Source organism: Nomascus leucogenys, chromosome 14 (genome assembly GCF_006542625.1).
Source record: "Nomascus leucogenys isolate Asia chromosome 14, Asia_NLE_v1, whole genome shotgun sequence".
Lineage (NCBI taxonomy): Eukaryota > Metazoa > Chordata > Mammalia > Primates > Hylobatidae > Nomascus > Nomascus leucogenys.
In genome coordinates, this window is record NC_044394.1 from 46,414,966 (window position 1) to 46,556,897 (window position 141,932).

At 46.7% G+C, this 141,932-nt stretch overlaps 5 protein-coding genes across 6 annotated transcripts; 2 read left to right on the top strand and 3 right to left on the bottom strand.

The window, feature by feature from the left end:
• Window positions 1-11,614: 11,614 nt before the first annotated feature.
• On the bottom strand, window positions 11,615-35,165 carry STARD7 (StAR related lipid transfer domain containing 7). Its single transcript, XM_012502646.2, has 8 exons — window positions 34,720-35,165; window positions 22,315-22,523; window positions 21,932-21,981; window positions 20,212-20,322; window positions 20,048-20,130; window positions 19,339-19,438; window positions 13,955-14,039; window positions 11,615-13,658 (listed from the first exon to the last, which is right to left on the bottom strand). The coding sequence occupies exons 1-8, from the start codon at window positions 35,007-35,009 to the stop codon at window positions 13,474-13,476; spliced, it is 1,113 nt and encodes a 370-aa protein (XP_012358100.1). The 5' UTR covers window positions 35,010-35,165; the 3' UTR covers window positions 11,615-13,473.
• On the top strand, window positions 35,145-70,666 carry LOC115838270. The gene is made up of 2 exons (XM_030827181.1): window positions 35,145-35,648; window positions 70,628-70,666. The coding sequence occupies exons 1-2, from the start codon at window positions 35,179-35,181 to the stop codon at window positions 70,650-70,652; spliced, it is 495 nt and encodes a 164-aa protein (XP_030683041.1). The 5' UTR covers window positions 35,145-35,178; the 3' UTR covers window positions 70,653-70,666.
• Window positions 70,667-83,655: 12,989 nt separating this feature from the next.
• Window positions 83,656-99,072, bottom strand: TMEM127 (transmembrane protein 127). Of its 2 annotated transcripts, none has more exons than XM_003281039.4 (4): window positions 98,913-99,072; window positions 98,182-98,533; window positions 87,881-88,045; window positions 83,656-87,172 (listed from the first exon to the last, which is right to left on the bottom strand). In XM_003281039.4, exons 2-4 carry the CDS (start codon window positions 98,423-98,425, stop codon window positions 86,865-86,867), a joined length of 717 nt encoding a protein of 238 aa, XP_003281087.1. In that variant the 5' UTR covers window positions 98,426-98,533; window positions 98,913-99,072; the 3' UTR covers window positions 83,656-86,864. The 2 variants fall into 2 exon arrangements, with proteins under 2 accessions (XP_003281087.1, XP_004090448.1); XM_004090400.3 differs by having other exon boundaries at window positions 98,182-98,556.
• Window positions 99,073-99,102: 30 nt separating this feature from the next.
• CIAO1 (cytosolic iron-sulfur assembly component 1) lies at window positions 99,103-104,983 on the top strand. Its single transcript, XM_030828256.1, has 7 exons — window positions 99,103-99,533; window positions 100,348-100,496; window positions 100,652-100,763; window positions 100,863-100,951; window positions 101,481-101,682; window positions 102,301-102,388; window positions 104,452-104,983. The coding sequence occupies exons 1-7, from the start codon at window positions 99,395-99,397 to the stop codon at window positions 104,690-104,692; spliced, it is 1,020 nt and encodes a 339-aa protein (XP_030684116.1). The 5' UTR covers window positions 99,103-99,394; the 3' UTR covers window positions 104,693-104,983.
• A 3,372-nt stretch (window positions 104,984-108,355) lies between these two features.
• SNRNP200 (small nuclear ribonucleoprotein U5 subunit 200) lies at window positions 108,356-138,110 on the bottom strand. The gene is made up of 45 exons (XM_030828257.1): window positions 137,935-138,110; window positions 137,248-137,411; window positions 135,687-135,858; window positions 134,044-134,236; window positions 133,521-133,576; window positions 131,841-131,939; window positions 131,328-131,480; window positions 131,116-131,215; window positions 130,800-130,936; window positions 130,152-130,235; window positions 129,878-130,051; window positions 129,410-129,547; window positions 128,590-128,745; window positions 127,531-127,701; window positions 127,201-127,394; window positions 126,857-126,980; window positions 125,639-125,788; window positions 125,280-125,390; window positions 124,558-124,689; window positions 124,202-124,390; window positions 123,673-123,870; window positions 123,103-123,255; window positions 122,913-122,993; window positions 122,539-122,622; window positions 121,436-121,542; window positions 121,012-121,130; window positions 120,580-120,734; window positions 120,262-120,451; window positions 119,923-120,096; window positions 118,493-118,653; window positions 117,667-117,894; window positions 117,122-117,313; window positions 116,847-117,025; window positions 116,513-116,664; window positions 115,124-115,232; window positions 112,748-112,856; window positions 112,116-112,305; window positions 111,854-112,018; window positions 111,544-111,665; window positions 111,115-111,258; window positions 110,847-111,023; window positions 110,389-110,549; window positions 110,212-110,293; window positions 108,882-108,974; window positions 108,356-108,780 (listed from the first exon to the last, which is right to left on the bottom strand). The coding sequence occupies exons 1-45, from the start codon at window positions 137,977-137,979 to the stop codon at window positions 108,637-108,639; spliced, it is 6,411 nt and encodes a 2,136-aa protein (XP_030684117.1). The 5' UTR covers window positions 137,980-138,110; the 3' UTR covers window positions 108,356-108,636.
• Between the last annotated feature and the right edge of the window lie 3,822 nt (window positions 138,111-141,932).

The window sequence follows — 141,932 nt, forward strand, 5'->3', positions numbered from 1 at the left end:
TCATAGTTCTCAGATTTTATTCATAAAATCATAGTTCTCAGATTTTATTGCTATTTTCACTTTGAGAAAAATATTTAGATTTCTGTCCTATCATGGTGGGTTCAGATACTGGTGACTTTGAAATTAAATACCTTTAGAAACATTATTTCAACATGTCCCCACCCCCATCCCTTCATTACACAGTGTGGTACTGGGAGTGGTGTACATTCTGAAGTGTTCTAGAGAAAAATAATTCCAGATACTTACAGAAACAGAACTCAAACAATTGGTGAAAGAGATGAAGTTCAAGCAACTGGCTATTGTACTGGATAGCACTAGAGGGTAAGAAGTGTAAACCACATAAAATTTAACACAGAAAGCAAGCCTAGGCCAGGCATAGTGGCTCACACCTGTAATTCCAGTGCATTGGGAGGCCAAATTGGGAAGACTGTTTGAGGCCAGTTTTGAAACCAGCCTGGGCAACATGGTGAAAGCCCACCTATACAATAAATACAAAAATTATCCAGGTGTGGTGGCTCGTGCTGTAGTCCCAGCAGAGGTGGGAGGATCGCCTGAGCCCAGGGAGTTCAAGACTGCAGTAAGCCGTGACCGCGCCACTGCAATCCAGCGTGGGTGACAGAGTGGGACTCTGAAAAAACAAAAGTCAAGCAAGCAAGCAAGCCTAGGCCAGGCACAGTGGCTTACACCTGTAATTCCAATACTTTGGGAGATCTAGGTGGGAGGATCACTTGAAGTCAGAAGTTTGAGACCAGCCTGGGCAACACAGTGAGACCCCATCTCTCCAAAAAGTTAGGTGGGAATGGTGGTGGTGCACGCCTGTGGGTGGTCTGAGCTACTCAGGAGGCTGATGTGGGAGTTCACTTGAGCCCAGGAGTTCAAAGCTGCAGTGAGATCTGATGGCACCACAGCACTCCAGCCTGGGCACCAGTGAGACTATCTCAAAAAATAAATTTTTTTAAAAAGCAAGCTCATGGGGCATATGTTCGCAAGATCTCCTGAGGGCTGTGTCACCAGCCAAAAAATAAAAATAAATAAATAAATAATAAAAAATAAAGCAAGATATGATCCAAGCTTCCAAACAAGTCAACTACCCCCAGGGGAAAGAATCTGGCAGTACTTATAAACATTAAGTTTTAGGGGGGTGGAGCCAAGATGGCCGAATAGGAACAGCTCCGGTCTCCAGCTCCCAGCCCCAGCAACACAGAAGACGGGTGATTTCTGCATTTCTGCTTGAGGTACCGGTTTCATCTCACTAGGGAGTGCCTAACAGTGGGTGCAGGACAGTCGGTGAAGCGCACTGTGCGCGAGCCGAAGCAGGGCGAGGCATTGCCTCACTCGGGAAGCGCAAGGGGTCAGGGAGTTCCCTTTCCTAGTCAAAGAAAGGGGAAGCAGACGGCACCTGGAATATCGGGTCAGTCCCATCCTAATACTGCGCTTTTCCAACGGGCCTGGAAAACGGCACACTAGGAGATTGTGTCCCGCATCTGGCTCGGAGGGTCCTATGCCCACGGAGTCTCGCTGATTGCTAGCATAGCAGTCTGAGATCAAGCTACAAGGAGGCAGCGAGGCTGGGGGAGGGGCGCCCGCCATTGCCCAGGCTTCCTTAGGTAAACAAAGCAGCCAGGAAGCTCGAACTGGGTGGAGCCCACCACAGCTCAAGGAGGCCTGCCTGCCTCTCTAGGCTCCACCTCTGGGGGCAGGGCACAGACAAACAAAAACTCTGCAAGAACTTCCACAGACTTAAATGTCCCTGTCTGACTGACAGCTTTGAAGAGAGTAGTGGTTCTCCCAGCACGCAGCTGGAGATCTGAGAACGGTCAGACTGCCTCCTAAAGTGGGTCCCTCACCCCTGAGCAGCCTAACTGGGAGGCACCCCCCCAGTAGGGACAGACTGACACCTCATTCAACCTGGTACTTCTCTGAGACAAAACTTTCAGAGGAACTATCAGACAGCTGAATTTGTGGTCTCACGAAAATCCGCTGTTCTGCAGCCACCACTGCTGACACCCAGCCAAACAGGGTCTGGAGTGCACCTCTAGTAAACTCCAACAGACCTGCAGCTGAGGGTCCTGTCTGGCAGAAGGAAAACTAACAAACAGAAAGGACATCCACACCAAAAACCCATCTGTACATCACCATCATCAAAGACAAAAAGTAGATAAAACCACAAAGATGGGGAAAAAACAGACCAAAAAAACTGGAAACTCTAAAAAACAGAGCACCTCTCCTCCTCCAAGGGAACGCAGTTCCTCACCAGCAACGGAACAAAGCTGGATGGAGGATGACTTTGATGAGTTGAGAGAAGAAGGCTTCAGACGATCAAACTACTCTGAGCTACGAGAGGAAATTCAAAACAACAGCAAAGAAGTTAAAAACTTTGAAAAAAAATTAGAAGAATGGATAACTAGAATAACCAATGGAGAGAAGGGCTTCAAGGAGCTGATGGAGCTGAAAGCCAAGTTTCGAGAACTACGCGAAGATTGCAGAAGCCTCAGTAGCAGATGCGATCAACTGGAAGAAAGGGTATCGCTGATGGAAGATGAAATGAATGAAATGAAGAGAGAAGGGAAGTTTAGAGAAAAAAGAATAAAAAGAAATGAACAAAGCCTCCAAGAAATTTGGGACTATGTGAAAAGACCAAACCTACGTCTGATTGGTGTACCTGAAAATGATGGGGAGAATGGAACCAAGTTGGAAAACACTCTGCAAGATATTATCCAGGAGAACTTCCCCAATCTAGCAAGGCAGGCCAGCATTCAGATTCAGGAAATACAGAGAACGCCACAAAGATACTCCTCGAGAAGGGCAACTCCAAGACACATTATTGTCAGATTCACCAAAGTTGAAATGAAAGAAAAAATGTTAAGGGCAGCCAGAGAGAAAGGTCGGGTTACCCACAAAGGGAAGCCCATCAGACTAACAGCTGATCTCTCAGCAGAAACTCTACAAGCCAGAAGAGAGTGGGGGCCGATATTCAACATTCTTAAAGAAAAGAATTTTCAACCCAGAATCTCCTATCCCGCCAAACTAAGCTTCATAAGTGAAGGAGAAATAAAACACCTTACAGACAAGCAAACGCTGAGTGATTTTGTCACCACCAGGCCTGCCCTAAAAGAGCTCCTGAAGGAAGCACTAAACATGGAAAGGAACAACCGGTACCAGCCACTGCAAAAACATGCCAAATTGTAAAGACCATCGAGACTAGGAAGAAACTATAGCAACTAACGAGCAAAATAACCAACTAACATCATAATGACAGGATCAGATTCACACATAACAATATTAACGTTAAATGTAAATGGGCTAAATGCTCCAATCAAAAGACACAGACTGGCAAACTGGATAAGGAGTCAGGACCCATCAGTGTGCTGTATTCAGGAAACCCATTTCACGTGCAGAGACACACATAGACTCAACATAAAGGGATGGAGGAAGATCTATCAAGCAACTGGAAAACAAAAAAAGGCAGGGGTTGCAATCCTAGTCTCTGATAAAATAGACTTTAAACCAACAAAGATCAAAAGAGACAAAGAAGGCCATTACATAATGGTAAAGGGATCAATTCAACAAGAAGAGCTAACTATCCTAAATATATATGCACCCAACACAGGAGCACCCAGATTCATAAAGCAAGTCCTGATTGACCTACAAAGGGACTTAAACTACCACACAATAATAATGGGAGATTTTAACACCCCACTGTCAGCATTAGACAGATCAACGAGACAGAAAGTTAACAAGGATATCCAGGAATTGAACTCAGCTCTACATAAAGTGGACCTAATAGACATCTACAGAACTCTCCACCCCAAGTCAACAGAATATACATTTTTTTCAGCACCACACCACACCTATTCCAAAATTGACCACATAGTTGGAAGTAAAGCTCTCCTCAGCAAATGTAAAAGAACAGAAATTATAACAAACTGTCTCTCAGACCACAGTGCAATCAAACTAGAACTCAGGATTAAGAAACTCACTCAAAACCGCTCTACTACATGGAAACTGAACAACCTGCTCCTGAATGACTATTGGGTACATAATGAAATGAAGGCAGAAATAAAGATGTTCTTTGAAACCAATGAGAACAAAGACACAACATACCAGAATCTCTGGGACACATTCAAAGCAGTGTGTAGAGGGAAATTTATAGCACTAAATGCCCACAAGAGAAAGCAGGAAAGATCCAAAATTGACTCCCTAACATCACAATTAAAAGAACTAGAAAAGCAAGAGCAAACACATTCAAAAGCTAGCAGAAGGCTAGAAATAACTAAAATCAGAGCAGAACTGAAGGAAATAGAGACACAAAAAACCCTTCAAAAAATTAATGAATCCAGGAGCTGGTTTTTTGAAAAGATCAACAAAATTGATGGACCGCTAGCAAGACTAATAAAGAAGAAAAGAGAGAAGAATCAAATAGATGCAATAAAAAACGAAAAAGGGGATATCACCACCGATCCCACAGAAATACAATCTACCATCAGAGAATACTACAAACACCTCTATGCAAATAAACTAGAAAATCTAGAAGAAATGGATAAATTCCTCGACAAATACACCCTCCCAAGACTAAACCAGGAAGAAGTTGAATCTCTGAATAGACCAATAACAGGTTCTGAAATTGTGGCAATAATCAATAGCTTACCAACCAAAAAGAGTCCAGGACCTGATGAATTCACAGCTGAATTCTACCAGAGGTACAAGGAGGAACTGGTACCATTCCTTCTGAAACTATTCCAATTGATAGAAAAAGAGGGAATCCTCCCTAACACATTTTATGAAGCCAGCATCGTCCTGATACCAAAACCTGGCAGAGACATAACCAAAAAAGAGAATTTCAGACCAATATCCTTGATGAACATTGATGCAAAAATCCTCAATAAAATACTGGCAAACCGAATCCAGCAGCACATCAAAAAGCTTATCCACCATGATCAAGGGGGCTTCATCCCTGGGATGCAAGGCTGGTTCAACATACGCAAATCAATAAATGTAATCCAGCATATAAACAGAACCAAAGACAAAAACCACATGATTATCTCAATAGATGCAGAAAAGGCCTTTGACAAAATTCAACAACCCTTCATGCTAAAAACTCTCAATAAATTAGGTATTGATGGGACGTATCTCAAAATAATAAGAGCTATCTACGACAAACCCACAGCCAATATCATACTGAATGGGCAAAAACTGGAAGCATTCCCTCTGAAAACTGGCACAAGACAGGGATGCCCTCTCTCACCGCTCCTATTCAACATAGTGCTGGAAGTTCTGGCCAGAGCAATCAGGCAGGAGAAGGAAATAAAAGGTATTCAATTAGGAAAAGAGGAAGTCAAATTGTCCCTGTTTGCAGATGACATGATTGTATATCTAGAAAACCCCATTGTCTCAGCCCAAAATCTCCTTAAGCTGATTAGCAACTTCAGCGAAGTCTCAGGATACAAAATTAATGTACAAAAATCACAAGCATTCTTGTACACCAATAACAGACAAACAGAGAGCCAAATCATGAGTGAACTCCCATTCACAATTGCTTCAAAGAGAATAAAATACCTAGGAATCCAACTTACAAGGGATGTGAAGGACCTCTTCAAGGAGAACTACAAACCACTGCTCAATGAAATAAAAGAGGATACAAACAAATGGAAGAACATTCCATGCTCATGGGTTGGAAGAATCAATATTGTGAAAATGGCCATACTGCCCAAGGTAATTTATAGATTCAATGCCATCCCCATCAAGCTACCAATGACTTTCTTCACAGAATTGGAAAAAACTACTTTAAAGTTCATATGGAACCAAAAAAGAGCCCGCATCGCCAAGTCAATCCTAAGCCAAAAGAACAAAGCTGGAGGCATCACGCTACCTGACTTTAAACTATACTACAAGGCTACAGTAACCAAAACAGCATGGTACTGGTACCACAACAGAGACATAGATCAATGGAACAGAACAGAGCCCTCAGAAATGATGCCGCATAGCTACAACTATCTGATCTTTGACAAACCTGACAAAAACAAGAAATGGGGAAAGGATTCCCTATTTAATAAATGGTGCTGGGAAAACTGGCTAGCCATATGTAGAAAGCTGCAACTGGATCCCTTCCTTACACCTTATACAAAAATTAATTCAAGATGGATTAAAGACTTATATGTTAGACCTAAAACCATTAAAATCCTACAAGAAAACCTAGGCAATACCATTCAGGACATAGGCGTGGGCAAGGACTTCATGTCTAAAACACCAAAAGCAATGGCAACAAAAGCCAAAATCGACAAATGGGATCTCATTAAACTAAAGAGCTTCTGCACAGCAAAAGAAACTATCATCAGAATTAACAGGCAACCTACAGAATGGGAGAAAATTTTTGCATCCTACTCATCTGACAAAGGGCTAATATCCAGAATCTACAATGAACTCAAACAAATTTACAAGAAAAAAACAAACAACCCCATCAAAAAGTGGGCAGAGGACATGAACAGACACTTCTCAAAAGAAGACATTTATGCAGCCAGAAAACACATGAAGAAATGCTCATCATCACTGGCCATCAGAGAAATGCAAATCAAAACCACAGTGAGATACCATCTCACACCAGTTAGAATGGCCATCATTAAAAAATCAGGAAACAACAGGTGCTGGAGAGGATGTGGAGAAATAGGAACACTTTTACACTGTTGGTGGGAATGTAAACTAGTTCAACCATTGTGGAAGTCAGTGTGGCGATTCCTCAGGGATCTCGAACTAGAAATACCATTTGACCCAGCCATCCCATTACTGGGTATATACCCAAAGGACTATAAATCATGCTGCTATAAAGACACATGCACACGTATGTTTATTGCGGCACTATTCACAATAGCAAAGAGTTGGAACCAACCCAAATGTCCAACAACGATAGACTGGATTAAGAAAATGTGGCACATATACACCATGGAATACTATGCAGCCATAAAAAATGATGAGTTCGTGTCCTTTGTAGGGACATGGATGAAACTGGAAAACATCATTCTCAGTAAACTATCGCAAGGACAAAAAACCAAACACCGCATGTTCTCTCTCATAGGTGGGAATTGAACAATGAGAACTCATGGACACAGGAAGGGGAACATCACACTCCGGGGACTGTTGTGGGGTGGAGGGAGGGGGGAGGGACAGCATTAGGAGATACACCTAATGCTAAATGACGAGTTAATGGGTGCAGGAAATCAACATGGCACATGGATACATATGTAACAAACCTGCACATTGTGCACATGTACCCTAAAACCCTAAAGTATAATAAAAAAAAATAAATAAATAAATAAAAAATAAATAAAAAAAAAATAAACATTAAGTTTTAGGGAGAAAATTTTAAAAAATTTAAAAACATAAGCTTTAAGCCATGCTGCCAGCTGTCTTTGGAGATGTTAGAGCTAGGTCTGCATCCTGGCTGTCACTTCCTGTGTGACCCTGAGCAAGAAAATTACTTAACCTCTAATGCCATCTCCTCATTTTATAGATGAGGCACTAGCTACATACTCACAGGGCTACAGAATTAGATGAAGGCATGAAGCATGGTGCCTGGCACAGTAGATGCTCAGTAATGGTGGCTATTATTGGTTAATCCCAAACTCAGCATAAGCCAACAGTATGACAAGACTTACATCAGTAGTATGCGGATCTAGGAAGACTGTTGCCTCTCTAGCCTATTTGTCTCCCTTTGATCACATTCAACATTTAACACTTGTTCATGTATACTTGCACACGTGCACATAACACTTGCTCACCCCTAGAGGTTTCAATGGTCTGGGATGGGGCCAGGCTTTGGGAGTTTGCAAAGCTTCCCAAGTGCAGCCAAGCTTGAAGACCACTGTTCTACATTCTATTACATGAAGCACAGGTGAAGTTACAAAAGGCAGACTACTGGTCTAGATGAAAAGTGGCCAAAGAAGGCCGGGCGAAGTGGCTCACGCCTGTAATCCCAGCAGTTTGGGAGGCCGAGACGGGTGGATCACTCGAGGTCAGGTGTTTGAGACCAGCCTGGCTAATGTGGTGAAACCCCATCTCTACTAAAAACAAAAATTAGTTGGGTGTGGTGGTGCACGCCTGTAATCCCAGCTATTCGGGAGGCTGAGGCAGAAGAATTGCTTGAACCCAGGAGGCGGAGGTTGCAGTGAGCTGAGATCACGTCAATGCACTCCAGCCTGGGTGAGAGAGCAACAATCTGCCTCACAAAAAAAAAAAAAAAAGTGGCCAAAGAGACAAATGCAACACATGATAATTAATCTTGGGTTGGGGAGGCTATAAAGGTCATTTTGGAAATTTTAATATGAACTGCATTATTAGATATTGTGGCATTGTTATTTATCTTGTGTGCTCATGGTATTGTGGCTACACAGAACACCTGTATTATAAAAAGCATGCTCAACTGTTTAGGGGTGAAATACCACGACGTTTGCATCCTACTTTCAAATGATCATGACACTGTATATAGAAAGAGAAAGCACACACAGCAGATGTTAAACACCAGCAAAGGGAAGGGTATACAACATAGTTTCTTACTCTTTATATATATATATATATATATACATTTTTAAAAATAAAAACCTCATACCAACACTCAACCCACGGTCACCACACTGTGAATTATGTGATGGCTAAGCCCACGCTAGCTATTAAAGCATCACTACTTTCCTATTATTTGGTTCTCCTGTTCATAGAACACTCAGTGCTGCTGTCTCACAACATGTCTACACAAAACCACACAACAAAAACTGCAAGGCCTATAGAGAAATGGGTTTAGGTGTGCAATACTTAAATCTTTGTGACACATAAAAAGGTAGCAGTTTCAAATATGTCAATGGTTAAGAAATAAAGCAGTCTACCTTGACCTGCAATTTGCAGGCAGAAACCCACTGGACAGCCCACCCAGCTCCCACGCGTACTACCCTGCGTGAAGAGGAAGAGAACAAAAGATAAGACAAAGTGAGAGAAAACATAGAGAAAAAGAAGAAAGATTAGGCTGGGGGTGGTGGCTCACGCCTGTAATCCCAGCACTTTGGGGGGCCAAGACAGGCAGATCATGAGGTCAGGAGATCAAGACCATCCTGGCTAACACAGTGAAACCTCATCTCTACTAAAAATACAAAAAATTAGCCAAGCATGGTGGCGAGCACCTGTAGTCTCACCTACTTGGGAGGCTGAGGCAGGAGAATGGCGTTAACCCGGGAGGTGGAGCTTGCAGTGAGCTGAGATCGCAACACTGTACTCCAGCCTGGGCGACAGAGCGAGACACTCCATCAAAAAAAAAAAAAAAAAAAAAAGAGCTATAAAATTTGCTGGGCGCGGTGGCTCACACCTGTAATCCCAGCACTTTGGGAGGCCAAGGCGGGTGGATCACCTGAGGTTGGGAGTTCAAGACCAGCCTGACCAACATGGAGAAACACCGTCTCTACTAAAAATACAAAATTAGCCGGGGTGGTGGCACATGCCTGTAATCCCAGCTACTCGGGAGGCTGAGGCAGGAGAATCGCTTGAACCTGGGAGGCGGAGGTTGTGGTGAGCCGAGATTGCACCATTGCACTTCAGCCTGGGCAACAGCAAAACTGTCTCAAAAAAAAAAAAAGCTATAAAATTTTAGCCGGGCGCAGTGGCTCATGCCTGTAATCCCAGCACTTTGGGAGGCTCAGGCGGGCAGATCACGAGGTCAGGAGTTTGAGACTGGCCAACATAGTGAAACCCCATCTCTACTAAAAATACAAAAAATTGGCAGGGCATGGTGGCGGGCACCTGTAATCCAAACTACTTGGGAGGCTGAGGTAGGAGAATAGCTTGAACCCAGGAGGCGGAGGTTGCAGTGAGCTGAGATCGAGCCACTGTATTCCAGCCCAGGCAACAGTGCAAGACTCCATCTCGGAAAAAAAAAAAAAAGCTTTAAAATTTTATCACCAGTGTAGTTTTGTGTATCTAACACCACAGTAGACTGTGGTGGTAGACCAACATCACAAGGGATCCCGGGTGCTGCTCTGTTTTTTTGTGTGTTTTGTTTTTTGAGTTTCGCTCCTTGCCCAGGCTGGAGTGCAATGGTGTGATCTTGGCTCACTGAAACCTCTGCCTCCCGGGATCAAGCAAATCTCCCGCCTCAGCCTCCCGAGTAGCTGGGATTACAGGTACCCACCACCGTGTCCAGCTAATTTTTTTGCATTTTTAGTAGAGACGGGGTTTCACCATATTGCCCTGGTTGGTCTCAACCTCCCGACCTCGGGTGATCCACCTGCCTCGGCTTCCCAAAGTGTCAGGATTACAGGTGTGAGCCACCCTGCCTGGTCTATGTAATTTTTTTTTTTCTTTAAGACAGAGTCTTGCTCTGTCACCTGGGCTGGAGTGCAGTGTCGTGATCTTGGCTCACCACAACCTCTGCCTCCCGGGTTCAAGTGATTCTCCTGCCTCAGCCTCCTGAGTAGCTGGGATTACAGGCATGCACCACCGCACCCGGCTAATTTTGTATTTTTAGAAGAGACGGGGTTTCTCCATGTTAGTCAGGCTGGTCTTGAACTCCTGACCTCAGGTGATCCACCCGCCTCGGCCCCCCCAAAGTTACAGGTATGAGCCACTGCGCCTGGCCCCCATTTCTAAATCAATCTTACATTTCTAAAATTTTGTCACTTAAAAATGTTATAGGCTGGGTGCAGTGGCTCACGCCTGTAATCCCAACACTTTGGGAGGCCAAGGTGGGTGGATCGCTTAAGGCCAGGAGTTCGAGACCAGACCAGCTAACATGGTGAAAGCCCATCTCTACTAAAAATACAAAAATTAGCCAGGTTTGGTGGCACACACCTGTAGTCCCAGATACTAGGGAGGCTGAGACAGGAGAATTGCTCGAACCCAGGAGGTAGAGGTTGCAGTGAGCCGAGGTCTCGTCACTGGACTCCAGCCTGGGTGAGAGTGAGACTCCGTCTCAAAAAAAAAAAAATTAGAGAGGTAAAATACAAATGAGGTTGAAAGAGAATAAAGAGCGGAGTGTGAGGCAGAGCCAGGATGGCCGATGGAAGGGCTGCAGCTTGCAAGCATGAGATGAGGTGCGCAGTTCTCTGGAATCAGATGGTACACCACACAGGGACGTGTGCCTTGTGTGTTCCTATGCAGCTCAGTTCAACTGGGTGTGCTTTTGTGTTCACCTAGTGCTTCCCACAGGCAAAATTACACATAAATTCATGTTATGCTCAGAGCATGCTAGCAGGACTGCCCCTCCACCAAGGGCGCTGACTTGACCCTCTCCTCAACCTCAACCCTAGACCTCAGGCCTGCTTCTGTCCCTCCTGATTTCTACTGTCTGCTAAGCTCTAGCACTGCTCCCTCCAAAGTGATCCTTCTTTAAAGGGAAAGGATGTGGGTCAGTATATCAAGCTAGGAAAGTGGATATAGGTGATTTATTTTCAGTTGCCAAGCAGGTCACCTGGAAAGGGCTCGTAGTCGAGGCAACCTGTGTCAGCCACTATCTACCAAGAATGAACAAGCCCTGCCACTTCCACCTCCCAACTCTCAGAGTAAAATTCTTTTCGACTTTGTGATCAGAAAGAAATGATAAGTCCAATATGCAAGATTTTTCCACCACCATTTGTCCAAACACTTTTTTTTGTACCAATCTTTATTTATTCACACATTTGATAAAAATGTCACAGTTAGGAGTGAGATCATTACAATGACATGAGTAACTGTACAGACAGACCCCAAGTGCAGAATCAAATTGCCCTAAGTCAGAACATGGAGCAACTGCAACTCCTTCGCACTTGTGCATGTGTGTGCGCTCGCAGACACACACACACACATTCTCTCTCTCTCTTATGCACACATCCATCCACATCCCAACAATTGCAGGTGCTAAGTTTGGACATAACCCAGGGACTCTTTCCTGACTTCTGTCAGGTCCTGGGAAGAAGAGAGAAATAATAAATGAAAAGCAGCTGGGACTGCTCGATGCATCTCTCTTCTCTTCCAACAATGACACAGAGAAGGCAAGACATACACTGGGGCAGCTACTTCCTTGGCACAAAAATGAACAGGCAACAAGAAGGTCAAGGAAGTGTTTAAGTTAGTCTCAGGTTTAAACCACTTTTCAACACCACAAAACAGTAGCAAGCAGGGAAAAAAAAAGAAAAAAAAAAAAACTCTGGCCCTCAAGACTCCAGAAAAAAGGGAAGGAGGAGGATTTAAAACTTGATCCCTATTATTCTAACAAACTGCAGCATGACCATAAGCAAAACCAGCTCGGTCAAACTGACAGCATCGGACTGTGACCTTATCTGAACAGTGTAGTTCACTTCTATTTTGGCTCTGAAGAGAGGAAGAAAAACTTTTTAGAGGAACATAATGGTAACATAAACCAAATCTCCACTGTATTAGTATTTGAGGCAAGATTACATCTATGCATTCACACAGCTTGTCTGTAGATCTGAGAGCTCCGAGAGTGGCCCAGCCCCCATTCCTCTGCCTTTAGCCTTCTGAAAAGAACAAGTCAAACCTGAAATATGAAAAATAATACCTGAATCAAAATGGTGTTTTCTATACAATGGGACTAGGGTAGAATCCTACTCAATTCCTCAACTCCTGTTTGACACAAAAGTTAAAAAGTTTTTAAACTAAATTTAAATGTGATGTTTTGAGCATCAAAAAGCTACTATCTAAAAGGATGTCTCCCAGTGTTCTTGGTAAATGGGGAAGGTTAGGAAGGGGGCAACGATCCAATGAATATAGAAGAACTGGCCGATTCACAGGAAACTTGCTTTGGATAAGGTGAATCAATGGGTGATATTGTGCAGGCAGGGAGGGAAATTTCTTCGTACAAATTCATGTCCCTGGCCAGGCATGGCACAGGAGTTCAAGACCAGCCTGGGAAACAGAGTGAAACTCCATCTCTACTTAAAAAAATAATAATAATAATAATAACTTCATGTCCCTAGAGATAAAAGCAAGGTGCGGACAAGGCACTTAACACAGCCAAGTATTGTTCACATCCATTCACATCATGATTGTTACCAAGAGCACTCCCAGTAGCCCCTCATTTGAGAGACTCAACCGGCCAACTATACTTTCCAGGTGGACCTGGAGAACTGAAGGAAATCCAAAGCGCTGCACAATCGATGGTGGGATTTGGAATGTCAGCAGAGGAAACTACTCAGAGAAGCAAATGGAGGTCATCCCCTTCTGGCCTGAGGTGAGAGGTTTGTTCTAGATTAGCTCAGTGAGATATCGAATTTCAAAATAGTTGGCCTGAGAATATGACAACACTCCCACAAATGTAGCCTTCTTCTGTTTTGATAAGAGCAATAAGGGCTCTGAATGAAATGGGACATCAGTTATTGAATTATCTTGCACTGGAAGTTACAGCAGATGCCTTCTAATACATGTGGCATGTCCCCCTTCTGTAGCAGAGTGATAAAGGACTGAGACAGGGCTAGAAGCACCTGTCCCTTCTTATCCCAAAGCCTGTCAAGCATACTCAATCCGAGCAGGGCCACAGCTGCCCTCGTTCTTTCGCTCAGAGGACTGGCTGGTGGCCTTGGCTTCGCTAGTCATTTCCAGAGGCTTAGCTGAGATGTAGTCCTTTACTTTAATCTCCATATTCTTGGCTTTCAGAGTGGCCATGTGCAGCTTCTCCAGGAAATCTGGCATGCCTGTCAGGAGACGAGAATCAGGTTAAGCTGACATACAAACCAACAGTAGGCTCAAAATTAGAAGACCCTATTTCTTTGATGGTAGTTCTCCCTTATAAAGATCACAACCTGACTGATAGCCTGTGAATAACAGCTGCCTCCCAGAATGTGTTCCCAAAGCATGGGTTGTGAAAACTCTGTCTCAGAAAAAAAAAAAAAGAAGAACCAGAAGAGACATTTTATTTCCCTATTAGGAAATAGAGAAAAACAAAATGCTCAACCCAGGTTCCAGGCCCTGTATACTTGCCCTTACTTACCACTGGAAACCATCCAACTAACACAGTAGCGAGGAAACACCGTTTGGGGATTGTCACTGTATGTCAGTAAGTAGTCAAAGCCATTCTGGAAAAGAAAAACAGCAAAAATGAAGATCCCTGAATCACCCAGCACAACCTCCACATCCAGTACCATAGAGTAACTATGATCTGATTCTGGAGCAGGGAGTGTCATTTCTTTTTTCACCCTGTGCAGAAAAGAGTTAACACTGAAGGCCTGAGAGACTACTATCCATAGAAAGGTCTCCTTGCAATGTTGACCCTTGGCCAACTTGGCTCCCAGTCAACAGTTAGCTGATATGGGTGGCTCCCTGTGCATAGTCTATGCAAACAACGTGGTTTATGCTGAACACAGGCTTTGCTTTGCGGGGTTTGGAATTCTGGTATGTGCTAAGCAGACGGTACTAAGTGACCAGCTCCCAATAAAAATGTGGGGTGTTAGGCCAGGCATGGTGGCTCATGCCTACAATCCCAGCTAGCACTTTGGGAGGCCGAGGCAGGCAGATCACCTGAGGTCAAGAGTTCAAGACAAGCCTGGCCAACATGGTGAAACCCCGTCTCTACCAAAAATACAAAAATTAGCCGGCCATGGTGGCACACACCTGTAGTCCCAGCTACTCGGGAGGCTGAGGCACAAGAATTGCTTGAACCCGGGAGGCAGAGGTTGCAGTGAGCCAAGATTGAGCCACTGCATTCCAGCCTGGGCAACAGAGCAAGACTCCGTCTCAAAAAAAAAAATTGGGTGTTGGCTGAGTGTGGTGGCTCATGCCTTATAATCCCAGCACTTTGGGAGCCCAAGGCAGGCAGATTACTTGAGGACCAGAGTGCAAGACCAGCCTGGCCAACATGGTGAAATCCCATCTCTACTAAAAGTTAAAAACTTAGCTGGGCGTGGTGGTACACGCCTGTAATCCCAGTTACTTGGGAGTCTGAGGCAGGAGAATCATTTGAACCGGGAGGCGGAGGTTGCAGTGAGCACAGATTGAGCCACTGTACTCCAGCCTGGGTGACACAGCAAGACCTTTTTTTTTTTTTTTTTTTGAGGCGGAGTTTCGTTCTTGTTGCCCAGGCTGGAGTGCAATGGCGCAATCTCAGCTCACCACAACCTCCGCCTCCTGAGTTCAAGCGATGGTCCTGCCTCAGCCTCCCGAGTAGCTCAGATTACAGGCATGCGCCACCATGCCCAGCTAATTTTGTATTTTTAGTAGAAATGGGGCTTCTCCATCTTGGTCAGGATGGTCTCGAACTCCCGACCTCAAGTGATCCACCCACCTTGGCCTCCCAAAGTGCTGGGATTACAAGCGTGAGCCACTGCGCCCAGACAAGACTCGTCTTTAAAAAACACTTTGGGCCAGGTATGGTGGCTCACATCTGTAATCCCAGCACTTTGGGAGGCTGAGGCAGGTGGATCACCTGAGGTCAGGAGTTCCGAGACCACCCTGGCCAACGTGGCAAAACCCTGTCTCTACTAAAAATACAAAGAAAAAACTAGCTGGGTGTGGTGGCACACACCTGTAATCCCAGCTACTCGGGAGGCTGAGGCAGGAGAACTGCTTGAACCCAGGAGGCGGAGGTTGCAGTGAGCCAAGATCACACCACTGCACTCCAGCCTGGGCAACAAGAGTGAAACTCATCTCAGGAAAACAAAACAAAACAAAAACAAAAAAAACACTTTGGGTGTTTTTTTTTCTTTTGAGACAAGGTCTCACTCTGTTGCACAGTCTGGAGTGCAGTGATGCAATCTCGGCTCAGCACAGCCTCCATCTCCTGGGCTCAAGCAATCATCCCACCTCAACCTCCTGTGTAGCAGGGACTACAGGCATGCACTACCACCACAGCTAATTTTTTATTTTTTTGTAGAGACTGGGTCTTCCCTGTGTTGCCCAGGCTGATCTCAAACTCCTTGGCTAAAGAGATCCTCCTGCCTCAGCCTCCCAAAGTGCTGGGATTACAGGCATGAGCCACCACGCTCAGCCAGAGTGTTAAATTTCTAATGGCCTTCCTAAACAGAAACATTGCACACATATTGCTGCATTTCATTGCTGGGGAAGGAAGCTTCACATGGACTCCTCCAGACTCCTGTGCCTTTTTCTCTTATGATCCAGCTGCGTATCTTTACTCTGACACTGTCATAAATCTTAGCTGAGGGCTGGGCACGGTGGCTCATGCCTGTAATCCCAGCACTCAGAACGGCCGAGGCGGGTGGATCACTTGAGGTCAGGAGTTCGAGACCAGCCTGGCCAACATGGTGAAGCCCTGTCTCTAATAAAAATACAAAAATGAGCTGGGCGTGGTGGTGCACATCTGTAATCCCAGCTACTTGGGAGGCTGAAGCAGGAGAACTGCTTGAACCTGGCAGGCAGAGGTTGCAAGTGAGCCGAGATCGTACCACTGCACTCCAGCCTGCGCAACAGAACGAGACTCCGTCTCCAAAAAAAAAAAAAAAAAAAAAAAAAAATCAGTATTTTGTACAAGGTATGCACATCCTGAAGACAAAAAGACCACAAAATTTTATTCTTCGTATTATTGGTGATCTTACTGTATTGTTATTCTGAGGCTGTGTATTTCAACAAATTAGTAGTTAGTTGTGTTAGGGTTCCTGGGAATTGAGTTCTACAGTACAGGGAATGAAAAGATAGAAGATAGAAATAAAAACTCCATAGTCTTGAATTTGAATTAAAAGTATTAGTATATACTTAGGATTTATTTTATCTTAAAAATAAACATACCAATAAAATGTATTACTTGGTTCTATCTTCTGAAAAGGCCTACAAACAATAAACGACCCAATAGCTATGAATATTCTTAGCAGCCAAATTGTGGTATTTAAATGCCATTTTCCACTGAAAGGAACCAGGACTCCCTAAAGAAATGTTAATTTCCAGGTGTAAAACTAAAAATATACAAGATGAACCTACAACATCTTGTAACACCAGAAAGCAAGATAGCTTCTGGGGTCATGTCAAAGGGGCTTGAGCCAACACGGCACCCAATGACCAAAACTGGGATCAATTTAAGCATCAATAAAGATAATATATTTAAAAACTAAGTACATTTAAGTCTGTCTTTTTTTTTTTTTTTTTTTTTTGAGACTAGTCTCTCTGTCGCCCACACTGGGTGGCTCACTGTAACCTCTGCCTCCCAGGTTCAAGCCATTCTCTCCCGCCTCAGCCTCCCAAGTGGCTGGGATTACAGACACGTGCCACAACGCCTGGATAATTTCTGTACTTTATAGAGACAGGGTTTCACCATGTTGGCCAGGCTGGTCTCAAAATCCTGACCTCAAGTAATCTACATGCCTCGGCCTCCCAAAGTGCTGGGATTACAGGCACGAGCCACTGCGCCTGGCTTTTTTATTTTTTCTTTGAGAAGGGTCTCAAATTGTTGCCCAGGCTGGCATGCAGTGGCACAAACACGGCTTAATGCAGCCTTGACCTCCTGGACTCAAGCGATTCTCTCAACCTCAGCTTCCCAAGCAGCTGGGACTACAGGCACATGTCACCATGCCTGGCTAATTTTTATTTTTTGTAGAGACCGGGTCTCTCCATGTTGCCCGGCCCAGAGCTGTTTTACAAATTCCTTATTTGGGCTGGGCATGGTGGCTCACGCCTCTAATCCCAGCATTTTGGGAGGCTGAGGTGGAAGGATTGCTTGAGTCCAGGAGTTCAAGACCAGCCTGCGCAGCATGGTGAGACCCCATCTCTACAAAAAATACAAAAAATTAGCTGGACATGGTGGCACACGCCTACAATCCCAGCTACTCAGGAGGCTGAGGCAGGAGGATCACCTGAGCCCAAGAAGTCGAGGCTGCAGTTAAGTTCTGATTGCACCACTGCACACTAGCCTGGGTAACAGTGGGAGACCCTGTTTCCAAAAAAAACCCAAAATCCTTATTTGAGATAAATACTGAAATATATAATAGAAGAACTGTGTTCTCCTACAGTAAAGCTAGAATTTGCTTCAAAATAATCAGGGGAGTGAAAAAGGAAATGGGAAAGGGTATAGATAAAACAATTTTGGCCGGGCGCGGTGGCTCACGCTTGTAATCCCAGCACTTTGGGAGGCCGAGGCAGGCGGATCACGAGGTCAGGAGATCGAGACCACAGTGAAACCCCGTCTCTACTAAAAATACAAAAAAATTAGCCGGGCGTAGTGGAGGGCGCCTGTAGTCCCAGCTACTCGGAGAGGCTGAGGCAGGAGAATGGCATGAACCCGTGAGGCGGAGCTTGCAGTGAGCCGAGATCGCGCCACTGCACTCCAGTCTGGGCAACAGAGCGAGATTCCGTCTCAAAATAAAAACAAAACAATTTTGGCCATGAGTTGATAACTGGAGCTGGGGACGGATACATACGGTTCATTATACTCTTCTACTTCTGTATCTTTTGTATGTATTTCAAATTTTCCATGATAAAAATCCCCTACCTTGGCTCAAAGATCTAATTCCCATTTGGCAAATCCAAACTCAGCTACATCGTTTTCGAGTACCCTGTGTACACAGTCAATGCAATTTATCACTTCTCCCTAACCTCTACTTTCCTTTCTAAGCATGTGAGTCTCTCAGTGCATACCTGGCTCATTCCTATCTTTGTCTTTGCTTGAATCAAGTCTTCTAACCCCAGTGCCCTTCCTGCTTTCCTCTCTCTATCCAGTGTACTTTTTTTTTGTTTTTTTTTACAAGGACCAACTCAAGTCCTTGAGGTGGTATAAATAAAACAACGTGATGAGAATAAGAAAACCACACTAAAGAACACTGTCCATATAGCCCTAAATCAAACACAAGCAATAGGGAGAAACAAAGCCATTATAAGGTGAAGTGAAACTAAAACCAGCAGCCACTACCATCAATATCTATACTCTCAATGGAGATTTAGCTTAAAAACATCAAAAATAAACACAAAACACCTCATTAGGCTGAAATAAATATTCTTTTCAAAGAAAGGTCACAGAATTTTAAAGAAGGCAGACAGCATGAGTCCAACCTTCCCATTTCTCTGGCAAGGAAGCAGAAATCCAGAAACGTTTCCATCCAGTGCTCTGCCCACTGTGGTAAAATGCTGACAGAAGGTACTCACTCTAGTTCCTGAAGAATGCTACTGATACAGGCTAATGCATCAGTGGCTATGATTCTTTTAACTGCCTCTCAGATAAGAGGGAACCAATGGATTGCCACTACTTTGTCCTTGGGGATCTTCCAGGTACATCACCTACATCAGGAGTTCCCAAAAAATGGTTCCCCCACCAGTAGCATCAGACTCCCCTGAGAACTGTTCCTGGGCCACACCCCCTCCTCCCTAGTTCAGGTAAGGCATCCCTTGAGAAAATTCCACAGCCATGACATATTATCTCTTGGATGAGGTAAAACTCACCTCATCAAATGACTTGTGGGGACGGATAACCATTTGGGATTCATATGATCTGACCCTGACGAATTCTGGAGACTCTGGCACACTCGGATGCTCCACAGCACTGGTAAGGAGGAAAGGAGAAGCAAACTCTTAGTAATGTCTATATATAAAACAACAGGAGAGCTAAGTTAAGGGGAAGGCCTAAAAAGCTGGCTCTGATATTTTTAAATACACAAAACAAAGGAGTCACTAAGATGAATAAATACAAACTAAGTTCTAAAAATGAAGTGAAGGCCAGACGTGGTGGCTCATGCCTGTAATCCCAACACTGGGAAGCCAAGACAGGAAGATCACTTGAGGCCAGGAGTCCAGGACCAGCCTGGACCACACTGTGAAACCCTGCATCTACAATAAACAAATGAATTAATTAAAAATGAAGTGAGTTCCTTTGGTAATTTACGGCTCACTAGGCTGTGGGTCAAAAACAACAGCACTTCTTTTAATTACCAACATTAAAGAACCCAAAAAAACAGTTTAACTAAAAGCTTGTATCTCTCCATTCTTCCTAGACAGTCAGAGTCCCTCATCTTCTAGCTGGATGGAAGGGGCACTGGCTGCAGGGAAGCCTGTGGGAGACTCATAGGGCACTAAGAACATACAAACTCAGGTACGTAGGAATGAAGGCCACAGCTAAAGGAACTCGACAACAGCCACAGGCAGCCATACATACCGCGACACCAACACCATCATGTTGTTTTCCTGATCCACACTATACCGGCGAACATAGACATAATCCCGTGAGTACATTGGATACTAAAGAAATGGAGGGGCAGGATTAGTGTTCTGCATCACACAAACCTGGACAGAAATAAAATCAGAAGTAAAAATACTCACAGGAAAATGGGTTACCCAGTGAAGAACCTCGGAACCACTAACCACGTCCCTCTCAATCACCTCCAGCTTGATCACCAGGGCATCCCATTTTTTTCTATACTCTGTGTCCAGCTGCAGAGAGAAAAGACCATGAATACCCAAGAAGACCCAAAACAAAAATGCAGAAAGCTTTCCAGATGCTTTGTTCTCTGATCCAAGAACCTTATTACAAGGAGAGTGTAATCTGACCGTTGCCAGAGTGTGAGAGACATGACTGTGTTTACTACAGAGATTCTTTCAAAATCACCTTATACAGGCTAATGTCATTTCACTGAATGTGAATCTTCAGAAGACAAACCAAGGAAAAGTGTAACAAAATATTTTAATAGACACATCTGGGGAAAAATAATATATAGTGATATGAATGTGTAAGGGTAAGACAATTCTAAAAAGATTTAAACAACAAAAAGTCCAAAAGTGTTAAGTAGACACCTCACACAAAAAAATTCAAGTAGCATATTTTTTAAAATTTCTGGCATCACTAGTAACTGAAGATTTTCAAGTTAAGACAGATATACCATATACATAAAACCAACAAAAATTCACTACAAATTAACAAGATCCAGTACCTCAGGGAAAGTGCACTTGCATGTTAGAGTGAGTGTTATAACCAACGAAGTAGTTATGGGAAGTCGGCAAAACAAATGAAAAATCCAGAAAGAAAAAATTTTTCTTCTAGAACTCTGGGCGATCCCACCTCCCTGTTTCATTTTTTAGAACATCTTCCCCTACAAGGAGGAAAGCAGTCTTTGAACAGATACTCTTCATCTTTATGAAATAAACGTTGGGCCAACACAGTGACTCACACCTGTAATCCAGGCACTTTGGGAGGCCAAGGCAGGGGGATCACTTGAGCCCAGGGAGTTCAAGACCAGCCTAGGAGACATGGGGAGACCCTGTCTCTAAGAAAAAAAAAAATTTAATTAGCCAAGTGTGGTGGCGCACACCTGTGGTGGCCTGTAGGCCTGGAGGCTAAGGTGGGAGGATCACTTGAGTCCAGGAAACGAAGGCTGCAGCAAGACATGATTACACCACTGCACTCCAGCCTGGGTGACACAGCAGGACCCTGTCTCAGGGAGAGGAAAGAAAAAAAAAAAAGCCTCCACTATGGAAATGTTCTCGATTTGAGGTTAAAGAGATGTGACAACTAAATATAATCCTATCTGTACTGAAGTGGAAAATGCTATAAAGGACATTGAGTCAACTGATAAAACTGATAAATACAAACAGAAGACTACATGAAAGTGTTGCATTAGTGTTAAATTTACTAGTTTCAATAATGGTATCATGATTAGTTAAGAAATATGGCATATGGCTAGTTTTAGGAAATACACACTGGAAGAATTTAGGAACAAAGGGCTATGATGTATGTAACTTACTCTCAAGTTGTTTGGGGAAAAAAAACAATAAAGCCTCATAAAATACATTAAAAGTATTCATACCCATTCCTCTATCTGGTATTACCAACAGTCCTGTGGGAGGGTAAAACTGATCTCATCCCCATGGGACAAATAAAGAAATTCTAAGTCAAATGTTTACCTAAATGCTATACAATGTGGATGACAGGTAGATAGATGGATGTACTTAAGCCAATGTCACCTGAGTCAGATAAATGATTCATGTAGACAGTAGCAAATGATATGCTAGGAGGCTCCAAATCTGGAGAGAAAAATTAACTCACCTGAACATTGAAGAACTGCCGAGGTGTCACATCTGTGTAGGTTCCAAAAACTAGAATGAAAAGAAAGAATAAGGGATGCTGGCCATACTCCAGTCACTCGCCTTGTTTCTTTAACCTAGCAGTGTCTCAGTTCTAAAGTACTAAGAGATCTTAAAGGCAGGTTCAGAAACTAGAAGTCTTAGTGGGGCAACAAAGAAAGACAAAGAGGATGTAAGCAAAGACAACACTGAGACATTTGTCATCTGGGAGAAGAAAAACAATAAACAAAAAACTACAGCAAATTTTCAGAGAAACAACCAGAACAGTTTAGAGAAGTATGAAGAACAGAAATCCCATGCACCTGGGCAACTATGGAACCCAAAAGATAGCCACACTGGGCTCACCTCGGTACTGGTAAAGGTGGGTGCCTGTAATTGGGCGCCGCCACAGCTTAAAGTGTTTCTTATCCATCACCATTTCCCAAGGTTGCTCTTTGCCCTCTGAATCTTCATTCCCTTCTGTTTGGGCTTTTGGTTCTGGAGGGTGGTGCTGGACTCCAGAGCTCTGAAACATATTTGACATTTCTTCCAACCGCTTCATCTCATTAATAGATCTGTAAAGGGGAAAAAGAGCCGTGGTGAGGTGGTTAGTCAGCCCTGTGAAATGAAGTGTCCACACAAAGGTCTGCGCAAGAAGGTTATACAGTAAACCACAGTATGTAGTATATAAACAGGACACAGTATAGTGAATAAAAACTGAGTTCCTGAGTTTGAATCTTAGTCCAATGCTCACTAACTAGAATATTATTTAACCAGTTCCTATTTCTAAATCTATAAAATGGAAATAATAATAGTACCCACCTCGAGGTTGGCTATAAAGATTACAAAGTGTCAAGTGCTGCAGGGCGTGGTGGCTCACGACTGTAATCTCAACACTTTGGGAGGCAGAGGAGGGTGGATCACGAGGTCAGGAGCTCAAAACTAGCCTGACCAACATGGTGAAACCCCATCTCTACTAAAAATACAAAAATTAGCTGGGCATGGTGGCGCGCACCTGTAATCCCAGCTACTCAGGAGGCTGAGGCAGGAGAATGGCTTGAACCTGGGAGGCAGAGGTTGCAGTGAGCCGAGATCATGCCACTGCACTCTAGCCTGGGCGACAGAGTGAGACTCTGTCTCAAAAAAAAAAAAAAAAGAAAAAAAAGAAAAAAACTGTCAAGTGCTTAATATCTATGGCCAGGCACTGAGGCTCACTCCTGTAGTCCCAGCACTTTGGGAGGCCAAGGCAGGAGGACTCCTTGAGGCCAGGTTCAAGACTAACCCGGGAAACACAGTGAGACCCTATCTCTAAGAAAAAATTTAAAACATTAGCCAGGCATAGTGGCACATGCCTGTACTCCAAGCTATAGGCTGAGATGGGAAGATCACTTGAGCCCAGGAATTGGAGGCTGTAGTGAGCTACAATTCTGCCACTGTACTCCAGCCTGGACAATACAGTAAGACTCTGTCTCTTTTTGTTTGTTTGTTTTTTTGAAACAGAGTCTCACTCTGTCACCCAGGCTGGAAGAGAGTGCCATAATCTGGGCTCACTGCAACTTCCGCCTCCCGGGTTCAAGTGTTTCTCCTGCCTCAGCCTCCCCAGTAGCTGGGACTACAGGCACGCGCTATCACGCCTGGCTGATTTTTTGTATTTTTAGTAGAGACAGGGTTTCACCGTGTTACCCAGGACGGTCTCATCTCCTGACCTCATGATCTGCCCACCTCGGCCTCCCAAAGTGATGGGACTACAGGCGTGAACCACCGCGCCCAGCTACACTGTCTCTTAAAAAATAAAATAGGCTAGGCGCAGTGGCTCACGCCTGTAATCCCAACACTTTGGGAGGCTGGGGCAGGCGATCACCTGGGGTCGGGAGTTTGAGACTAGCCTAACCAACGTGGAGAAACCCTGTCTCTACTAAAAACACAAAATTAGCTGGGCATGGTGGCACATACCTGTAATCCCAGCTACTCGGGAGACTGAGGCAGGAGACTCGCTTGAACACGGGAGGCGGAGGTTGCAGTGAGCCAAGATCGTGTCATTGCACTCTAGCCTGGGCAACAACAGCGAAATTCCGTCTCAAAATAAAATAAAATAAAATAAAATAAAGCCAAGCACAATGGCTCACACCTGTAATCCCAGACTTTGGGAGGCCGAGGTGGGCGGATCACCTGAGGTCAGGAGTTTGAGACCAGCCTGGGAAACATGGTGAAACTCCATCTCTACTAAAAACACAAAAATTAGCTGGGCATGGTGGTGGGTGCCTGTAATCCCAGCTACTCAGGAGGCTGAAGCAGAAGAATCACTTGAACCCAGGAAGCTGAGGGTGCAGTGAGCCAAGATCACACCATTGCACTCCAGCCTGGGCGACAGAGTGAGACTCCATCTCTAAAATAAATAAAAAATAAAGTGTTTGTTATCTGGCACGTAAATAGCCCTCAAATGTTAATTATGAAGGCTTACGGTTTTAAAATGTCAATTGATATCTTTTGTCCGTTTTTTATTGGGTTGTCTTATTGTAAGTATATATATTTTTCCCCTTTGTTTTTAAATTGATATTCACATACCATAAGATTCATTCTTTTACAGTGTACAATTCTGTACTTGTTAGTATATTCACAAGGTTGTGCAACCATCACCCCTATCTAATTCCAGAACATTTTTCACCCCCAAAAGAAACCTCTATCTATCATTAGTCACTTCTCATTCCTGCCACCCCCCAGTCCTAGGCAGCCACTAATCTACTTTCTGTCTCTATGGAGTTGCCAATTCTGGACATTTCAAGTAAATGGAATCATATGATATGTAGCTTTTGTGTCTAGCTTCTTTCACTTAGCATACTTTCAAGTTCAACCATGCTGTACTTTATTCCTTTTTATAGCTGAATAATATTCCACTGTATGGATAGATCCCATTTTGTTTATCCATTCATCAAATAAAATTTGTTTCCACTTTCTGGCTACTGTAATACTGCTGGCCGGACGTAGTGACTCGTGCCTATAATCCTAGCACTTCGGGAGGCCAAGGTGGGTGGATCACTCTGAGGTCAAGAGTTCGAGACCCAGCCTGGGCAACATGGCAAAACCCCGTCTCTACTAAAAATACAAAAATTAGCCAGGTGTGATGGCAAGAGCCTGGAATCCCAGCTACTTGGGAGGCTGAGGCAGGAGAATCGCTTGAACCCAGGAGGCAGAGGTTGCAGTGAGCCAAGATTGCACCACTTCACTCCAGCCTGGGCGAAAAGACAAAACTGTCTCAAAAAAAGAAAAAAAAAGAATACTGCTATGGACATTTGTGTACAAATCTTCATATAGACATGTTTTCAATTCTCTTGGGTAGATTCCTAGGAGCAGATTTGCTGGGTCATGGTAATTATGCTTAACTTTTTAAGCAACTGCCAAAATGTTTTCCAAACAATTGCACTATATTATATTCACATCAGCAATGTCTGAGGATTCCAACTGCTCCACATCCTTGGTTCCAATTGCCCCACTTGTTATTGCCCATCTTTTTTATTCCAGCCAACTTAGTGAGTGTGAAATGGTATCTCATTGCGTCTTGACTGGTATTTCCCTAAACTTTTCATGTGCTTATACTATTCTTGATAGTATCCTTTGATGCATAAAAGTTTTTAATTTTGATGTTTAATTTTTCTTTGCTTGTTTTTGGTGTTATAGCTAAGAAACCATTGCCTAATCCAAGGTCATAAGAACTTATGCTTATATTTTCTTCTAAGAGTTTTATAATTTTAGCTTACACTAGGTCTTTATCCCATTTTGAGTTAATGTTTGTGTATGATAATGAGGTAGGAGTCTAAACTCATTCTTTTGCATATGCTTCTCCAGGTGACCCAGTGTCATTTGTCGAAAAGACTATCCCTTCTCCAGTGAACTATCCTGGCATCCTTGTTGAAAACTGACCAAAAATGTAAAAGTTTATTTCTAGACTCTCAATTTTATTCTAACAATCTAGATGTCTATCCTTATGCCAGTACCACAGTGTCATTACTGTAGCTTTGTAATAATTTTTGAAATTGGGAACAGTGAGTCCTCCAAACTTTGTTCTCTTTTTTCAAGACTGTTTTGGCTATTCTGAGTTCCTTTCATTTCCATAAGACTATCAGAAGTGGCTTGCCAATTTCTGCAAAACTGCCTAGGATTTTGATAAAGACTACACTGAATTTGTAGATCACTTTAAGTGGTATTGCCATCTTAGCAATATTGTGTTCTAATCTAATCCATGAACACGGGATGTCTTTCCATTTATTTATGCCTTTTAAAATTTCTTCCAATGATGTTTTGTTGTTTTTAGTGTTACAGTTTTAGTTGTACGCTTGTTAAATTTATTCCTATGTATTTATTCCTTTTGATGCTACTGTAAATGAAACTGTTAATTTTATTTTCAGATTGTTCATTGTTAGTGTACATAAACATGACTTCCGTGTATTGATCTTGTATCCTGCAAACTTGATGAACTCATTTATCAGCTCTAATAGCTTTCTGTAGATTCCTTACTATTTTCTATATATAAGATCATGTCAGATGCAAATAGAAATAGTTTTATTTCTTCCTTTCCAATGTAAATTACTTTCATTTCCTTATGTTGCCTAATTTCATTGGTTATGACCTCCAGTACAATGTTGAACAGAAGTGGTGAGAGCAGAATCCTCATCTTGTTCCTGATCTTAGGAGAAAAGCACTAAGTCTTTTGCCATTAACTACACTGTTAGCTATGTTTTTTGTAGATGCCTTTTATCAGCTGCAAGAAATCTCCTTCTATTCCCAGTCTGCTGAGTGTTTTCTTTTTTAATCACAAAAGGAGGTTGGAATTTGTCAAATACTTTTTGTGTTTATTCAGATGATCATGTAGTTTTTGTCCTTTTTTCTATTAATATGGTGTAATAAATTGATTTTTGTATGAAGAACCAACCTTGCGTTCCTTAGATAAATCCTACTTTTCATGGCATATAATCCATTTCATATATTGCTGAGTTCAGTTTGTTAGTATTTTGTTCAGGACTGCGAAAGTTGTGTGGTTTTTTTTTTGTTTGTTCTGAGCCCAGGCTAGAGTGCAGTGGCATAATCACAGCTCACTACAGCCTTAACTCCCCGAGCTCAGGTGATTCTCCCACTTCAGCTTCCCAAGTAGCTGGGACTACAGACAAGCACCACCACATGCAGCTAATTTGTTTTCTGTATTTTTAGTAGAGATGGGGTTGCACCATGTTGCCTAGGCTGGTGTTGAACTCCTGGGCTCAAGTGATCCACTAGCCTGGGCCTCCCAAAGTGCTGGGATTACAGGCGGGACTCACCGGCTGCAAAAAGTTTTAAAACATGAAAAACACCACCACATATTGTACTATGTATCACTATTGTATCATTCAGGGGTATATACATATGTATAAAAACATAAGGAATTATATACAACAAATTGGGATAATGGTGACATCTTGGAGAAAAATTAAGAATACAACTGGAAAAACATACAGAGGAAGCCTAAGTATACTTGTACTATCTTATTTCTTAAAATAGCTGTACTTGCAACACTCGTGTTACTATTTAAACCTTTTTTATATATCTGAAACATTTTATAATAATAATTTTTTAAAACTTGGCTTGTATTTTTCCCATAACCTCTTTTTTATTGAGACAAAGTCTCACTATGTCACCAAAACTGGCCTCAAATTCCTGGGCTTAAGAGATCCTTTCACTTCAGCCTCCCAAGTAGCTGGCACAATAGGCGTGTGCTACCATACCCAGCTTCTCCGTGCCCCCCCACCTCACCCCACCCCCTGCAACCTTTAACGAAAGGTTACAGATAAGAAACAAAAATTGCTGGCTGGCTGTCTTATACACTCTATTGCAATTCAAGACTGAAGAAGACCCAAATTACTACTACCCTGTCTGAAATGCCTTTTCACCCTTCCAGCTTCAAAAAATCACAAGGGTAACTGCTAGGCAGAGTTAACCATATACACCGATTTTTATTCCTTTACACAGGCATATTACACTATAATTAATCTATCTTTATATTTGCTTTCCTTACTAAACTATAAATTCCTTAATAGCCCAGATTCAGTCTTTTTCATATTTGTAGTTCCAGCTCCTAGCATGTCCTGGTAAACATTACATACATTACATGAATAAATTTAGTAAATCAAAAAATAATAAAATGAAAATAGGCCTCAGTAATCCAAATTTTTATTAAAAGATTGCATTAAGGCCTGGGGCAGTGGTTCACGCCTATAATCCTCAGCATTTTGGGAGGCTAAGGTGAGCAGATCACTTGAGCCCAGGACTTCAAGACCAGCCTGGGCAACATGCAAAACTCCACCTCTACCAAAAAAAAAAAAAAAAAAAAAATTACAACAAGTAGCTGGGTGTAGTGGCATGCAACCGTAGTCCCAGCTACTGAGGAGGCTGAGGTGGGAGAATCACCTGAGCCCAGGAGGTTGGGGCTGTAGTGAGCCAAAATCACGCCACTGCACTCCAGCCTGGCAACAGAGTAAGGCTCTTAAAAAAAAAAAAAAAAAAAAAAATTGGCCAGGTGCAATGGCTCACGCCTGTAATCCCAGCACTACAAAAAAAATTAGCCAGGCATGGTGGCCTGCACCTGTAATCCTAGCTACTCAGCAGGCTGAGGCACGAGAATCTGTTGAACCTGGGAGGTGGAGGTTGCAGTGAGTTGAGATTGTGCCACTGCACTCCAGCCTGGGTGAGAGTGAAATTGTCTCAAAAATATATATATATTGCATTAATATATTGCTGCAAAAGCCAAAAATTCACAGTGGCAATCCAAGATTAAAAGTTTAGAGCAATTCAAAATAATGGCAAGTCTAAAGATTTGTGTTCTAGTCCTGGCTCTACAGACAACCAGCTGTGTGATCTTATTTTATTTTACCTTTAAAGTCATTTTACCTTTAAAGTGAGGATGTTATTTCTTGAAGTCCTATTAGTTCAAAAATTGAATTTGCTGAATTTTAAGCTTTGGACTTAAACGAAAATATTTATATAGGGGAACATTTGTCATTCTGACTGCCTGAAATCCCTTTCTATTTGGAGAGAACCCAAATAGGTGAATGCAGCCCCCCTCCCGCCCACTAGCAGTTGAAGCACAGCTCCTAATTTAAGTGAGGTTAGAGACTTCTAGAAGGGGCTTTGAATCTTGAAGATAACACAAAGGCACAGGATCTTGAGGGAGCTGAGAGTCCAGGGGTACAACCAATCTGGGGGAAAGAATGCCAGCAACACTGCCCTAAGTAGATTATTCCTGTTGCAGGTCTTGGTCAACCTGTACTCTGGCCTTGTCAATATTGAGTGACCTAACACCCTTTTGATTAATTCTTTTTTGGCTTAAATTAACCAAGACCAGTTTCTTTGTTACAACCAAGATCCCTGACCAGCTGCAAAACCATAGAGCAACAGAGAAGGAACCTTAGGGTAGGCATTTGGATATTGCAGAAGAGAAAGCAAAAGCAAAACCATAGCTAGATTTGCTGAGAACAATCAGGCACCATAGGGCATCGATTACAGCATTTTTGAGGACTATAAAGCATCCTTCAACAATAACTAAGCACAACTCTTGAGTGTCATTCTTTTAAAAAAAATTTTTTCATTGCCCAAGCTGGCCTCGAATTCCTGGGCTCAAGTGATCCTCCAGCCTCCCAAGTACAGGCACGTGCCACAACACCTGGCCCAAATATCATTCTTGCCACATAATAAAGGGGATCATATTTCCACTGGTGGAATGCTAAAACATCAGAGGCTCATTAAAGAATTACATGTTAATAAAGTTTTAAGAAAATTATTAACTATAGGCAACATTTTTTCATGACCTTCTAAGAATCAAGGTGGTTCAGAGCATCTGACCCACTGCGTAATCAAGCTCTCCTATATAATTAAAGGTTACTAGGTGGCTTTGACTAAAATTATGAAAAGGGACGGAAATGTCTTGTGGAGACACAGTATGAATGCTAGAGCAAGGCTGCTTCACGAAAATGTAAATGATCAAGTTATTTTGTCCCAAGGTTTAGGAATCCCTGAAGGGTCTGAACTTCTAAATGTTAACATGGTAAGACCCAATTAACATACAGGAGCACAAAGTCACTCACTATCATGTATGTGGAGAAAAGGAAAACCTCTCCTGATACATCTCTTTAGCCTGCTGTGCCAAATCTTGTTTGGATGGGATGGGTGGCTAAACCTTCACATCTTAAGAGGCTTAAGAGAGAACAGAAGGACAAAAGAGATTATTCCCAAAATAGTAAAATCAGCAGATTAGAAAAAGGATCAGGAAAAGAGAGACCATGGCTTCCTTTCTCCAAAACGAAAATCATTTCAATATCTGAAAAAGGCTGGACTGAAAGCTATAGAAACTGAAGGCAAACAAACCATGAAAACAAAGTAAGTGAAACAACATTTGGTTCATCTAGGGGTCCTGCCCTCAGCATGGAGCTTGGTGTAAGGCTCCAAAATTACTTAAATGAAACCATCCCTACAATTAGGAATTTCAGTCAGACAACAGCCTCACTTCACATAATCCTCCTCCTCTTCAAATTCCAAGTTATTATCAAAGGCAGGGTCTACTGATACCGGACACACCTAGAAATAAAAGACATAGCAGTCAGGCGCAGTGGCTTATGCCTGTAATCCCAGCACTTTGGGAGGCCAAGGCAGGCAGATCACTTGAGATCAGGAGTTGGAAACCAGCCTGACCAACATGGTGAAACCTTCTCTTCTAAAAATAAACACACAAAATTAGCTGGGCATGGTGGGGCACGCCTGTAGTACCAGCTACTTGAGAGGCTGAGGCAGCAGAACTGCTTGAAACCAGGAGGTGGATGCTTCAGTGAGCTGAGATCATGCCGCTGCATTCCAGCCTAGGCAACAGAGCAAGACTCCACACCCGCCCCCCCTGCCCCCGGGCAAAAAAATGACATAGGGCTAGGCGCCTGGCTCTCGGCACTTTGGAAGGCCAAGGTGTGAGGATTGCTTGAGGTCAGGAGTTCGAGACCAGCCTGGCCAACATGGTGAAACCCCGTCTCCACTAAAAATACAAAAAGTAAACAGGCGTGGTGGCACCCCCGCTGTAGACCCAGCTACTGGCAAGGCTGAGGCACGAGAATAGGTGGAACCAGGGAGGCGGAGGCTGCGGTGAGGCGAGATCACACCACTGCACTCCAGCCCGGGCAACAGAGTGAGATTATGTCTTAAGAAAAAAAAGAAAGAGTCTGGGCACTGTGTCTCACGCCTGTAATCCCAACTTTTTGGGAGGCCGAGGCAGGTGGATCACGAGGTCAAGAGCTGGAGGCCAGCCTGTCCAACATGGTGAAACCCCATCTCTACTAAAGATACAAAAAATTAGCCGGGTGTGGTGGCAAGCACCTGTAATCCAGCTACTCAGGAGGCTGAGGCAGGAGAATCGCTTGAACCTGGGAGGCAGAGGTTGCAGTGAGCCGAGATCATGCCAATGCACTCCAGCCTGGGTGACATGGCAAGACTCTGTCCCGGAAGGGGGCAGGAGGGGAGGAGAGGTGAGGACAGGACAGGACATCAATTAGCTCACTGCAGTTCTGGGGCAACTAGTTAATGGTAAAATAATGAAGACAACCTCAAAAAATTGAGGTCTAATTTTATGTAGCTCTGAAGATCTAACAAGGGGTTTAAGGGTTTACCAGTAAGATACCCTGAAGTGACAATGGCCCAAAAAAAAAAAAAAAAGTTCCTTTAAGGCAAAAGGACTTTATGCGGATCATTTATCTAGTCAATAACACACTGAAGTTTAACATATCCCGAATGCCCTGAAAGACAGAGAAGAGAAAATGGCCAATTTTCTTTATGCAACTTTAATGGCACTTATTTACTCAAATTTCTGGAGCAATGAACTGTAACTTTTAAAAAACTATGAGGAGGTTAATGGAACATTTTCCCCTAGCCTTTCATTTCTTAACATCCTTCCTCTCTTTGTTCCTGTAACTTTTCTTTTTTAACTGTTCCAAAGCAATGAAAAACATGACTACTGTATTTTTCCATTAGATTCACCCTGGAATCACAGAATGCCAGCTAGCACCAAAAACAGCAATCCCAAGATTTTTTTGTTGTTTAATTTAAGACAACTGGGTACTAGAGCAAGTATGAAAAGATCTGATTTCTACATCTGGCCACAGCAGCCAGTCAAAATCACTTCTCAAATTTTCTTGCTGTTGCTTGATTAATAAGACGCTATTTGGTAAGATGTTCTTAAGCACAAAAGACAAGAAGATAAGTTATGCTTTGTCATTTTGAAAAGGACTCAAATAACATAAGAAAAACATGCCACTTTAAGGCACACATTCAAAAAGACACCCTGCACATTCCACCTGCTTAACCAAAACAGCAATGTTAGAATTAGTTTGTGCCAGGACAAGTTGGTACAGAATCAGCACAGATGAGCCAAAGGCTGTGATTTAGGGGCCATGTGACAATCATGCTCTTTTTCCATTAACAATGAAAGAAATGCACTTGAGACACACTCCAACTGTGCTCCATTATGGAAGCTACCCAAAAATCCTCTCACTAGAACAATATCCAAGATGTTCTAATCTAGCTATGACAACCTCAGCAGTGCCTACTTTCAAGCAAATAGAATACTTAAACACAAAGCAAGTAAGTTAATCTGTACCCAGAATATTTTAATAAAATATAAACATGACAAGCTATCAAAACAAAGACCTAAGGAACCACTGTGCAACCAAGATGTAGTTGTTGAATAGCATATTTGCCTTCCTATGACATTAAAAAATATTTTAAAAAGAAAAAAATCCTCAAGATGAACAACATGATCAAATTTTAATTATATGAAAAACCAAATTCAAGAATGAACCAAACAATGAAATGTTAAATGAGGGCCTTTACTGTAACAACCCTAAGGAGGGTCAAAGTGCAGCTTGAAAGTGTTCTGGAGTTCATCTGAACTCCTGAAATTCCAAAGCTGGTTAACTCAGAGCAGTCCCTCTTGAGGAGCTGGATTGGAACCAAGAGTATTTCAATTGCCTCCCGGTTTCAGGGACAGTCTGACCAGAGGCTCAGTCATGAACTGGTCTGATCTCTCTGCCATGGTAAATACTGACTAACTCAAATGCTTACTATGTTCATTTCCTATCTTTTTTCCCCACTAACTCCCCACTAACTCTGTTTAGCACTGCTAAACAGAGGCTCCAGGATCTATTAATGTCATCCATAAAAATGCATAAAATAAGCCAAAGAGTGTCATCTACTATGTAAGCCCCAACACTATTCAACTCCCACCTCCAAACTCTCCTTTCCTCTCTTTTGTACCCAGTAGCCCTTTTTCTGGTCTTTCTCCTCTTTCCCCAACAATTCCAACTGGAGATTTTCCTCTCAAACTTAACTGTGGAACAAGGATATTTCATCATCAAAACTGAAAATTCAAAGTTAATGATAATTTTTCAACTTAAAAGTGGAACACGGGTATTTCATCATCAAAAATGAAAATTAAAAGTTAATGATAATTTTTCAACTTAAAAGTTTTCTTCCTATTCTTTTATTTCCCACGCCCAAGAGACTTTGATTATAACCAATGGCCAAGTAGCAAAAGAATACTAATAGGAACTAGGCAAAATACCTATCACGCTTTGATAGCTTAAATTTTTTTGTGAATAAGGTTGTTTGTGGTTATGATTTTAAGTTGCATTTATAAAAGTTATCTTTCCTGCTAGGAAAAGTATTCCCAGTTCTTAAGATAGACTTACATTTACCCACAATTCATAGTGTGGCACAAATAGCTGCCTGGCATCTGGGTGTTACACCTCCCACACAGGCCATGGTATAAACTTTATTGGGGTATTTCCATTTTTAACCTAACAAAAAATGTGGAATAACAGGTTGTTTCCCTGTGGAGGAAATATCAAGAATAAACAAGCTGGTGTGGAATCTGCGGAGGGAGGGGATTGTCTCCGGTTCCCGAAATCACGGCAAAGTACTTTCTGTGCAGGGAGGGCACAGTTTAAGAATATCTGTTGCAAAGAAAATACAAACACAAGGTAAACCAAAAACCAAAGCAAAATTTTCCCATGACATTACCTGGAAACTACAGTCTCAGAACTACAGATTAACAAACGTAATCAGTGGTACTGGGTTTTTCAGTTTTGATGACCACAGCATGACTTCAGAGTCTAATGGGACACTATTCTCAAAGTTCTAGTTAACGTCGCAAAATCTGACCTAATTCTTACAGGTTCAAATGTCTGGGCTGCTGGTTTGTGTAACCTGGACAAAATCCCTTCCAGGCTCTCAATTCCGCCACGAGTCACGATGACAGAGGGCTCTCCCGGCTTTTGTCACAGGCCTGAGTCCCATCTGGATTGAAGTCATTTTGCAAATAGCAGCCCACCACCCTCAGGCCAAATTTAAAATTTGTTTTGAATTTGCACCTTTCTGGTTGTGTTAAAGATTACAGATTACGTGAACAAGGGCCTCCATGCCTTCGATATCTAATTGATTTCTACAGTGTTGTTTCTTTACTGTCTTGCTCGCCCCACTCAGTCTCCCTCCTACACACCAGCCTACACACTTTCAGTTCTATTTTATAACCCGACAAATGCAAATTGACACATAGAGGCAAATAACAACGCGGTTTGCTGAAGCAGGTTCAATCGACTGCATCGCCAATTAAAAGACCACCGGGTAAACAAGGGCCACTGACCACACGGCAGGCCCCAGGGTTCACAAGTCCCCCCACCCCGCGGCCCAGAAAGAGCTCGCCGCAGCGCCCACCTCTGCAACTCCTCCTCCTGGATCCTCTCCTCGTCCCAAACGAAGACGCCGGCGAACGCCGCCATCAAGGCAGAGGCATGGCCAGGACGGCCGTGCAGCCGGCGCCAGAGGCGGCCGAGGAGGACGCGGCGTGAGCTCTCAGAGTAGAGGCGGCCGTAAAGCTGCGCGATCTGCTGCGCTCGCCGCACGCGCAGGCCCGTGACGAAGCGGCACTGATTGGCCAGAAGCGCCAGCAGGCCCCCGCCCCGCGTCCCCGCCAGCCAGGCGGCCAGCAGCCTCCGCGGGAACATGCCGCCTCCCGCAGGGCCCGCCGCGAGCCTCCGGGGCCCAAGGAACCAGTCCGGGGTGGCGCAGGCGGTGGTCCGCAGCGTCCCCCTAACTGGCCGGCCACGAACCCGTCTCACGGTCCTGCGGCCAGAAGCCGCCGCTCATCTCTCTCTGCAGCCGGGAGAGTCGGTCATGGCAGCAGACGCAGGGATGGCTCCGCGACCGCTACACCAGGCACTCCTGGGCCCGGGCAGCAGACCAGTCAGCCCTCTGCCTCCTGGGCGACCTCCGGCGGGCGGCCGGGGCCGGGATGCAGGGCACGCGGACAGAAACGAGACAGACAGCTCAGGCCGGGCAGCAGACAGGCTCCCGCGCCTTCCGCTACTGCCGCACGCGCCGCCCGCGCGCACCCTACCCTTTCTCCGCCACCTAGGCCCTGATTGGGCGCGACCTGGGCTCCTGGGTGCTCATTGGCGCCACCAAGTGCTCGTCACCGCCCCCTCCCGCCCCTTCATGCTAGCGGGGAGGCCGCCTGCTAGCAAGCTAGGTGGCCTGGCGGCGAGAGCCGTCAAGGGCGCCTTGGAGAGTGACCCCCGGACCCCGCTGTCGCCGCCGCCATCTTCCGGCCGTCCCAGCCCCGCCCCGCGGAGAAACCCGGCCAGGTTCCTGTTAGAATCCTGCCAGGTGTTAACTTGTTTGAGTCGGGCACGCTCGCCCCCTTCTTTATTAGAGTGCAGGGTGGGGGCGGGGGTCCGCAAGTCTCTGCAGGGGCTGGGGGCTCCTAGTGATAACCGCCATTGCAGAATTACAACTGAGATAGTGAAAGAGATCTGACCTAACCAACTCCATCTTGCTTCTATCCTTGTTCATTCCTGAGCTTAGGCGAACTAATTTTGGGAGGAACTTAGTTTATAGTTTAAAACAAAGAGGATAACAGCCCTTTCCCAAAACAAATCTCCTTCTTATCTGGAAACTAGACTGCCTTTGTAGGACTAATAAGTTAGCCATAAGATTAGAAATTATGGTTTAGGAGTCATGCAGCTGGAGGCTACAAGATTATGATCCTCCCTAGACTGCTCTTAAGAACAGTGCTTGAGATACTTTGCTGACCCCACACTTGATGGATCCTGGCACCACCCAGGTGGATAAACTGGCTCATCTGACCTTGTGGCCCCCCATCCAGGAACCAACTCAGTGCAAGAGGACAGCTTCAATTCCCTATTATTTCATCTCGACCCAACCAGTCAACACTCTGGACTCGCTGGTCTTCCCCCCCCCACCAAATTATCCTTAAAAACTCTGATGCCGGCATGCTAAGGGAGACTGATTTGAGTAATGTTGAAACAAACTCCAGTCTCATAGTGGGCTCTGCGTGAATTACTCTTTATTGCAGTTCCCCTGTCTTAATAAATCAGCTGTGTCTAGGCAGTGAGCAAGGTGAACCCATTGTACGGTTACAAATGTGAGGGTTCGTCTGGGATACCCCTTGTGGTTACCTGTCCTTGGTTCGGTAGCCCCCTCTCTGGTGACAGATCCAGAGGCCAGCCTAAGTGGCCACATAGTTCTCTTGGACTAGGGGCTGACTCTGGCACCATCTCTGCCAGTGGGGCACTGCTAGCCCAATGTGCATGGACTTAATTACAATGGATAAATAGTCCTGGGGAGACATCCCATAACTGTAGCCCTGTCACAGGGTGTCTGTAGCTCCATGGTGGGGCACTGTAGCCAGGTCATGGAGTGTCTGTAGCTATAGTCCCATCATGGGGTGTCAGGTTGGTGAGTATCCTAGGTGCTGCCAGTGCCTCCTTCCTTCTCCAGACTGGTTCTGTAGCCACATGGTGGGGTGTCTGTAGCTCCACCATGGGGTGTCTGTCTCAGTTTGGCTCCTGGGGCATCTCAGTTGGCTCTCCCTAAGTAGGAAGAGTCTTGGTTTGGGAGACTTCTCAATCAGGAATATTTCAGGGAGATTTGTCAGATGGAGAATAGGAGGATAGTTTGGAAGGGGTACTCTTGGAGTTCTTGGTTAGGGACCTTAATTTGGAAGGCCTTCCGTCTGTCTTGTCTTTGTGTGTGTGTTTCTATATATGGAGGGGATCTCTGAAGGAATTGCTGACAGAAGTCCAGCAGGCCTAACTTGGAGAACACTCCTTATTTATCTAGTCACATTCAGTGAGCCCTGAAAGAAGTTTAACAGGCCTGATTCGGGGTGACTGCTCAGAGACCACCCATTGAATTCACGATTCAATGACCCACCGTGCCTGGCCTTAAAATGATTTTTTCTTAGAAAAAAGAGCTCTAGGCCAGACGCGGTGGCTCACATCTGTAATCCCAGCACTTTGGGAGGCCGAGGCGGGCAGATCACAAGGTCAGGAGATCCAGACCATCCTGGCTAACACGGTGAAACCTCGTCTCTACTAATAATACCAAAAATTAGCTGAGCGTGGTGGTGGGCACCTGTAGTCCCAGCTACTCGGGAGGCTGAGGCAGGAGAATGACATGAACCCGGGAGGTGGAGCTTGCAGCAGTGAGCTGAGATGGCACCACTGCACTCCAGCCTGGGCGACAGAGCGAGACTGTCTCAAAAAAAAAAAAAAAGAGAAAAAGAAAAAGTTGACCTATAGAGCCAATAAGCCAAAAAATTGACTTAGAGAGCCCCTTGGGAAATCTGGCCTCATACTTTGTCAACATAGTCCCTGTACGAGGTTCTTGACCTGTGGCAAGTAAAGAATGTCACTTTCTAACAGGCTCAGGAGACCTAAGTTATCTTGACACCTCAAGAGGAGAGGAATTTACCCAACTCCTAGGTATTCGAGGGTACAAACCCATGGCTGGGCTTGGCTTTGAAAAGGTCTTATCTGAGATTTCTCATGGAACAGAGTTCCATCAAAGCCAATTTTAAAAGCCTATGTGAAGGCCAGGTGCAGTGGCTCACACCTGTTATTCCAGCACTTTGGGAGGCCAAGGCAGGCAGATCACAATGTCAGGAGTTTGAGACTAGCCTGGCCAACATGGCGAAACCCCATCTCTACTAAAAATACAAAAAGTTAGCTGGGCGTGGTGGCAGATACCTGTAATCCCAGATACTTGGAAGACCGAGGCAGGAGAATCGCCTGAGCCTGGGAGGCTGAGGTTGCAGTGAGCCAAGATAGCACCACCGCCCTCTAGCCTGGGCCACAGAGCAAGACTTCATCTCAAAAAAAAAAAAAAAAAGAAAGCCTATGTGAAAAATAATTATTCTTGCTTTGCTTTATGCAAATCATCAGGCCAAGTACAATAAGACTATGGTTTATTTTGTAAACAAATCAGTTGTATCATGATTTGTTTTTGATAAAAATGGGAACTGAGAGAAAAATTATGCTTCAGAAGAAAAACTGTAGTACACCTTTTGTTAACTGTTCTTGAGTTTTTTCTGCAGTTTGAACTAAATCCTAAATTCTTTATGGGCTACAAGTTCCCAGACTAATGCTTTTAAATCTTCACTTTTAAAACTGGGAACTGCACTCCTTACCCTAGTACTCATTATTTCCCTTATAGTAGTACACTGTTCCCTTAAACACAGTACTAAAACTATAGGTGACAACACTAAGGCCTTTGCCATGCAAGCCTTGGAACCCCAGTCAGGCCTGCAGGAGTACACTCAGACAGTTGCAAAGTGGTTCCACTCCTCTGACCTTGGAGTCAACACGTACCCCCAACTACATACACCCCTGGTTAGCAGGAAGAAGTTAAGGTCTTTGCCCTTTTTCCATCTTCATTAACAACACCTTAAGATAAAGGTGTTATAAACCCAAAGGGAGGGATTTAAACCACAAGTGCAAAATTATAACTGAGACAGAGAGATCTGACCTAACTAACTCCATCTTGCTTCTAACCTCTAAGTTGTCCTTGTTCATTCCTGGGCATAGGCTGAACTAACTTTGGGAGGAACATAATTTATAGTTTAAAACAAAGAGAGTAACAGCCATTTCTCAAAACAAAGGTCCTTCTTGCCTGGAGACTAGACTGCCTTTGTAGGACTAACAAATTAGCCACAAGGTTAGAAGTTAAGGTTTAGGAGTCATGCAGCTGGCGGCTACAAGATTCTGACCCTCCCTAAACTACTAAGATCAGTGCTTGAGATATTTTGCTGACCTTGCACTTGATGGATCAGCTGGCACCACCCAGATGGATAAAATGGCTCATTTGATCTTGTGGCCCCCAACCAGGAACCAACTCAGTGCAAGATGACAGCTTCAGTTCCCTATGATTTCATCTTGGACCCAACCAGTCAGCACTCTGGATTCACTGACCTTCCCCCACCCACCAAAGTCTCCTTTAAAACTCTGGGTTGGGGCCTGGCGCAGTGGCTCCTGCCTGTAATCCCAGCACTTTGGGAAGCTGAGGTGGGCAGATCACCTGAGGTCAGGAGTTTGAGACCAGCCTAAACAACATGGCGAAACCTCGTCTCTACAAAAAATACAAACATTAGTCCGGCATGGTGGTGGGAGCCTGTAATCCCAACTATTCGGGAGGCTGAGGCAGGAGAATCGCTTGAACCCAGGAGGCAGAGGTTGCAGTGAGCCGCAATAGCGCAATTGCACTCAAGCCTGGGTAACAGAGCAAGAGTCCGTCTCAAAAAAAAAAAAAAAACCTGGGCCAGGTGCAGTGCAGTGGCTCACACCTATAATCCCAGCACTTTGGGAGGCCGTGGCAGGCAGATCACTTGAGGTCAGGAATTTGAGACCAGCCTGGCCAATATGGCAAAATCCTGTCTCTACTAAAAATACAAAAATTACCTGGGTGTGGTAGTGCACCCCTGTAATCCCAGCTATTAGGGAGGCTGAGTGAAGCAGGAGAATTGCTTGAACCTGGGAGGCAGAGGTTGCAGTGAGCTGAGATCACGCAACTGCACTCCAGCCTGGTCAACTGAGTGAGACTCCATCTCAAAAAAAAAAAAAAAATTGATCCCCTAATGCTCAGGGATACTGATTTGAGTAATGATGAAACTGTGGTCTCCCGCACAGTGGGGTCTGTGTGAGTTACTCTTTCTGTATTGCAATTCTCTTGTCTTGATAAATCAGCTCTGTCTATGCAGCAGGCAAGGTGAACCCATTGGGTGGTTACACCAGGGTGGGGCAGGGGGCAGTGAAGACACCACTGGTGAAGGGGGACTCCTCAGGACTTCGATGCCTGCCATCAAAACCTTCCTCGGCCTCCCCTCCTGGCTCTCCCAGAAGCACCCCAAATATTCCTCTCTGCTAACTCCTCAGTCCAAGAATGGACCCGTGTCACAACCTGAGCACCCAGGACAGTCCAGAGGGAGTCACGTGGGCAGGTGGCCTGTCACAGTCTGCAAATATGTCAGCCTTTTGGTAAAAGGGCAACAGAAAAGAGTTTGTTGGGGCAGATGCCCTAGGTCAAATAGTAGCTGTCCCTCTCTTTTTGACCCAAAGGTGACAGTGTTGGAAGGTAAACAGATTTACTCACCCGTGAGCAACCTGGCTAAATGATCTCAAAGTGTATTAAATTACTATTCTGTATCCAACCTCATTAAAACAAAGCTGCTAAGTTGTTTCCTTACCTTTTTAAATCTTATATTTAAGTGCCTTATTGACAGAAGAAAAAATATTATAAACTGTCTTGGTGTGAAATGGACTGCTGGTTCCAAGGCATTTAGGAATTTTACTAAAGAGTTATGCGATTTTAGACGTTCTTAATAAAAGTAACTGTTTCTCCAAAGAGAGATTATGCTTTCCTGGGAACCAAATTTTAGGTCTTTCGTATCCAGCCTGTCCGATTTTAGTTTGGATTAATGAGGTTTTATTTCATCTGGAAAGCAGTGAAGAAGAAATGTGTATGTAACAGAAAGTAGTATTTGACACCGTGTTTAGCCAAGGTTTTTTTGTTTGTTTGTTTTGTTTTTTTGTTTTTTTTTGAGGCAGAGTCTCACTCTGTTGCCCAGGCTGGATCTCGGCTCCCTGCAACCTCTGCCTCCCGGGTTCAAGCAATTCCCATGGCTCAGCCTCCCAAGTAGCTGGGATTACAGGCCCATGCCACCATGCCCAGCAAATTTTTTGCATTTTAGTAGAGACAGAGTTTCACCATGTTGCCCAGGCTGGTCTCGAACTCCTGACCTCAGGTGATCTGCCTGCCTCGGCCTCCCAAAGTGCTGGGTTTGCAGACATAAGCCACTACACCCTCTCTCTCAAAACATTTTTTATATATGCTTTTATTTTTCCGTGATTACAAACACAGCTGAATATCAAATGCACAAAGTAAGAATTATATGGGGAAAAAAATCAGATACGTTCATATATATATCACCTTTTCAAGGCTATTTCCATCCAGAATAACCTTGGTTTGCCAGGGCCAATAGAAAGAAGTCACAAAATCGCCTCTAGTCAAATTTGTGTGTTTGCTTTCCTCTATAATTCCAATACCTCCACCATCAACAACTCGAGATACCTGCCAAGGTGTTATACAATCAGTGCCAGTGTCTTCATTCATTCCACAACGAAGGCTGTCACCTCACACTTGGAAGATTGCACAGCGGCCAGGCAGAGGCGCTTCTCACTTCCCAAACGGGGAGGACGGGCAGAGGCACTTCTCACGTCCCAGATGGAGCCGGCAGGGCAGAGGCACTCCTCACGTCCCAGACGATGGGCAGCTGGGCAGAGACACTCCTCACTTCCCAGACGGGCGGCTGGGCAGAGGCGCTCCTCACTTCCCAGACGAGGTGGTCGGGCAGAAGCACTCCTCACTTCCCAGACGATGGGCGGTTGGGCAGAGACGCTCCTCACTTCCCAGACAGGGCGGCCGGGCAGAGACGCTCCTCACTTCCCAGACGGGGTGGCCCGGCAGAGGCCCTCCTCACTTCCCAGACGATGGGCGGCCGGGCAGAGATGCTTTTCACTTCCTAGACGGGGCAGCCAGGCAGAGGCGCTCCTCACATCCGAGACGATGGGCGGCCAGGCAGAGACGCTCCTCACTTCCTAGACAGGGTGGCGGCCGGGCAGAGGTTGTAATCCTAGCATTTTGGGAGGCCAAGGTAGGCGGCTGGGAGGCGGAGGTTGCAGCGAGCTGAGATCACGCCACTGCACTCCAGCCTGGGCAACATTGAGCGTTGAGTGAGCGAGACTCCATCTGTAATCCCAGCACTTCGGGAGGCCGAGGCGGGCAGATCACTCGAGGTCAGGAGTTGGAGACCAGCCTGGCCAACACGGCGAAACCCCGTGTCCACCAAAAACAGAAAAACCAGCCAGGCATAGTGGCGTGTGCCTGCAATCCCAGGTATTCGGCAGGGCGAGGCAGGAGAATCACAGGAGCACGAGGCAGGGAGGTTGCAGTGAGCCGAGACTATGCCACCGCACTCCAGCCTGGGCAACAGAGGGAGACCGTCGAAAGAGAGAAAGAAGGAAGGAAGGAGAGAAAGAAAGAAGGAAATGAGAGAAAGAGAGAAAGAAAGGTGATGCAAGGAAGGAAAGAAGGAAGGAAAGCTCTAAAAACATTTTTAAAAGGAGCCAATGAGGCCTGCGCAAGCCCCAACCCATTGGTGGTTTGGGGTTGCTATCTGCCTCATAAAGCAGAGTGGAGGGTTTGTCTTTTGGGAAGACAAAGTGTCTTCTTCTCTAAAAAAGCCTCCTACATAGTTGGCCTTGGCATCTGCCAGGAATAGAAGGGCAGGGCTTGAGGCTTCCTGAGTCTGGGTTTTCAGTTGAGGTTGAGGGTGAATACAGTGATTGTAACCAGAAAACCCAGAGTGGGGTGGAGTTACCTCCGGAACTCATCACTGTTAACTCAGCCTGGACTTTGTGACAGTTAGAGAAGTGGATTTCTTAATAATTTTTTTAAAGGAGCACTTTGGCCGGGCGCGGTGGCTCACGCCTGTAATCCCAGCACTTTGGGAGGCCAAGGCAGGCGGATCACCTGAGGTCAGGAGTTCGAGACCAGCCTGGACAACATGGTGAAACCCCATCTCTACTAAAAATACAAAAATTAGCCAGGTGCAGTGGTGCATGCCTGTAATCCCAGCTACTTGGGACGCTGAGGCAGGAGAATTGCTTGAACCTGGGAGGCGGACGTTGCAGTGAGCCGAGATCATGCCATTGCACTCTAGCCTGGGCTACAGAGGGAGACTCTGTCTCAAAAAAAAAAAAGGAGTAATTTGTGGGTTTGATTTTATATGTATACATAAGTTTTCTACCAATGTCCTATAAACCAAATGAATCCTCAGAAACTCCAGCTGAGCCTCTCTAATGCAGCCATTTTCTCCATCTCTACTGCCTGTTTCCCATCAGTACATAAACATAATCGAGTTCATCTTCAGAAAAGGCTTTGGGGATAAAAGTCTTTAAAAAGAGGCTTTAACTCTTCCCCTTTCTAGATACCACTTCTCTTTCCACAGCTAAGGTTTTTTTTTGTTTTTTGTTTTTTGTTTTTTTGAGACGAAGTCTTGCTCTGTTGCCCAGGCTGGAGTGCAGTGGCTTGATGTTGGCTCACTGCAACCTCTGGCACCCGGGTTTAAGCGATTCTCTTGCCTCAGCCTCCAAAGTAGCTGGGATTACAGGCACGTGCCACCATGCCCAGCTAGTTTTTGTATATTTAGTAGAGATGGCGTTTCAGCATCTTGGCCAGGCTGGTCTTGAACTCCTGACCTTGTGATCCACCCGCCTCAGCCTCCCAAAGTACTAGGATTACAGTCTTGAGCCACCGCGCCCGGCCTAGATTTTTTTAAAAACAATGGCATATACAGGTGGCCCTTTGTATTTGTGGGTTCTGCATCCAGGGATTCAACTAATTGTCGATGGAAAATATTTGGGAAAAAAATTGCATCTATACTAAACATGTACCCACTTTTTTGTCATTATTCCCTAAACCAGCGGTCCCCAAACTTTTTGTCACCAGGGACTGGTTTCATGGGAGACAGTTTTTCCACGGACGGAGTAGGATGGTTTTGGGATGAAACTGTTCACTTCAGATCATCAGGCATTAGTAAGATCCTCATAGCAACCTAGATCCCTAGCATGCACAGTTTACAATAGGGTTCGCTCTCCGATGAGAATCCAGTGTCACCGCTGAACTGACAGGAGGCAGAGTTGAGGTGGTAATGCGCTGTGAGCATCCCTCCCCTAAACAATACAGTATAACGACTGTAGAGCATTTACATTGTATTAGTTATAAGGAATCTAGAGATGATTTAAATTATATGGGAGGATGTACATAGGTTATGTGCAAATACTATGCCATTTTATATCAGGGACTTGAGCATCCACAGGAGGTCCTGGAACAAATCCCCCGCAGATACCAAGGGACGACTGTATGTTTCCTGCCTCTATTTCTGTACCTCCCTATCATTTCTTCCTGTTTAGAAATTAAAAAATCAATTTTTTGACAGAATTCTGTCACTTTTTTTAAGGTTCTAATAGTACCGTCTCAGATGACCTCCCTTCAAATCAACCAGTTTTTTTTTTTTTTTTTTTTTTTTTTGAGACAGGGTCTCACTCTGTCACCCAGGCTGGAGTGCAGTGACTCGATCTCTGCTCACTGCAACTTCCGCCTCCCAGCTCAAGCAATTCTCCTGCTTCAGCCTCTCAAGTAGCTGGGACTACAGGTGCATGCCACGAAGCCTGGGTAATTTTTTTATTTTTTTGTAGAGACAAGGTTTTGCCATGTTGACAAGGCTGGTCTCGAACTCCTGGGCTCAGGAAATCCACCTGCCTCAGCCTCCCAAAGTGTTGGGATTACAGGCATGAGCCACAGTGCTCCACCTGTTATCAACAAACTTTGTTTACTTGTGTATCCCCAGAACAATGTTGAAAAATTATATCCCCACTTTGCATTTTTTAAGGTGATCCAAGATTATGAGTTTAAATGATTGCACATTACACCATTTCTGGATTGTTGTAAATATTATTTTAAAATAAAGTTGTTACATCATTTTCAAATGTATCCAATGGAATCTGTATCATAGCAGTTTAGTACCTATCATTATTCTTTTTAACTTTCTTTTTTTTTTTTTTTTTTTTTTTTTTGCAGTTGGAGGATTTAATAGAGTGAAACAGAGCTCCCATAAAATGGGAGGGGACCCAAAGGGGGTTGCCGCTGCCTGCTCAATTGCCTGGGTTTATATCCCGATCATTGTCCCTCCCTCTGTGCTCTCAGGCAATATATGATTTGACTATTTCTTTACCTCCTGCTTTAGCCTCATTTGTATTTTAGTGAGCCCTCTTTACTAGCTGATTGGTCGGGTGTGAGCTGAGTTACAAGCCCCATGTTTAAAGGTGGGTGCAGTCACCTTTCCCAGCTAGGCTTAGGAATTCTTAGTCGGCCTAGGAAATCCAGTTAGTCCTATCTCTCAGTCCCCCCTCTCAACAGGAAAACCCAAGTGCTGTTGGGGAGGTTGGCCGACGGCCGCTCTGCTTCCTGCTGAATTGGGGCGTAGTAGGGGTCGTGCTGTTGAGATTTCCTCAGGAGGGGTGCCTTCAATGTCATTAACATTGGAGCATGGGCTAGCAGGCCGATCCAGGGGTCCACAGTAGACCTTAGTCATGGACTGCATCTGGGGCTCCATTTGAAGAATGATTTGTAGTTTTACAGCTTCGATTCTGGAAGAGACAAACTTAACAAGGAGGTTAAAGATAAGGGATTGAAATGTGTAGCCTGAAGTGCAGGGGCATATGGGTGTGGACAGTGAAAGTGGGGTTTCCGCAACTTTAGAAAAACTCCTATATGATGGGGCATCAATATTTCCAGGAAGCTGCATTCTTCATAGAAGCTCTTGGTAAGGGGAGCTACTGGTAGTACAGCGGCATACAGGGGATGCAGTAAGACTGAAAAATTTGGTGAAGGGTTTTAAGTAATTTCCATTGGTTAGCCGCAGGCAAAAGTATTTTTCCTTCTTCGGTGGCTAGCCATCCTGAGGGGAGGAAACAATGTCCTCATGAGGTTCCCCATTCTATTTCTTCTGCTGAGTACTGGGGCTTGGTTTCCCGGAGGGGATTACCCCATACTAGGGGTCCTTCTTATAAGCATTTCTAATGGAGGGTCCTGCCTTGTGGATCTTTGGCTTTAATATCCACTTGGCAGTTGCCTTCTATTTCCCTTTCCTTTCTGATGACCCTGGCAGTGTAAGACTGCCACCTCTTTAGGTTTCTGTACAGCCAAGAATAATCTCCTAATGGCTTCCTGATGTTTGACAGGTGTTCCCTCGGAAATTAGGAATTCCCTTTCTCTCCATATTGCTGTGTGGGCATGGAGGACTAGGTAAGCATACTTAGAGTCTGTATATATACTTACCCTTTTCTCCTAATTCTGGTGCCCAAGTGAGGGCTATTAGTTCTTTCAGCTGAGCACTAGTTCCTGGAGTGAGGGGATTACTTTCAAGTATTCCATTATCACTGACCACTGCATACCCCGCTTTTCAAAGTCCTTTTTCTACAAAGGAATCTTCATTAGTATACAACTTGAGGTCGGGATCAATCAAGGGAACCTCTAGAAGGTCCCCTCGAGTGGCATAGGTTTGAGCAATCACCTGTTGACAGTTGTGTTCTATCTTTATTGTTTGGAAGAAATGTGGCTGAGTTAAGAGTTTCACAAGTGTGCAGTTGCAACACTGGCCCTTCAAGTAATAGAGCCTGATATTTAAGCAAACGGTTGTCTGACAGCCACAGGTCTCTTTTAGCAGTAAGTATGCCGTTCACATCATGAGATGGCCACACAGTAAGATCTCTTCCATGTATTATTTAAACTGCTTCAGATACTAAGACTGCTACTGCCACCACTACCCATAAACAGTGAGGCCAACCCTTTGCCACTACATCAGTTTCCTTACTCAGTATGTCACAGGTTGCAAGCTGGTCTCTTGGACCTGTGTAAGGACTCCTAGAGCTATTCCTGTTTTGTTTTTTTTTTTTTTTTTGAGACGGAGTCTTGCTCTGTCACCCAAGCTGGAGTGCAGTGGCACCATCTCGGCTCACTGCAAGCTCCGCCTCCTGGGTTCATGCCATTCTCCTGCCTCAGCCTCCCAAGTAGCTGGGACTACAGGTGCCCGCCACTGTGCCTGGCAAATTTTTTGGATTTTTAGTAGAGACGGGGTTTCACTGTGGTCTGGATCTCCTGACCTCGTGATCCTCCCGCCTCAGCCTCCCAAAGTGCTGGGATTACAGGCGTAAGCCACCACACCCGGCCACTATTCCTGTTTTTTTTTCTGTGACATATAAAGAAAAGTCTTACCTTGTTGGCAAGCTTAACACTGGGGCTTGGGTTAGGGCCTTCTTTAGGGCCTGGAAAGCTGCTTCTGCTTCAGGTGTCCATCTTACTAAATGGGTATTGGCTTTCTGAGTTTCCTTAATTAGTGTATATAATGATCTGGCTGTTTTGCCTTACCTGGGAATCCATATTTGGCAGAAGCCTGTTATGCCAAGGAACCCTCTTAGTTGCTTTAGGGTTTTGGGATGAGGATAAGCCAGTATAGGCTGGTTACGTTCCTTATTGAGGGCCCTGGTGCCTTTGGGTAACTTTAGCCCTAAGTATTTAACCTGCTGTGAGCAGAGCTGAGCCTTTGGTTTGGAAACCTTGTAGCCACAGGTGGCGAGGAAATTTAAGAGCGCTTGGGTGGCTTGATGGCACAAGGTTTCTGAACGGGCGGCTAAAAGTAAATCATCCATGTACCGAAGGACGAGAGTGTCCAGGTATCAGAACTGGCTGAAGTCTTGGGCTAATTCCTGGCCAAATAGATGGGGGCTATCCCTGAACGCTTGGAGTAAAACAGTCCTATGTTCAGGTGTATAATGGCCCCTGCTTTTGCTAGAATGTCTCTCCCTAACAAGGGAGTGGGGTGTTCAGGCATAATTAGAAAAGCATGTGAAAAGAATAAATTTCCCCAGTCACAACTTAGTGGCTGGGAGAAGTATCTAGTGACTAGTTGTCCTAGGACCCCTCAGATAGTGACAGATCTGGAGGACAGTTGTCCGGGACAGGAGAGTAAGACTGAGAAGGCCGCACCAGTGTCCAGGAGACAGTTAACCTCCTGGCCCTCAGTGGTCAAGCATACCCAGGGCTCTGTGAGGGTGATAGCATGGGCTGGCACTTGCCCTGGGCACCCTCAGTCCTGCTGCTTGGATCATCTGGTTAGTGGCTTCTGACTCAGAGGACCTTCATCCCCTGGGGCAGTGGGCCTTCCAGTGATTCCCTTGACATAAGGGGCATGGATGAGGGGGTGGCTTATTTCTATTTGGACAGTCTTTTTTAAAGTGTCCTTGAAGACCGCACTGGAAGCAAGCCCTATTAGGCATGCGATTTGCCCAGCTTTTCCATGTTCCAGAGCCTCCAAAGTCTGCTTGCCTGAGGGCCATGACTAAAGCAGTGGCCTTTTTCTTATCCCATTTATCCCGTTCCACATGCTCCTCCTGATCTCTATTATAAAAAACCAAGGTTGCCAAGTTCAATAGGGTTTCTAAGTTTTGCTCTGGGCCTAAGGTGGACTTCTGAAGTTTTTTTCTAATGTCTGCAGCTGAATGAGTGATAAACTTATCATTTAAGATTAGTTGGCCTTCAACAGAGTCAGGTGACAGAGAGGTATGCTTCCTCAATGCCTCCCTTAGTCTCTCCAGAAAGGCAATAGGATTTTCTTCCTTTCCTTGTGTTATGATGGACATCATTGAATAATTTATAGGCTTCTTCCTAGTTTTCCTTAGTCCTTCTAGCATGCAAGTTAGTAAAGGTCTGTGGCACCAATCTCCATGTTCTGACTCTGCGTTCCAATGAGGGTCTACACTGGGAACTGCCTGCTGGCCTGTGGGGAATTGTTCTTTTTCCTCTGTTGTCATCCTATCATTGACCTGACCGAGATACCAGAGATCGCCAAACTCTTAGGCTGCAGTTATGGTGGCACTTCTCTCATTTGGGGTTAGTGTCTGATCTAGCAGTAACATTATATCTCTTCATGTCAGATTAAAGGATTGTCCTAACCCTTGTAAAACATCAATATAGCCATCAGGGTTATTTGAGAATTTACCTGGGTCTATTTTAATTTGCTTTAAGTCTGACAGGGAATAAAGGTACATACACTCTGACTGGGCCGAATTCTCCAGAATTCATCTTAGGGGCATTTTTGCCTTGGGGTGAATGTTTCCCATCTGAAAAAAGAACATAGGGATGCCAGCACCCCTAGTCATTTTCTAATGAGCGTTAGTCCTAGAGTGTCCTCTATGGTCCTAATGCTTATCCTTTCCAGAGTGTGTAACCACCCATGGAACTCTGCTTATCGAATTACTTATGCTCACCAGTGTAGCAGTCCTGCACCTGTTTTCCCACCTTTCTTGACTGCAAAGAAAGGGGTCTGGGCTGCTGGATTCTAGTGGTCCTTTACCAGTGTGCCCAACATTACCTTTGCGCTCAGGGTGAGTTCTAGAGCTGGACTGGGTTCCTGAGTATTTCATAACAACCCAGCTGCCCTATCAACATGCATTCCCTTAAACAACAGTTCTTATGCAAATTCGTTTCAGAGAGGGTGTAGGTAACCTTTTGAGTAAGGATTGAGATAGAGTTTTTTGATTCTGTAAGTACTTTAAGGCTTGGCTGACTGCAAACAGCTTGCACATTTGAGCAGACCAATTATTAGGCAATTTTCCTAACTCTGCTTCCACAAGAGTTTCCCTATCAATTACTGAATACCCATTGTGGTTTGTTTCTCAATCATCTGGGAGGAGCCATCTATAGTCCTGTCCTGAAGGGAGTTCCTCCTAGGTCTGGTCGGACCTTTGTATGGTAATTGAGATTTAAATCCCCTATTAGGAAATCTGCTGGGTTAAGGGAATTTTTACTCGTTAATGTTAAATCACCTTTTTCTAACACAATAGCCCCATACTTTAAGATTTTTGAGTTAGTAAGCTACCTTTTTGCTTTTTTGACTTAGAATAATTCTGAACTGGTGAGGTGTGCTCACAGTGAGGTTTCCTCTAAAAGTTACTTTTCTACTTTCTTCTGTTAGCAAAGCAGTTGCTGCTACAGAGTGAATGCATTTGGGCCATCCATGGGTTCCTGGGTTAAGGATTTTTGGTAGGAAGGCTACTGGTTGTCAGTGGTCTCAGTGTTTTCAGGCTATCCCCTTGTTTACACTGACAACAAGGTAGTATTGGAGTGTTATAGGGTCACAGAGAAGACCTTCAATTATCAATTACAGGCTTTAAATTTATCCTGGCTTTTAAAGGAATAGGGCACACTGTTTTTTCTTTACTACTTCTGTCTCTTTTTTTCCCTCTCTCCCTCTCTTCTCTCTTTTCTCTCCCTGTCTCTCTCTATATATCTCTACTCTCCTTGACTTACTCAATTTGCTTTCATTCTGATCTATTATGTTGTCATAGACCCAGTTCCAGTTGTTAAAGTACTGGGTCATCAGTTCTAAGGCCCTGGCCAAGGAGCCAAGGCTTGGAGATTGCATTGCAGAGGGGTAAGCTGGGTAGAAATGGGGGGAGGAGAGCATCTTACACAATGGGAGAGCAATCCTCCTAGCCATTTACAAACTTGGGGCCTTGGCAAGGGTGGTAGGGAATGGGTCCCACATAACTGCCCATGTTGAGAGCTGTATGCCTAAATTGGGCGGGACACCAGGATCAAAACTCCCTGGGTTCATAGCCTCGATGCCTAAGGACACAGCGTAGAGCTTCCTTAGATCCCTTTAGAGATACAACTTGCTCTAACACTTGGGAGAGGAAATGAAAGTCTGAACCATTAGTACCTAGGAGGCAGGGACCAGAGGAAGTAGATTCAGAGGTAAGGAGAATTTTGGGGCTACACTTTCAAGAAAGTCGTGGTCGGGACCCAGGAGGTATGGGTCAGAAGGAAAGGTAGGGGTACACTTGTACGCATGGGGGACTGTTGAGTAGAGACTTCTGGCTGCGCCATGAACTCAACCGGCTAACGCCGGGAGTTTGAGATGACAGCTTTCTGCCTCTAGTAGGCCCTCGGCTTCCCCAGGAAAATTGAAAGCAGAATCTGGTTCCAGGCAGACCAATGCTCCCAACCCAGAAGAATTGGAGGTTGTTAGAAAGCCCTTTCCCAGACAGCCTCACACCTGAGTCTTAAGTCTGGTGCCACACTAATCGTTTTTAACCGGCCGACAGGTGCCTGGTATTTTCCTCCAATTCTAAGGAAGCATAGGACAGAATAGCAAGTGAAAGTGGTCCAATATTACTCACTGCTTCGGAGGTCCCTTTGTGGTCACCAAAATGTTACCAGGGGGGTCCTTGTTCTTAGAGCTCCCAAGATGGCGGTGGGCCGCTTCCAAGGTGGTGGCAAGCCTCATTTTCTCTGACCTGGGGTTCTTGGCCTCACAGATCCCAAGGAATGGAACCTTGAGCCATGCGGTGAGTGTTACAGCTCTATTAGAAGCTGTGAGTCATGGAAGAGAACCGTGGAACCCAGTGACTAGTGTTCAGCTCAATTAGGACAAACCCAGGCACTTAGCCATGCAGGAACAATAGTGAGCCTTTAGCCTGATCAGGAGAGGCAATGGGCGCCTCACTGGATCAGGAGCACAGTGGACACCCTGCTGGATCCGGAGGGCTGGAAGTCAGCAGCGGGTCTGCGATGGTGGCAAACAGCAGTGGGTGGACAGTGAGCGAAAGGTCAGCTCGAGCCGTAACAAACACAGACCAGAAGAGTGTAGGGTTGCAAGATTTAATAGAGTGAAAACAAAGCTCCCATAAAATGGGAGGGGAACCAAAGGGGGTTGCCCTTTCTTAACGTTTTTTAAGAGACAGGGTCTCGCTATGTTGCCTAGGCTGGTCTTGAGCTCCTGGGCTCAAGCACTCCTCCTGCCTTGGCCTCCCAAAGTGCTGGGATTACAAACATGAGCCACCACACCCAACCCGAGTCATTATTCTTTTTTTAAGAGTTGCTAATTTTACTTTTCACCTTCATCTGCTTACCCCACAGAATTTTATCCTAATGAAGTATATGTACACCATAAATTCTTTTGTTCTTTTTGTTGAGACAGAGTTTTGCTCTTGTTGCCCAGGCTGGAGTGCCATGGTGTGATCTTGGCTCACCACAACCTCCACCTCCTGGGTTCAAGTAATTCTCCTGCCCCAGCCTCCCGAAGCTGGGATTACAAACATGCATGACCACGCCTGGCTAATTTTTTGTATTTTTAGTAGAGACAGGGTTTCTGCATGTTGGTCAGTCTGGTTTTGAACTCCCGACCTCAAGTGTTCCACCCGCCTCAGCCTCCCAAAGTGCTGGGATTACAGGTGTGAGCCACCATGCCCAGCTGGCATGATCTTGGCTCACTGCAGCCTCCACCTCCCAGGTTCAAGTGATTCTCCTGCCTCAACCTCCTGAATAGCTGGGACTACAGGTGTGCACCATCATGCCTGGCTGATTTTTGTAATTATAGTAGAAATGGGGTCTCACCATGTTGCCCAGGTTGGTCTCGAACTTCTGACCTTAGGTGATCTGCCCGTCTTGGCCTTAAAGTGCTAGAATTACAGGTGTGAGCCACTGTGCCCATCCATAAATCTTTATTAATCCCCCATCATATGCTCCTGTCTCTCACACACAAAATAGAAATTAAATTTTTTTAAAAATTTCTTTTTTTTTTTTTTTTTTTTTTTTTTTTTTTTTTTTTTTTTGAGATGGAGTCTTGCTCTGTCCCCCAGGCTGGAGTGCAGTGGCGCAATCTCGGCTCACTGCAAGCTCCGCCTCCCGGGTTCACGCCATTCTCCTGCCTCAGCCTCCCGAGTAGCTGGGACTACAGGAGTCCGCCACCACACCCGGCTAATTTTTTTTTTTTTGTATTTTTAGTAGAGACGGGGTTTCACCGTGTTAGCCAGGATGGTCTCGATCTTCTGACCTTGTGATCCACCCGCCTCGGCCTCCCAAAGTGCTGGGATTACAAGCTTGAGCCACCGCACCCGGCCTAAAAATTTCTTATAAGTCTCTAAGGGTTCATTATTTTTCTGGACTGAATTTTTATTTCTATTATTAGCATACAAGATTTTCTTCTTTTTTTATTATTATATTTTAAGTTTCAGGGTACTTATGCACAACATGCAGGTTTGTTACATATGTATACATGTGCCATGTTGGTGTGCTGCACCCATTAACTCGTCATTTAGCATTAGGTATATCTCCTAATGCTATCCCTCCCCCTTTCCCCCACCCACAACAGTCCCCGGTGTGTGATGTTCCCCTTCCTGTGTCCATGAGTTCTCATTGTTCAATTCCCACCTGTGAGTGAGAACATGTGGTGTTTGGTTTTTTGTCCTTACGATAGTTTGCTGAGAATGATGGTTTCCAGCTTCATCCATGTCCCTACAAAGGACATGAACTCATCATTTTTATGGCTGCATAGTATTCCATGGTGTATATGTGCCACATTTTCTTAATCAGTCTATCATTGTTGGACATTTGGGTTGATTCCAAGTCTTTGCTATTGTGAATAGTGCCACAATAAACATACGTGTGCATGTGTCTTTATAGCAGCATGATTTATAGTCCTTTGGGTATATACCCAGTAATGGGATGGCTGGGTCAAATGGTATTTCTAGTTCTAGATCCTTGAGGAATCACCACACCGACTTCCACAATGGTTGAACTAGTTTACAGTCCCACCAACAGCCTAAAAGTGTTCCTATTTCTCCACATCCTCTCCAGCACCTGTTGTTTCCTGACTTTTTAATGATCACCATTCTAACTGGTGTGAGATGGTATCTCATTGTGGTTTTGATTTGCATTTCTCTGATGGCCAGTGATGATGAGCATTTTTTCATGTGTTTTTTGGCTGCATAAATGTCTTGTTTTGAGAAGTATCTGTTCATGTCCTTTGCCCACTTTTTGATGGGGTTGTTTGTTTTTTTCTTGTAAATTTGTTGGAGTTCATTGTAGATTCTGGATATTAGCCCTTTGTCAGATGAGTAGGTTGTAAAAGTTTTCTCCCATTCTGTAGGTTGCCTGTTCACTCTGATGGTAGTTTCTTTTGCTGTGCAGAAGCTCTTTAGTGTAATTAGATCCCATTTGTCATTTTTGGCTTTTGTTGCCATTGCTTTTGGTGTTTTAGACATGAAGTCCTTGCCCATGCCTATGTCCTGAATGGTATTGCCTAGGTTTTCTTCTAGGGTTTTTATGGTTTTAGGTCTAACATGTAAGTCTTTAATCCATCTCGAGTTAATTTTTGTATAAGGTATAAGGAAGGGATCCAGTTTCAGCTTTCTACATATGGCTAGCCAGTTTTCCCAGCACCATTTATTAAATAGGGAATCCTTTCCCCATTTCTTGTTTTTGTCAGGTTTGTCAAAGATCAGATAGTTGTAGATATGTGGCATTATTTCTGAGGGCTCTGTTCTGTTCCATTGATCTAGGTCTCTGTTGTGGTACCAGTACCATGCTGTTTTGGTTACTGTAGCCTTGTAGTATAGTTTGCAGTCAGGTAGCGTGATGCCTCCAGCTTTGTTCTTTTGGCTTAGGATTGACTTGGCGATGTGGGCTCTTTTTTGATTCCATATGAACTTTAAAGTAGTTTTTTCCAATTCTGTGAAGAAAGTCATTGGTAGCTTGATGGGGATGGCACTGAATCTATAAATTACCTTGGGCAGTATGGCCATTTTCACGATATTGATTCTTCCAACCCATGAGCATGGAATGTTCCTCCATTTGTTTGTATCCTCTTTTATTTAATTGAGCAGTGGTTTGTAGTTCTCCTTGAAGAGGTCCTTCACATCCCTTGTAAGTTGGATTCCTAGGTATTTTATTCTCTTTGAAGCAATTGTGAATGGGAGTTCACTCATGATTTGGCTCTCTGTTTGTCTGTGATTGGTGTACAAGAATGCTTGTGATTTTTGTACATTGATTTTGTATCCTGAGACTTTGCTGAAGTTGCTAATCAGCTTAAGGAGATTTTGAGCTGAGACAATGGGGTTTTCTAGATATACAATCATGTCATCTGCAAACAGGGACAATTTGATTTCCTCTTTTCCTAATTGAATACCCTTTATTTCCTTCTCCTGCCTGATTGCCCTGGCCAGAACTTCCAGCACTATGTTGAATAGGAGAGGTGAGAGAGGGCATCCCTGTTTGTGCCAGTTTTCAAAGGGAATGCTTCCAGTTTTTGCCCATTCAGTATGATATTGGCTGTAGGTTTGCCATAGATAGCTCTTATTATTTTGAGATACGTCCCATCAATACCTAGTTTATTGAGAGTTTTTAGCATGAAGGGTTGTTGAATTTTGTCAAAGGCCTTTTCTGCATCTATTGAGATAATCATGTGGTTTTTGTCTTTGGTTCTGTTTATATGCTGGATTACATTTATTGATTTACGTATGTTGAACCAGCCTTGCATCCCAGGGATGAAGCCCACTTGATTATGGTGGATAAGCTTTTTGATGTGCTGCTGGATTCGGTTTGCCAGTGTTTTGTTGAGGATTTTTGCATCAATGTTCATCAAGGATATTGGTCTGAAATTCTCTTTTTTGGTTATGTCTCTGCCAGGCTTTGGTATCAGGACGATGCTGGCCTCATAAAATGTGTTAGGAAGGATTCCCTCTTTCTCTATCGATTGGAATAGTTTCAGAAGGAATGGTACCAGTTCCTCCTTGTACCTCTGGTAGAATTCGGCTGTGAATCCATCAGGTTCTGGACTCTTTTTGGTTGGTAAGCTATTGATTATTGCCACAATTTCAGAGCCTGTTATTGGTCTATTCAGAGATTCAACTTCTTCCTGGTTTAGTCTTGGGAGGGTGTATTTGTCGAGGAATTTATCCATTTCTTCTAGATTTTCTAGTTTATTTGTGTAGAGGTGTTTGTAGTATTCTCTGATGGTAGATTGTATTTCTGTGGGATCTGTGGTGATATCCCCTTTTTCATTTTTTATTGCATCTATTTGATTCTTCTCGCTTTTCTTCTTTATTAGTCTTGCTAGCGGTCTATCAATTTTTTTGATCTTTTCAAAAAACTAGCTCCTGGATTCATTAATTTTTTGAAGAGTTTTTTTGTGTCTCTATTTCCTTCAGTTCTGCTCTGATTTTAGTTATTTCTAGCCTTCTGCTAGCTTTTGAATGTGTTTGCTCTTGCTTTTCTAGTTCTTTTAATTGTGATGTTAGGGTGTCAATTTTGGGTCTTTCCTCCTTTCGCTTGTGGGCATTTAGTGCTATAAATTTCCCTCTACACACTGCTTTGAATGTGTCCCAGAGATTCTAGTATGTTGTGTCTTTGTTCTCATTGGTTTCAAAGAACATCTTTATTTCTGCCTTCATTTCGTTATATACCCAGTAGTCATTCAGAAGCAGGTTGTTCAGTTTCCGTGTAGTTGAGCAGTTTTGAGTGAGTTTCTTTCCTTTTTTTTTTTTTTTTTTTTTGAGACGGAGTCTCGCTGTGTCGCCCAGGCAGGAATGCAGTGGCGCGATCTCGGCTCACTGCAAGCTCCGCCTCCAGGGTTCACGCCATTCTCCTGCCTCAGACTCCCAAGTAGCTGGGACTACAGGCTCCTGCCACCACGCCTGGCGAATTTTTTTTTTTTTGTATTTTTAGTAGAGACAGGAGTTTCACCGTGTTAGCCAGGATGGTCTTGATCTCCTGACCTCGTGATCCGCCCGCCTCGGCCTCCCACAGTGCTGGGATTACAGGCATGAGCCACCGCGCCCGGCCTTGAGTGAGTTTCTTAATCCTGAGTTCTAGTTTGATTGCACTGTCGTTTGAGAGACAGGTTGTTATAATTTCTGTTCTTTTACATTTGCTGAGGAGAGCTTTACTTCCAACTATGTGGTCAGTTTTGGAATAGGTGTGGTGTGGTGCTGAAAAAAATGTATATTCTGTTGATTTGGGGTGTAGAGTTCGGTAGATGTCTATTAGGTCCTCTTTGTGCAGAGCTGAGTTCAATTCCTGGATATCCTTGTTAACTTTCTGTCTCGTTGGTCTGTCTAATGTTGACAGTGGGGTGTTAAAATCTCCCATTATTATTGTGTGGGAGTTAAACAAGCCAGACGTGGTGGCTTATGCCTGTAATTACAGCAGTTTGGGAGGCTGAGGTAGGCGGATCACGAGGTCAGGAGTTCAAGACCAGCCTGACCAACATGGTGAAACTCCATCTCTACTAAAAAATACAAAAATTACCCGGGCATGGTGGCACGTGCCTGTAATCCCAGCTACTCAGGAGGCTGAGGCAGGACAATTGCTTGAACCCAGGAGGCGGAGGTTGCAGTGAGCCGAGATCGTGCCACTGCACTCCAGCCTGGGTCACAGAGCGAGACTTCATCTCAAAAAAAAAAAAAAAAAAAGACTAAAACGACATGTATATGTATCTCAAATGTCATTAAAAATCATAAAATTGTGTCCAGGTGTGGTGGCTCATGCCTGTAATCCCAGCACTTTGGGAGGCCAAGGCAGGCAGATCACAAAGTCAGGGGGGATTGAGACCATCCTGGCTAACACGGTGAAACCCTGTGTCTACTAAAAATACCAAAAATTAGCAGGGCTTGGTGGCGGTTGCCTGTAATCCTAGCTACTCGGGAGGCTGAGGCAGGAGAATCACTTGAACCTGGGAGGCGGAGGTTGCAGTGAGCCGAGATCATACCACTGCACTCCAGCCTGGGGAACAGGGTGAGAGTCTGTCTCAAAAAAAAAATTATAAAAATATGTTGGACACTTCTCATAATGAGATAGGCAGAACTGATCATTCTTTTCAATTAGTATTATTAGTTGAATATTATTAGGCTAGAAAATACAGTGTTGGTCATCAGATCTCCTATTTTTCATTTTTATTGAGATAACACTAAGAAAAGTTACATAAGTAAGTACTTTGTAATGAAGGATGGTTCTTTAAATTTTGTGTGTGGATGCCGTATTGTTCTATTGTCAACTTGGTCAAACTAGGTATTTCCCAGAGTTCTCCTCCACATATAGAGTTGGCCAAACAGAAACTTGTTTGGAAAGCAGAAATGAAACAGGGCCATTATACTTTTGGAAACTCTGCAGTCAGATGGAGTGATAAATAAAGGCAGAGGTAACTGGCTCATTCCAGCTTGTACTGACTCTTCTCTGCTTTAGTTCCAGGACTTCTTCCTGTATTACGAGTCTAATGACCAGCAAGGGCCCCAGACCCACAGAGGGAACAGCTTCTCAAACTTCTCTATGACTTTCCAACTCCTTGTCCTCAACTCAGGGAGTCAGTTGGCCTTCACTTGGGCTCTCTCTTCCTATGCTGCAAAAGGAAAACTCTCCAGGCAGTCAAGGGGGTAATCATAGATTCACTACCACAATTACGCTGTGGAACATTACATTACCATCATTGTGAAAAGTTCCCTGTGCCCCTTCGCAGCCAGTCCCTTTCCCCAATCCCTGGCCTTTGACAGCCATAATCTGCTTTCTATCACTATAGTTTTGCCTTTTCTAGAATTTCATATGAATGAAATCATATAGTATGTTGTACCTGGCTTCTTTCCATTAGTGTAATGGTTTTGAGATTCATCTATTTTGTTGTATCAGTAGTTTTTTGCTTATTATCCCATTGTATGAATATATTGACATTTGTTTATCCATTTGATGGACATTTGGATTATTTCCAGGTTGGGTTGCTATGAATATTTGCATGCAACTCTTTCAGGTAAATACCTAGGAAAGGAATTGCTAGGTTGTATGGTGTTTCACTTTTTTTTTTTTTTTTTTTGAGACGGAGTCTTGCTCTGTCTGTCACCCAGACTGGAGTGCAGTGGCGCTGTTTTACCTTTTAAGAAATTGCTAACCTGCTTCCAAAGTAGTTTTACCATTTTGTATTCCCACCAGCAGTGTATGAGAGTTCTGATTATTCTGCATCCTTGCCAGTACTCCATATTGTCAGTTTTTAAATTTATTTATTTATTTAGAGATGGAGTTTCACTTTTGTTGCTGAGGCTGGAGTGCAATGGTGCAATCTCGGCTCACGGCAACCTCCGCCTCCTGAGTTCAAGTGATTCTCCTGCCTCAGCCTCCCAAGTAGCTTGGATTACAGGTGCCTGCCAGCACACCCAGCTAATTTTTTGTATTTTTAGTAGAGATGAGGCTTCACCATGTTGGCCAGGCTGGTCTCGAACTCCTGACCTCAGGTAATCCACCCACCTCAGCCTCCCAAAGTACTGGGATTACAGGTATGAGCCACCACACCCAGCCTTATAGTAGTATTTCATTGTGATTTTTCTTTTGGTTGGTTTTGTTTTGTTTTGTTTTGTTTTGTTTTGTTTTGTTTGAGATGGAGTCTTGCTCTGTCACCCAGGCTGGAGTGCAATGGTACGATCTCAGCTCACTGCAACTTCCACCTCCCGGGTTCAAGCAATTCTCCTACCTCAGCTTCCCAAGTAGCTGGGATTGCAGGCATGTGCCACCACACCCAGCTAATTTTTATATTTTTGGTAGAGACAGGGTTTCGCCATGTTGGCCAGACTGGTCTTGAACTCCTAACCTCAGGTTTCCTAACCACCTGTTTCAGCCTCCCAAAGTGCTGGGATTACAGGCGTGAGCCACTGTGCCCGGCCTCATTGTGGTTTTAATTTGTACTTCTTTGTTGAGTAGTCTTGCTAAGCACTTTTTCATGTGCTTATTGACCATTCATATCTCTTTTATGACTTGTTTTTTGAAATATTTTGCCCATTTTTAAATTTAAAACATTATTTTTTATTATTTAAATTGTTTATATATTCTGGATACAAGCCCTTTATTCAGATGTTTTGAAAATATTTTCTCCAGTTCTGGGCTTGCCTTTTCATTGTCTTACTTGTGTCTGAAGAATACAAATATTTCATTTTGATGATGTTCAGTGCATCAAAAAAAAATTTTAATGGTTTTTGTCCTATCTAAGAAATCTTTGCTTATCCAAACATCACAGAGGTCTATGTTTTCCTTTAGAAATTTTATGGTTTTCATTTTTACACTTATATCAATGATACATATTGAGCTAATTTTTGTATATGATATCAGGTAAGGATGGGAGTTCATTTCTTCCCCATATAGATATCAAGTTGCTGTGACATAATTTGTTGAAAAGATTGTCTTTTTCTCCCCATTCTAAAGGCCTTTGCACTTTGTTGAAACCCAGTTCACCATATATGTGTGGGCCTACTTCTAGACTGTTTCATTGATCTATATGTCCTTATGCCAGTTTCACCCTATCTTGATTAGTGTAGCTAATAAAGTAATTAGTGTAGCTATAAAGTAAGTACTGAAATCAATTAAATATAAGTCCTCCAACCTAGTTCTTTGTTTTGCAATATTTTTTGCCTGTTCTGAGTCCCTTGTGTTCCCATATACATTTTAGAGTCACCTTGTCAATTTCTACCCCAAAAAAATGCCTGATGGGATTTTGATTGGGACTGCATTGAATCTTTAGATTAATTTGGGGAGAATTGATGTCTTAGCAAAATGGAGTCTTCCCAATTCATGAACATAGCATATCTCTTATTTATTTATTCCTCCATTTAACTTTCTCAGCCATTTTTTTAGCTTTAGTGTACAGGTCTTGCATGATTTTGTTTAATTTATCCTTGAGTGTTTTTCTGATTTTTGGTCCCGTTGCAAGTGGTATTTAAAATTTTTCAATTTCCAATTCTTCAATGCTAGTATATAGAAATATAGAAGTTTTTTTTTTTTTTTTTTTTTTTGAGACGGAGTTTTGCCCAGGCTGGAGAGCAATGGTGCGCGATTTCAGCTCACCACAACCTCTGCCTCTTGGGTTCAAGTGATTTTCCTGTCTCAGACTCCCAAGTAGCTGGGATTACAGGCATGTGCCACCACACCCAGCTAGTTTCGTATTTTTTAGTAGAGACAGGGTTTCTCCTTGTTGGTCAGGCTGGTCTCGAACTCCTGACCTCAGGTGATCTGCCTGCCTTGGCCTCCCAAAGTGCTGGGATTATAGGTGTGAGCCACTGCGCCCAGCCAAAATATAATAGTTTTTATGTTGACTTTGTATTCCACAATCTTTCTTTCTTTGTTTCTTTCTTTTATTTATGTATTTATTTATTTATTTTGAGACAGGGTCTCACTCTGTCACCCAGACTGGAGTGCAATGGCATGATCTCAGCTCACGCAAACTCTGCCTCCCAGGCTCAAGCCATTCTCCTGCCTCAGCCTCCTGAGTAGCTGGGATTACAGGCGTGTGCCACCATGCCTGGCTAATTTTTGTATTTTTAGTAGAAACAGAGTTTCACCATATTGGCCAGGCTGGTCTCGAGCTCCTGACCTCAAATGATCCACCTGCCACAGTCTCTCAGTGTGCTGGGATTACAGGCATGAGCCATTGCGCCCGGCTGTCCCACAATCTTCCTATTAGTTCTAATAGCTTATTTTGATAAATTCCTTAGAGTTTTTTATATACACAATTATGTTTTCTGCAAATAAAGACAATTTTGCTTCTTCCTTTCCAGTCTGTATGTATGAGTCCATTTTCTGTTGCTTATAACAGAATACCTAAAGTTGGGTGATTTATAAAGAAAAAGAAGGTGATGGTGACACTAAAAGTTTAGACTTCGCCACTATGCAGTATATTCATGTGACTCAACTGCACTTGTATCCCTTACATTTATACACATTTTTAAAGGGAAAAAAAGAAAAAAGATTTGTTTCTTATAGTTATGGAGGCTCAAAAATCCAAGGTTGAGAGGGGATATCTGGTGAGAGCCTTCTTGCTGATGGGGACTCTACCGAGTCCTGAGGTGGCCACAGGGTGTCCCATGGCGAGGGGGCTGAACATACTAACGTGCTATGCTCAGGTCTCTCTTCCTCTTATAAAGCCACTAGTTTCACTCTGATGATAACCCATTAATTAAGTAACCCTTTAATATATTGATCTATGAATTAATCTATTCATGGGGGTAGAACCCTCTTGATCCAATCACCCTCAAAGGCCCCACCTCTCAACACTGCCACATTGGGGATCAAGTTTCAACATGAGTTTTGGAGAGGACATTCAAGCCATAGCACTGTACTTGTTTCTTTTTCTTGCTTTATTTCACTGACTAGAACCTTCAATACAATCAATGTTGGATAGAAGTAAGGAGAGTAGACACCCTTCACTTGCTCCCAGTTTTAATGACAAAGCATTCAAACTTTTACCCTTTTCCAATCATGTTCCTCTAATGTAGAGCTACAACTCTGACCATCTCTCCTTCTAGGTAAAATGAGCAACCAGATGCACCACTCAAAGTTTTGCCCACTCGGAAGATTTCCTTTGACCAATGTTCTCAGGACCACCTTGAGTGGGGTTATAGCAATATGTGATGCAGAAACATCTGTAACAAGGAACCAGACTTGAATTTTTTTTTTTTTCTGAGGCAGGGTCTCACTGTTGCCCAGGGTGAAGTGCAGTGGCACGATCACCACTCACTTCAGCCTCAACCTCCCAGGCCCCAATGGTCCTCCTGCTTCAGCCTCCCAAGTAGCTGGGATCACAGGTGCATGCCACCGCACCTGGCTATTATTATTATTATTATTATTATTATTTTGTATAGATGGGATCTTACCATGTTGCTCAGGCTGTTCTCGAACTACTGGGCTCAAGCAGTCCTCCCGGCTGGGCCTCCCAAAGTGCTGAGATTATAGATGTAAGCCACCGTGCCCAGCCAGATTTGAATTTTTTTTTTTTTTTAATTTTTACCTCCTTGGTCAACTGGTGATAGGGGATTCCCCATGAGGCCATAGATGTGGGTTGAGAGAGAATAGGCAATGTAGCGGAAGTAGTTACTCAGAGAACTTGCTTCTGCATTTAGGACCTGCTCAGACCCAATCTCATTTATACCATTTCCATTTCATAATGACTCCATCATTAAGTAGATGGAGTGCAACCTTCTGGCTTGATGAGTCATATAATACCAAATTTAATTTATCATTAATAAATAATGATATTTAGGCTTAGCTCAGGACACTGATAATTTGGTGGCCCACAGCCAAGGGCTTTAGTGTCCACTAGGGCCAAGTGACATGCTCGAAGCTGTATCTCAAAAGAACAGTTACCTGCAGAAGATAGTATTGTGTTTCTTCTGATTTCATCTTGAGGCCTCTTTCTGGAGAGTGGCTGTAAATTCTAGCCCTGTCCTGACCCCAGGGCCCCAAGAGAGGTGGCCATGGATGTTTGCAGTGCGCCATTGACAGGATACTTCATTATCTGGCAGATGGCCTAATTCCTAAGTGTCAGACCCATGACCAGGTGTCTGTCTCACAGGAAACTTGTTGATACTGGCAGACACCTGTGTGGCTCTTGTCTGACTTGTGTCCAGTTTATTCCTACCAAGATAGCCATTCTGTAGGAGAACGCTCTATGGAATGAGAGTTGGGTTCAGGTGTGATGGTCAGGTGAGTTGCAGAGGAGGCAACACAGCAAAACACATGAAGTAACAGAAGCAGTGTATTCCTTACAGATCTCTTACAGAGAAGAGGGCAGCATGCCTCTCAGGGCCAGTGGGGAGAGGAGAGCCAGCCTGGACATGGGTGCTTAGCTGGGGAGTGGGGAGAGGAGAGCCGGCCAGGACACACGTGCTTAGCTGGGGAGCAGGGAATGAGAGAGAAAGCAAGGGGCCTGAGGGCTAATGTCTGTATTGGGCCCAGGCCATTACCCAAGCAGATTTCCTGAGAGGAGTTTTTGTTTTTTTGGTTGGTTTTTTTTGGGGGTTTGGGGGGGTGGTTTTTTGGTTTTTGTTATTTTTTTTTGAGACAGAGTCTCACCCTGTTGCCTAGGCTGGAAGGCAGTGGTGCCATCTTGGCTCACTGCAACCTCCGCCTTGAGGGTTCAAGTAATTCTCATGCCTCAGCCTCCCAAGTAGCTGGGATTGCAGGTGCCCGCCACCACACCTGGATAATTTTTGTATTTTTAGTAGAGACAGGGTTTTGCCATGTTCCCCAGGCTGGTCTCAAACTCCTGACCTCAGATGATCCTCCTGCCTTGGCCTCCCAAAATGCTGGGATTACAGGCATAAACTGCCATGCCCAGTGGGTTTTTGGTTTTTTGAAACAGAGTCTCATTCTGTTGCCCAGGCTGGAGTGCACTGGCGCTATCACAGCTCACTGCACCCTCTACCTCTCAGGCTCAAGCAATCCTCCCACCTCAGCCTCCTAAATATCTGGATCACAGGAGTGCGCCACCATGCCTAGCTAATTTTTAAATTATTTTTGGTAGAGACGAGGTCTCACTATGTTGCCCAGGCTGTCTCGAACTCCTTGTCTCAAGCAGTCCTCCCACCTTGGCCACTCACAGTATTGGGATTACAGGCATGAGCCACTGCGTCTGATAGGAGTTCTAATTGGTAAGTTTAGAGCAAGCAGGCACAAGTACCATGGGGTCATGCTGTGACTCAGAGGTGGTCACTGCAGCATGTCTGGGCAGTCCATCTGGGGCGAGGGAGTTGGTGGAGCAAGTCACGTAGGTAGTATCTAGGTGTCCACAGGGAAATGGTCATCAGGAGGTGGTTGTATAAGGCAGATATCTAGATTGATCACACGGAGGAACTAGGAGGAGGTGGAGAACTGGAAAATGTGTCAAGGGTGACTGAGTCCTGCTTTTTATACGAGAAAGACTAACCTATATTTAAAACGGATGCCGAGGCAACATATAATTACAAAAATTTCACCACGTGCAATGGCTCATGCCTGTAATCCCCACACTTTGGGAGGCCAAAGCTGGAGGATCACTTAAGTCCAGAAGTGTGAAACTAGTCTGGGTGACATAGCAAGACATTGTCTCTACAAAAACAAATTTTTTTTAAGTTAGCCAGGCATGGAGGCACACGCCTGTAGTCCCAGCTATGTGGGAGGCTGAGGTGGGAGAAAGGCTTGAGCCCAGGAGATCGAGGGTGCAGAGAGCCATGCTTGCACCACTGCAGTCCAGCCTGGTGAGATAGAGTGAGACCCTATCTCATAAAAAGAAAAGAAAATATCCTGAGTCACAAATGCCCTGAATACACCTAACCTACAGGATATCATAGTTTAGCCTAGCCTACCTTAAACATGCCCAGAACACTTACATTGGCCTACAGTTGGGCAAAGTGATCTGTCCAGACAGCCCACCATAGAGTATTGGTCATCCAGCCTAGTGATTCTGTGGCTGGCAGAGCTGCACTCAGCTGTCCAGCATCACGAGAGAGTGTCGCACCACATATCACTCACCTAGGGAAAGATCAAAATCCATCATTCGAAATACAGCTTCTACTGAATGCACATCGCTTTCACATCATTGGTGAAGTAAAAAAATTTAAGTTGAACATAAATCAGGGATTGTCATGACAATGTCATCTTTTGTCCTGGGCCCCACTCAAAACTGATAGCCTTTTAGGTTACTTAGAAAATGGGTCAGAGAAGAACATTCAAATGAGGTATACATTGCCTCCAAAATCCAAACCCACTGGGCATTGTGCCTCTTTCTTAGTGGTAGTAGGGCCCAGCTTAACATGCCCCAGACCGTTAGGCCCCCCAGAAGTTTCACTGAATGTTTGTGGGATTTATTTCCCACCCTCTGGCACACATATGTCTCGTCAGGGTGGCTAGAATAGTTACTACTTCTAATCAGCATATTATCAACACATTAGATGAATGTGTTGTCCTGTGGAGTAGAGAAGAGGACAAGGTTTCCACAAACTAGATGATGACAGATGACTGCAAATTGATACAGTTCTGAGTTTGGATAACGAATAGGTGTAGCTAGCCCTGTCAGCTCAAAGCAAACTGCTTTTGATGGTCTTTACTAAAAATTACTGAGGAAAAAAGCATTCATCAGATCAATAGCTGCATACTTTGCTCCAAGGCATGCATTGATTTGCTTCATGAATGAAGGCACACTTAGAATAGCAGCTGCAATTGGAGTCACAGCCTAATTGAGTTTATAATAATCCACGCCATTCTCTTGGATCCATCTTGGATCTGCACAGGCTAGAGAGCTAAGCTGAATGGAAATCATCAGCTCTGTGTCTTTCAAATCATTTATTAGTGGTGGCACTAATTTCTGCAGTCTCTCCAGGAATGCAGTGCTGCTTTTGGCTCACTGCTTTTATATGTAGAAGCTAATATTTATATGGTTTGTCTTTTTTTTTTTTTTTTTTTTTTTTTTTGAGTGGAGTTTCGCTCTTTTTGCCCAGGCTGGAGTGCAATGGCACTATCTCGGCTCACTGCAACCTCCGCCTCCCGGGTTCAAGCGATTCTCCTGCCTCAGCCTCCCAAGTAGCTAGGATTTCAGGCATGTACCACCATGCCCAGCTAATTTTGTATTTTTTAGTAGAGATAGGGTTTCTCCCTGTTGGTCAGGCTGGTCTCGAACTCCCAACCTCAGGTGATCCACCTGCCTCGGCCTTCCAAAGTGCTGGGATTACAGGCGTGAGCCACCTCGCCCCGTGTCCATTTTTTTTCAATTCAGCATAATTTGTATTGTCTCTGAAACTTATCTTCCTCATCTGTGAAATACAGATAATGATGCCAGCCTTAACTTGTGTTCAGAGGTTGTTGTAAGACTCAAATGAGATTGTGTAAGTTAAAATACATTACAAACTATAGAACCCTCTATGGGGTATAAGGAATAAATGCTAGAATTATTATTACCTCCTTCCATCCCCTCTTATATAGAAAATTTAGATTATAGTCTCCTTGTTACTATTTCAATCTATGTTTTTTGTTGTTGTTTTTGTTGCAAGTACTTGGAATCCACTCAGAGTAGTTTAAGCATAAATATGGAATCGAATTTGAAAGATCCAGGAGTGTCTCAAGAAGCTCAGAATTCACAGGCAGGAAAGGCACTTGTGCATCATGAGGTGGTAGAAAAAGGAACTGAAAAGGCATTGGGAGCTGTGGCCATGAGAGTGCGCTGCTCACATCTCTGAATGCAGGGAGCGTAACATGGCCCCCTGCTGCTGGGCAATGAAATTCTGTCACTGCATTTGCACTGAGACCACCCTTCCTGTGAGCTGCTCCCACCCGGTGACTGAGTGCAGGCCTGCCATACTAAGGCAGGCCCATTTCTGGGATATGGGAGACTCCTCTGACAGATGGCTTTGGCAGAAGCACACCTCATCAGCTCTTCCAGAGCTTTATTAGAACTACACTACATTCTAAGCTGGGCATGGTTATGCACATGTAGTCCCAGCTACTCAAGAGGCTGAGGTAGGAGAGTTGCTTGAGCTCAGGAGTTTGAGGCCAGCCTGGACAACAAAGGGAGACTGTCTCTGAAAAAGAAAGAGCTACACTGCATTCTAACACCTCCTCAACCCAGCCCTCCTCCCTTCCCGTCTCCTCGCAGGGGCTACAGCTGCATTGCAGCGCTCCCAGGCTCTTCCAGCTCCTTCCTATTCCCTTCACAAGTGTTTTCCCAGCACATCTCTTGCACATTTAGTCCTATCTGGGCATCTTCTCAGAGGACTCAAACCTTAGGACAGGAACCTAAGTAATTCCTCTTTTGCAACTCCAAGTCTATGTGGACTCTTATTTTCTTTCTACTTTTCTACTTCCTTTCTGCTTCACTCTTTCACCCAACCCCTACCTAATCTTCTCAGCTTTTCCATTTATATAAAGAAAAATGTCTGACCCAGTTTCTAAATTTACAAATCTTTCCAGTTTGAGCACTAATTGACACTGATGTCTTTGAATCCTCACTTCAAGCTCCCAAAAGAATCAAGTGCCTTCACTTGGATTAGGAGCTCATCCCTGGTCCGGTTGTGGTAATTATGGCCAAGGAGACAGGTCTCATGATACAGACAGTATTACTGAGATTCACATCTCAGCTGATGACCTGCTTTGTTTAATGAGAAAATGGAAGCAACTCAGGCTAGGTGCAGTGGCTCATGCCTGTAATCCCAGCACTTTGGGAAGCCAATTCACTTTGGGAATTCCAGGATCACTTGAGCCCAGGAATTTGAGACCAGTTTAGGCAACATGACAAAACCCTGTCTCTACCAAAAATAATTTAAAAATTAGCCAGGCAGGGTGGAGCACTCCTATGATCCCAGCTATTTGGAAGGCTGAAGTGGGAGGATCACTTGAGCCCAGGAGATTGAGGCAGTAGGAGTTAGTGAGCCATGATCTCGCCACTGCACTGGGCAACAGATTGAGACCCTGTCTCGGAAAAAAAAAAATGAAGAAACGATTAGACCAGAACTGCCTCATTTTCCCACCACCAAATCTACCAGCCTATACCTGGACACACACTGCCTTTGTTCCTTTTAAGATGAAAGCCCACCAAATGAGTGTGCTCCTTGGGGTGATCTGTTATTCCACAGTAGACAACTAATACAACCAGCCAACATAAGAAAGAAAAGGCAGACTGGGTACAGTGGCTCACACCTGTAATCCCAGCACTTTGGGAGGCCAAGGCAGATGGATCACTTGAGGCCAGGAGTTCAAGACCGGCCTGGCCAACATGGTGAAACCCCATCTCTACTAAAAATACAAAAAAATTAGCCAGGCATGGTGGCACACACCTATGGTTCTAGCTACTTGGGAGGCTGAGGCATGAGAGTCATTGAACCCGGGAGGCAAAGGTTGCAGTAAGCCAAGATCGCATCACTGCACTCTAGCCTGGGCAACAGAGCGAGACTCTGTCTCTAAATAAATAAAAATACTGAATCCCAGGGGAATGGCAGAGATTAATGCCACCTTAAAGAACAAAGGATGCAGGGGTAGTGCCCCCCCTCAAATCTCCATTTAATTCATTAACTGGACCCTATGAGATCCAGGTATGTCCTGTAGTGTGAAAGTAGACTACAACAAAAGAACCAAATATCCCAATTGCAGCTACTGTGCCAGATGCATCCATGATAGAGTGGATTTACATAGTCTACACAGTGTAAGGGAACTGACCACTGATCTGGCAAAAATGCACAATTTCCCATCCCCACCAAAAGGAAGATCAGAAACAGTAGATTCACTTGGAATTGATAAAAGTATATATTTATGGTTTTCCTACAGGGCTGTGTTAACTCTGTCAAAATACAGTCTAAAAACATGAGAACTGTCTGAATATTTCTTAGAACTTCATATTAGTTCCTATGTTGATGATATCATATGCATCTTGCTAATGAGGCCAGACGAGCAAGAAGTGTCAAGTACTTTGGGTGAGACACATACACTCTAGAAAGTGGAAGAAACGTCCTGTGATATACAAGAGCTTGCCTCATCAGTGAACTTTTTAGGAGTCCAGTGGTCTACGCGTGCTGAAACATTCTAAAGCAAGGAACAAATTACTGCAACTCATACCTACCACAAGGAAGAGGGAAGCACAACTTCTAGTAAATCCATTCATATTTTAGAGGCGGCATATTCCACAACTGGGAATATTGCTTAACCTAATACCTGGTAACACAAGACGCTGCCATCTTTGACTGGGGGGCCCAGAATAGGAGAGGGCTCTGCAGCAGGTCCAGTTGCTTCAAGTGGCAGACCCTGCACTCTTGATGTTTTAATTGATCCTCATCATTTCTCTTCCTCTACTGTCCATTTTAGATTCCCCTTAACCTCAGGAAGCACCTCTGCTAAGGATCTGGTCATTCCATTATATTACAGTTATCCAAGGTGGAGTTTCTAGCAAGCCCCAGCAGGACAATCATAATATAGGTCTTCAGGGTTCTGGAGCAAGACCATACTATCTGCAGCAGAGAATTAGACACCTTTTGAAGAATAGCTCCTGGAGGGCTACTAAACCCTGGCAGAGATGGAACATTTCACCAAGGGGCACCAAGTGACCATGTGTCTAGAACCGTTCGTTATTAGTTAGGTTCTGCCTGTCAAACTCACCAAGACATAAAGTTGAATGGGCCTAGCCATAATCCATAGTAAGATAGAAATGGTATGTCCAGAACTGGGCATGAACAGAGCTACACAGTCAGGTGGCCTAGACACACATGTCACCTGCCAGTGTAGCACCAGTGCTTCTCCCTCAGCTCATGCCTGTGGTTGCACAGGGGGCAAAGTCCCTTTATGATCAGCTGACAAAAGAGGAAAGCCTTTGCTTTTTCTTGATTCACAGATGGGTCAGACTGGTATGTGGGTGCAAGCCAAAAATGAACTGTGACTACAATACAGCCCACCACAGGCTGATCTTGACAGACAGTGGCAAGGGAAATCCCCCCAGTGGATCAGTCCTCTCAGTGGTGCATCTGTTCATCCACTTCATATGGAAAGACATGTAGCCCAAGGGTACACTTTATATTCATTCATGGCTACTAGCAACTGCCTTGACGGGTTGATCAGGGGTCTGGAAGGAGAAAGATTAGAAGATCAAGGACAAGGATGTCTGGGACAGAGGCATGTGGATGGACTATTTGAGTAGCTAGGAAGTGTGAAGAGGACCACCAGAGAGCATCTAACATGAAAGAAACACCAAACAACCAGCTAGACAGAATGATTTAGCCAATTTCATGTCAGCCAGATGCCATCAGCCACCCCAGAACTGACACAATGGGCATGTGAAGGAACAACTATGGTGGCAGGGATGGGGACAAACACATGGACCAAATAGCATGGGCTGTCACTCACAAGGGCTGATGTAGCTACCGCCACTGCTGAATGTTCAGCCTGCCAGCAATGCATCAGTGCTGATCCTCGGAAATGGCAGTAGCTCTCAAAGTAAATAAGTAGCCACTTGATAATAAATTGACTACAGTGGGTCCCTTCCATCCTAGAAATGGCAGAAATTTATTTTGACTAGAATGGACACATGGTTTACCTTTTCTGCCTGCAGGGCCTCAGCCAACGCCACTATCTGAGGGCTTCCTGAGTGTTTTACCCACTGACATAGGATCCCACGTAACATCACATCAGACCCAAGGGCCCATTCATTGCACAGCAAAGGAGGCATGACAATGGCACGTGACCATGGGATCACTGGTCCTGTCACATTCTGCACAACCCAGAAGAGACTGGCTTGAATGAAGAGAAGAAATGGGTTGTTGAAGGCATAGCTGAGATGCCAGCTCAGAGACAATGATACCAAGTAAGGAGGGGGCACCACCTTCCAGGGCACAGTGTACACTCTAATCAACAACCAATAAGGCGCTATGTCCCACTGGGAGGAATATATAGGTCCAGGAACCAAGGGGTAGAGATAGGAGCGGCTTCACTTTACATTAATCCCATTAGGGTATTTCTGTTACCACAACTCTAAGCTTTGAGGGTTTTAGGTTCTGGTTCCCAATAAGGAAATGTTTCCATCAAGGGATACAGCAAAAGTACACCAAGGAACCAGTAGGCAAGAAGCAGGAGCCACCATCCTGGCAGAAGTAGTGGACCCTGCCCCACCAGGAAGAGATGGGGCTGCAGTTGCACAGTGGGAGCCAGAAGGAATATGTCTTTGTACACTCTTGCCCCTTGTTGATGGTAAATGCACAGGTGCAGCAGCCATGGCCTGAAAAGGGTATGGTGGCCAGGGGCTCAGCTGAGGTGCTTCCTGCAGGGAGGAGAATCTAAAATGGATAGAAGCCGAGGCGGGCGCAGTGGCTCATGCCTATAATCTCAGCACTTTGGGAGGCCAAGGCAGGAGGATCACCTGAGGTTGGAGTTTGAGACCAGCCTGGCTAACATAGTGAAACCCTGTCTCTACTAAAAAAAAAAATTACAAAAATTAGCCAGGCGTGGTGGCATGTGGCTGTAATCCCAGCTACTCAGAAGGCTGAGGCAGGAGAACTGCTTGAACCTGGGAGGTGGAGGTTGCAGTGAGCCGAGATGGTGCCATTGCATTCCAGCCTGGGCAACAGAGTGAGACTCGGTCTCAAAAATTAAAATAAAATAATAAAATAAATAAAATAAAATAATAAAATAAAATAATAAAATAAAATGGATAGAAGTCCGGGTGCAGTGCTTCACACCTGTAATCCTAGCACTTTGGGAGCCTGAGGCAGGAGGATCACTCAAGCTCAGAAATTCAACATCAGCCTGGGCAACATAGTGAGACCTCATCTCTTAAAAAAATTAATTAGTTGGGTGTAGTGGCACATACCTGTAGTTTCAGCTACTCAGGTGGCTGAAGCAGGAGGATCACTGGAGCTTGGGAAGTGGAGGCTGCAGTGAGCTGTGATCACACCACTGCACTCCAGCCTGGGCAAAGAACAAGTCTCCAAATAAATAAATAAAGATAAAATGGATAGAAGAGGGAGATGGGGAGTATCGGTGAGGCCTCAAGAACAGCTGCAGTGGTGGGGGCTGTGGTCATCTGATGAACCATTAGTTTGTTCCAGAGAAAGATGAGCTGCCCCGAGAACTTACCCAGAGGAGTGGATCTGAGTGGCACGAGAGGCTGTGGAGCCCCGATACACAATTCAGATCCCCCTCAAGACAGAGGCTCTGCCCCAGCTGCTGGGAGGATTGCTGGCTCACAGCCCTCCTCAGCAATTGCCCCCAAGTGAAGACAGCTTCCCCACCCAATGTCCCACCACCCCTCTGGGGACAGTATGCACCCAGTGACTGGCTGAAGCTGGGGTACAAAGGTCTGGCCCCTCAGCTCAGTGTGGGCTGGGGGCATCTGAAGCTGGGACAGCCATGAGACTTTTCTAATGCTTCAACACCCTCCATAGGTTCAGCTGAGGGGTGTGTCGAGACTGCCTTGCAGCCCAGCTTCTCGCTCTGAGCAAATCTGCTTCCTTCCCTTCTCCTGTAGGTGCTGAACCTGAGAGCAGCCCCAGTACACTCCCTGCATGCGAATCTCCATCTCAAAGTCAGCCTCCAGGGAGCCCGCCCTGAAACAGATTCTGTCATGGAACTCGACAGAGTATCCCGGTGTGGATAACCAGTGTTGGGAGTTAGAGCATGGACTCTCTCCACCTGCACGGTGCTGGAGCTCTGCACACCCCCTCTGCAGCCATCCCTCACTGCTGTCCCTTAGCTGACGTCCTTGCCCTCTGTGTATCCTTCCTCATGGCCTGCAGGTTTCAGATCCCAAGCTACAGATCATGTCTTCTAGTTTGGGCTCTGGCAGAGAGTTCAGAAGCACCTGTTTATTATCTTAGCAGCAGCATGTGTGGAAATCATTTCTCATTACAGCGGAGGGCAGGCATTGTGCAGAGGGTTAAGTGGGCCTGCTTGAATTTGGTTGTTGTTAGCTCTCATGTCTATGCCTTGGTCCCTTTCCCCGCAGGACTTGGACAGCAAGCCGTTTGAGTCTGATGCAACCCCTGGGCTTCGACTATCATGCCAAAAGGCAGCAAATAAGTGCCTTTTCTTCCCTTCAGAATACATGGACAATCCAAAGCTCTATTCGTCTATTATTCAGAATGAAAAGTGTTTACAATATTCGTCCTCTTACTCCTCAGTATGTGAGACTGTTCCTCATAGCAGGTTATTTCTTCCGAATTCAAAAACTCCTCATGGAAGCATCTGTTTTTGTCATCAAGGAGGGGGCTGTATGTGGAATTGCAAGGCCAAAGACACCTCGGGTCAACTCTTCTTAGGACGAGATCTGAGTCGCCAGTGAGAACACACATTCAGGCAGCCTCCACCAGTGCCCTGCCTCAGGAGCGAGGCTCCCTGCCTCATGTGGGCAAGAGTTGCCCGTTTTCCCAGCAGGCAGTCGGGGGTCTGGAGCCTAGGAAGCAAAGTGAAGCACACACTCCTGCTTCCTTCCTTCCCTGCAGTTGATGAGTTTCTGGCTCAGTTTAGGTTAATATCATCTCTTCAGCCTGGCCCAGTTTACCACTATGGGAAGGAGCCCAGCAGCAGGGGCTGCCAGACCTGGAAATAGATCTGCTCATTGCAGTGTGGCAGGTGCAGAGGAACAGAGCCAGCTATAGCTGGAAGAGAATCTTAGGGCACAGAGTTGCACAAACATGTATGAGCAAGTCGAGACCCAAGTACCAAGCTGTAGAGTTACTGCACCGTAGCAACCCAGGCCAGGAGGCAAGGCAAGAGGGCAGTTATTACAGAGAGCCATGGGGCAAGAGTGGAGCCACCTTGACAGTGGGGGTGACCAGAAGCCACATCTAGGAGTGTTGGCCCAGAGTCTCTGCATTTCCTCCTGCTCAGGACCTTAAGAGAGGCCCATCTTAAATGCCACTGTCTCCACGAGCTTTTGGAAACCTTACCGGTTTCCTCCCACGTTCAGGGAGCTCCACTAGGGTAACATTCCTGCCTTCTCTCCACCCCTCTATTACTTTGCCCCAGGGAAAATAAAAGATGACTGCTTGGATAGGTAGGTGGGAAGGGGAAACTGGTCCTGCGTAGGCCAGTGGGCCCCTCCATCGCCTTGGGGGTGAGCCGCATGCAGGGTACAAAATCCCACTGCTCTCGCTGAGGGGGCTGCACTCCTGCAGGACTAAAGGAGGCTTTCTCTGGTTGAGGGCTGCCATGGCTGGGCGGGTGAACCTGCCTCTTAGTGGGATTTGCATTAGCAGCTCACTTAGTTCACAGGTCTAAAGCTATGTCCTCCAGCCCAGCCCTCTAGCAGTAATAAAGAGGATATTTGGGTTCCTGTTGCCACTCCTTTGTTTTATTTCTCAGGGCCCTCAAAGACACCCCAGAATAGATTTCCTGTCCCCTTCAATCTTGCCCTTCTTTGAGTCCCCATTGCATTTTGTGGTATATTTCTAGCATGACCTTTCATTCTTTCAGTAATTACCTCCTTATTTCCTTCCCCCCTTGCATTTAAAAAATTTTTTTATAGATGAGGTCTCACTCTGTCAACCAGGCTGGAGTGCAGTGGTGCAATCATAGCTCGCTGCAGCCTTAAACTCCTGGGCTCAAGCAATCTTCCTGCCTCTGCCTCCCAAGTAGCTGGGACCACAGGTGCATATGACCATGCCCAGCTAACTTTTTTTTTCTTTTTTGTAGAGACGGAAGGAAGTCTTACTTTGTTGCCCAGGCTGGTCTCAAACTCCTGGCTTCAAGCAGTCTTTCCACTTTGGCCTTCCAAAGTGCTGGGATTACAAGCGTGAGCCACCATGCCCAGCCTCCTTCCCTTACTAGCTGAGAACTAAGAGAAGACACTCTGGAGACAGAGGAGGAAACAATGACGATGCCACATGATGAATACATAATGGAGGGTGAAGACAAGGCTCCGTCAGGGGCACCAACGAGGGAAACCCAGTTCTGTGGAGAAGGTATGGGGTGGCTTCACAAGCCCGGTGTCTGCTCCCTTTGTGGGACACGTGTTGTTTCAGCATCCATTCCCCCTTCTTTTAGGGAAAGTGCTTGAATTTCCTTTTCATGGAACCACTCACCTCCCTCTCATCCATGCATTCTATTCCCAGCATCAGGGGTAGACAAGTGACTTCAGGCTTGGCCAATTAAGGTTCTGACTCTTGGTCAAATCAGAGTGAATCCTGAGTCATTTGTAAACTCCAAGGAAAGGGCTTGCTTTGTTTTCTGTTGAATGCGGTGCTCTGAGACAGCCGGAAATGAAGTTGCTTTCTTGCCACACTGAAGGCTAGAGAAGGGCCTGGCCAGGAAATGATGCCAGTGATCAGGGGTGGAGCTGGAAGAGGGGGAGCGAGGAGGCCCAGACATCTTGGGAACCCCGAATTCACCTCAGGATTTAACTTCTCCTCTGCTCAGCCAATAAATTCCTTTCTTCCATGACTAATTTGAGTTGAGTTTTTAGTTTTTGCAACTAAAACAGCACTGACTAATACCCCCTTAGGTAAGATTAGAGCAAGAATTTCCAATATCTGTTTTCTTCATCCTGAAATTTGGTGAGGATATCTAAGGTTCTTTTGTCTTTTAAAAGAATTCTGTTGCAATGGAAAGTATCAACCCATATTTTTCCATTTCTCCAAAATGTTTTAGTGTATATCTACGGGGCACAAACTTATCTCTGTAGGCCCTCTGCCATAGTTGCTCTGTGCCACTTGATAAGGGGCTGGTATCTAGTATAAAGAACTCTTAAAACTCAGCCGGGCACGGTGGCTCATGCCTATGATCCCAGCTCTTTGGGAGGCCAAGGCAGGCAGATCACCTGAGGTCAGGAGTTTGAGACCAGCCTGGCCAATACGGCGAAACTCTATCTCTCTAAAAATACAAAAATTATCCAGGCGTCGTGGCTCACTCAAGACTGAGGCAGAAGAACCACCTGAACCCAGGAGTTGGAGGTTTCAGTGAGCCCAGATGGCACCATGGCACTCCATCCTGTGTGACAGAGTGGCACAGGATGGCAAAAACAAACAAAAGCTCTTAAAACTCAACAATAAAAGACAACCCAATTTTAAAACGAGAAAAGGGCCAAGTGTGGTGGTAATCCCATCACTTTGGGAAGTTGAGGTGGGTAGATTGCTTGAGCCCAGGAGTTTGAAACCAGCCTGGGCAACAGGGCAAAAACACATCTCTACAAAATACAGAAAAGAAAAAAAAAAATTAGTCGGGTGTGGTGTTACACACCTGTAGTCCCAGCAACCTGGAGGCTGAAGTGGGAGAATCGCTTAAACCTAAGGAGATAGAGGCTGCAATGAGCTGTGATTGTGCCACTGCACTCTACCTTGGGCAACAGAGGAAGACCCTGTCTCAAAAAATAATAATAATGAAAGATGGGAAAAGAATTTATTTCTTTCCTTCTTTTTTTTTTTTTTAGACAAGGTCTGGCTGTGTCCCCCAGGCTGCAGTGCAGTGGTGTAGTCTTGGCTCACTGCAACCTCTGCCTCCCAGGTTCAAGAGATTCTCCTGCCTCAACCTCCCGAGTAGCTGGTACTACAGGAGCAAGCCACCACACCCAGCTAATTTTTGTATTTTTAGTAGAGACGGAGTTCCACCATGTCGGCTAGGCTGGTCTCGAACTCCTGACCTCAAGTGATCTGCCCACCTCGGCCTCCCAAAGTGCTGGGATTACAGGTGTGAGCCACTGAGCCTGGCCTTTTCTTGCTGCTGTTGTTGTTTTTTGTTTTGTTTTTGTTTTGAGACGGAGTCTCGTTCTATCACCCAGCCTGGAGTGCAGCGGCTCAATTTCAGCTCACTGCAACCTCTGCCTCCTGGGTTCCAGTGATCCTCCTGCCTCAGCCTGCTGAGTAGCTGAGACTACAGCCGAGACACCACCATGCCTGGCTAATTTTTTTTTTTTTTTTAAGTAGAGATGGGGTTTCACCATGTTGGCCAGGCTGATCATGAACTCCTGACCTCAAGTGATCTGCCCACCTTGGCCTCTCAAAGTGCTGGAATTACAAGCGTGAGCCACTGCACCTGGCCTTTTTTTTTTTTTAAATAGAGATGAGTATAATGGACTTTAGGGACTCAGGGTAAAGGGTGGGAAGGGGGTGAGGGATAAAAGACTACACACTGGGTACAGTGTGCACTGCGTAGGTGGTAGGTGCACCAAAATCTCAGAAATCACCACTAAACGACTTATTCCTATAACCAAACACCACCTGTTCCCCAAAAACCTATTAAAAAAAAAAAAGAAAACTCACATAAGTAAATAGAGGCCAGGGGCAGTGGCTCATGCCTGTAATCCCAGCACTTTGGGAGGCTGAAGTGGGCAGATCACCTGAGGTCAGGAGTTTGAGACCAGCCTGGCCATCATGGAGAAATCCCGTCTCTACTAATAATACAAAAATTAGGTGGGCGTGGTGGCACACGCCTGTAATCCCAGCTACTTGGGAGGCTGAGGCAGGAGAATCGCTTGAACCTGGGAGGTGGAGGTTGCAGTGAGCAAAGTTCACGTCATTGCACTCCAGCCTGGGTGATGAGTGAAACTCTGTCAAAAGAAGAAAAGAAAGAAAGGAAAGAAAGATGTGGTCTGGCTGTGTTGCCCAGGCTGGAATGCAGTGGCTATTCACAGGTATGATCATAGTGCACTGCAGCCTCAAAACTCTTGGGTTCCAGTGGTCCTCCTGCCTCAGCCTCCTGTGTAGCTGGTACTACAGGCTACAGCTAAACTGCTCAGCTCCTCAGTCCTTCTTCATCTCCCACAGTGGATACAGAGCGTGGCAGCCCCCTCTCAGGAAGTCATAGATCTTTATGGCTGACAGGACTGTAAAGTCACCCAGTTCGGCCCCTCATTTATATATAAGGAAACAGTCCTATAGAGAAGGCGTGCCTTTTTAAGTCACACATTTGAGCAAATAAATAATTATCTCCTCACGCATTTAAGATTGCTATTACATCCTTTTCTCTAGACCTTTTCTTTTAACCTTTCATCCACTCAGAATGCTTGCCTGGACGACCCTCTCCAATTTCTCAATATCTTTCTTTTTTTTTTTTTTTTTTTTTTTGAGATGGAGTCTCGCTCTGTCACCCAGGCTGGAGTGCAGTGGCGCGATCTCTGCTCACTGCAAGCTCCGCCTCCCGGGTTCACGCCATTCTCCTGCCTTAGCCTCTCGGAGTAGCTGGGACTACAGGCGCCCGCCACCGCGCCCGGCTAATTTTTTGTATTTTTAGTAGAGACGGGCTTTCACCATGGTCTCGATCTCCTGACCTCATGATCCGCCCGCCTCGGCCTCCCAAAGTGCTGGGATTACAAGCGTGAGCCACCGCGCCCGGCCTAATTTTTGTATTTTTAATGGAGTCAGGGTTTCACCATGTTAACCAGGCTGGTCTCAAACTCCTGACCTCAAGTGATCCACCCACCTCAGCTTCCCAAAGTGCTGGAATTACAGGCATGAGCCACCGTGCCCAGCTCAACATCTTTCTTAAGTGGGCCCGAGGTTGGGGGAAAAATCTCACCATGGAGATATTTGTTAGATATCGAGCATGTGCTGAAGAAGGCATCTGTGATGGTTAATTTTATGTGTCAGTTGGACTGGGCCATGGGGTGCCCAGATATCAGCTTGAACATTACTCTGGGTCCATCTGTGAGGGCGTGGGGCAGGATTGGCATTTATGTTGGTGGAGCAAGTAAAGCAGGCTGCCTCCCTAACGCGGGGGATCCTCATCCATCAGCTGAGGGCCCAAATAGAACAAAAGGCTGAGTTGGAGGGCGCCTCTCCTGCATGACCAACTTTCAAGTGGTGACATCAGCTTTCTTCCTGTTTTTGGACTTGAACTGAAACAGCAGCTCTTCCTGGATCTTGAGCCTGCTGGCCTTCAGACTAGAACTCCACCCTCAGCTCTCCTGGGTCTCGGCTTGCCGACTCACCCTGCAGAACTTGGGACCTGTCAGCCTCTACATTTGTATGAGCCAATTCCTTATAATGTCTCTTTCTGTGTATATACATATATCTCCACATCTTATTGTTCTGCTTCTCTGGAGAACCCTGAGTAATACAGCATCATTCCAAGATCAGCAGAAATGTTAGTGCTTCTGAGGAATTACTGCAAAGGGTACCTGAATAGTAGCACATGCTCTCAGTACCCCCGCCTTCTGTTGTCTGCCGTTGCCTGCTCCCTCCCCACCCTTTGGGTTGATTTCAGGATAGAGATATGGGGATGGGACTGGGGTTGGGTGTGCAGTTACCCAGAATAGCCAGGATGTGTGCACACTGCGACCCAGGAGCATCAAGCACTGCTCAAGCTGCTTGGAAAAGAAAACAAAGTCAGGAAAGTGAGGAGCTGGGTGGGCGCTGGAATGGAGCAGGAAGAAACGGGCAAGGGTAGGAGAGAAGCAGAAAAAACAATCCCTGAGACAGAGCTGGTGTAACCAAGGCTCTGTTTCCCCCACCGTTTGAGAGTGGGTGAGCCTGACTTCAAGGCCCAGCTCTGTTCAAAGATAGGACACTGATTTTCTTCAAGAAGGCAGAGCTGGTGAGTGGCCTCATGTCTTACCATCATGGAAAGGGGAGGGCTGGGGGAGAGTGAAGGGGCAGCCAGGGCCCCAGAGTGGTGTAGGCCTCACCCTTGCGCTCACACGTCCCAAGGACTGCCAGCTGTGCCACCTCTGAATCCCAGACCCATGTAACCATCCTCTACCTGGACCACAGGAGGAAGCTCCACGTTCTTTGCCACGGTTCAGGGTAAGGGGCATGATCTAAGTTGGGCAAAAGAGAGTCATCCTGGTACCTTAAAAAAGAGTCTAGGGTGAGCCCCAGTCTGCTGGTGGCCATCTTCACCACCTTTGGGGAGAGATGGCCTGAGCAGACACACAAAGCAAAGAGGTGGAGAGAAACCGTGTCTTTGCGTCATTGTTTGAGTCCCTGGACCCAGCCAAGTCCCCCAGACTACCCTGAACTTTTCAATTGTGGAAAACAATAAATTCCATTTAGTTAAGAAAGTTTCAGTTCTGTGTCTTGCAGCTGTGAGCATTCTGACAACCTTGATGTTCCAAGCCCTCCTGAGCTAGGTCCATGAGCTAATTGCTTGCCCCGCACCTCCAGTGGGAAGGAGCTGCTCGCATCAACTCAGTGTTCCCCAAAGCCACGCCCTTCCTTTCCTGTTTTCACACCACTGACTACACCATGCTGTCAGGAAGGCCTGCCCCTTCTCCAAGGCCCAGATCAAGTCTCTCCTTTAGGAAGTGTTCCTTGGCTGTCAGGTTTGGGTGTTATCACGTTTCCTCTTTCCTGGTGGCTGGATTGGAAGGCCTTAGAGGGCAAGGATCATATGTGTTAGAATCTCTGCATCCTCCACAAGGCACTTGTGTTCAGTGTATTTGCTGAATAAATGCTACATAAAAAAGCGTGACCCAGCCGGGTGTGGTGGCTCATGCCTGTAATCCCAGCTTTTTGGGAGGCCAAGGCAGGCAGATCACCTGAGGTCAGGAGTTCAAGTCCAGCTTGGCAAACATGGTGAAACCCCATTCTCTACTAAAAAATACAAAAATTAGCCAGGCGTGGTGGTGTGCGCATGTAATTGCAGCTACTCAGGAGGCTGAGGCAGGGGAATTGCTTGAACCCAGAGGTGGAGGTTGCAGTGAGCCAAGATCACACCACCACACTCCAGCACTCCAGAGTGCACTCTGTCCACTCGCAACAGAGTGAGACTCCGTCTTAAAAAAAATAAAAACAACAACACATGACTCCTGGCCTAATGGACTGATAAGGTAAATAAGAAGAAAGACACAGGCCTGTACACATAATAGAAATTGGGTGTGTACCAGCCTGGGCAACATGGCAAGGCTCTGTCTCTGCAAAAAATAAATTAGCCAGAGGTAGTGGCTTACACCTGCAGTCCCAGCCACTCAAGTGGCTAAGGTGGGAGGATCACTTGAGCCTGGGAGGTTGAGGCTGCAGTGAGCCATGACTGCAGCACTACACTCCAGCCTCCAGACAGAGCAAGATCCTGTCAAAGAAAAGAAAGAAAAAAGAAAAGAAAAGGAAAGAAAGAAGGAAGGAAGGAAGGAAGGGAGGGAAAGAAAGGAAAAAGAAAAAGAAAGTGAGAAAGAGAAAGAAAAAAAGAAAGAAAGAAAGAAAGAAAGAAAAAGAAAGAAAGAAAGAAAGAAAGAAGAAAGAAAGAAAGAAAGAAAAGGAAAGAAATTGCATGTGTGTACATGCCAGCAAATTTCCCATACCCTGTTAGAATACGAGGAAGCAAACAGATGGAAAGAATCAATAAGGGGGCAGGACACAGTGGCTCACCCCTGTAACCCCAGTATTTTGGGAGGCCAAGGCAGGCAGATCGCCTGAGGTCAGGAGTTCGAGAACAGCCTGGCCAACATGGCAAAACCCCATCTCTACTAAAAATACAAAAATTAGCTGTGCATGGTGGTGCATGCCTGTAATCCTAACTACTTGGGAGGCTGAAGTTGGAGAATTGTTTGAATCGGAGGTTGCAGTGAGCCGAGATCTTGCCACTGCATTCCAGCCTGAGCAACAAAGTGAGACTCCATCTCAAAAAACATAAGTAAAAATGAATGAGACATTCTTCCTTTATTAAAATAAAACCCATCCACCACCCCAGGGTTATTCCAGAAGGAAACTCTCCACCAATAGTGGTGGCACTAGACATATACTAAGAGACCCCCAAGAGGGAAGTGAAGCCATGGGGGCATCTGGGGCTACATGGTCTATCTCACCACACAGGGAGGCCCTTTACAAGGCTAGCTGCCATTTTCTACCAAGACATAAGGACAGGAACCTTCCAAACAGGGCAGCCTGCAGGCCCTGCACCTTCAGGCCCCATTCTCAGATACCCGTACAACCCGTTAAGCCAGACGGACTCACAGCTCTCTCTGGAAAGTTCTTCGTTACCTGACTCTTTAGACACATGGTTGGCTGGAGGGGCCTCTCCCTCACCTTGAACATCTTATGAAGCCCCTTGCCACCCACTGTGTTGCTGTCCCACTCAGCTGAAAGACTGGCCAGTCCCGCATAAACCCTACAGCTCTGAGATCAGCCAATCTTCCCTGGACACTGCTCTCTCCCCCAGCAAAAAAGCCAAGAATTTTCCCCAAAGCTTATGGTGAGGAACCAGTCGTGTGTGTGTGTGTGTGTGTGTGTGTGTGTGTGTGTGTGTGTGTGTGTGTGTTTGAGATGGAGTCTCACCGTGTCGTCAGGCTGGAGTGCAGTGGTACGATCTCGGCTCACTGCAACCTCTGCCTCCCGGGTTCAAGTGATTCTCCTACCTCAGCCTCCCAAGTAGCTGGGACTACAGGCACCCGCTACCACGCCTGGTTAATTTTTGTATTTTTAGTAGAGACGGGGTTTCACCATGTTGGCCAGAATGGTCTCGATCTCCTGACCTTGTGATCCGCCCACCTCGGCCTCCCAAAGTGCTGGGATTACAGGCGTGAGCCACTGCACCCGGCCAGAACTGATCTTAATTCTCAAACCAGTAACCCTAATAAAGTGTCTTCATTTCAGGTGGGCTCATTCAAAACGACATTTTCAGGCTGGGTGCAGTGGCTCACGCCTGTAATCCCAACCCTTTGGGAAGGGAGGCAGAAGGATTGCCTGAAGCCAGTAGTTTGAGACCAGCCTGGGCAACATGGTGAGACTCTGTCTCTACCCACCCCCACAAAAAAGACATTTTCTCTTCTCCACGAACCTCCTGCCTCCCATTAAAATGTCACTCCCCCAAAAAAATGCAGAGGAAGAGGTAAGATTGCAGACTATTTGAAAACAGGGGCATGAAGTTTGTCAGTTCCCTTGTGTCTCCCCACAGCATCTGTGTTCCATTAGTGTAGTGGCTGACAGTGTGGATATTTCAGGCAAGATGCCAGCTGAAGACTCTCTAGTCATCTGGGGAAAGCCGCCCTGCCCCAGATGCACCACCTCTTCCTGTGTCCCAGGGTCCTCTCCTTGCGGCCCTTCACATCCCATGGCTTCTCGTCTGCGGGCCCCTCTTTGTCTGTGCAGTTGATGCCACCTTCCAGCTACCATGTGACAGGTGGGCAGAGACTGGGGCTCCCGCATTCCCAACTCCAGCACCTGGCTGAGACACTGGGCCCTGGGATTGACTGTGACTGCCCTCTTCCCCTTTGGCAGGTCCCGTCTCCCACTTCCAACACCCTCACTTAAGGCCAGGCAGACTCCTTCCTACTGTCACCAGTCATTAAAATAAGGCTGCATCCCTCCCTTCCCTTGTCAAAATCCTTCCAGGGCTCCTTCTGCTGTTAGTGCCTTAAATGAGCACCCCTCACCTTTCTAATCTCGGCTCTTACCACGTCCTGGCCACCAGTGTGCTTTTGCTCTTGCCATTCTCTCAGCAGGAGTGTCCCTACCCCAGTTCACTCCCACATCAAGTGTGACTCAAGCTGTGTCCTCCAGGAAGCCTTTTATTTATCACTCAGGTCAGAACTGGCTCCCTTCTGGGCACAGCACTTTTCCGAGCCGGCCGCCCACTTCACTCTGTCTTTCTGTGGACAAGTCCATCTCCTGAACTAAGGACATAAAATCCTTGCAGACAGGGTCCTGTCAGTCACTGTATATTTCATGGTGCCTAATGGTGCGTTGTCTGAATGGACATGAGAGAGAACACACTCCTAGCTTCCAAGAAAGATGTGTATTCTCCCTAACAACAACAAAAAGAGGCCTAAATGGGCTGCTCCCTGAAGAGAGCCCTCAGCTCTTTTACCGTGATGCACACTCGGGGCTGGGTGTAGGCTGTGTGACCGAATGTATGAAGGAAGAAGGAATGGAGAGAATGTGGGCAATCAAGGCCTGGCACTGCCCTACAGGAGGCTTACAGGTCACACTCCCAGAACTGTCTCTATCCCCATGCCTCTCCTAGTAAGATTCATTGCCTATGATTTCAAAGAAAGTGCAGTTTCTAGGGAGTGAAGGAAAACGTGAAATACAGAAAGAGAGAAAAACACACAAATTATTAAATAAAATTTTAAAAATAGAGGGAAAAAAAGTGTAGTTTGTTCTGCAAGCCACAGCCCAAAGAAGTCTATTTCCTCCCACAGGATGGCTAGAGTTCAGAAGCCGCATTCTCTTCTATAGCTCACCAGAGGACGCAGCCTGAAGAGCTCAGGGTTTGAAGGTAGGGCCTTGGGCAGGAGTCAGCTACTATTTCTAGCTGTTCTAGAAAGACCTAGAAACTTCCTGTGTGATTAGGAAGCTCTGGGGGTGAAAATGCCATGCACGGAGCTGGCCCATGCCAAGTCCCTTCTAACTATTTTAAATTACATCTTTGGCCAGGCACGGTGGTTCATGCCTGTAATCCCAGCACTTTGGGAAGCCAAGGTGTGTGGATAACCTGAGGTTAGGAGTTCCAGATCAGCCTGGCCAACATGGTGAAACCCTGTCTCTACTAAAAACACAAAAAAATTATCCGGGCATAGTGGCGCACACCTGTAATCCCAGCTACTCGGGAGGCTGAGGCAGGAGAATCGCTTGAACCCAGAAGGCAGAGGTTGCAGTGAGCTGAGATCATGCCACTACACTCGAGCCTGGGTGACAGAGCGAGACTCTTGTCTCAAAAAAAAGAAAAAGAAAAAAAATTACAGCCTCATCAATGTCTCCTGCTTCTCTGAGACGAAGGGAACAAACCAAATCAGGAAAATTGTGACAGAAAAATGACAGGCAGCCATTGTCATTTCCATTCTTATTCGTGGTTTCTGGTTTTTTGGTTTTGTTTTCCTTTTTAATTTTTTTCTAGAAAAAAAAAAAACAACCAGGGGAATTTATATGACAAACTATCTGTGTCAGGATGGCAGAGGAAAAGAGAAAGAAGAGGAAGGTCAGAGACATGGGGAGTGAATAAAAAGTGGGTTCCAGATCGTGCGGAACAGTCCACAGGGTCATGTACAGGTCCTCAGGAGATGACCGCTCCCTTTGGCATGCATGTCCGGTGCCTGGTCTTCTGGTCTGCCTGCTCAGACACCCAAGGGCAGAGAAAGCTGGCCACAAGTAAACCCGCCAATGACAAACTCAGGACTTAACAGACTTAGTTCAGCTCCTTGGCTTTGTGCTCAGGCATCACATAGCAGGCAGCCGGCAGCCTTTCTTGCCTGAGAGAAGAGTCCAGAAGAGCAGGAGAGTCACTTTTGAACACACTCTGGCATCACAGCAGTGAATTGCAAGCAGCCACCGGCTCGTGTGCAGATGTGGCCCTCGCCACCCATGCAGGCATCTGTCCAGACATCCCCAGTCAATCTGGCCAAAGGATGGGACATGACAGTCCCTTTCTAGCCACAGCTTCATAGTGTTGTCCATTCTCCAGTCTTGCTCAAACTATCACCTTAAAGGTTGGAAGAGATTGGAATCCATTTCCTTTTCAGCTCAGCAATGGACACTGATTCCCAAGAAGCAAGTAACTTAACAAGGACAGGTTGGCCATCTGGATCTACACTGAAGGTCTTTCAAGTTTCATCCACTTTATGCCCAGAACTCAGGGCAGAAAGTTCAGCCATACCCAGAGCAAACAGGGTGGCCAGAGTGATGGCTGAGCAAGAAAGTCTCAGCAGCACACTGCAAGACCAGAGTACATTCAAGACAGGAGAGGGCATGCGGCAGGCTGGAGTCCCGAGTCAGAGTCTAGGGCAGCACTGGGTCTGAAGGACACAGCCCGGCCTGCTGGGCTGATAGGGTGAGTCTGACGCCTCACGTGACAGGGCCCCACTGGTTGTATTCCTATGTGGAGGGTGGTGGGTTCCTGTCCTGTTGTGGCCCCTGTTCCTAAACTGAGGCCAGGTTCCATCTCAGTGCTGCAGTCCTGAGGAGCACCACGCTGGCCCGCCAGCCAGGCCACAGTCCTCAACCCCTCTGGGTTCTACGAGAAGGCCCCCGGGAGCCACCGTCACTGGGAGGGAAGGGGCCAGGGAAGGGAGGCTGCATTCTACTGGGAGAGACTCGGGGAGGGACTACCACAGGCTTGGAAGGAGCTACAGCCCCAAATATTGCAGAGCCAAAAGGAATGGGATACATGTCTAAAAAGTGACAAGTCTTGTCCCTATTTTAAAAACAGAATATTGTTGCTGTTGCCTGGTTTCGTTTTTTTCCTTTTAAAACCACTCACATTTAAAAGGTGAAGGGCTGGGAGATGTAGTCCCCTTCACTCTGGTCCTTGATAGGCACCAGGGGGCCTCAGTCTCACGCTGGCTCCTGCTCTCCTTGCCTGGGTTCCAGCCACATGAAGCAAGGGCAGAGAGGGTAGCAACTGCTCTGCCTTCCCAATAGCGATTCCCTCTCCCCATAAACCAGGGCACACATGAGAAGAAGTCCAAAGAGTAAAGTGCACAGAACTCCCCGGAGCAGGTGGCCTGGGGGCGGGTCACTCCGAGAAGGACGGGGTCTGGGGGGCATCAGCCCAGAGCTACAGCTGTGGAGCAAACACTGATCCCTGTGAAGTGAGCCTGCAGGGCACAGTCCCCTTTCCCTTGGGCCCTTTGACACTTCTTTCTGGGACTGTCCACTCTCAGCAGCTCTCCAAGGAAAGTCTCGGTCCCAAAGATATGGCCCATGCTGGAGGAAACTTGGATGACCTTCCCTGGCTGGTAATGACTCGTGAACATGAAGGGGGCAGCATGTGGCAGGAAGGAAAGAGTACATTATAGAAAACCAGTGGACCTCCGGTTCTGAGAGCAGGGATACTTGGATGACCCTAAAGGCAGAGTATCTCCTGGGGAAGGTTTGGAGAAGATGGTCAGGATCCTACCAGTGAGGCCTGCTGGGGAAAGGAGCTCCTCTGGGTGCGAGAGGAGCTGCAGAGTTGAGGGAGGGGCTGCTGAGGAAGAGAGCCCAAGGCTGGCATTAGGGTGTGTAGGCAGGGGGTGGCTGGAACTGGTTGATGACCTCATATTCCGCCGGGTAGGGTTCATTCTCCTCCATCTCTGAGAGCAGCTCCAGCGCCTGCTCCTCTTCCTCTGTGGGGTAGTGGCGCAGGAGGTTGGCTGCCGTGGCCAGGATTGAGGCTCCACCAGCTCCTGCCACCAGGTAGAAGCTAACGGCAAAGGTGACATAGACCTGGGATCCATGGTACTTCTTATGCTGCTGCTGCTGGGCCAGGATGAGTTCAGAAGCCCAATAAGAAAAGCCAATGACGGTGGCACACTGCAGGACTAGGGGACAGAGGGACATCACAGAAGGGGAGTTAGTGAGCACTCCACAGCTAGGATGCTTGAGGACCCAATCACAGCCTCTCTACCCAAACCCCATTCTCAGAGAACCTGCCTGGCCCCAGACTCCGCAAGGAGGAGCTCTCTTGGCCATGGGATTCCTGGCCTGAGGTTGGGGACAGCAGTCTGACCTCATCTAGGCCAGTCAGATTCTCTCTGTCTTAAGGAGCAAATAGGGTCATGCAGCTTGGGAGCTGGAGTAGGCACACCACAATTCAAACCAACACAGCAGTGCAGGCATGAGGGCGGAGAGCAGCTACATACAAGAAAAGGCGGGTCTGTAGGGAAGCAGGAAGGTGGAGAGGAAAGAATCTGACCAGGAGCTCCAGGGGAGACACGGGAGATTGCCTGGTTCCTTCTTCACTTATATCAGGTCTGAGCTTCAAATGCCATTTTAGAGAGCTGTGAGCTTCCTTGTGGAATTTCTAGCAACATTTCCCCTCTACAGCTGGGCTGAGTGACCCTGGCAAGTTAGCAGCTAGACTGGAGCAGGCTGCTGACACCCTGACACTCTGGGAAAGACTGGAGCTTGGCACATGAGCTCCTGAAGGGTGTCTGCTCGGAGAAACCAGAGCCCCCACCGGCAACTCAGACAGGATGCCCCCGCCCTGTAGCAGTTCCTCCCCCAGTGTGAGCAGGCTCACGGCTTACCCGTGAGGATATGCGCGAAGGCATAGCGACGAGTGATCTTCAGGGCAGGATGCTTGGGCCCAAAGACATCCAGAAGGAAAGCGGAGAGACTACACAGGATGCCCAGGAAACAGAAGGCGGCGATGACCCGCAGGAGCAGCACTGTCTGGGGATTCATGCAGAAATCTGTAGGGGGAGAACCAAATTTTCAGGGCCCCAAGTAACATCTGGTGCAGAAAGTCCCCACCTAGAAGGAGTTTGATTCCCCTCCACCACAGTCCTGGGAGCCAGGGCAGTTCTGGAGGACACTGTCTTAGCACCTGCTCCTAGGTGGTCTGAATGGGAGCTGGAACAAATTCCACATTAGCAAACAGAAGCCCTCTGGGCCACTGCTCTCCTGTACCTCAAGTCCTTCTCTTTCCAACAAGACTAGCCTAAGTGCAGGATTCTACTTCATTGTGTGTGCCATGCCCTTCTAACCATTTTTAAAGACACTGACAATTAACTTGACATGTTAATGCATTCTGCTAAAGGATACTTTGAGCTGGCAGGAAAAGCCTGACTTTGGAGCTGAGACAGCCAGAGAGGCTAAGACCATACAGGTCAATTAATGCTGATTCTCCATTTACTCACTCATTCATTCCCTTTTTGTTCCAAAAAGAAGTTAAACTTGAAGATACTATACTAAGTGAAATCAACCAAATGTAGGACAAATATTTTATAATTCCACTCATATGAGATACCTAGAATAGTCAATTTATGAGACAGAAAATATAATGGTGGTTGCCAGCAGGTAGGGAGAGGGGAGAACAGGAAGTTATCATTTAATGTGCACAGAGGTTCAGTTTGAAATGATGATAAAGTTTTGGAAACAGATAGTCATGATGCATGTGCTTAATATCAATGAACTCAACACTTAAAATGGTTATTAATACTTTGGGTGGCTGAGGCAGGAGGATTGCTCGAGGCCAAGAGTTTGAGATCAGCCTGGGCAATATAGTGAGACTCCGTCTCTTTGAGGAAAAAAAAAAATTAGCTGGGCATGGTGGTGCATGCCTATAGTCTTAGCTCCTTAGGAGGCAAGAGGACTGCTTGTGCCCAGGAGTTACTGTAAGCTATAATCACACCACTGCACTCCAGCCTGGATGACAGAGAGAGACCCTGTCTCTTAAAAAAACAAAATATTGGCCAGGCGTGGTAGCTCACACCTGTAATCCCAGCACTTTGGGAGGCCGAGGCGGGCAGTTCATGAGGTCAGAAGATCGAGACCATCTTGGCGAACATGGTGAAACCCCATCTCTACCAAAAATACAAAAATTAGCCGGGTGTGGTGGCATGTGCCTGTAGTCCCAGCTACTCAGGAGGCTGAGGCAGGAGAATCGCTTGAACCCAGGAGGTGGAGGTTGCAGTGAGCCAAGATTGCACCCCTGCACTCCAGCCTGGTGACAGAGTGAGATTCTGTCTCAAAAAAAAAAAAAAAAAAAATGTTGGCAGGGCACTGTGGCTCACACCTGTAATCCCAACACTTTGGGAGGCCAAGGTGGGTGGATCACCTGAGGTCAGGATTTTGAGACCAGCCTGACCAACATGGTGAAACCCTGCCTCTACTAAAAATACAAAATTAGCCGGGTGTGGTGGTGCATGCCTGTGATCCCAGCTACTTGGGAGGCTGAGGCAGGAGAATCACTTGAACCTGGGAGGTGGAGGTTGTGGTGAGCCGAGATTGCGCCTTCACACTCCAGCATGGGCAACAAGAGAGAAACTCCATCTCAAAAAAAAAAAAAAAATTAAAATGCTAAGTTTTATGTTATGTATATTTTACCACAATAAAAAAAAAAGTAAAATAAAGAAAAGAGGAAGAAAGAAGTTGCAGCAGTTTAGAGAAATGTGCAGCTACAAGAAAGTATTACATAGATTAGGAAAGTTGGTAGACTATATCATCACATTTAGTTTAGCTCCCTCCCTGAACTCTACGAGAACAAAAGAATTCTTTTAAAAGGCAACCCACACAAAAAGAAAGGGAGGTATAAAACAAGGTTCCAAAAACTGGAAAGTAAAGGGAAAAAGACCTACCTAAAAGGGACTCAGCAGACTGGGCAGAGCTGGGGACAAGCCATCAACAGGAAAAGCTAGGAAGCCACCACATTTATACCACAAAAGCCCCGGAAGCCTTGGACAGTGCCAACGTGCACACGTCAAGGGCATAAATGAAGGAAAAGGAAGAGGCTGAAAGAAAAGACACAGCACTCAAGGGGTTCCTGGGATTCATGGTGCAGGGAGAGCCCATGACAACAACCACACAGCAGACACACAGAGCAACTTGTATTTCCCTCCAGTACTTTAGCCATTCTTTAAAAAAACATTTCAACTAGACGACACTGCTGGGCGCAATGGCTCACGCCTGTAATCCCAGCAGTTTGGGAGGCTGAGGCGGGTGATCACCTGAGGTCAGGAGTTCGAGACCAGCGTGGCCAACATGGTGAAACCCCGTCTCTACTAAAAATACAAAAATTAGCCGGGCGTGGTGGCGTGCGCCTGTAATCCCAGCTACTCGGGGGGCTGAGGCAGGAGAATCGCTTGAACCCTGGAGACGGAGGTTGCAGTGAGCTGATATCATGTCACTGCACTCCAGCCTGGCAACAGAGCGAGACTCCATCTCAAAAACAAAAAACAACAACAACAAAAAAAACTAGACAACACTGTCTGTCTCCTTTGATAATTATGCAAACTGCAAAAGCTCCCAGAAGCATAGGGTAGAATAAAGGCTGAACCAAAAAGAAACCAGGCCATGATTAAGTATTTTAAGCTTTAATAAAAAGTAGAAATGGGGTCGGGCATGGTGGCTCACGCCTGTAATCCCAGCAGTCTGGGAGGCCGAGGTGGGTGGATCGCCTGAGGTCAGGAGTTTGAGACCAGCCTGACCAATATGGTGAAACCCTGTCTCTACTAAAAATTTAAAAAATTAGCCAGGTATGGTGGCGTGCACCTGTAGTCCCAGCTACTCAGGAGGCTGAGACAGGAGAACTGCTTGAACCTGGGAGGTGGAGGTTAGTGAGCCAAGATCACATCACTGCACTCCAGCCTTGGTGACAGAGTGACTCCATCTCAAAAAAAAAAAGTAGGAAATGGGCCTTAACTTCCTCTCCTTCTTCTGTTACAGCCACTGGCAAGTTCTTCTTTTATTTAGGCCATGGGTCACCAAGTGATTTAGGAAAATTTGGAAAGGGCTGGCAAGACTCAGGCTATATAGCGTCCTTTCCTGAACTTGATCTCAGGCTGAGAGGGTGTGGGGCGTGATCATCAATCTCTAGGGCATACCCAAATCACTGGGGCACTGTCTGAAAGCATGTTCCCAGGTTCCCAGAGAGTCTGAGTTCTAGGTCTGGAGCAGGGCCTAGGAATCTGGATTTTAACAAGCAGCCCAGGTAATCCCCATGCAGGTGATCCAAGCCCCACACTTTAAGAAACACTGGTTCCAGACCTCAGAGGAAGGTGGACTGGTGGGGGAAAGTCCAGGAACCTGGGGAGGGGACCTAAACCCAGCAAAGCTGACACAGCCCAACAGATGCCAGCATCACAGGTTCTGGGTAGAGAGAAGCCCTGGGCCTCTGGGATTGAGCATGTATACCCTGCCTCAGGCTCAGAGTTCGCCCGGCAGAGGCTGGCTGGGCCCAGACAAGGCTCATACACCTCTGTTTGGCTTTGGGTCACCCACGAAGCAGCCCTCAGAGCTATCTGTCATGATCTCTCGTCTGCTGACCATCTGTTTTGGGCCCAAGCACCCAGACTGGGTAACTGTCTACTGCCAGAAAGCCTGCCTGTGCCTGAGCCCTGCCAGCAACTGGGACCAGCCTTCACTGAACCCAGCCCTGCAGAGCCGTAGTGCATGGGGCCTCACTGAAAGAAAAGCTCTAGGAGACAGGGGCTATCTCCTGGCTTTATTTTAAATCTTATTAAAACTAAGAGAGTTCTTCTTGGGGTCCACATGGCATGTGGCAGGGATGGGGCAGTGTTCTTATAGTGCTTCCAAGAATAACCTGCCAGAGGTCACATGCTGCTCTGCAGCAGGCCGTGTCAGATTCCATTCACACTACTAATGAGGCCTGGCACTTGGAGTAAGAAAAGTAATATGTGGGGGCTTCAAGGAGCCTGTATTGTTTCTTTGGCTGGATGGTGAGCACAAGGATGTTCATTTGATTATCCTTAAAAATATACATCCATGACATATACTCCTATTGTCTTATGTTTCATTATACATGAGTTTTAGTAGTAAGGAGACATGTACATGATAAAAAGCTTCCGAGAGGACGTTCCTCCCCTTGCAGATGTCCACCTGCTCCTCTCCAAAGGCAAATATTGTTGGAGGGGCCTTGTGTACCCCTCCTGGAACAGCCTGTGCACACAGATGGGTCAAGTGCCCCCCTGGGGGATTTACCACACAGCTCAGATGAGGAGTCGGGGGCTCCAGAAGGTGAAGTGGCTTCCTCCAGGCCACACGCTGCAGAGCTAGATTCCAAACCATGATCAGGCTCCCCTACACTGTGCTGCTCGGAATCACCAAGTACCAGAGTCGGCCACTGTATTTTTCCCTGGAGATAATCAATCAATTCCTAAAGAGCTGTGCATGAATGAGGGGTCAGAAGCTAACAGGAATACTGTTGGAGCCATCCTCAGAGCCAGCTGCTAAGCTCACTAGAGGAACAGCTTGAAGCAATGAAATCTCTCAAAGAAGCAAAAAAGGTTTGGGTCATTAAGTCCTCACATGGGGAATTATTGGGCAAAACCTGCCAGGCATGGTGTCTAAGCTCCTGCAGCACTGCAACCATCAGAGCCTGCTCTAGGAAGTGGTCAGGACACCAGAAAGGCTTGGGACCTGGCACCGAATCCTAGCTCTAGCAGAGACTGTGTTACTTTGAGCAAGTCCCTTGAGTGCACTGGACCTCTGTTCTCTCATCTATCAAATGAAAACAATAACATCTGCCCCACCCACCACCAGGGCATGCTGGGTCAGCTGACACCGTGCCCATGAAAGAGCAGCCACCTGTACTGTTATTAACCAGAGGCTGTTTCAGCTGGGCCAGTGTGTCACCTCAGCATGCCTTTCCTTCTTCCACCAAGACTTCCTTGACCACACATGTCAGCCCGTGTGGACCAAAGCCTACTAAAGCTAGACTAAGGGCCTACCCTACAAGTGTGACAATATGATAGAGAGAAGAGACTTTTGACCTAAAACTCCAACAGGTTTTGTTTCAATGTAACTAACTGCCTTTCTCCACTCCAAAGCTGTGAGTAAACCCTCAGAGTCAGTGAGAAAACCAAATATGAACTTCCCTTTGGGCAACGTTAACAGATACCCCAGGGGCCTGCCCCATGTGACAGGTGGATTTTCCTCAGAGGGTCTCAGAGCACACCGGAAGAACAGGCAGTTATCCTAGACAGGCTTGGAGCCCAGCTCAGAGACTCTTCTGGAGTCAGTATCTCAATGTCTTTCTCTCCTCCCTTCCTAGACATCGGTACAGCAGGGAAGGCAACAAGCACCTGCTCCCATGAGGGGATTGCTAAAGAAAACCCCTGAAGGTTATGTATGTAGGATTTTATTCGAGAGAGAAATGGCATGCAAGGCAGGACCCTAACTTGAAATTCAAGCCAGTGGTGTAGTCCACGATGCCCTGGCTAGACACAGAACACCTCCTATCCTCCAGCTGTGCTCTGGCCTGTTGATTTAGGTAAACACTGCTTGGCGGTGCCCTCTAGTCATCAGGGAAGCAGGCAGCTGTAATAGGATCCCATGGAACTGACTTTGCTCAAGGTCACTGGTGAGTCACCGGGCTAGATTTGTTTTGAAGGTCCTGCCTCTTCCTGTCTATCTGCCCATTGCTCTAACCATTCCTGACCCAGTCTGCAGGCAGAAAGGCTTAAAGGGACTTCTGTCCCACCCCGCCTCCCTCCTTGCTGGAGTCCCTGTGAATTAGAGACACTTCCCCAATGCCCCAATCCCTCTTTATGCATCTGTGCAATCTGCTCAGCCTCTCCTCACTGTGACCTTTTTAGCTTCCAGAGAGGCCTGTGACACAGGCCTCTTAACAGAGCCCTCTAGTGCCCAGCCAGGTTATCCCACAGATACCAACAGGCCCCGCAGGACCTGGCAGTGTCAGCTGCCCCAGTCACCACCTGTCAGGCACACAGGCTCTCCCTGGAAGGCCCTTGATCTTCCAGTGGCTGCTGTCAATTGTGATTCACCTGACTTCTACTCCCCAACTTCCTCATTCTCCAAAGATGCTTCCTGGGGCTGTTGCCAGTGCCCTTTGGTGGCCACACTTGAGAGGCAGAAAGGATCAGAAGAAATGACTATCTGCGGCCCCTCTTTCTGGGGCCTAGAGGTGTGAGCCTATCTCCACCCAGGGCCAGATTGAGAGCTGTGTGAGAAGCAGGCACCGCTTGCAGGGGCAGCGGAGAAAACCCAGGATGAGGTATTTTTTTTTTTTTAGAGAAAGGGTCTCACTCTGTCATCCAGGCTGGAGTGCAGAGGCACGATGATAGTTCACTGCAGCCTCGAACCCCCAGACTCAAGTGATCCTGCTGGCCTCCTGCTTCAGCCTCCCAAAGTGCTGAGATTACAGGAGTGAACCACCGCACCCAGACCAGGATGGGGTCTTTGGAGCCAGCTTTCATTGGCTAAAGCCTCTGAAGCTTTATGAATGACAATGGGAGAGTGGCTTTGCCCTGGGATCACCAACTAAAGCCTCAACACTGAGGTGATGAAGTTATGACAAAAAGCACAGCTTTGGCTGGGCTTATGATAAAACTCAACTAGAATAGGAAAGTGATAAGCCTCAGGCAGCTTTGATGGGAAATAAACTCGGAGCTCACTAAGGTGTTGCCGTAAGAGTATGGACTTTGGAGTCAATGTCCACTCGGATTAGCTGAGCAAACTACCTAGCTTCCCTGAGCTGGGACCTTTGTGAAGTGGGGCTGATAACAGTACCTACCAAATAAAGATGCTGTTTAGGAGGAAAAAAGCAGGCATGGGGTGTGCTTAGCATAATGTCAAAATGTGGTACTCAGGCACGGGCTGATAAATGGTAAGGCTGCTCCAGGGTCTGCTGGCTGCCCGACTCCCATCACCTGCAGAGACCTGGCAGGATCTGTTCTCCCTCTGGAAGTATCTATATGTGGCCAGGAGCAGTGGCTCATACCTGTCATCTCAGCACTTTAGGAAGCCAAGGTGGGTGGATCACTTGAGGTCAGGAATTTGAGATCAGCCTGGTCAACAAGGTGAAACCTCATCTCTACGAAAAGTACAAAAATTAGCCGGGCATGGTAGAGCACCTGTAATTCCAGCTACTCGTGAGGCTGAGACAGGAGAATTGCTTGAACCCAGGAGGCGGAGGTTGCAGTGAGCTGAGATGGTGCCGCTGCACTCCAGCCTGGGTGACAGAGCAAGACTCTGTCTCATTAAAAAAAAAAAAAAAAAAACTCTATATGCACCACATCTGTGCTCGACAGCTCTGCTCCCTCTTGAGATGTGGAATACTCCAGGCTCCCAGGTCAGGACATCTGTTAGGCCCTGAGGATCAGCACAGTCACACAGGATACTACATGTCTGAAGGCCCACTGGGTACCAAAAAACCAATAGGTAAAAAAGGGAGAGAAGACGCAATCAAGGACCTCCAGATTCCTTACTGATTCTTCTGTGATAGCTCATGAGGCACCACTGCCAACTCTCCTATTAATGGGCACAAAGTGCTCTTAGGAGATGGCCACAGGCAAGCAAGTAGAAACTATACATGGGTTAAGATCTCTAAATATGTGAGCAAATGTAATGTAAAGGTTAAGAAAACATGCTTCGCAAAAGACAAAACGGAGCCTGAATAATTTCTTTTTTCTTTTTTTTTTTGAGATGGAGTCTCACTCTGTAGCCCAGGCTGGAGTGCAGTAGTGTGATCTGGGCTCACTGCAACCTCACCTCCCAGGTTCAAGCGATTGTCCTGCCTCAGCCTCCTGGGTAGTTGAGGCACCAGCCACCAGGCCTGGCTAATTTTTGTATTTTTAGTTGAGATGGGGTTTCACCATGTTGGCCAGGCTGATCTGACTCCTGACCTCAGGTGATCCATCCGCCTTGGCCTCCCAAAGTACTGGGATTACAGGTGTGAGCCTCCATGCCTGGCCTGGCCTGAATAATTTCTTAGAAAGGGTAAATACACATGTGAACAAAGAAGAACCTGCACCAAGAATTTACTTTTTTTTCTTTTTTTTTGAGATGGAGTCTTGCTCTGCTCTGTCGTCCAGGCTGGAGTGCAGTGGTGTGATCTCTGGCTCACTGCAACTCCTCAACTTCCTGGGTTCAAGCGATTCTCCTGCCTCAGCCTTCAGGGTATCTGGGACTACAGGTGTGTGTCACCACACCCAGCTAATTTTTGTATTTTTAGTAGAGACAGGGTTTCTTTCACCATGTTAGCCAGGCTGGTCTCCAACTCTTGACCTCAGGCAATCCACCCGCCTCAGCCTCCCAAAGTGCTGGGATCAGAAGTGTGAGCCACTGCTCCTGGCCTTTTTTTGTTGAGATGGAGTTTCGCTCTTGTTGCCCAGGCTGGAGTGCAATGGCGCGATCTCAGCTCACTGCAACCTCTGCCTCCCGGGTTCAAGCGATTCTCCTGCTTCAGCCTCCCGAGCAGCTGGGATTACAGATGCCTGCCACGATGCCCGGCTCAAAAATTTACTTTTATTTTTAACATGCCTTCGACAAGGATGCACACCAAAGTGATATAATTATGAGATTGTTCCTTATGACAGCTGAAGTAAAACAAAGGATAAAAACCATAAATGACACAGCAGCATTTTATATTGGCATCAACAGATGTGGGGTAGTCCCAGCTCTGCCACCCCCAACTGGGTAGCCTTGGGGAGATCCTTCATTTTTCTGAGCCACAGCTAAGCATACCCCATGCGGTGCTAGATTTTGAAGATCTAGCTTTCTAGATCTGATGGGTCTAGTGGTGGGAAGGTGGTATGTGTGCTTCAAAGAAAGCAAGTACAGGGCAATGTGCTAAAAGAAAAACCACCAAGACTCACTCAAGCTTAATGCTCTTTGTGCCATTAGCAACATGACAGAGAAAAGGCTGCATACAAGGCCTCTGTCATGTGCATAACTTTGGCTTTAATGAGCCAACCCAGCAAAGAGTACCATTAAGGTGAAATCTGGAAACAACCAGTTGTCCCCAATCTTCTACAAAATCACGCTACAGCTTCTAAAACTCAAGAGAGATGCAAAACAGTAAGAGAACACTCAGAGAAAGGCAACATTTGGCCACAAGGATGAGGCTTTTCAGCCTAGACCTGCAGAAGCAGAGTATGGTCCAAGGCACAGTGGGGAACTTGGACCTTTTCGCCAAATCCCAGTGCCTGAATTCTTCAGGAGGTAACAACACGCAGATATCTAACAGGAAGTGCTTCTGATAGGCGGTGCAGTAAACATCTGGAATGCATCACAGCCAGGGAATAGCACAGAGAGGATAGCACAGAGAGGATATAAGACCTTCAAGATGGCTCAAAAGACCTTGGGGTTGATGAACTATGCTGTTACTAAGGACTGTTTGGGGTACATTGATCATTGTTAGGGTAAAAAGCAGGTGATACAGTCCAGTCCTGTCCTCACACTTCACAATTTTTACTGGAGGCAAGACTGGGCAGGATAAACTATGGGGCCCATAGGACCCTCGCATAGTCTGCTGTCTATCTGGCCGGAAAGCATGATGATGAACAAAGCAACCTTGCCTCTGTCAGGCACACTTATAATGGTTCCAAGAGCCACATTCCAACTGTTGTACTGCGGGTGGCAATGGAACGGTCTTCCGATTACCTAAAATGCCACAGATTCCCTTCTTCTCTAATACGCATCCAATTACCATAGAACTCTAAGGTATCTTTTAAAACCTAGTCATATTAAAAGTTCCTTTTTCTCCATCTATCAGTCTGCCCCAAAGAAGCTTTTCCATATCTCACAGGCTCCTTAGAAGGGGCCAGCTAACTTTGATACCTAGCACCCTTATCTTTTCTCGATACACAGCGTCCTTCCTCCAGCAGAATCCTAAAATAGCAGCAGTCCGGATTAACATGGCTGTGAGGAGTAGGTGCTTAGCTGAATAACATCAGAATTAATGAGGGGCCGGACCCCAAACAGAGCCACCTGGTGGGCATGAACACCAGGCAGTTATGGGGCCGTTTCCTTCAGCCAAGTGTCTGGTCCCTGGCTATCTCTGCTTCAGCCAGAACACATTCTGTCCCCCACCGAGGCCTGAAGGGCCAGCGCGCAGCACCCTCACCTTTCAGCAGGTCCGGGTGCACATAGCCCAACACGTCGGAGACCCCCAGCTCCTGGCGCGAACAGGTGCCTCCGTGGATGTGCAACCAGGCGGGCTCGGCGAGGGCAGTGCACAGCGCCGTGATAGACAGGGCGCCAGGCAGGGCCGAGGCCAGGCTACGCTCCGGCTGCTTGGGCAGAGCGCTGCCTCCCGGACTCCTCCGCCGGCGCCCGCCGGGCAGCCCTGCGCCTCCGGGGGCGTACATGCCCGGGGCCGCCCGCCGTCGCTCCGCAGTCGCTGCTGGTCGCCGCCGACCTCCGCGGGGCGCGCAGAGCCTGACAGTCCGGTGGAGGATAGCAATGCTCCGGGTTCGCTGCAGGTGAGGCCGGCACTGGGCTGTCAGGGTTGACACCAGAGGATAGCGGGGTGGGACCCAGGGCTGACGGAGACGGGGAGGGCTGCGGGGATTCGGGGGGCGGAGACAGGAGACTCCGGAATGGGACTGCGGGACGACAACCGGAGAGGGCCAGGGGCCAGATGGGGTCTGGGCAGACTCAAGTGGCGGGCGGAGGGATCGGGGATCGGCTACTGCTAGAGCAAAGACCCAGAGTCAGGGTCTCGGCCAGAGGATGCTGAGGGGCGGAGGACCGGGCTGGGCCGCGGGGATCGGGGACCCGTGATATGGGACCGGCGGTTTGGGGTGCGACCTGTGCGCAGAAAAGACCCTCCCCACGCCGCCCATTGTTCCTCACCAGTCAGCAGGCCCCAGGGCTGGGATGGTGCCGCTCAGCCCAGTCACCGGCTTCTCGGCTGCCGGGGGCCCAGCGTTCCCAGGCCTCAATCCCTCAACGCCCGGACAGACCCGGGTACGATGCACTTCCGACTTCCTCCTCCTCTGCCTCCGCCTCCTCCGGCTCCCCGCCCAGTCCCCCGCGCGCGTCGCAGCCTGGGCGCGCCGCCGGCTCTGCGCAGGGCCTCACGGGACTGGTAGTTCGAGGCGGTCCCGCGATGCTTTCCCTGCCGAGGTGAGGGGAGCGACTACAACTCCCATAGGGTATCGCGGTCGCAGCAGTGGGCAGTTGAGTTCTCGGGGTGACCCAGGTCCTTCGGCGGAAGCGGGAGCCTCTGTCGGCAGCAGAAGCCTGGAGTGAGCGGTGCGCAGACGCGCGCAGTGAGACCCGCTGTCTGCGCAGCGGACTCTGCCCGCCCCCACCTCCCCCTGCGTGAGGTCGCCATGAAGGACTCGCTGGTGCTGCTGGGCCGTGTCCCGGCGCACCCGGACTCCCGCTGCTGGTTCCTGGCCTGGAACCCCACGGGGACCCTGCTGGCCTCGTGCGGCGGCGACCGGAGAATCCGCATCTGGGGCACGGAGGGTAAGGCCCAGCCTGGCTGCGCGGCCCTCGGCACTGAGGGCTCCGCCTGCGCGTAGTGCTGGCGCTCGGGCTGCAGGGGAGGCTGAACCTGTTCCTGGCGGAGGTACAGTCGGGTGTTAGCCACCCCGAGAAGGGCTTTACAGGCAAAGAAGTCTGCGGCTGTTGGGAGGAAAAACGTCAGCAGACAAGCTGAAATGTCAAGGGAATCGTGTTAGCTGCTGAGGCAGGAAAATGGGAAAAGAGAGGTGTTAGGAAAGTGGCCTTCAGAGTAACTTACGACTGGATTGTCACATTTTATCCCGAGGGCATTGGGGAACCAATAGCAATTTTAGATCAGATTTGTTTTAGAAAGATGCCTCCAGAGGTTGGGCGCGGTGGCTCACGCCCGTAATCCTAGCAGTTTGGGAAGCAGAGGCAGGTAGATCACCTGAGGTCAAGAGGTCGAGACCAGCCTGGCCAACATGGTGAAACCCCGTCTCTACTAAAAATACAAAATTAGCTGGGCGTGGTGGTGGGCACCTGTAATCCCAGCTACTCGGGAGGCTGAGGCAGGAGAATCACTTGAACCCAGGAGGCGAAGGTTGCAGTGAGCCGAGATTGTGCCACTGGGGCATCAGAGCAAAAACTCCGTCTCAAAAAAAAAAAAAAAAAAAAGGCTCCAGAGGAAGTAGATTCAGTTGCATCTTTGTAAAAGCTGTGAAATACACTCCCTCAGCTTTCCCCCACTAGCTTGACTCCAGTGCTAGCCCCCGATATTGAATGGCTTCATGGTGCTGCACCCAGCTCCAGAGCCTGGCCTGCGCTCCACCTTTAGGTGACAGCTGGATCTGCAAGTCTGTCCTTTCTGAAGGCCACCAGCGCACCGTGCGGAAGGTAGCCTGGTCCCCCTGCGGTAATTACCTGGCCTCTGCCAGCTTTGATGCTACCACTTGCATTTGGAAGAAGAACCAGGATGACTTTGAGGTACCCAGGCTGGTTGGGTCCAGAATTATTGCCTGTTTCCTCCCCAGGGCTGGTTCAGGAACCTGAGCCAACCTGCGCCAGTTGTGCTGTACCCATGGGAAGGGCCTTAGGGGTGTTAGCTGCTGTTAATTCTCATTTTCCTTCCCCTTTCACAGTGTGTAACCACTCTCGAGGGCCATGAAAATGAGGTCAAGTCAGTGGCTTGGGCCCCATCTGGCAACCTCCTGGCCACTTGCAGCCGAGATAAGAGCGTTTGGGTCTGGGAAGGTGAGTCCAGGTCCCTCCAGGTGCATTGGGAACCACCTGACAGCCCCCTCCGTGTCCCTGACAGGGTCAGCTCTTGGGTCCCCTTTTTCTCTCCCACAGTTGATGAAGAGGATGAGTATGAATGTGTCAGTGTTCTCAACTCCCACACACAGGACGTCAAGCATGTGGTTTGGCACCCAAGTCAGGAGGTAAGAGTCAGGCAGGATCTCTTGTGGGAAGGGCTCTGGTGTGCAGGCTTGTGCCCAGCCTTCCTCTGCTTTTCAGCCTTAATCTAGCTTTTACAGAGACCTTCATCTGTGAACAAAAAACATTAGTCCCTTTATAAAAACAGATCCGGCTGCGTGTGGTGGCTCACACCTATAATCTCAGCACTTTGGGAGGCCATGGTGGGTGGATCATCTGAGGTCAGGAGTTCGAGACCAGCCTGGCCAACGTGGTGAAACTCCGTCTCTACTAAAAATACAAAATTAGCTGGGCATGGTGGCACATGCCTGTAATCCCAGCTATTCTGGAGGCTGAGGCAGGAGAATCGCTTGAACCCAGGATACGGAGGTTACAGTGAGCCGAGATCGTGCTATTGCACTCCAGCCTGGGCAACAAGAGCAAACTTCGTCTCAAATAATAAAATAAAATAAAAGCAGATCCCCGGGACTGACCTGTCCTTTACCTCCTGGGCCACACAGACACATGTTGGGTTTCCTTTCCCTCTTCCCCCAGCTCTTAGCTTCTGCCAGCTACGATGACACAGTGAAGCTGTACCGGGAGGAAGAGGATGACTGGGTATGCTGTGCCACCCTTGAGGGCCATGAATCCACTGTGTGGAGCTTGGCCTTTGACCCGAGTGGCCAGCGCCTGGCATCTTGTAGTGATGACCGTACTGTGCGCATCTGGCATCAGTATCTACCAGGCAATGAACAAGGTGAGATCCATTAGTAGAGCTAAAGAAGACCCATCTCTCAAGAGGTTCACAGTCTGCTAAGACACGTACATGAGTCAGAGCAAATTAGGGTAAAAGGTAAGATGTGCCACAAGAGGGCTCTGGATAGAGTGCTGGAAGAATCAGGAAAGCTTTGTAGAACGGGCTGTTTCATCTGAATTTAAAAGGGTATGTAGGATTTTAACATGAGAATTTTACGTGAGAATTCAAGTGAAAACTCAACAGTGTGAGTAAAGATAATGATGGCGGGAATGCTTAGACTTACGTGAGGGGTGGTAATTCATTTAAATGGGGCATAGGTCATCTGGGGTTTGGAGAGGAATAAAGTGGGTTGGGTCGGCTGGTGGGTGGCCTTCACAGGCACGCAAAGTAGTTACATACAATCTGCAACAGAACAGGGACGTTTCCTTCTCGGAATTCTGCTTGAGAAAGGCCAGTCTGGCTGTAGTGTGTAAGGCAGACCAGTGGGGATGGGGACATGAATGGAGACGCGGACTCATAGTCAGTTGAAGATGAGGGTGAGGGAAGGTAAGTTAGGTTCTCCTTTGAGGTGCCCAGGACATAGGAACGTCTTAAGGATAAGAGAAGTCTGTCTTGCAGGGGTGGCATGCAGTGGCTCTGACCCCAGTTGGAAATGTATCTGTACTTTGTCCGGCTTCCACTCAAGGACCATTTATGACATTGCTTGGTAAGACTCCATCCCCCACCCCCATCCCATCCCCATAAATCAGGGATTTTAGAGAAGGCATGCCCTATGCAGTCCTCTGCAACCCTGGGGGAGTGCTTGGGAATTGAGGGCAGCCACCCCCATTCCATATCAGGCCTGACTCTACCATGCTGGTTTACAGCTGGCTGGGCTGGCATTCACAGGAGCAGAGAACAGTCCCAGGCTGTGAGGGCAGCACCAGTGCTAGGGGTTCACACAGCTCGTGCTGTCCAGAAGTTATTATTGAATCTGTGCATTCATGGCTGAGGTTTTTGGGGTTTTTTTGTTTTGTTTTTTTGTTTTTTGTTTTTGAGACAGTCTCACTCTGCAGCCCAGGCTGGAGTGCAGTGGCGTGATCTCAGCTCACTGCAAGCTCCGCCTCCTGGGTTCACGCCATTCTCCTTCCTCAGCCTCCCAAGTAGCTGGGATTACAGGTGCCCGCCACCACGCCTGGCTAATTTTTTGTATTTTTAGTAGAGATGGGGTTTCACCGCGTTAGCCAGGATGGTCTCGATCTCCTGACCTCATGATCCACCCACCTTGGCCTCCCAAAGTGCTGGGATTACAGGCGTGAGCCACTGTACCTGGCAGTGGCTGAGGTTTTTATGGGTAACACTGACTCTGCCCTTGTGGAAGCTGGAAAAGCTGCACTATTCATATAGAAGAGTAGGTCAGAGGGTAGTTCTGGCCCTGTGAATTGATCCCTAGGAAATCCAAAACAGTGAAAAAAACTGAGCACTTAAGCTTGCTTTATATTAGCAAACATTTGGGAATCACCTATTCAACAAAAGTGAACTTAAGTAAATTATGGTAGGACTCAGCTTGTTATATCACTGTTTAAAGAAAGGGGTTAAGAATACTTTATGATGGGGCCGGGCGCGGTGGCTCACGCCTGTAATCCCAACACTTTGGGAGGCCAAGGTGAGCGAATCATGAGGTCAGGAGTTCAAGACCAGCCTGACCAACATGGTGAAACCCCGTCTCTACTAAAAATACAAAAATTAGCTGGGCATGGTGGCGCGCACCCAATCCCAGCTACTCAGAGGCTGAGGCAGGAGAGTTGCTTGAACCCGGGAGGCAGAGGTTGCAGTGAGCCAAGATTGTGCCACTGCACTCCAGCCTGGTGGTACAGCGAGACTGTCTAAAGAAAAAAAAAAAAGAATAGTTTATGATGGCCGGGCCCCATGGCTCATGCCTGTAATCCCAGCACTTTGGGAGGCTGAGGCGGGTGGATCACTTGAGGTCTGGAGTTTGAGACCAGCCTGTCCAACGTGATAAAACCCCGTCTCTACCGAAAATACAAAAATTAGCCTGGCATGGTGGCACATGCCTGTAGTCCCAGCTACTCAGGAGGCTGAGGCAGGAGAATCGCTTGAACCTGGGCGGGGGAGGTTGCAGTGAGCCAAGATCATGCCACTGCACTCCAGCCTGGGCAACACAGCGAGACGCCATCTCAAACAAAAAAAGAGGCTGGGCACGGTGGCTCACGCCTGTAATCCCAGCACTATGGGAGGCCGAGGCGGGCGGATCACGAGGTCAGGAGATTGAGGCCATCCTGGCTAACACGGTGAAACCCTGTCTCTACTAAAAATACAAAAAATTAGCCGGGCAAGGTGGCGGGCGCCTGTAGTCGCAGCTACGTGGGAGGCTGAGGCAGGAGAATGGCGTGAACCCCAGGGGGCGGAGCCTGCAGTGAGCTGAGATCACGCCACTGCACTCCAGCCTGGGCGACAGCGAGACTCCGTCTCAAAAAAAAAAAAAAAATACTTTATGACATGGGAAACTGCTTATGCCAAGTGAGGAAAGTGCAGTTCATAATTGCATATCGTTTTTTAGGATAATCATAGTAGGGGAAAGAACTAGATTGCAGCATCTGAAGATGTAAGTGGGTGATATTTGTGACTCCTTATTAGTTAAGAAAACATTTTAATAAGAGGTTTTTAGCTGAGTCCTGAAGTTAGGGAAGAGAACAGGCCAGGAACTATGGAACAGGTCTCTCTGGCCTAACTAGTCAGGTATACCCACTGATGTCACTTTCCTTCCAGGTGTCAGCTGACAGGGGCTCTGGCCACAGCTTGTGGGGATGACGCGATCCGCGTGTTTCAGGAGGATCCCAACTCGGATCCACAGCAGCCCACCTTCTCCCTGACAGCCCACTTGCATCAGGCCCATTCCCAGGATGTCAACTGTGTGGCCTGGAACCCCAAGGAGCCAGGGCTACTGGCCTCCTGCAGTGATGATGGGGAGGTGGCCTTCTGGAAGTATCAGCGGCCTGAAGGCCTCTGAGCTACCTCGACTTTGGACAGAGTAATGACTCCCCAGAAAACATCATAAGACTTTACCAGCCCCTGAGACGACCAGGAGGAGCATCCTTGACCTTCATTTAACTTGGCTCACTTCTCTTCAGGCTTGGGTAGAAGTGTGGAGCCACAGAATTGCTCTCCTTCCCCTCCTTTTGACACGATGCCTTCAGTAAAGAGCTACAGAACATCAGTACATTGTTATACCACAGATTTTTCTTGCATTAGGGCACAGTGTTAAATTTTTTGGAGGTAAATATACTATTTATAATCACTATATATATAGTAGGAGGGGGTATATGTCTCAGGCCTTTCTGAAGTTGCAAGACTTAAATAATCCATCTGCATCCCAAGTCCTATTTTATAAGGATATTCATAAAAATTCCATGGTGAATCATTGTCTGAAATAGGTCCTGCCTTCCCAGTTTCTGTGTAAGTCTTTGCATTTAAGACATCCAATCAATAATGAAGGAAATTTTTTTCTTTTTTTTCTTTTCTTTTTTTTTTTTTTTGAGACGGAGTCTCGCTCTGTCGCCCAGGCTGGAGTGCAGTGGCGCAATCTCGGCTCACTGCAAGCTCCGCCTCCTGGGTTCACGCCATTCTCCTGCCTCAGCCTCTGAGTAGCTGGGACTACAGGCGCCCACCACCACGCCCGGCTAATTTTTTTGTATTTTTAGTAGAGAACGGGGTTTCACCGTGGTCTCGATCTCCTGACCTCATGATCCGCCCGCCTCGGCCTCCCAAAGTGCTGGGATTACAAGCGTGAGCCACCGCGCCCAGCAAGGAAATTTTTTTCTGAATGTAGGTTTGAGGGGCACCTCTGCTTTCCCTTAGAAACCCTCATATACCTCCTGCACCGTTGTTATGCTGTGATGGCAACTGGGGATAGAAAAAAATGGGGAAAGACAGGAACCCTAAAAGGGAGAGTTATTACTGGCCACAAGCCCTATATTCTCAACAGGGATGCAAATTGGTTCTTCAGTAAGGATAAAAAAAAAAATCAAGACAGTTGTTTGTGGCCCACCTAAGGCCCACAGCACATATAGTGTGGCTGTGATATTCCATTTTCATGGCAGGGAGTGATCAGGAAGAAGGCTCCCTAGGGAACTGGCAATGAAAACCAGTTGAGAAACACTGCCATCAGCAGGCAGTTTCAGGCTCACTCAAGTCTCTTGACAGTCACTTCTAAATGGGTTCTAATGTGACAATGGCTTCCAGAACTACAGCCTTCCCTGAAGTTTAAGTTGTGACCTTAGATTTTAGAAAGACAGTGGGGCGGTACCTAGAGTAGTGGTTCTCAAAGAATGTAGTCTGCAGATCCTGGGAGTCCCAAGACTCAGGGAGGATCTGTGAGGTCAACTGTTGGCACTGCGGCATGAATCAAGGTGGTGGCAGCAAACTTCCAGTAGTTTTGACATGTCCTTGATAGAACAAATAGCAATGGTTAACTATTAAATGTTGACCTAGCCAGCGCAGTGGCTCACACCTGTAATCCCAGCACTTTGGGAGGCTGAGGCGGGCGGATCACCTGAGGTCGGGAGTTCGAGGCCAGGCTGACCAACATGGAGAAACCCCGTCTCTACTAAAAATACAAAATTAGCTGGGCATGGTGGTGCATGCCTGTAATTCCAGCTACTCAGGAGGCTGAGGCAAGAGAATCGCTTGAATCCAGTAGGTGGAGGTTGCAGTGAGCCGAGGTCACACCATTGCACTCCAGCCTGGGCAACAAGAGTGAAACCCTGTCTCAAAAAAAAAAAAAAGTTGACCTTGAGAACTTAAAATATTCTGAGAAAATTGGAAGCATGCTTCATACTTCATACTGCTGTGCACTAAAGTATGGGTGCCTTGAGGAAAAGCAGTTACACAATTGAGTTGCAAGCTGAATTGACTGTTCAAGGCATGCCCTTTAGAGTTGAAAGAACTAGCAGATTACGGTATTTAGACTTGAATATTTGGCTGATACTTTCAGGAAAATGAATGAGCCTCTCACTTCAAGGGAAACAACTGATAGTGTTGCCAATGACAAAAGAGAGCTTTCAAGCAAAAATTAGAATTTCTGAAAATCTGTACTCCACCATGAGCTTTATTGTTGAGGATATTAACAAATGTGATTTGTATAATGAAATGCATTTCATTTGGAAGAATTCAATGAACCATTTTTCCAAGTGACCAGTACATGATGTTACAAAATCATGCATGGCTCAAAGATTCATTCAAAAGTGTAAGGCCAGTGGATTTTAATGTATTAACAATATAAGTGCATTAAGTTTTTGGAGTCCACATTGCCTTTAAGAAACTATGACTTGTAAGCTGGGCGCGGTGGCTCACGCCTATAATCCCAGCACTTTGGGAGGCCAAGGCAGGTGGATCACAAGGTCAGGAGTTCAAGACCAGTCTGGCCAATATGGTGAAAGCCCGTCTCTACTAAAATTACAAAAATTAGCTGGGTGTGATGGCAGGTCCCTTGTAGTCCCAGCTACTCGGGAGGCTGAGGCAGGAGAACAGCTTGAACCGGGGAGGTGGAGGTTGCAGTGAGCCGAGATCGTGCCACTGGACTCCAGCCTGGGCGACAGAGCAAGACTCCATTTCAAAAAAAAAAAAAAAAAAATCGCTTGTAGTCTTGGTGTGGTATCAAAGAATAGCCACAATTAGCTGAAAAGGCTATTTTAAAAACTTTTCCAACTGCCTATCTGTGTGAAGTCAGCTTCAACAAAAAACAGTTTGGATGTAGAAGTAGCTGTAAGAATTCAACTGTTTCTTATTATAACAAGATACTAAAGAGACTGTAAAATGCCACCCTTGTCCTTGGATTGTTTTGGAAGTTATTCTTCATAAAAAATGTTAACGTGGGCTAGGGGCATGGTGGCTCATGCCTGTAATCCCAGCACTTTGGGAGGCTGAGGTGGGCGGATCACTTGAGCTCAGGAATTCAAGATCAGCCTGGGCAACATGGCTAAACAATGTCTCTATTTAAAAAAAAAAAGTTAACATTATGATTTAAAAGTGCATTAACCTTAACCTAGATAATAAAAGCTTTTTGGGGCAACCTCCAGAACTGTGAAAAATACATTTGTTATTTAAAAAGAAAAAAAAAAACCTCTGAGTTTATTAGTTTTTAGTAGTGTAAAGAGGTCCTAAGACCAAATCATTTGAAAGCTGCTACCCTGAGGAAACTGCCCTTCAGAATCATCTTTCAATTTTGTGTGCATTTAATCTAAAGAACAGAAGGTAAGAATTTGAAGACAGTCGGAAGATCTGGATTAGAAAACCTGTTATATTAAGACTGGGTCACATCCAGCTGGTACATTTCGTGCCCTTTCTGGTGCTGCCTCCTAGGAGCAGACACTGCAGATTTCAGAACCCCCATCTAGAGAAACCCCTAACCTGTGATCTAGCTTCCGAGGCTCAGTGTTGGTTCTTGTGGTAGTGCTGATGTGTGGGTACCACTGAGGCCAGGCCACAGTCGCATGTTCCCTCCTCCGGGCTGACTCACAAGGCTACAGGGGACAGCACACCTAATGAGCAGGTCTGTCCTCCAGACGTACTCATTACAAGCACGTTCCTGGCTAAAAAAATAACCAGATCTTTTTGGCCATGCCCTCAGGATAGAGAAAGAAAACTTTTAATTTGGTATCACTGCAAAGACGAATGGTTTCTACAAATTATTTTATTAGAATGTCAGACTCAAAAGAACTACCAGGAACATGCCTGAAAATGCTATATATGATTTATGCTTGACCCATGACACCTGCTGTCACTGGATCCAGAGTGAGCAAGGGAAAGGAAGTGGAGGTGGGCGGGGACAGCACCAGCCCTGGCTGGCCAGACCTGAGGCCCATAGACCTGGTCCCCACAACCAGGATCCCTACAATGTACACATTCCTAATTCAGGCTCTACTCTCCTTTACCCAAAAGTAAATGCCTCAGGACTCAATCTGAATCACTGTCCGTCTCAGCTTCTTTCACATCCACGCTGAATTTGTACTCCTGGTCACATCCCATGTAAGCGTCACTCATGAAGTACAGAGTGTAGTTGTGGGCACCAGTGGCTGGGGCCACAAAGTCCAACTTCACCTAGAAAGAGCAGGCAGAAATCAGGATGAGCATGGACACGAGAAGCATTCTCACCCTTCCCCCATGCCGGAACAAATGCTGGGGCCAGTGGACACACTCACCTTGGCCTTCTGCTGCAAGGTCAGCCTCTTGATGGAGATGAGGCTATTGGACTTGGCGTCTCCAATCACCACCCACCAGCCCTCTTCACGTTTCTGCAGTGATCCAAAACCAAGAATTTCAGCATGTAAAACTTGATGACCATAGGCAACCATGAAAATGGTACAGTTACAAAAGAAAACAAAAATCAGATAGCTTTCCAAAGTTTCTTCCCGAAATACAATTAGATATAACATTTTAATACTATCAAAAGTTGTCTCAAACAGACTTAATTTTTTAAGTAGATGAACTCATTTGTTGGTTCTGGCTCATTTCCTTGTGCCAAGGTACCTTCTCCCACTTAGTACCTGCCACTAAGTCCAAGGTACTACTATTAGAGGTCTAGTCTTTGAGGCCTAGTAGCTTTGAGTTCCTTAGAGATACTTTTAAGTACAAGGCAAATCTGCCAGATGAGAAAAAGCTTAACAAAGAGCTGAATGTGCAGAGATGATCCACAGCAGGCCTTGCAGCCCTGTCTACGGGCCGCCCCACTGTCACAAAGACCAAGAGTCCCAGTTAAAAGCACTCTTTACTCAGAGCCTATGAAACAATTAGTTTACAGAATTAAACATGACAGTATCTGGTTTCTGCTGTCAACCTTCAATTATTCTCCCATATAAAGAGAACCAGAATTTATTTCTGGTGGTAAAAAACCAAGCACCCAGAAGCACAGTAAGTGGCAGTGAGAAAAAAGAAGAAACAACCAGGAAAGCCCAAGTGTCCTGGAGCCATCGGAGTTAGACAAATGCATCTTAAACAGTCAGGGAGATGGACAACACTACACAACTGACGGGCTTAACAATGACCAGTCATCTAAATTGTGTGTGTTTTTTTTTTTTTTGAGACGTCTCACACGCGGCTGGTGTGCAGTGGGGCGATCTCAGCTCGCTGCAGCCTCCATCTCCCGAGTTCAAGCAATTCTCCTGCCTCAACCTCCTGAGTAGCTGGGACTACAGGTGCCCACCACCACACGCAGCTAATTTTTGTATTTTTAGTAGAGACGGGGTTTCACTATGTTGGCCATGCTGGTCTCGAACTCCTGACCTCGTGATCTGCCCGCCTCGGCCTCCCAAAGTGCTGGGATTACAGGCGTGAGCCACTGCGCCCGGCCCTAAATTGTTTAAGCAGAAACAAACAAAAAAAAACCCATAGCCTCAAGATTAATTCTCAGCCTTGTGAGCTCATTATCAGTCTAAAGTTTCCCTCCCTCAGGGACAGTGTGCCCTTGTACCAAGCACCTAGCCAGTGGATAGGGTGAGTTGACACTTGGCAAAGCCAGCTACCAGGACGCACCTGCGGGAAGAGAGGCGCAATGACAGGGCCTGTGACTTCTTCCTCTCGCTCCAGCTGCACCAGCACCACAACTGGCCCACCACTGCAGGGGGAGAGGAGGGGCGCACATCAGCAATGGGGCAGTGGGCTCACAGCATACTATCATGCTGTGCCCAACAGGCACCACCTCTGGCTTACCTGCGGATGCTGTCCTTATCTACCACCTCATAAGATAGTTCGATATTAGGGTAGCGGTTACAAAAGCGAGCCACATCTGCAATCTGGCTGTCAGTCAGCTGAAGCAATGCATTCCGTTCTTCATCCTCCATCTCCATGATGTCGAAAACACTCTCCACTCCCTACAGTGAGTATTCAGACGTCAGGAAAGAGAGAACACAGGTCAAGAGCAAATGACACAGGCAGCAAAGAGCTGCTAATTTTACCTCCTGCACTATCCAGTCATCTAGATAAAACAGCTGCAGAAAGAACATGGCCCGCAGTTGGCAGCCTCTCTAGCATCTCAACAGGGAGCAACTTTGGAGGAACCATAACTAAAAGTTTAACTTACTGAGACTCACCTCCCGCAACCCACCCTCGGTCCACAACACTAGGCTCTCAGACTCACCCACCCGACCCTCTAGGCTGACCCGGCTCACCTTGTCTGTGCAACGTTTGATATGCTCAGAGGTGAAGTGTGGCAGCTGCTTCAGGTATGAGTCCTTGGACCACATGGCTTGGGTGACCATCTGGGCCAGTTCCATAGCTGCCAGAGCAGGGCTGAGCCACCCATTGCTGGAGAGGACATCCACGCAGGCCTGGATGAGCCGGATTGCCTGAACAGGAAAAGGTGTACAAAAGTGGGTGGAGTTGGAGCTGAGATGTTTAGAGCACCACTGGCCCCTCTGCCCCACACCCACACTCTACCTTACTAAGGATTTCCTCCGTATCTGACTGCAACTCAGCACTCAGCTGCATGCGGGACAAGTGAGCCTGCAGGAGCAGGTTGGTCTTGACATGCGGATCATTGAACTTAGGGTTATTCAGCTTGTGGGGGACCTTCTGAGCCAACTACAAAGTGGAAGAAAAATAGCTGGTGATGAACAGGTGACCTTGCCTGAGACCAGCTCAGGCCAAAACACCACGTGGCCCAGGCTCACACATCCCTTCAACACCCTGAGGCATGTGGGTGGTAATGGGATGGAGATGGGTGTCAGGGAGGTATGGAGGGGGGGACATATGGCGGGGGTCAGGGGATGCGTATGGGGGTGTTGGTGGCAAGGATGCCATGTGCTCTGGGCACACAGGCCAAGTTTGTTGTTCCCAGAATGTTCTCCTGAAGTCTGCCGTCCTCACCTGCCTCAGGAGGTTGTCTTCATGGTGCCGGATGGGAATGTTCTCATACTCTGCTGCATTGGAGATGATCTCGATAAGCCCTCGCACCTTGGTCTTGGCATTGAGGGACATGCTGAAGAGCTCTGACAGAAAAAAGAAATGTGAGAGAAGCTAAACGCAGGCAGAGAAGGAGCAGAACTGCCTGGGCTCCCCTGCTGTCCCCTGCAGTGTCATCCCGCTGACAAACACGGGCGAACCTCTCATCCCAGTGAGCTCCTGACCCGTGTGAGAAGGTTCCCACAGACAGGACACGGGCCATGCCGGGCCTCACCAATGGTGGTGTAGTTGATGTAATAGTAGGCGGCGATCATGCCTAGGTTCAGAGGCGCCACGTCCATCTCGTCCTCGATGCTGATGCACTTGGACTGCTCCAGGTCACTCAGGGTCTGCTCCACCAGCTCTGACAAGTGGTCCGACAAGTGACGATGGGAGATGCCTATGGAGGTGAGAGGAGAGTGGGGAGCCTCGAGAAGATGCCCAGCAAAGACTGTGAGAACCACCAAAAGATCACGTGTGCTCCCAAGCCCACTGACCCTGCAGGTTGTAGTAATTGGGGTTCTGTGTCATGCGGCGGTACAGAAAGGTCCAGGTGAGATAGTCCACAGCATCCTGCTTGTTCTCAATGGTCTTGGTGACGATCTCAGCATTGAAGTGGTCATGCATACAGTGGTCCAGGTGAGATTCTACTGGCAATGGCTCATATAAGAACTTCTTGAAGAAATCCTGTGGGTTGGAGAAGGAGGAGTAATAAAGAATTAGTGACAACACAGTCACAAAGGGCCAAGGGCAAATCAACAGGGCATGGTCCCTCTGTGAGACCTAACTAATACCAAAATGGAAGAAGTCACACATTTAGAAAGTGCATCACTGATGACAATACGCAGTGGGAACAGAGGTACAGCAAGTTACGAGGGCAGAGCAGTGAGCAGCCCAATGAGGGAGGGAACCAAGTAGAGGGTGAAGACCTCAACATGTGGAGCCAACGGCAGCAGCAAAACCAAAAGGCAGCAAAATTCCACGTGGGTGGCAGGCTCGTTACAAAAGAATTGTGTAAATAAGAGAGGCAGAAGTTAAGAAACTAAAGTTACTGAAGACATCTATCAAAAGATTAAAGAATCCATTCTGAGGCTCCGGATCCAAGAGGCTACATGAGTCCAGGACTGACCTTCTTGGAGCCCTGACACATGATGACACAGCGCCCCTCATCGTCCTGCAAAGGGCGGTTGGCGTGGCCCACCATCTGAAGCACGTCGTAGATGGGGTAATCCACATAGCTGGTGACAGAAGCAGGGAAAGAAGGAAAACCCACCTTAACACAGAGACCACGCTGAGGAGGCCCAACTCCCTTCACCAAGTAAGAGTAAAATGTAAATACAGGGAGACACGGTCAAATCACAGCACGACTCTGTTTATGAATCTCTGCACTTAGAACTAGCTTCACTGGCTGGCCTGTACATCATTTTAGTATTCAGTGTAAGGGCCATGAATTTGCTGCTCAAGTGCCATGAACTGAGCTACAAAACTATGTAATGCCAAAACCAAAATAACTCCCTATTCGAGGATCAAATATGTAAGTCAAACTTCCCAAACTTTTCTCCTTTAATTAAAAAAATTATTATTGTTTCTATTTGTTTTTTGATACAGGGTCTTGCTCTGCTGTCCATACTGGAGTGCAGTGGCACAGCCATGGCTCACTGCAGCCTTGACCTCCTAGGCTCAAGTGATCCTCTCACTTCAGCCTCCAGAGCAGGTGGGACTACAGGTGCATACCACCACACTTTCCAAACTTCATAGCTGTGTATTTCGTGAGTCATCAAGTCACCTGACTTTAACCCTACCTAGAAGCAGGTTCAAACATTAAAAATGAACCCGTAAATAAAATTCATTTCAAACTAATCTGCATTTCAGGAAAAAGTTATTAAGCGTTGGGCCAGGCACCATAACTCATGCCTGTAATCCCAGCACTTTGGGAGGCTGAGGTGGGTGGATCACTTGAGCTTAGGAGTTCAAGACCAGCCTGGGCAACATGGTGAAAACCCATCTATACAAAAAAAAAAAAGCAAAAATTAGCTGGGAGTGGTGGCATATGCTGGTAGTCCCAGCTACTTGGGAGATTGAGGCAGGATGATTGCTTGAGCCTGGGAGGCAGAGGCTGTAGTGGGCTGAGATCATACCACTGCATTCCAGCCTAAATGACAGAACAAGATTGTCTTAAAAGAAAAAAAAGTATGCAGGCTTTTTTCTGAGAATGATTGACTCTTCTAACTTTTTTTATTTTTGAGATGGAGTCTCGCTCTGTGGCTCAAGCTGGAGTGCAGTGGCGCTATCTCAGCTCACTGCAACCTCTGCCTCCCGGGTTCAAGCGATTCTCCTGCCTCAGCCTCCCAAGTAGCTGGGATTACAGGTGCGTGCCACCACACCAGGCTAATTTTTGTGTTTTTAGTAGAGACAGGGTTTCACCACGTTGGTCAGACTGGTCTCGAACTCCTGACCTCGTGATCTGCCTGTCTTGGCCTCCCAAAGTGCTGGGATTACAGGCATGAGCCACCACACCTGGCCTTTTTGTTTTGTTTTGTTTTGTTTTTGTTTTTGAGATAGGGTACCACTCTGTTGCCCAGACTGGAGTGCAATGGCACGATCTTGGCTCACTGCAACTTCTGCCTCCTGGGTTCAAGTGATTCTCCAACCTCAGCCTCCCAAGTGGCTTGAACTACAGGCGAGTGGCTTGAATTACAGGCATCTGCCATCAAGCCCGGCTAATTTTTGTATTTTTGTAGAGACGGGGTTTCGTCATGTTGGCCAGGCTGGTCTTGAACTCCTGATATCAGGTGATCTGCCCACCTTGCCCTCCCAAAGTGCTGGGATTACAGGTGTTAGCCACCACACCCAGCCTTTTTTTTTTTTTTTTTTTTTGAGTTGGAGTCTCACTCTGTTGCCCAGGCTAGAGTGCAATGGTGGGATCTCAGCTCACTGTAGCCTCTGCCTCCCAGGTTCAACTGATTCTCCTGCCTCAGCCTCCCAAGCAGCTGGGATTACAGGCGCCTGCCACCACACTCAGCTAATTTTTGTATTTTTAGTAGAGACGGGGGTTTCACCATGTTAGCCACACTGGTCTTGAACTCCTGACCTCAAGTGATCCGCCCACCTCAGCCTCCCAAAGTGCTGGGATTACAGGTGTTAGCCACTGCACTCAGCACTCCTCTAGCTTCTTACTTGTCACTATATAGGTGTATGACCTTGACCAAGTCACTTTTCCTCATCTACAAGATGTTTGAGGTTAATGACACAACGTCAAACATTCCTCCTGGCTCTAACTTCCTACCTCTCCCAACTGCTGAATCTGGAAGCACAATGACTAAAAAGCAAATGTGAGCCTAGGTATTGAGACATAAAACTCTCAAACACTTGGCTCTGGTGGCATCTCAGCTATTAACTTCCCTAACACCTTTTCTTCATCCTAGCTTACTTTCTGTGTATCTGCAGATTCACATTCATTTTAGGAAGGAGGTCTGTGCTAACACAGAGCACCAGTTGTACTCACGCGTGGATCTTGCCATTGTAGTACTGGGTGTCCATGATGATTACCAGGTGCGCAGCCACATTCATGCCCCAGCAGAGACTCCGAGAAGCCACCACCACCTGGATAGCCCCTGAGCAGTAGAGGGGAGAGGAAGGCTGAGGGCAGGGGTCTCTGGGTGAAGCAGGCTCACTGCCTCATGGGCAGGCCATGGCTTACCCTGTGCTGTGTTTCAGAACTCATAGCAAGGCTGGCTAGGAACAAGGTCTAACATGAATGAGAGCTAACACATTGCTATGAGGTAGCTCCACGCTGCTGGTGCCTTGCTCTGGGACTATCCAGGAGAAAACAAGTCATCGTAGAACAGAACCCAAAGCCCAGGAACACCAAGGCAAAACTACTGCTGATGGACTGTTCCTCTGACCAGAAAGTGCTAACACTCATGTAGCCACAGGCTGGCTCAGCCATGCCAGCAAAACGGAGATCACTCTAAGCATGCCCCAAACAGGCAGATTCAAGGGCCAAAGAGTGACAGGAAGTGATTCTGGCAGGAGGATCTCCAATGAGGCTCCAATAAGCCGTGTTAAAATGTAAATCTTTGCACAAAATGCCACAGGGCAACAAGGGACAGTGGCCAGCAAGAGTGAGCTCAAGGGAGAATCAGAACTCTCCTCTGTGCTGATCGCTAAAGTCTAACTATCTTGGTGTGATGGTTTGGATCTGTGTCTCCACCAAATCTCGTTGAACTGAAGTCTCCAGTGTTGGAGCAAAGGCCTAGTGGGAGATGACTGGCTCATGGGGGCAGAGTTCTCATGAATGGTTCAGTACCACCCACCCTTGGTACTGTCTAGTGAGTGAGTTCTCACAAGATCTGGTTGTTCAAAAGTGTGTAGCACCTCCCCACTCACTCTCTCGGTCCTGGCTCCTGCCATATAAGATGCCTGCTTCCCCTTTGCCTTCCCTGAGGCCTTCCCAGAAGCAGATAACACCATGCTTCATGTACAGCCTGCAGAATTGTGAGTCAATTAAACCTCCTTTCTTTATAAATGACCCAGTCTCAGGTATTTCTTTATAGCGATACAAGAATGGACTAATACACTTGGGGAGTCTGGTATCCATGGAGAATCAGCAGTCTGGTGGCCAAAGGTCCTGGACTCTAGAAAACCAGGTTCTGAAATAGCACAACCTGATGTGTCTGCCTGTTTTCTCACCTGGCAAGTAGGGATAGTGTTTGTCTCACCTGCCTCATGAGGTGCTTGGGAGGATCAAATGAGTTAACAGCCAAGAGTCCTAAACAGTATTTTGAAAATGTCTAGTATGCTGTAGAGAAAACACTGCCACCCACACCCCTCAAGTTTAACACCACCACTTGGTGATACCCTTGCTATGTTCCCCTTCCGTGGCCTGACTTACCCGAGCTGAAGAGCTGCTCTACCAGGCGTCGCTCCATGGGGCTGAGCCCCTCATGCAGGTAGCCCACCCCATTTAGCAGTGTTTCCTTGAGAGTGCTGTCACTTAGCTTCTCCAGGTATGGAATCAGATCCTTCTCGGTGCAGTGCAAGAACCTGTGCGGTACGGGCACTGGCTCAGCTCAGAGTGGTCCAATTCCTGGCAGACACCTTGCCAGCTGTGCAGAACCTGGCCCCGAGCAACATGGGCTAACCCCACCCTCATAAAGAGGACACCCTTGGAGTAGGCCAGCCTCACTTAACCTAACCCCAACCCCCAGAAGCCAGGCCCCGCCCACCTCTGCCGTTGGATGTCTGCCGCACAGGTGGTGAGGATGTCAATGGCAGTGAGGCGGGTCTGCTTGCGAGACGGGACAAAGACAATGACAGGCTTCTTGGGCGAGTGCTTGGTGATAGCATGGTACACAGGCTTGGCCATGGAGAGCAGGCGGGTTTGTGTATGGCTGATGTTGAAGCCCTGGCGACCGGGAAGAAGAAAAGACACCAAGGTTATCAGACCTGGGTCACTCAGGATCTATGTGAGACCCCACAGACGGATGAGAGTGGGTCCTACCTGGATGTGCAGCTCCAAGGGGACGGGACGCACATTGGGATGGAAGTTGAAGGTGGAGGTGGCACTGCAGCCCAGCCAGTGGGCCACATCCTTGGCATTGGAGAGCGAAGAGCTGAGTGCCACAATTCGAATGGGCCGCTCAATCTGGGAGGAGATGTAGCGCATTCGGGAGCAGATCACTTCTAAGACAGGCTGGAAAGAGGGAGGGAGGGAGGGTCACTGCAGGCCGAGGCTCCCATCCTCTGCCTGGAGGTCCCCTTTGTGAACAGCCCAACAGCCTCAAAATGACCTCATTCTTCCTTCTAACTAGGAGCTCTCACGTCTTTGGTTCTACCTCCTCCACAGCAGCCAACCTCCACTAAACAATACTGCTTTCCTAAAGTACTACCAAAAAAGTTAACATTGTCCCTTTGGAATAGGGCAGCAGGCAGAATCCTTTGGGGAGAAGCCTCGAGCCTCTGTCCTCAGACCCAAACATTAGGCCCAATGCCAAGGTCACTTGGTCAGTCCCAGTCCCTCATCTGTGCTGCAAGGTCACGCCATACCCCATTCTCGCCCCCGATAAGGTGGACCTCATCCACCACGAAGAGGTTGATGTTCTGCACGTTCTTGCGCTGCTTCCATCGCCGGGAAAGTATGTCCCACTTCTCAGGGGTGCTGATGATAATGTTCCCTTTGCCTAGCAGCTTCAGGTCTGTGCTGGTCTCGCCTGTCAGGAGTACCACCTTCTTGTTGAGCCTGTCCTGGAACTTCTCATACCAGTCCATGTATACCTGGCAGGCAGAGGAGGGAGGCAGAACAACACTAGGTCATACCAGGCATCTTTCACTTACGTGAGGAAAACCTGAGATGCCAAACAGAGAGACCTGTTGACCTGCAGATCTCAAGCTACATTCTAATCCCATAGCAGCCTCTATGCGATGCGATGGGGCAGCTTTTTCTTTTTTTTTTTTTCTTTTGAGATGAAATCTCGCTCTTTTTGCCAGGCTGGAGTGCAGTGGTGTGATCTTGGCTCACTGCAACCTCTGTCTCCCGGGTTCAAGCAATTCTCCTGCCTCAGCCTCCTGAGTATCTGGGATTACAGGCGCACGCCACCACACCCAGCTAATTTTTGTATTTTTAGTAGAGACAGGGTTTCACCATGTTGGCCAGGCTGATCTCAAACTCCTGATCTCAGGAGATCTGCCCGCCTCAGCCTCCCAAAGTTCTGGGATAACAGGTGTGAGCCACCACGCTTGGCTGGGGCGGCTTTTCTTTAATACACAAACTGAGGAAATGACCCTGCAAATTTCAGGGCTTAGAAAGCCTTTATACGGAATCACAGATGAAATGCTTCTTGGGAAATTCACATGACACAGCGCCACATCATACCTGCTCTGCCAGGGCCTCCATGGGGGTGATGTACACACAACGCCCCTCCGAGCTCTGCAGCAGCATCCGCAGGATGGCAAACTCTGCACAAATGGTCTTCCCGCTGCCCGTGGGGGCCCCCACAAACACGTTGTCATCACTGTTGTACACAGTGTTAAACACTGGAAACCAACAGAAAAAAGCAGTGTGAGTATCAAGAAGAAGAGACGGACTGGGACATGGATCACTTGTCAAAACAAAGGACAACATAAGAAATGAAGTCAGGCAGTTCTGGAGTGCAGAGAGAGGAGCTATGGCATCCAAGCCTCTAACTCCCAGCCGGCCCTACTGTACCCCCTCACCTGCTCCCACTTAACAGTTAAAGGGGAAGAGGCCAAGATCAAGAGCCCAGGTCCCCTGGAGATGTGTAGGATGACAACAAAAGCAAAGCAAAAGAAGCCACACATTCTTCTTTGCTTCTCAGGGACTAGGATGCGGGACAGAAAGGAACTGGATCCCTTTCTCTGACCCTTCAACACTCTCCTGCATTTCCTAGAAATAGCCTAAGGTAGAAAGTAAGAGCCTTAGCCCTGGCATCAAGACTGAATTAAGCCGGGCGCGGTGGCTCAAGCCTGTAATCCCAGCACTTTGGGAGGCCGAGGTGGGCAGATCACGAGGTCAGGAGATCGAGACCATCCTGGCTAACACGGTGAAACCCCGTTGCTACTAAAAATACAAAAAATTAGCCGGACGTGTTGGCGGGCGCCTGTAGTCCCAGCTACTCGGGAGGCTGAGGCAGGAGAATGGCGTGAACCCGGGAGGCGGAGCTTGCAGTGAGCCGAGATCGCACCACTGCACTCCAGCCTGGGGGACAGAGCAAGACTCCGTCTCAAAAAAAAGAGACTGAATTAAAATCCAAGTTCTACTATTTATCAGTTGGTTCAACTGGGGCACCCTCTATGCCTCAGTTCCTCACCGATAAAATGGAACACTAATGGCAGTATCTCCAATAGAGATTCCTTTTAGGCTTGGTGGGAGGAATAAGAGAGAAAACACCAGTGACGTACTCAGCCAAGGACTGAGAAAACAGTGCCTGCACTGTGAATGTCCCCGTTATTTATCATGATGTGGGGGAGGAGGCCTCAGTGCCACCCCGTGGTTCTGGTTCAATACTTGAGTGCCAGGGGCAGGCCTCTAAGCCTCCTGGGCCCAAGAAATGACCATGCCATGTAAGGCCTTGCTCTACTGCCCCTCCACAGTGACACATGCAGAGCAGCAAAGCAACCAAAGGGTTCTGACAAAGGAAAAAGTCCTGGTGGGTCCCAGGGGTCACACTGAGGAGCTCCCAGGCCTACCAAGTGCCTGAGCACCCCCACTCCCCTGCCTGCCACAGAACACATCTGTCTCCTGGTGACTTCAAAAGCCTCCAGAGGAGGGATGGAAACACTTACCCTGGGTCTGGATGGGATTGAAGAAAGGAAATTTATCTTGGTAAAGACTCTCAAAGGCACTGTTTCTCAGAGCAGACACGGGCAAGGGCTGCAGGTCCAAAAGTTCAGTTGGAGGTGGGTACTTCTCCGGCAGGATCAGGTGCCGGAAGGAGACAGGCAGCTGGGTCTCACAAGCTGCCAGAAAAGAAACAGGAAGGATATAAGCAGTGCTCTCTTTACCTCACTGGCCTCTAGATCCCCTCCATGAACACTGGAAACCTAGGCAGCATATGTATCACTCTGTCCCCAGCAAAGGCAAGCCCAGGACAAAGTGCAAGACATTCTTCTACTGTCACTCACAGAGCCAGCGGTCAGACACCACTCGGATGAAGTACTGAGGGGGCAGCGGTTCAAAGACAGGCACGAAGAATGTAATGAGGTGCTCGTCCTGGGCGTACTTGGCCTTGAGGAGAAAATACTCATGGTGCAGAATCACCTCGCTGTCCACGTCCTCCACCAGAATCCAGAAAGCCTCGGATGAACCATGCACCTGCCAACAGGAGCAAGGGTAAAAGGAATGTGAGTCAACGTAGACTGAGCGCCTCCAATCCAGCTCCTCTGCCTGGCAACATAGACTGAGAACCTCCAATCCAGCACCTCTGCCCAGCAAAGCCTCACCTTTTCATCCCACTGGAAGTCCGGCGTGATGGTCAGCTCCACCTTCAGGGTGGAGCGTGTGATAGGCTGCAGGTGCACTGACAACTCCAACTTGGGAAACAGATGGACATATTTGTGGATGGTCTTCCCCATCTTTGGCATGCGGATAAGCTCCCCTACGAGGAAATGAGAGTACTGAGGCTGCAGCCCAGCCTGCCTACTATACTGCAAACTGGGCCTGAGGGCCACTGTGGGAAAGGGGTAGGGTCTCCCTTTATGGTCAGTGGAGCCCAGGATTCCAAGTCCCCAGACCAAGGGCCAGCCTGTACTTCAGTGGGACTTGGGGAGTGAACACAGGATATTAATACACAGGCCTAGGAACAGGAAGACTGCATAGGCAAACTGGGAGAGACACCCAAGCAGTGAGGACAAGGGCAAGAGCGTCCCACACACCGATCTCATTATGATTCAGGTCATAGAGACGCTCAAAGGGGAAATTCTTCTTCTCAATCTTCTTCACTACTTCCTCAGGGAGTTTCCGGAACTGGCGCAGAGGACACATGGACTGCCACCTATCCAGGAAGGAGGCAAAGCTGTTGGTCCCTTCTGCAGGGATGTGACAAACCACCCACTTCATGGCTTCCAATAGTTTAGCAGTGACTACACAAAACATAGTCATTAAAGGCAGACACTGACACTGTGCCAGCCCTGGCCTCCACCACAGAGGGCCTTCCCTCTTCTCAATGTGCACCAAGGTTCAGGTCATACTTCCGACGTCAGGTCTGGAGATCAGATGCACCCTGAGGCTTTCCCATCAGACCCTTGGGTTGGGGACCCCCACTCATGATGACCAGCATCCAGCTCACTGGGTCCTTACATGCGTTTGTCGATCATCTTGCAGAGGTTCAGGGTCTTGTCTGTAAGCTGTGCCCAACCTCGGTTCAGGACAATTTCAAATATCGCTCGCATCAACCGGCCAGCAGACTAGGCAAAGAAGCAGCATTCCCACTGTTAAGTCTCGACTATCCCCAGGCCTAGTGAGCCACTCTACATGCGGTTTCATTACCTCCAGCTCTGACACAACCACCCACCCCAACTCAAAGGCAAAGTCCCCTCTGTCTTTACGTCTCTCTCCGTTCCATATAGTAGATGCTTGCCAAATGGGGAACAATTAGAAGAGTGCGGCTCAAGGTCACTGCACAACATTTTAACTTAACATTCACTGCATGATTTTTTTTTTTTTTTTTTTTTTTTGAGATGGAGTCTCGCTCTGTCGCCCAGGCTGGAGTGCAGTGGCACAATCTCGGCTCACTGCAAGCTCCGCCTCCCGGGTTCACACCATTCTCCTGCCTCAGCCTCTCCAAGTAGCTGGGACTACAGGCACCCGCCACCACACCCGGCTAATTTTTTGTATTTTTAGTAGAGACGGGGTTTCACCGTGGTCTCGATCTCCTGACCTCGTGATCCAACCGCCTCGGCCTCCCAAAGTGCTGGGATTACAAGCGTGAGCCACCGCGCCTGGCCTCACTGCATGATTTTAAAGCTTTTGACTCATTTAGCATTTAGAGTTCTAGGAAGAGTTGAGGGTACCAGTGACCTGTTCTTAGAGGTAAAGATGAAGAGCAGCTAATAAAACCTTGTGCCATTTTTGGATTTATTTACGAGCTGTGCAGCAACAGTGGGAAATCACTTCACTGCTGGGAAGCAGACACTGCGTGCCTGTGGCTCTTCCTGTCTCTCTGAGGGCCTGTGGAGCCTCGAAGCATTCCCTCTTAAGGTCTTACTTTTCCCACGTGCTCAAGATGTGTACTACAGAGTGGCTGCACCACACATGCACCAACCAACTACCCGGCAAGAGCAGAACTAAGCACTCCTCCCATCTCACTGGGGTCAGGCCTCCTTTTCCCAGGATGCACACAGCACACAGGGATTGAACCATTCAGGCCCCTTCTCACAGCTGCCATACAACTCCGCCCTCACCTGTGTGACATACACCATGTCAGCCATCAGTGCAAAGCCCTCCAATTTCAGCTGTGAGATGAAGGCTTGCAGAAGAACGTTGATCTGTAAAGAAGCAAAATCAGCCAGCAGGAGAACAATCACTGAACAGTCCAAGAAAGGGAATTACATTTCTGCTCTGAGCATCCAGGCCAGGTGAGATTTTCTACAGGTCTTGATTTACAAATACTAAATAATTGTTATTTCATATAAAAAGAACATGCGAGAAGGCTGCAAAAACTAGGAGAACTGAGCAGGAAACTACACATGAACCCAAATTCAAGGTTCATCTTTTAGAAGATTATGAAAACCACTTAATCCTCATCCTGATCAAAGCAAAGAGGAGAGGAGCTCACCTTGGCACTGGGTTCCTCAATGCTCTCCTTTACAGGGATGGGCACCCTCTCCAGCAACTTCTGCAGCTCCAGCTTCTCCTCCTGCCACAAGGAGGAAAAGATCAAGGGAAAGCCTTGTGGCCAAGGAGGGACACCATTCAGTGACTTGGTGAGCACCAACTCCCCACCCCATCATGCTGCATAGGCTCACCTCTCTCACTGTGATGTTCTTGAACTCAGAGGACAACGAGAAGACCCTGAAAAGCTCAATCTCACTCAGGGTGGGCTTCAGCAGCTGGTTGTAAGTCTGCACTGTATCATTGGTGATGTAGTAGTGGCTGGCTATACGGCCCAGTTCTGTCACCTGGAGAGAAGATAGACTCAATCCAGTGCTGACTATTAATGAGCTCCAACCTGTAACTGTAGACCATAAGTTATTGTCCTACAGGTTTTTTGTACTTTTTTTTGGTAAAGTGTATGACCCAATGTCATTATTGTCCTAATAGGACAACTGGATGAAGTCACAGCAGTACAACTGCCAGGCCCAGGCACATGAAGAAAAACAGCACAATAAGCTGACCCACAGTGAAATGATGTCTGCACAGACAAGACAGCTGAATTATCCACCTCAAGTTATGGGAAAAGCTACCCATTTTTCTGCTGTTCTAAGCAACAGGTGATTAGATAGGCAGTACTCACATCAAGAGAGCAATCTGAAAAATTTTCTCCTGGGCAACAACTTCTACTGAGACCTTTGCCTCAAAACCCTCACCCCACGCACCTGGAAGTTGCCCGTCTTCTTGTCATACTTGACCAGATTGTTCTTGTCCAGCATCAGGGCAGCTGTGTGAACCAGATCTAGTCGGCGCTGATCCAGCAGGGGATCTCCCTTGAGGTCATCATGAGAGATGCCATAGAGGGTTGGGGATCGCAGCATTCGGATATACAGGTAGGCATAGCCCAGCCAGTTCACCGCATCCTACAAGACACAGCTCATGGTTCTTAGCATGGAGAAACTCTTGATGTCCAAATGAAAGGCTGCCATGAATTGCTTAGAAATTAATTCCCAACTACAAGGATGCATATTACATCATATTCTTAATGTTTTTAGCATTTCATTATTAAAAAGATCTAAGCATCTTCTAAGATCTTGGTAACAAGGGGAACTATCTGCCAGACCCAAGATGTGGGTGCAGGGATGGAGGGCCTCGGACGCTGCTGGCCCACAGCACAATAGGGACCAACCCACTCCTGATGCCTCGGTGTCTGTGGGGAAAGCACGAAGCACAACAGGCAGAGTCCTCCCCTACCTTGGCATTCTGGACATTTCCTAGCACGATTTCTGCATTGAGCATGTCAGGAAGCTTCGAAACCATCTGGCTTTCAATAGGAAGTTGTTGATTGAGGAGGGACAGGTAGTACTGTAGCTCCCCATGAGATGTGATGAGTATGCCTTCGCCCTTGGTGTCATACTGGGGTCTTCCGGCACGTCCCAGCATCTAGATCAGAGACAGCAAACCAAGAATGCTATGGCAAGAGAATGTCTGATTTTGATGCAGGGATCTACATTACAGAACCAGGCCTCTGATCTGCTAGCTTTCCAGCATCCCTGCATTTCAGGCAAGGACACTGATCCCCACTGAGAATAAACTCAAAGGTTCTGTACCTGCAGAATGTCCAGTGCTCCCAGTTCTGTCCAACGCCCCTTCTCTGGACTGTACACCTGGGTGCCTTTGATGATGACTGTATGTGCAGGGAGATTCACACCCCAAGCTAGAGTTGCTGTGGAAACTAAAACCTACAGAGGCAAAACAAGGTAATGAGGAGAACAGATACCACCACCAGGGGTTAATATCCCTGGCTTCTCTAGGCAGTTGGCCTCAGAGCTTCTATCAAGACTAGCTGGTAGAGCGCGTGGGGTCCCACTACTTGTCAATGTGACACCAGAATAAAGAGGAAAGGTTTCCTTGGGTTCCTCATCTATTCAGGAATGAACATTTCAAGGTTCCAGAGGCACAAGTGCAGACTTGTATTAAACAACCTTAAAGTTACTAGAAAAGGTAAAACAGAGGCTATCTGGAAAGAGGGAACGACAGGGGCACGCATGCCCCCATGAGACACTGTTTGGAGCTATCTGAAGTCTCCGAAGTGCTTGCTTCACTATGCTTCTCAGACTGTCCTAAACTCACTCATCTTCCCTCACGCAAGGTGTGAAGAGTTGGGAGAGTAGCATAAGGTTCTATTTATTGTATCCACCACAACCCTCTGACCTGGGCTAGCTGGGCCAGAAGCAATAAAGTACCACAAGCAAACATGGCACAACCTTGACATTGCCCGTCTTCTGAAGTATGTCCCACCTGCTCCTCCAAACACTTTGCACCCCCTCACCTGAATATGTTTATCAGCAAAAAGATCCTCCACGAGTGTTCGGTCAACCCTGGTCATGCCTGCATGATGAATAGCAAAGCCATAAGGCAGAAGATCCTTCAGCTCTAGGTTCTGTGGAACAAAGAACCAGGGATGAGGCGAGCCTTCCTGTAGGACTCATCCAAGGACTAAGGAAATCTCTTCCCATGAGACCCTGCCCCTTAACTATTATGTGGAATAGTAATAATCACATCCAGACAATCAACCTTAACCCATGGGAAACAATAATACCACAGTACAGTCCTGGAGGAGCTGTCTGGGGCCTCAGATGGACACAGCTGCCAGGTAGGAATGAGAGAACCCAGCCAGCCCCTCCTCACCTTGCACTGCTCAGCTTCTGTTCGCAGGACTTCCGTGGAGGCTGAGCCCTCCCTCAGAAACAGACCCAGAGTGTCCTTTTCTAGGCACATGTCCCGGATGGCCCTGGCTGTCTTTCCAGTCTCCTTCCGGGAGTGGACAAACACCAGCACCTAAGGAGAAGCCACAGTTTGCCACAGTCACGAGACACTCACAGCCCCAGGGCACCTGCAGCAGGAAGCAGAAGTTGCACCATCACCATCAGAAGCCAAGGTCCTGGAGAGGGGCAAGGGCAGGAATGTGTGCAGGCTCAGAGGAAGCCTAAACATGGCTGGAAAGACTTTAAGGGAATGCATCCACCAAGTTCACAGTCCTGGAGCTGAGAAATTAAACCAACTTCAACATCCTATCTTGAACAGCAACTTTAAATAGACTACGACTACAAATTCAGGCCTCTCAACTCAGAATTTATGTTCAAGCACCCAACAAGAGTCAAAGCTGCATGAAAATGTGTCTGCAAAATAATAGCTAAAACATTACACTACTTACAAAAGGATTTAGGAAATAAGTCTGAAACTAGTACAGTGTTGTAGGAAATGAAGTCTTCCTAGTATTTAGTGCCAAGAAAAGATCTGTCTCTTCATATAAATTCATATGCTTCATCAGACAAAAAGAAATACAAAACCAGTCATTTTTCCTTATTTTTTGTCTTAGTTAACATCGCTCAACTCGACTTTCAATTTAAAAATTCTATCACACTGTCTAGTAAAAAGCCCTCTTCACTAGTTTTTCATTTTCCTCTTTTTATTGTCTTGCATTTTTGGTGTAAGCGACCCCAAATCTTTTATGGAGGGACCCTGGATAACGTGAATGCACAAAACGATTATCTGGGACTGGGGATTGCTTGCTGGGGGAATTTTTAATTCTCCAAACTCTCTAATAGTTGTAGGGCTCTTCATGCTATCTATTTCATCTGGGCTGAGTTTTGCTAGTTAACTGGTAGTTGTTGGAGAACTGGTCCATTTCTTCTGAATTTTTAAAGTTATGAGCATAAAATTACACATAGTATTCCCTTATTATCCTTCCAGTGGCTATAGGTTCTGTAGTCATATTCCATTTCATAGCTGATATTGGTGATTTATGTTGTGTCTTCTCTAATTTCTGTCAATCATCCCCAATTATTGGTGGATCAAACATTCAAAAGAATGGGGTTCAAGAGTAACCATAAACTATAGGCAAACCTGATTTTTTCCAGCATGTTCCATGATTTTTTCATAGACGATTTCATTCATGATCTGGAAACGCTTGATAGCTTTTTTCTCTGTGATACCCACATATGTCTGTTCCAGAGGCACTGGACGGAAGCTAGAAGTTCAAATGTTAGACAAATGAGGCTTTGGCAGAAAATACTGCGGGAATAAACAGTCTTTTTCATTGCCCCAAGAGCAATATTCCTCCTTTATGATTCACACCACATCAAAACCCAAAGGCCCTTCTAAAACCCAACCCAGTAGCACTTCTTGGAAAAGGGGAAGGAGAGCAGGATGGTCACCTTGGCAGAACTTTGCCCAGTCTTTTCTGATACCTGTTGTCAAAGTAAAAGAGACCCTTGGCAGGGTCAACACGTAGAAAGGTGGCTACATCTTCATAGTTAGGTAGGGTGGCACTGAGACCAATGAGTCGGACATCCTCTTGGGTCATCTCAATGTTTCGGATGGCCCTGGCCACCAAAGCTTCTAAGACAGGACCTCTGTCATCGTGGAGAAGATGGATCTCATCCTACGGAATTGGAGGACTAGTCATTACAAAGGCTAGTGCCTACAGAAAAGGCAGCAAAGAAACATTTCGCATGAAAACCCAGCAAACCCGCCTTGATGCAACTGGCCTCTATATTCTACGAGTGCTCCCAACTCACCAGAATGATGAGCCGCACCAGCTGGGTGTAGGTGCGCTCGCCACCCTTGCGGGTGATGATGTCCCACTTCTCGGGGGTGCAGACGATGATCTGAGTGGCACTGATCTCTTCTTTGCACAGCTGGTGGTCCCCAGTCAGTTCAGCAACAGTGATGCCATAAGTGGCCAGGCGCTGTGGGAGGAAAACTACATTAGGCAGGAATGCTTGAAGGGGCCAGGACACCGTGCTCTCTGTTTGGGCAACTGGAGTGTAGGGCATTGGGAGCAGGCATCAACCCATCAGGTGAATACAAGGCGAATCAGATCTTATGAACATATCTTCCTCAAACAAATCCAAATTTAACTCAGGCAAATAAAGCAGACAAAAGATCTCTGGGGGCCAGGCACGGTGGCTCATGGCTGTAATCCTAGCACTTTCAGTGGCCAACGCAGGCAGAATGCTTGAGCCCAGGAGTTCTAGACTATGGTGAAACCCTGTCTCTACAAAAAATATAAAAATTAGCTAATCTAGTTGTACATGTCTATAATCACAGCTACTAGGGAGGCTGAAGTGGGAGGAGCACTTGAGCCTGGGAAGTTAAGGCTGCAGTGAGCCATGATTGTGCCATTGCACTGCAGCTTGGGCGACAGCGAGATCCTGTCTCAAAAAAAAAAAAAAAAAAATGATCTCTGGGAACTCTGTACACAAGAGGAAGAAATGGTAACTTGTAGATAACAAGACCTACAATAACACCACTAGGTCTATTATCATCCACATCCATTTGATGTTCATAAATACTTCAATAACACAAATGATACCAACTGCAGAAAATTGCCATGGAGAGGATGAAAGAAAGATGCTAACCCTTGTAAAAGATGGCTCAGGACATTCTTACTTCAGAAACTCTGTACCTGGGTTAAGTTCCATCTTGGAAATGGGGAGAGAAAAATAAAAAATAAAAACAATCCCAGGAGGCATTCCAGAGATGCCCTAATACAAGAAGCGGTGAGGTCCAGGCCTGTCCACAACACTTTGATAGCTGCGCCCAGTATCCTCTGGAGGAAAGTTCTACTCCCTCACCTTTCCAAAGCTGCCCACCATCTCCTGCACCAAGGAGCGCATGGGGGCAATGTAGATAATCTTGAAGTCATCCACATTGATGGTGCCATCCATGTTTATGTGTTTCCCGATCTCTCGGAGCATGCACATCAGGGCCACGTTGGTCTTCCCGGCACCCTACGGGAGAGGTCAGGGATGAGAACGCCTATTCACCTGGTTATTGTCACTGCCCTAACTTCCATGGGCTTATTTCCCAAATAGAGACTAGAGCTTGTCCTGGGCACTTTATCCTACTATTTAACCTCTCTTCCATCAAAGGACAAAGAATTAGGGGGTGGGGGTGGAGACAAAAAACAATCTTGCAACGGAAACTCCACACCACATTCTTTTTTTTCTGTTTTGTTTTTTTGTTTTTTTTGTTTGTTTGTTTTTATTATTATACTTTAGGTTTTAGGGTACATGTGCACAATGTGCAGGTTTGTTACATATGTATCCATGTGCCATGTTGATTTCCTGCACCCATTAACTCGTCATTTAGCATTAGGTGTATCTCCTAATGCTATCCCTCCCCCCTCCCCCAACCCCACAACAGTCCCCGGAGTGTGATGTTCCCCTTCCTGTGTCCATGAGTTCTCATTGTTCAATTCCCACCTATGAGTGAGAACATGCGGTGTTTGGTTTTTTGTCCTTGCGATAGTTTACTGAGAATGATGTTTTCCAATTTCATCCATGTCCCTACAAAGGACATGAACTCATCATTTTTTATGGCTGCATAGTATTCCATGGTGTATATGCTCCACACCACATTCTACAAGAAAAAAGCAGGCAGGGTGGCGCTTACAGTAGGAGCACACAGCAGCAGATTCTCATCCGTCTCAAGGGCAGCACGGTAGAGCTTACTCTGGATCCGATTCAGTGTTTTGAAGCCCTCAAACCCAGCCTGGGCATACTTTGGCAGCTTTTCCACTGGAAGCAGTTGCTAGAAGAAAAGAAGTGCCATCAATATCATGTTGGCAGCATCCTTGAGCAGACTGTTATTGTGGGATTGCCAGGATTTTGTTCCCTGGCAATCTCTTTGCATAACTCTCCATTAAAGATTCCCTGGCAATCTCTTTGCATAACTCTCCATTAAAGGTCAGTCCAGAGATGAATATTGTCCCCTGGGCTCAAAATCAGAATGGGAAAATTCTGTTGCAGCTTTCACCCCTGAAATAAACTATATATGAAACTAGGCTACATTCTGGTCAATGGTTGAAACCCAAACCAGGAGGTGAACTGAGCAGAGAACTGAGGAAAGCAATTCACTTACTTCTTCTGAGCCAAAGGGCTTGGGCTTCAGAGCAGGCACATGCACCTCTTCATAGCCCTTACGCTGGCGACGGAAGGATCCATCAGGAAGCTGACAGCGTTTATTGGCCATAAAGTGGCTCCCTTGGGTAAAAACCAGGTCCTCCAAGTCCAGAACCTGCCGTGGAGCCAGTGCCTGGGAATGTGAAAGACAAAAACGCAAAGGAAGTAAGCAAGCCAAGCAAGCGAGTTTTCCATCCATCAAGGCCTGGGAAATAAATTACCCTGGATCCTACCTCTCCACCCTGGTCGAGATCCATGGTTTCCAGATCTGTGTCCATTCGAGACTGACGCACTCGCTCTCTCCGGGACCTTTCCTCCTGTAGTGGACAAAGATAAAAATCACAAAAACAATTCATCAGTATCATAGGTTCTTGTCCTTTTCTGTCCCTGCTTAGCTAATACTTGAGTCACAGGTGCTGACTAGTAAGTCGTCAAACAGAAAGACAATGCTTTACATGGGGACCACCAGAATGATCAAAGCAAACAAACACTTTCAAAGGGGCAATGTGCAGTACAGGGATGCCATAAATAGACATTCTACAATTAAGTACAAAGGGCTACCCCTGAGGGGTAGAAGTGTGGGTTCCATTAAGCAAGCATATGTGTTCTCTTACTCTATTTTAGTAAACACCATGTATTTACTGTGTAAATAAACAATAAAGGTCCCCACAGTGCTGGTGAAAGATAGCAGCAGGTCACTGGTCTCATGACCAAACCAATGTGGATGTGTTGATTCTAACCTGTATGCACTGATAAACCCCAAAAAATTTAGAGAAATTACTTTCTCAACTTCCACTTTTAACATGAATTTAGCTTCATGCTGCAATCTTCTAGCCACCGTTAGCTCAGAAATCAGACAGATAAACCAACCCAGTCCTTACTCGGATCAGATCCTCCTTCTCGGTTTCATGAAGCTGGTAGAGGAACTTGGATAGCTCTGGGTCAGCTTCCATCTTTCCCATAATCCTTTCCTTTTCAGCTTCACTTTGTGCACTGGCCAGCAAGGTACAGTATAAAACTACCCACAACAAAAGGAACAAAGAAAAGTGAGGAGGAGGAAATAAGGCAAAAAACCATCCTTAGGGTAGAAAGAAGAAAAATAAAAGAAGCACTTAGGCTGTGAAAACAACAGAATCTCTATGTCACACATGCACACATATGTACTCACTCTGCAGGAAGACCCCAGCATATACTCACTCATCATCCTGTGCTGCCGCAACACTTTAATGAAATCAAAGGTGTTGAAACCAAGCAGCAGAACCAGCTGATTCTCACATTCCCGATCATCACTGGCCGTCTGCAGAGAGAAGGTAACACCACCAATAAAGACAAAGCCATCTGCCACTTCATATGCTGTCCCCACGTGCTAAGATACACTAAATATACAACTATTGTCATCTTGGTCATACCTTCAAAATCTCCAATACTTCATCTGCCTTCTTCTGTGACACGATGGCATCATCATAGAAACGACTGAGCTGCCGCTGTAGCCAAAATGCATCAATATCCCGAGGGTGCAAATCCTTCTTCTTGGAACTCATCAGTTCACCTGAGGCTACGAGCTATAAAAGTAACCAGGCATTTAGCTCACCAGGTCTCTGCCAGCCTCGATCACTTTGCCACTACCCTGCAACCAAGTTCTACTTGCCACCCCACAGCCCACCTTCTTATGAGGACTTTCCAGAGGGAAAAACTCTGGAATATTGAGTTCAGAAGCACACCAGACTAAGATTCCATCAACATACATCTTTGGGAAGGAAGAAAACCAACTGAAATCTTAAGAAACTCTAGACACTAAGTGTTTATTATAGTTCACTCCAGCAAAAGGTGGCTCAATAAATGTAACAGGACCTGGGCACGGGGAAGAAGCACTAACACCCAGAAGTAACCTTGTAGCAATGAGAAAGAGCAACTGAACTTACATTAGCCGAGAGGGTGCAGCGCACGACAGCCTCGTCCCCTTCCATGTCATCATCAGATGCCTCTTCTCGAACCTCCCCGTACACATCTTCATCACCTTCCTGTGGAAATGGCCCCAACTCAACCATGATCTGGAGCTGATCCTGCATCACCACAGAACCTCTCCCTCAAGACACCCTAAATTAGCTCAATGGGTAGAGAAATGGCTTTGGGGTGAAACCGAGAGCCTACTGGAACTATGGTCAGCCTTATTCCAGTGGACACAGAATGACTGCTTAGCACGATTTATTAGATGTATCTACTTTCTATTTGTCACCTTAGGCTGCCACAATGGCAATCAACTGGATCATAGCCTCTCTCTAATACACACACAATCAACACTCAAAAACAGTGATCAGCTAAGGAGAGAAGAGCTATACAGAGGCATGCCTGGGAAAGCAGGTGGTGACTCAGGAATGAAGAGATCACACTTAGCCTGCTGACCACTCTGTTTACTCATACACTGCACATTAGGCGTACTTGGCATAGTGTCACAGTCAAAGCAGGTACTTCAATAATGAGCACTGTTAAATGAATGAACTGCTAAAAGCAAAGCAGTTTGTTGCTACTCAAAATCATCAAATCCTATTAACTATACTGTAGGAAGAGGCTTAGCAATCACCTATTGAAGTGGCCTCATTTTATAGAAGGAGAAACTGAGGCAAGATGACCTGCCAAGACACAGGACTCAAATTCAGAAGTCTTGGCTCCTAGTCCTCTGACTCTCCCCGTGCGACCCCTTCTTCCAGCCCTGGTATATATACCGGGGCTCCATTTTCCCTTTCAGGAGCCACATCTACTCACTGAGAACTCTAAGGCACTCTGTAATTTTTTCAAAGTACCCCACTTATTCCTATTTAGTTATATTCAAGGAATTCTATTAGACAGTAAACATTAACCCCAGTGACTTAACCATGTATGAACTATGTCTGTGCTCTAGGGCAAATGTGCAATCTTTTAGTCGGTCACAGTAATGAAAAATGGGAAAATATTGTAATAAGGTTAAAATGCAGGAAAACATAGCAGATACATTCTCAATGAAAGTATTCACTGTACTTTATCTTTTTTTTCTTTCTTTTTGCTGATCCACTTGGTATATTTTAAATAATTATATTGCGGCCGGGCATGGTGGCTCACACCTGTAATCCCAGCACTTTGGGAGGCCGTGGGGGGCGGATCACCTGAGGTCAGGAGATCAAGACCATCTTGGCTAACACGGTGAAACCCCTCTCTACTAAAAATATAAAAAATTAGCCGGGCGTAGTGGCGGGTGCCTGTAGTCCCAGCTGCTCGGGAGGCTGAGGCAGGAGAATGGCGTGAACCTGGGAGGCAGAGCTTGCACTGAGCCGAGATCGCGCCACTGCACTCCAACCTGGGCGACAGAGAAGACTCCGTCTCAAAAAAAAAAAAAAAAATTATATCGCTTTACATTTGTTAGTTTAAATTTGCGATAGCAAAGTTAAAAGATAACTGCATTTTTTTTTTAAGCAAAAGAACATATAATGCCCAAGTCTGAAACCCATACAACACCATAAAATTTATCTGGTTTAAACTAGGGAGCTTCTTTACACTAGAAGGGGTCCCTTTACTGTAATCAACTTCAAAAACAAGAACGGACTGGGTCTGTTTGCTTTATCACTCACCTCCTCATCAGACTCAAACTGCACATTCACACCGTATGTCTCATCAATGTTGTCATCTGAAACAATGAAGGATTAGAAAAAGAGGGCAGTGAATGGCTGGTGAAACAAGGCACTCTGGAGCCAATGTCCTCCCCAACTACCTCTCCTCAGGAAAGATCTAAGTGCTAAGGACACATACAGACACTTAGATGATCAACATGAGAGAGCCAGCTATGCTGCCACTGCCAAGACCTTCTCCACCTGCCAGCCTTGGAGTCAGCCCAGCTCTGCTTGCCCAACCACTTGAGCCCCCAAGGCTCTGCCCACATTTTCTCATATTCCACACAATAAAAGGGTCTCAGAGTAAGGAACAGCTGCTGGATTCTAGGGATTCTGGTGTCCATCAATTGTAACTCTTCAAAAAACACAGAACAGATTATGGGAACTCACTGACATTAAGGTTTTTAAATGAATGATGCTAGAAGATGCATGTTTAGGGGTCAACAACCAGTGAACATGATCAGGACATAAAGAGCTCACTTACCCATATTTTGGATTTCCTTGTCTCCACCATAGTCTGTGATCTTTTTGCCCAGGTTCACTAGCACATGGTATCTGGTATCATCTGTTTGACCCAGCAGCAGGTCAATCTCCTTTCGCCTTTCCTTGTCCCGCAGCTTTTCATTTTTTAGAACAGCTAGAACTTCATCAGCAGCCCCACAAAGGATATCACGTGGCTGGTGTCAAGAAACAACCAACCAATATTGAGAATGATGACAGGCAAAACATCACCAACCAGGTGCATGTGGCGGCAGGATGTAAAGAGCCACACCTCTTCAAAACCTGCTGCGTACTAGGCTCTGACTTTTCTCATTAATGCTGATTTAAAATGCCACAACTAAAGGAAGACTTGTCTGTTTTTAAAAAGATTAGCTAGGTGGTCTCAAGCAGCAGGACACAGCTTCCACAACAGCTTGCCACGTCTCCAGGTGGTAGTCACTTGGCAGACCTCCTCTAGCTTGCCACACTTTTGTAATTCTTTGTCCTCACTTCCTCTAGCACCCACCTCAACAGAGCTCCTCAGACTCATAATGGTCCCCAATCTAATCACACATGTGTAATTGTTAGGAACATAGATTCTAGAGATAAACTATCTGGATCATATCTTGGCTCTGCCAAATACTATTTCTGTGACTTGGGAAAATTACTTAACTATTCTTGCCTCACTTCTGTCTTCTATAAAATGGAAAATGAATATTAACAGCACCTATTCATGGAGTTATGTGTGTGAGGGGGGGAAGACACGTGCTGTTCCACACAAATCAAGTGCTCAGTAAATATAAGCCACTTCTGCCAACCAGTACAGCCCACAAGAGGATCCAGAGAAAAGGTTCAGTCTCCCAGCTGTGACCCTCTCCCTTTCTGACACATGGTCTCATCATCTGGCCACCTCGCTGAGAATACAGAAATAAAGCAAACTCGTTTTTTTCTATACTCTCACAACAATTAACACAGAAGGCTTCTGTGACAATTCCTCCCCACCAGCAACCAATCCAAAAATTGTGCAGTGGACACAAGCTGGGGGTCCTCAAATTCAATTCCGTTCCAACGCTAACTACCTGGAGATAGGGTCAGATCCCAGAGGCTGAGGACTCAGTCCCACAAGCCTGCCTCCCACTTCATGATGCCAGTCACAAGCACAGGTTGTTTGACCTGTGCTTCTCACTATACAGCTATAAATCGAGGTTTCCACAATCCCCTTTTGGGGTTCAACTAATTTGCTAGAGCAGATCAGGGAAACACTTATTTTTACTATAAGGCATATTACAAAAGATGCCTACCGAAAGACAACAGATGGAAGAGGTACACAGGGCAGGCATGTGGGAAGGGGTGTGGCGCTACCAGGCCCCCTCAGGTGCACCACCCTCCAGAAACCTCCATGTGTGCAGCTATCTGCAAACTCTCTAAACCTAGTCCTTTTGGGGTTTTTATGGAGGCTTCATTATGTAGGCATGATTGATTCAATGACCAGCCTCCATTCTGAACTACCTAGGTGCTGCCAGCCATCAGTCAACTCATCAGCATACAGAAAGATACTTATCACTTCGAAGATTCCAAGGATCTTAGAAGCTGTATGCCAGAAAATGAAATAAAGACCTAATACATATTTCACAATATCACATTCACCTGGTCCCCAAGAGCAGCCTGGATGAAGCTGAGCAGCACCTCATAGGTCTCCCGGGTCTCTTTAGTTTTGGGCTTGTAGATGATGCCCACCATCTCATCAATGCCCTCCGACAGCAGAGTATAACCCTTCATCTTGTTGATGTCATGCCGGTCCTCATCACGCTTTCTTCGCCTAATGGACGAATGCAATGTGATATTGAATGGCAGAACCTTTTGTCCCCGAGGGAAGACTGGATCAAGCCCACCCTCTTCTCCTCAGCTTCATGGCAAGAAGTTAATACCTGAAAACAGGTACCTGAGCCTCAGTAAATGATTCTGTTTGGCCTTAATCACTTGTAGGAGTATTTCTTTATGGGACACAGTGACAGAAAGAAAAATTCCCTATCATCTTCTCACTAGATGCACTAAACATTACAATGAGATTATGTTTCTCATTTAAAAAATACAACCCTTCGGCCAGGTGCAGTGGTTCACGCCTGTAATCCCAACATTTTGGGAGGCCAAGGCTGGCGGATCACCTGAGGTCAGGAGTTCAAGACCAACCTGGCCAACATGGAGAAACCCTGTATCTACTAAAAATACAAAAATTAGCCGGACACAGTGGCGAGTGCCCGTAATCCCAGCTACTCAGGAGGCTGAGGCAGGAGAATTGCTTGAACCCAGGAGGTGGAGGTTGCCGTGAGCAGAGATCACGCCACTGCACTCCAGCCTGGGTGACAGAGTGAGATTCCGTCTCCAAAAAAAAAAAAAAAAAAAAAAAGTACAACCCTTCATACGTTGTATGAGACAATTATATAATAGGATTTTGACTAGTTTTTCACCTCTCAAATGCATTTTCCTTTTCTAGCTAGAGAAACAAGCTCTAACAGAATCTACTGCCGTTGACTATCAACAAAGTATAACAAAACTGGAAAAGAAGATATAGCACACAGTGGAGATAATGTATTAACTCATTTCAAACATAACTACTTTAATCAAACTAAGCCTAGGAATTTTGGAAACTTCATCATAGGAAAGGGAGCAAGACACCAAGATATTCAAGATCAAAAGATAATGGTGAGGTAAAGGTAAGTTTTGAAACATATCCCCAAGAAATCTTAAAAAAAAAAAAAAAAAGAAAGGAAAAAAATGCAAACTAAGAAAGAAACCTATCTTTCATACTGTGGATGCTTAAATTAGTTTGTAACAACAAAATAGGTAGGAAGTGGACAAGAGTAAAGGGAAAAAGCAGGGGTAGGAAGTTAGTAATGGAAAAAAAGGAAAAAGAATTACTGGGACATAGGAATAGCAAGGGTCTTGAAAATACCCTGAAGAAAATTAAGATCTGTCTATGGACCAGAAACACACATGTAAGAAAAAGGTACCAACAAGTTATTTTCCACTTGAGATGCACTTGCTAAGGCCAAAAAATCTTTAAACTCTCCTGGTCTGTTTTTACCTTCACTAAATTGTTTTAATGCCACTGATCTTACACCAAGCACTCCAGCAAAAATGTTGCTCGACTGTTAAAGGGAAGAGACTTTGGATCTGAAGGAAAAAATAGTATCCCCTTGGCACTCACTTGGCTCTTCTTTCCTCCTGCATCTGCGGTTTGGTCCTCTGAGCCTTGTCTCCCATACGGGTGCCCTCCAGCTTCCCAACAAGGGACAGCACCTCTCCTGTGGGTTCATCCCGGCGGGTCCGGTCAATGAGAGAACGGTCAGCTTGGAGCACAAGATTCGAGTTCTGAAAAGATCAAAACATTATTGAAGCTTTGACATGAGCAGGGCCAATTCCTACTATCATAGTTACCCCAGCTGATTGAAAAATCGTAGTAACTAGTTGCTTATAATCACTAATCGTAATAAAAATATATTTTCCTTAAGAATTGCATGGTATAACGCTGTGCAGAAGCATACAGCTGAATAAATCTTATGGGCTGTCGAATCAGCTAAACAATTCTTGTTCCTAACAGTGCCCATCATAACCCACACCTGTGAAAAGTGGTGAGTGGGTTGGGAGTGACGTGTGGAAGGGGGCAGGCTTAGCGTTGAAGGGACTCGAGAAACTCCTCCTAGAGAGATCTTAGCACTCCCCAGACCCCAGTAGGTTATTCACGTCATCGTATAACCCCCACCTTCACCCCGATTCCATTTCCCCTCCGTTTTCGTGGCTCTCCTGTAGGCCTTCAGACTGAAACTCCCTTTTTCAGCCTCCCCCTCCCCATCGGACTCCAGAGCCTGGAATCCTCCCCCGAGCCCAAACGCACCGCCTTGTACTCGTACTGCAGACTACGGGCGGTTACATCCGCCATAGCCGCGGCTGCTGGGAGGCTTCAGACCTCCACGCCTCCCTACCGCAAGCTGCAAACAGCAGCAATCTCCGCTCCCGCCGCGCCGGAACGACGCAGGAAAGACGCACTGGGGAAGGAAAAGAAACGGGTTCCCTTCCGCTTCCGGGTCGCGCCCCAGAAGTGCGGGGCGGGGCGTGTCCGGGGCGTGTCCTTGGCGTGTGTCCGCGGCTTCCCGCAGCCTTCTGAGCGGGATGTGTGGGCCTAGTGCGTCTGGGTTCCCGAATCCCTAGACCCCCCGCACTCTGGTTCCGTCCGCCCGCTGGCACTAAGGACCCAGGGCCCGTGCTCTCCCCGACCTCAGTCTCCAGCCTCCGGCACCCCTCACATCATAACGAATGCACGGCTGCTTAGCCCCTGTCCTGTCCCAAGACCTTTCCTTCTGGTTCCTTCCTCTTTGGCAACAGTCCCATGAGGTAGGCAGGAAAAGGGGCTGAAAACCCCATTTCCGTTTGAGGTAACTAAAGTACCCAGCGAGCAAGGTGACTTGCGCGTGTGTGCCTGTGTTTGTGTGTTTTAATGATTGGAGCCTTGCTTTGGGTTTCTCTTCTGTGTTCAACGATTGAAAAAGAAAGCTACTGTCCCCCACCCATCCCACCCAAACCTGTGCCCCCAAGACCCTCGTTTTCACCCAGCTGAACGAACGAACAGGGCCGGGGCCCCCATTTGCTCCCAGTTGTCGGTAACATTCTATGGTAGGGCCCTCTCTGCCGCCCAGGGAAACCAGTGAAGGCAGGGCCAAATCCTTGGTGACAATGACTTAATTTTTTCCCCAGCTACAAAGTCTTCCCTGTCCCACATTCCCCACCACTTCTCGCCAGTAGAATGGCGCCTTATGGCTGAAGGTGACCTCCCTCCTCACTTAGAGCATGTTTGCTTTTGAGAAGATGAATGAACAGGAGGATGGGTGTTAAGCCAAAGGAATTCATCCTCAATAGCAGTCCCCTAGACCAGATTTGTTCTGTGGTGGTATCGTGTTTGGCTTACTGTTGGCTCCTTCTTTAAAAATTGGGATAATTCATGCAAACTCTGGCTCTCCCCCATCAGTTGAGAAACTAGAAAATCAGCCACATGACACCCACACTGCTGCATGGCATTACCTGCTGCTGGTCAGCAGCTGCCAAGGTCAGAGAATAGACAAGTCCTTCCCACTGCTCCTGTTTTCTCATGCCTGCCCATCTCCTTTTTACTTGCCCAGCCCCTGTAGGTATGGAGTTTGCTGCTTTGGTGGGTGTTTTTTTTTTTTTTTTTTTAAATATCTTAACTCGTCTTCCCAAGGGACAGTCGAGTCCTCGTAGCTCTACTCCTCAGTGGCCGTGTGACTTTGAAGTAGCTAGCTACCTGGCCTCTTGGTGAGCACCATTTTCCTCATCCTTAAAACTGAGGCAATTGGCTGGACACGGTGGCTCACACCTGTAATCCCAGCACTCTGGTAGGCCAAGGCAGGCGGATCACTTGAGGTCAGGAGTTTGAGACCAGCCTGGCCCACGTGGTGAAACCCTGTCACTACTAAAAATACAAAAATTAGCCAGGCGTGGTAGTGGGTGCCTGTAATCCCAGCTACTCAGGAGGCTGAGGCAGGAGAATCACTTGAACCTGGGAGGTGGAGGTTGCAGTGAGCGGAGATCAAACCCTGCATTCCAGCCTGGATGACAGAGTGAGATTCTGTCTCAAAAAAAAAAAAAAAAAAAAAAAAAAATCAAGGCAATAAAATCTTCCTCCCATTGTGATTAAATGGGATAGTGTGTTTAAAAGCACCTAGCAAAGTGCCTGACTCAAGGTGGGGTTCACTGAAAGTTATTGAAATCTGAATCCTTAAGGCTGACTTTTATTCCATGATCAGGCTGTGGCCCACCCACCTGACACGAAAGGATCTCAAAGGTATTTCGGGGATTCCACTCTGTTTCTGTAGAAGGAGCATTCATGTTCACAGATGCAGCTGGGCTGTGGGCAAACCTGTGAAGCAAGAAAAAAAGGAAACTTTCCCCATCTTTTCTTTTCCTCTCTAATCAGGCTCTACCAAATGTAAATCTGGCATTTAGTCATTCAGATAGACTTGTAAGTTTCCATAGTATGTTAGAACTGGAAGGAGCCTTAGAGATGGAGTAGTCTGGTTCCCTTATTTTCCACATGAGGAGACTGCAGCCCTGGAACAATCGTCACACTAAAATGTAAATAAGGAAGAAAATAATTATGATTTTGAAAAGAAAACAACAGGCTGGGTGTGGTGGCTTATGCCTATAATCCCAGCACTTTAGGAGGCTGAGGAAAGAAGATTGCTTGAGGCCAGGAGTTTCAGACCAGCTTGGGTAACATAGTGAGGCCCTGTTTCTACAAAAAATAAAAAAGTAGCCAGGCCTGGTAGTGTGTGCCTGTAGTCCCAACAACTTGGAAGGCTGAGGCAGGAGGATTGCTTGAGCCCAGGACTTCAAGGCTGCAGTGAGCTAGGATTGTGCCACTGCACTCCAGCCTGACCCACATAGCAAGAGTCTTCCCTCAAAAAAATAAAAACAATTTTTAAATTAAAAAGATAGAAAAGAAAAATGACAGCCGTGCATCCTCACTCTGGGGAAGGGGCCCAGGGAAACTTCCTAGGCCAACTTGTTGAAAATGGGGGAAGGGGTCTAGTGAAGACAAGTCAAAGGAGTCACTGCCCCACATGAGAAAGGAAAGAGGAGCTGGAGTTAGACTGGGATGTAGAAAAGGGAAGAGAAAAGTCTTCAGGAAGCAAGAGAGGCCCAGGAAAATGACAGTCAGCCAGGACCTAAAGGAGCCACAAGCAAAGAGAAATTTATTTTACTTTTTTTTTTCTTTTTGAGATGGGGGATCTCACTGTTGCTCAGGCTGGAGTGCAGTGGCACGATCATGGCTTACTGCAGCCTCAATCTCTTCAGGCTCAAGTGATCCTTCTACTTCAGCCTCCCAAGTAGCTGGGACTACAGGCACACACCACACCCAGCTAATTTTTTGTATTGTTAGTAGAGACGGGGTTTTGGCATGTTTCCCAGGCTGCTCTCGAACTCCTGGGGTCAAGCGATCCACCCACCTCAGCCTCCCAAAGTGTTGGGATTACAGGCTGAGCCACCTTTCCTGGTCTGGGCAAAGAATTTGAACAGACATTTCTCCAGAGAAAATATACACGTGGCCAATAGGCACATGAAAAAATGCTCAACAGCCATGCATGGTGGTTCACACCTGTAACCCTAGCACTTTGGGAGGCAGAGGCGGGTGGATCACGAGGTCAGGAGTTTGAGAACAGCCTGGCCAACATGATGAAACCGTGTCCCTACTAAAAATACAAACATAGCTGGGTGTGGTGGCGTGAGCCTGTAGTCCTAGCCACTCGGGAGGCTGAGGTGGGAGAATCACTTGAACCCGGGAGGTGGAGGTTACAGTGAGCTGAGAGCATGCCATTGCACTCCAGCCTGGGCAAAAAGAGTGAACCTCCATCTCAAACTAAATAAATAAATAAAAATAAAAATTAGCTGGGCATGGTGGCACATGCCTGTAATCCCGGCCACTCGGGAGGCTGAAGCAGGAGAATCACTTGAACCTGGGAGGCAGAGGTTGCGGTGAGCCAAGATCGTGCCATTACACTCCAGCCTGAGTGACAGTGCGAGACTCCTTCTCAAAAAAAAAAGAAAAAAAAAAGAAAGTCAAACATAGAGTTACCCGCCGGGCGCGGTGGCTCATGCTTGTAATCCCAGCACTTTGGGAGGCCGAGGCGGGCGGATCACGAGGTCAGGAGATCGAGACCACGGTGAAACCCCGTCTCTACTAAAAATACAAAAAAATTAGCCGGGCGTGGTGGTGGGCGCCTGTAGTCCCAGCTACTCGGAGAGGCTGAGATAGGAGAATGGCGGGAACCCGGGAGGCGGAGCTTGCAGTGAGCAGAGATTGCGCCACTGCACTCCAGC

Coding starts and splice junctions, on each gene's coding strand:
- STARD7 (XM_012502646.2), bottom strand. CDS start 35,009: ATGTTCCCGCGGAGGCTGCTGGCCGCCTGGCTGGCGGGGACGCGGGGC. Junction 20,131..20,211: donor ACTGGGTAACCCATTTTCCT/GTGAGTATTTTT, acceptor CCATTTCTTTAG/TATCCAATGTACTCACGGGA. Junction 19,439..20,047: donor ATGATGGTGTTGGTGTCGCG/GTATGTATGGCT, acceptor CCTCCTTACCAG/TGCTGTGGAGCATCCGAGTG.
- LOC115838270 (XM_030827181.1), top strand. CDS start 35,179: ATGGCAGCAGACGCAGGGATGGCTCCGCGACCGCTACACCAGGCACTC. Junction 35,649..70,627: donor CCGCGGAGAAACCCGGCCAG/GTTCCTGTTAGA, acceptor TTCTGCCTGCAG/GGCCTCAGCCAACGCCACTA.
- TMEM127 (XM_003281039.4), bottom strand. CDS start 98,425: ATGTACGCCCCCGGAGGCGCAGGGCTGCCCGGCGGGCGCCGGCGGAGG. Junction 88,046..98,181: donor GCACCCGGACCTGCTGAAAG/GTGAGGGTGCTG, acceptor CTCCCCCTACAG/ATTTCTGCATGAATCCCCAG. Junction 87,173..87,880: donor CTTCGCGCATATCCTCACGG/GTAAGCCGTGAG, acceptor TCTGTCCCCTAG/TCCTGCAGTGTGCCACCGTC.
- CIAO1 (XM_030828256.1), top strand. CDS start 99,395: ATGAAGGACTCGCTGGTGCTGCTGGGCCGTGTCCCGGCGCACCCGGAC. Junction 99,534..100,347: donor CCGCATCTGGGGCACGGAGG/GTAAGGCCCAGC, acceptor CTCCACCTTTAG/GTGACAGCTGGATCTGCAAG. Junction 101,683..102,300: donor TCTACCAGGCAATGAACAAG/GTGAGATCCATT, acceptor TCTGTCTTGCAG/GGGTGGCATGCAGTGGCTCT.
- SNRNP200 (XM_030828257.1), bottom strand. CDS start 137,979: ATGGCGGATGTAACCGCCCGTAGTCTGCAGTACGAGTACAAGGCG. Junction 120,735..121,011: donor CCTGAATCATAATGAGATCG/GTGTGTGGGACG, acceptor ATTTCCTCGTAG/GGGAGCTTATCCGCATGCCA. Junction 108,975..110,211: donor TTGCGCCTCTCTTCCCGCAG/GTGCGTCCTGGT, acceptor GGATCACTGCAG/AAACGTGAAGAGGGCTGGTG.